Source organism: Apodemus sylvaticus, chromosome 1, assembly GCF_947179515.1.
Source record: "Apodemus sylvaticus chromosome 1, mApoSyl1.1, whole genome shotgun sequence".
Lineage (NCBI taxonomy): Eukaryota > Metazoa > Chordata > Mammalia > Rodentia > Muridae > Apodemus > Apodemus sylvaticus.
In genome coordinates this window covers 192,925,527-193,069,705 of record NC_067472.1, presented here as the reverse complement: position 1 = coordinate 193,069,705, position 144,179 = coordinate 192,925,527, and the positions used below count along the sequence as shown (strand labels likewise).

Here is a 144,179-nt window from a genome sequence, read left to right as displayed (position 1 = left end):
GATTTGTGCCTTGGGTATTCAGGGCTTCTGGGCTAACTAATATCCACTTATCAGAGATTGCATTCCATGTGTATTCTTTTGTCACTGGGTTACCGCACGTAGGATGATATTTTCCAGATCAAACTATTTGCCTAAAAATTTTGTGAATTGATTGTTTCTAATTGCTGAGTAGCATTCCATTGTGTAAATATACCACATTTTCTGGATCCATTCCTCCTTTGAGGGGCATCTGGGTTCTTTCCAGCTTCTGGCTATTATAAATAAGGCTGCTATGAACATAATGGAGCATGTGTCTTAGTGCATGCCGGGGAATCCTTTGGGTATATGCCCAGGAGAGGTATAGCAGGGTCCTCTGGAAGTGTCATGTCCAGTTTTCTGAGGAACCGACAGACTGATTTTCAAAGTGGTTGTACCATATTACAGCCTCACCAGCAGTGAAGGAGAGTTCCTCTTTCTCCATATCCTTGCCAACACCTGCTGTCTCCTGAGTTTTTGACCTTAGCCATTCTGACTGGTGTAAGGTCAAATCTCAGGGTTGTTTTGATTTGCATTTCCCTAATGATTAATGATGTTGAGCACTTCTTAAGGTGCCTCACGGCCATCTGAATTTTTTCAGGTGAAAATTATTTGTTTAGATCTGTACCCCATTTTTAATAGGGTTATTTGGTTCCCTGGGGTCTAACTTCTTGAGTTCTTTGTATATATTGGATATTAGCCCTCTATCAGATGTAGGGTTGGTGAATATCCTTTCCCAATTTGATGGTTGCCATTTTGTCCTTTTAACGGTGTCCTTTGCCTTACAGAAACTTTGTAATTTTATGAGGTCCCATTTGTCAATTCTTGATCTTAGAGCATAAGCTATTGGTGATCTGTTCAGGAACCTTTCCCCTGTGCCCATGTCCTCTAGGGTCTTCCCTAGTTTCTTTTCTATTAGTTTAAGTGTGTCTGGTTTTACATGGAGGTCCTTGATCCACTTGGAGTGAAGTTTAGTACATGGAGATAAGAATGGATCAATTCCCATTCTTCTGCATGCTGACCTCCAATTGATCCAGCACCATTTGTTGAAAAGGCTATCTTTTTTCCACTGGATGTTTTTGGCTCCTTTGTTGAAGATCAAGTGACCATAGGTGTGTGGGTTCATTTCGGGATCTTCAATTCTATTCCATTGGTCCATTTGTCTGTCACTGTGCCAATACCATGAAGTTTTTAACACTATTGCTCTGTAGTATTACTTGAAGCCAGGAATACGGATTCCCCCAGAATTTCTTTTGTTGTTGAGAAGAGTTTTAGCTATCCTGGGTTTTTTGTTATTCCAGATGGATTTGAGAATTGCTTTTTCTAACTCTGTGAAGAACTGAGTTGGGATTTTGATGGTGATTGCATTGAATCTGTAGATTGCTTTTGATAAGATGGCTATTTTAACTATATTAATCCTGCTGATCCACGAGCATGGCAGATTTTTCCATTTTCTGAGGTCTTCTACGATTTCCTTCTTCAGAGACCGGAAGTTATTGTCATATAAATCTTTCACTTGTTTGATTAGAGTCACACCAAGATACTTTATATTGTTTGGGGCTATTGTGAAGGGTGTCATTTCCCTAACTTCATTCTCGGCCTGCTTATCCTTTGAGTATAGGAAGGCATGCAGAAGAATGCGCATCGATCCATTCTTATCTCCTTATACCAAGCTCAACTCAAAATGGATCAAGGACCTCCACATAAAACCTGACATACTGAAACTAATCGAAAAGAAACTGGGGAAGACCCTGGAGGACATGGGCACAGGGGAAAAGTTCCTGAATAGAATACCAATACCTTATGCTCTGAGATCAAGAATTGACAAATGGGAACTCATAAAACTACAAAGTTTCTGTAAGGCAAAGGACACCGTCAAAAGGACAAAACATCAACCAACAGACTGGGAAAGGATCTTCACCAACCCTAAATCCGACAGAGGGCTAATATCTAATATATACAAAGAACTCAAGAAAGTAGAACCCAGAGAACCAAATAACCCCATTAAAAAGTGGGGTACAGAGCTAAACAAAGAATTTTCAAGTGAAGAACTTCAGAGAACTGAGAAACACCTTAAGAAATGTCCAACATCATTAGTCATTAGGGAAATGCAAATCAAAACAACCCTGAGATTTCACCTCACACCAGTCAAAATGGCTAAGGTCAAAAATTCAGGAGACAGCGCATGTTGGCGAGGATGTGGAGAAAGAGGAACACTCCTCCACTGCTAGTGGGATTGCAAGATGATGCAACCAATTTGGAAATCAGTCTGGTGGTTCCTCTGAAAACTGGGCATGACACTTCCTGAGGACCCTGTTATACCACTACTGGGCATATATCCAGAGGATTGTTCAGCATGCAATAAGGATACATGCTCCAATATATTCATAGCAGCTCTATTTGTAGTAGTCAGAAGCTGGAAAGAACATAGGTGTCCTTCAACGGAGGATTGGATACAAAAAATGTGGTATATTTACACAATGGAGTACTATTCAGCCATTAGAAACAATGGATTTATGAAATTCTTAGACAAATGGATGGAGCTGGAGAACATCAAACTAAGTGAGGTAACCCAGTCTCTAAAAATCAATCATGGTATGTACTCACTGATAAGTGGATATTAGCCTAGAAACTTTGAATACCCAGGACATAATCCACAAATTAAATGATGTCCAAAAAGAATGGAGCAGTGGCCCCTGGTTCTGGAAAGACTCAGTGCAAGAGTATAGGGGAATTCCAGAACAGGGAAGTGGGAAGGGGTGGATGGAAGAACAAAGGGACGGAAGAGGGCTAATGGGACTAGCGGGGAGTGGGGACCCAGAAAAGGGGAAATCATTTGAAATGTAAATAAAAAATTGTCAAGAAATGAAAAAAGAAAAAAAAAAGACATTTCAGAAAGAAAGAAAAGAAAAAAGAAAAGATATGGAGAGAGAGGACAGCCTTGTCCAGTCCCTGATTTTAGTGGGATTGCTTCAAGTTTCTCTCTATTTAGTGTGATGTTGGCTACCAGTTTGCTGTATATTGCTTTAACGATGTTTAGGTATGGGCCTTGAATTCCTGTTCTTTCCAAGACTTTTAGCATGAAAGGATGCTGAATTTTGTCACATGCTTTTTCTGAATCTAATGAGATTATCATATGTTTTTTTTCTTTGAGTTTGTTTACGTAGTAGATAGCATTGATGAATTTCCTTATATTGAACCATCCCTGCATCCCTGGGATGAAGCCTACTAGATTATGGTGGATGATCGTTTTGATGTGTTCTTGGATTCAGTTGGCAAGAATTTTATTAAGTATTTTTGCATCAATATTCATAAGAGGAATTGGCCTGAAGTTCTCTTTCTTTGTGTGGTTTTGTTATCAGCGTAATTGTGGCTTCATAGAACGAGTTCGGTAGAGTTCCTTCTGTTTCTCTTGTGTGGAATAGTTTGAAGAGTATTGGTGTTAGGTCTTCTATGAAGGTCTGATAGAATTCTGCACTGAAGCCATCTGGTCCCATGCATTTTTTGGTTGGGAGACTTTCTATGACCCTTTTTATTTCTTCAGGTGTTATGGAACTGTTTAGATGATCTATTTGATACTGATTTAGTTTTGGTGTCTGATATCTGTCTAGAAAACTGTCCATTTCCTCCAGATTCTTGAGTTGTGTTGAGTATAGGCTTTTGTAGTAGGATCTAATGATTTTTTGAATTTCCTCAGTTTCTGTTGTTATATCTCCCTTTTCAATTCTAAGTTTGTTAATCTGGATACTGTCTTTGTGCCCTTTGGTTAGTCTGGCTAAGGGTTTATCTATCTTGTTGATTTTCTCAAAGAACCAGCTCCTGGTTTTGTTGATTCTTTGTATGGTTCTCTTTGTTTCTACTTGATTGATTCCGGCCCTGAGTTTGATGCTTTCCTGACTTCTAATCTTCCTGGGTGAAAAAGCTTCTTTTTGTTCCAGGGTTTTCAGGTGTGTCATTAAGCTGTTAGTGTATGCTATCTCCATTTTCTTTTTGGAGGCACTCAGGGCTATGAGTTTACCTCTTAGTACTGCTTTCACTGTGTCCCATAGATTTGGGTATGTTGTGTCTTCATTTTCATTAACTTCTAAAATGTCTTTAATTTCTTTCTTTATTTCTTCCTTGACCAAGGTATCATTGAGTAGAATGTTGTTCAGTTTCCACGTGTATGTGGGTTTTCTGTTGTTTTTGTTACTATTGAAGACCACTTTTACTCCATAGGGATCTGATAGGAGGCATGGGATTAGTTCGATCTTCTTATATTTGTTGAGGTCTGTCTTGTGACCAATTATATGGTCGATTTTAGAGAAAGTACCATGAGGTGCTGAAAAAAAGGTATATTCTTTTGCTTTAGGATAGAATGTTCTCTCTCTCTCTCTCTCTATATATATATATATATATATATATATATATATATATATATATATATATATATATATATATATATATATATGTTATATCTAATTCATCCAAAGCTTCAATTAGTTTCATTGTGTCCCTGTTCAGTTTCTGTTTTCCTGATCGGTCCATTGAGGAAAGTGCAGTGTTGAAGTCACCCACAATTATTGTGCTAGGTGCAATGTGTGCTTTGAGCTTTAATAAAGTTTCTTTTATGAATGAGGGTGCCCTTGCATTTGGAGCATAGATGTTCAGGATTGAGAGTTCTTCTTGTTGTATTTTTCCTTTGACCAGCAAGAAGTGTCCCTCGGAGTCTCTTTTGATGACTTTGGGTTGAAAGTCAATTTTATCTGATATTTAGAATGGCTACTCCAGCTTGTTTCCTAAAGTCTTGAGACCATTTGCTTGTAGAATTGTCTTCCAGCCTTTTACTCTAAGGTAGTGTTTGTCTTTGACACTGAGGTGTGTTTCCTACATGCAGCAAAATGTAGGGTCCTGTTTATGTAACCAGTCAGTTATTCTATGCCTTTTTATTGGGGCATTGAGTCCATTGATGCTAAGAAATATTAAGGAATACTGATTGTTACTTCCGGTCATTTTTATATTATTTTTTAAATTTGTTTGGTCAACTTCTTTTGGTTTTGATGAGAGAAGGTTACTATCTTGCTTTTTCCAGGGTGAAGTTTCCCTCCTTGTATTGGTGTTTTCCTCCTATTATCCTTGGTAGGGCTGGGTTTGTGGATAGATATTGGGTAAACTTGGTTTTGTCATGGAATATCTTAGTTTCTCCATCTATGGTGATTGAGAGTTTTGCTGGGTATAGTAGTTTTGGCTGGCATTTGTGTTCTCTTAGATTCTGCATGAGATCTGCCCAGGATCTCCTAGCTTTCATAGTTTCTGGTGAAAAGTCTGCTGTGATTCTGATAGGTCTTCCTTTATATGTTACTTGGCCTTTTTCTCTTACTGCCTTCAATATTCTTTCTTTGTTTAGTACATTTGGTGTTTTGATTATTATGTGACGGGAGGTATTTCTGTTCTGGTCCAGTCTGTTTGGAGTTCTGTAGGCTTCTGGTATATTCATGGGCATCTCTCTCTTTAGTTTAGGGAAGTTTTCTTCCATAATTTTATTGAAGATATTTGCTGGCCCTTTAAGTTGTAAATCTCCACTCTCATCTATGCCTATAATCCTTAGGTTTGGTCTTCTGATGTGTCCTGGATTTCCTGGATATTTTGGGTTACAAGCTTTTTGTATTTTGCATTTTCTTGAACTGTTGAGCCCATGGTTTCTATGGTATCTTCAGCATCTGAGATTCTTTCTTCTATCTCTTGTATTCTGTTGTTGATATGTAGGGTCCTGTTTTCTATGTCCCCTGATTTCTTCCCAAGGTTTTCTATCTCCAAAGTTGTCTCCCTTTGAGTTTTCTTAGTTGTTTCTACTTCTGATTTTAGATCCTGGATGGTTTTGCTCAGCTCCTTCACTTGCTTGTGTGTGCTTTCTTGTAATTCTTTAAGAGATTTTTGTGTTTCCTCTTTCATGACCTCAGCCTGTTGACCAAAGTTCTCCTGTATTTCTTTAAGTGTTTTTTGCATTTCCTCCTTATTGGCTTTTGTATTCTCCTGAATTTCTTTCAATGATTTTTGTGTTTCCCTTGTAAGGGCTTCTAACTTTTGATCCATTTTCTCCTGAATTTCTTTAAGTATGTCCTTCATGTGTTCCTGTACCAGCATCATGACCAGTGATTTTACATCCAAATCTTGTTTTACTGCTGTGATGGGGTATCCAGGACATGCTGTTAAAGGAGAATTGGGTTCCGATGCTGCCATATTGCCTTGATTTCTGTTAGTGAAGTTCTTGCATTTGCCTTTTGCCATCTAGTTCTCACTGGTATTAGTTGGTCTTATCAAAGCTGGACTCACCAGTGAAAGCTGCCTCTTCCCAGGTGGCCTCTAGTGCACAGCTGACCTCCTGCACTGCCTGGGGACAGGTTGCTGTGGCCCAGGCTGTTCAGACCCCAAAGCAGACCGCTGAAGGCTCCTGCATGTGCCTGCTGGACTCACCAGAGCACACTGACTCCTCCCAGCCGTCCTCCCTGATGCCCCTCTTGCCTCTTGCAGGACCTGGAGATGTAGCGTTGCAGACCAGGCTGTTCTGGATCCCGAAGCGGAGATCTGAAGGCTCCTGCCAGAGGCCTCAGTACTGGAACCTAAGCTCCCTGCTGGAGCAAGCTGTGTGCTCCCAGTCTGCTTCCGGGTGCACACCAGGTCTTTTGCACTTCCTGGAGACCGAGTGCTGTGGCCCAGGCTGTTCAGATCCCGAAGCAGATACCTGAAGGCTCCTGCAGGGGCCTGTTGGACTCACCAGAGTACACTGACTCCTCCCAGCTGGCTTCCCTGATGCCCCTCTTCCCTCTTGCAGGACCTGAAGATGTGGCATTGCAGCCCAGGATGTTATGGATCCCGAAGCGGAGATCTGAAGGCTTCTGCGAGAGGCTTCAGGACTGGAACCTAAGCTTGGTGCTGCTGGAGCAGGCTGTGTGCTCCCAGTCTGCTTCTGGGTGCACACCAGGTCTCTTGCACTTCCTGGAGACCGAGTGCTGTGGGCCAGGCTGTTCAGATCCCGAAGCAGACACCTGAAGACTCCTGTAGGGGCCTGCTGGACTCACCAGAGTACACTGACTCCTCCCAGCTGGCCTCCTGGGTGCCCCTCTGGCCTCTTGCAGGACCTGGAGATGTGGCGTTGCAGCCCAGGCTGTACTGGATCCGAAAGCAGAGATCTGAGGGCTCCCACCAGAGGCCTCAGGACTCGACACCCACTTTCATAAAAAAAAAAATTACTAAAGCTCAAAGCAATCACTGCACCTCCCGTAAAAATAATAGGAGACTTCAACACACCATTCTCTTCAATAAACAGACCATAGAAACAGAAAGTAAAGAGTAACACAGTGAAACTAACAGAAGTTATGGACCAAATGGATTTAATAGATATCTAAAGGACATTTCATCCTAAAACAAAAGAATATATGTTCTTCTCAGCACATCATGGCACCTTTTATAAAATTGAGCATATAATTGCACTCAACAGATAAAAGAAGATTGCAATAATCCCATGCATGCTATCACATCACTATGGACTAAGCTTTGTCTTCAATGCCAACAAAAACAAAAGAAACCCAACATATACATGGAAGTTGAACAACATGCCATTCAATGATAACTTAGTCAGAAAAGAAAGCAGAAAGAATGAAAGAAAGAAAGAAAGAAAGAAAGAAAGAAAGAAAGAAAGAAAGAAAGAAAGAAAGAAAGAGGGAGGGAGGAAGAAAGGAAGGAGGAAGGAAAGAAGGAAGGAAGGAAGAAGGAAGGAAAGAAGGAAAAAAACAGGAAAGAAACCAAGAAAGAAACATAGAAAGAAACAAAAAAGGAAAGAATAAAGAAGGAGATGACTTTTTGGAATTTTATGAAAATTAATGAACAACATACCTGAAGTTTTTGGATACAATGAATACTGTGTAAGAGGAAAACTTATATCTCCGAATACCTACAAAAAGAAACTGGAGAGAGCATACACTTGCAGCTTAATGGCACAACTGAAAGCTCTAGAACAAAAAGAAGAAAAAGAATTCAGTAGGAGGGGTGGCAGGAAATAATCAATCAGGGCTGAAATCAACAAAGTAGAAACAAAAGGAACTATAAAAAGAATCAACAAAGCCAGGTGTGGGTTCTTTGAGAAAGTCAACAAGATGGACAAACACTTAGCCAGAGGGCACAGAGACACACTCTAAATTTACAAAATGGAAAATGGAAAAAGAGATACATTAGCAGAAACTGAGGAAATTAAAAAATAATCAGGTCCTACCACAAAGGCCTATATTGAACAAGACTGGAAAATCTGGATGAAATGGACAACTTTCTAGACAGATAGCAAACACCAAATTTAAATCAGAATCAGATAAACCATGTGAACAGTCACATAACCCCTAAAGAAATAGAAGCAGTCATTAAAAATCTGCCAACCTAAAAAAGCACAGGTTTAGTAAAGAATTCTATCAGACCTTCAAAGACGACCTAGTGGCAATAGTTTTCAAACTATTACACAAAATAGAAAAAGAAGGAACACTAGCCAATTCACTTTGTGAAGCCATAGTTACACTGGTAACAAAACTACACAAAGAACAAACAAAAACAAGAGAACTTTAGACCAACTGCCCTTATGAATATCAATGCAAAAATTATCAATGAAAATCTCAAAAACCGAACCCAAGAACACACCAAAATGATCTTGATCATTTATCATGATGAAATAGGCTTCATGCCAGAGATGCAGAGATACAGAGAAATCCAACATTTGATTTAATTTAATTTATTGATTTAATTTAATTATGCTTTAAGCATAATCAAAGAAACATCCACATGAATGGCTCACTAGATGCTGAAAAAGCATTCCTTCATGATAAAAGTCTTTGAAAGATCTTGAGTTCAGGACTCATAACATAAAAGCAATGTACAGCAAACCAGTAGCCAACATCAAACTAAATGGAGAAAACTTAAAGCAATCCCACTAAAATCAGAGACTAGACAAGGCTGTCCACTCTCTCCCTACCTATTCAATATAGTACCTGAAGTTCTCACTTGAGCAATTAGACAACAAAAGGGGGTCAAAGAGATACAAATTGGAAAATAAGAAGTCAAACTATCACTATTTGCACATGATATGATAGTATATTTAAGTGATCTCAAGAATTCCACCACAGAGCTCCTACAGCTGATATACAACTTCAGCAAAGTGGCCAGATATAAAAATATAACACATCAGTGGCCTTTTTATACTTAGAGGATCAATGGGCCAAGAAAGACATTACAGTAATGGTACCATTCACAATAGTCACAAACAATATAAATATCTTGGTGTGACTATAACCAAACAAGTGAAAGATCTGTATGACTAGAATTTCAAGGGTGTGAAGAAAGAATTCAGAAGATGGAAAGATCTCCCATGCTATGGATTGGCAGATTAATATAGTAAAGATGGCCATCTTGCCAAAAGCAATTTACAGATTCACTGCAATACCCATCAAAATTCCAACACAATTCTTCATAGAATTGTGCATATTCTGTGCAATAGAAAGAGCAATTATCAAATTTATCTAGAATAACAAGAAAAATAAAATAGTGAATACTATTCTCAACACTAAAAGAACTTCTGTGGGAATCACCATCCCTGACCTCAAGCTCTACTAAAGAGCAATAGTGATAAAAACAGCATTATATTGGTACAATGACTGGGAGTTAGATCAATGGAATAGACTAGAAAACCCAGAAATGAACCCATACATCTATGGTCATTTGATATTTGAAAAAGGAGCTATACAGATTCAATGCAATACCTTTTCAACAAATGGTGCTGGTTCAACTGGAGGTCAGCATGCAGAAGAATGCGAATTGATCCATCCTTGTCTCCTTGTACTAAGCTCAAATCCAAATGGATCAAGGACCTCCACATAAAGCCAGACACTCTGAAGCTAATAGAAAAGAAACTGGGGAAGACCCTTGAGGACATCGGTACAGGGAGAAAGTTTCTGAACAGAACACCAATACCGTATGCTCTAAGAGCAAGAATTGACAAATGGGACCTCATAAAATTACAAAGTTTCTGTAAGGCAAAGGACACCATCAAGAGGACAAATCGGCAACCAACAAATTGGGAAAAGATCTTCACCAATCCTAAATCAAATAGAGGGCTAATATCCAATATATATAAAGAACTCAAGAAGTTAGACTCCAGAAAACCGAACAACCCTATTAAAAAATGGGGTACAGAGTTAAACAAAGAATTCACTCCTAAAGAACTTCGGATGGCGGAGAAGCATCTTAAAAAATGCTCAACTTCATTAGTCATTAGGGAAATGCAAATCAAAACAACCCTGAGATTTCATCTTACACCAGTCAGAATGGCTAAGATTAAAAATTCAGGAGACAGCAGGTGTTGGAGAGGGTGTGGAGAAAGAGGAACACTCTTCCACTGCTGGTGGGGCTGCAAATTGGTACAACCACTCTGGAAATCAGTCTGGCGGTTGCTCCGAAAACTGGGCACCTCACTTCCAGAAGATCCTGCTATACCACTCCTGGGCATATACCCAGAGGATTCCCCACCATGTAATAAGGGTACATGCTCTACTATGTTCATAGCAGCCCTATTTATAATTGCCAGATGCTGGAAAGAACCCAGGTATCCCTCAACAGAAGAGTGGATGCAAAAAATGTGGTATATCTACACAATGGAGTACTATTCAGCCATTAGAAACAATGAATTCATGAAATTCTTAGGCAAATGGATGGAGCTAGAGAACATCATACTAAGTGAGGTAACCCAGACTCAAAAGGTGAATCATGGTATGCACTCACTAATAAGTGGTTATTAACCTAGAAAACTGGAATACCCAAAACATAATCCACACATCAAATGAGGTACAAGGAGAAAGGAGGACTGGCCCCTGGTTCTGGAGAGACTCAGTGAAACAGTATTCGGCAAAACCAGAACAGGGAAGTGGGAAGGGGTGGGTGGGAGGACAAGGAAAGAGAAGGGGACTTAAGGGACTTTCGGGGAGTGGGGGGCTAGAAAAGGGGAAATCATTTGAAATGTAAATAAATTATATCGAATAAAAAATAAAAGCAGGCAGGAAAAAAAAGAAAAAGAAAAAGAAAAAGGAGCTAAAACCTTCCAGTGGAAAAAAGACAGCATTTTCAACAAATGGTATTAGTTCAACTGGCAGTCAACATGTATAAGAATACAAATAGTTCCATTATTATTCTCCTATATAAAGCTCAAGTTCAAGGGGATCAACGGCCTCCAAATAAAACCATGTACATTGAATCTAATAGAAAGATAAGTGGAGAAAATTCTCAAACACATGGGCACAAGGAAAAAAATCCTGAACAGAACAGCGAAGGGTTATTTATTAAGATTAAGAAAAAAAATGGGACTTCATAAAATTGCAAAGCTTCTGTAAGGCAAAGGATACTGTCAATAGTACAAAATGGCAACCAAAAGATTGGGAAAAGATCTTAACCAACCCTACACCCGATAGAGGGCTAGTATTGAATACATACAAAACCTCAAGAAGGTAGACTACAGAGAACCAAATAACATTATTAAGAAAGAGAGAACAGAGCTAAACAGAGAATTATCTACTGAGGAAAGTCAAATATTTGAGAAGCACTGAAAGATATGTACAATATTCTTAGTAATCAGGGAAATACAAATCAAACAACCCTGAGATTCTACATCACATCATCATAATTGCTAAGATCAAAATCTCAAGTGACAGCAGATACTGGGAAGGATGTAGGGAAAGAGGTACACTTCTCCCTTGCTGGTACAACTATTGTGGTAATCAGCCAGGTGTTGCCTCAGAAAACTGGGCATAGTAATACCTGAGAACCTAGCTGCTATACCACTCCTGGGCATATACTGAGAAGATTCTGTATCATGTAATAAGGACACATTTCGCACTATGTTCATAGAAGCCATATTTATAATAGTCAGAACCCAGAAACAACCCAGATGTCTCTCTACATTGGAACAGATACAGAAAATGTCGTACATCCTCAAAATGGAACACTACTCATCTATTAAAACAATGACTACATAAAATTTTCCAGCAAATGAATGGAACAAGAAAATACCATCCTGAATGAGGTAACTCATTCACAAATGAATACATAATGTTTACACTCGCTGGTAAGTGAATACTAGTCATCCTATATACAGACACCAAACTGGGTGGTATTGTGGATACAGGACATGCTTGCTGACAGGAGCCTGATATGGCTTTCTCCTGGGAGTCTCTGTCAGAACCTGACAAATACAGAGGTGTGTGCTTACAGCCAACAATTGAACTAAGTGTTGGCTTCCTGATGAGGGTATTAGAGAAGGGATGGAAGGAGCTGAGGGGAATTTCAGACCCATGGAAGGAGCATCAGTGTCAACAGACCAGATCCCCTGGGCTACCTGGGACAGGACCACAGAGCAAAGTATACACATGGAGGGATCCATGGCTCTGGCCACATATGTGGCAGAGGAAAGCCTTGTTGGTATTAGTGGGAAAAGAGGCACTTGGGCCTGAGGGCTTTTGATAGCCCAGTATAGGAAAATGACAGGGTAGGAAGTGTGTGAATAGGAAAGCACCCTGGTAGAGGAAGGGTGACCCGTCCAGCAGGTCCAGTTATTGCAGGGTCCCGAAGAGGTGCTACCTGAGCGTCAAAAGGGGGGAGAAAGAAAGGGAGACCAAGCAATCGGGGTGTCTTTATGTCAAGGTCTCATTTAATGTGGGGAGACAAGAGGGTCTTAAGGCTTACAGAGAAGAAATAACATTCACACAAGAACAAAGGAGGGAAGGGCAGAGACACCCCTGGCAATTGAAGCAGGAAGTGAAGAGGTCATCCGAGTGGGGACACCCGGTGTTAACACCGACAGGAACATTCTGCGGTTAGGGCAGGAACATCTTGTGGTATTCTCGGAATTTTCTCGCACAGACAGCTCATGGGGAAGGCTCTAGTTAATTGTTCTCATATTTTAGCAGCCACCACCTTAGGGCCGTGAGTAAGCATTAAATCTGAATGCTCAGGACGCCTTCCCACAGAAGGGGAAGAGGATGTTTTGGGTTACAAGCTTTATGTATTTTGCATTTTCTTTGACTGTTGATTCAATGTTATCTATGATATCTTGATCACCTGAGATTCTTTCTTCTATCTCTTGTATTCGGTTTATGATGCTTGAATCTTTGACTCCTGAATTCTTTCTAATGTTTTCTATTTCAAGAGTTTTCTCACTTTATGATTTCTTTATTGTTTCAACTTCCACTTTATGATCCTAGAAGGTTTTGTTCTGTTACTTCACTTGATTGTTTATGTTTCCCTGTAATTATTTTTGTGTTTCCTCTTAAAGGGCTTTTTACCTGTTGACCCATGTTCTTGTGTATTTCTTTAAGGGAGTTACTTAAGTCCTTCTTGAAGCCTTCTGTCAGCATCATGAGATACGATTTTAAATTCAACCCTTGCTTTTCTGGTGTGTTGGGGTATTTGGGACATTCTGTGGTGGGAGACTGGGTCCTAATGTTGCCAAGTAGCCTTGGTTACTGTTTGCAGGATTCTTGCAGCTGCCTTTTGCCATCTGGTTATCTCTGCTGTTATCTCATCTTGCTGTCTCTTCCTGGAGCTTGTCCCTCCTATGGGCCTGTAAGCCTGTGTCCGTACTCCACGGAGTCCAACTGTCTTCTGGCAGAGTCTGTGGACAGAAGGCTAGGGTGCCTTCTGGCTCCCTGGTGCAAATGACTTCCAGAAGGAAAGAGTCCTGGCCCAGCAGCTCCACTATTCATATACCCAGTCAGCTCCTAGCTGTTTCCCTCCAGAGAGAACGTGGAAATCTCACCTCCCCACTCAGAAATCCAAAGATTCAAAAATTCTAAGGAATACAAGTATAGAAGAGAGTGAAGATTTCCAAATTAAAGGGCCAATAAATATATTCAACAAAATTATAGCAGAAAACTTCCCTAACCTAAAGAGATGCCCACAAACATACAAGAAGCCTACAAAGCTCCAAACAGACTGGACTAGACCAGAAAGTCCTTCTAGTACATAATAATAAAAACACCAAATGCACTAAACATACAAAGAATATTAAACAAAGAAAGGGGAAAATAGCAAGTAAACTTATAAAGGCAGACCAAGCAGAATTACACCAGACTTCTCACCTGAAACAGTGAAAGCTAGAAGATCCTGGGCAAATCTCATACACACCCTAAGAGAACATAAATGCCAGCCCAGACTACTATACCCAGAAAAACTCTCAATCATCATAGACATAGAAACCAAGATATTCCATGATAAAACCAAATGTAGACAATATCTTCCAACAAATCCAGCCCTACAAAGGATAAGAGATGAAAATGCCAACATAAGAAGGGAAATTACACACTAGAAAAAGCAAGAAAGTAATCTTCTTCCCACAAACCCAAATGAAGATATCCATACAAACATAAAAATGACATAAAAAATAGCAGGAAGCAACAATCACTATTCCTTAATAATTAATATCTCTTAATATTAATGGACTCAATTCCCCAATGAAAATACATAGATTAACAGAAATATTTTAGCATAAATCTTCAATGTTATTAAAAATGTTTTTAATTCTCTTTCAATTGATGTAGTAATTTTGATGTCAACCATTTGCATTATTTTCCATGATAATCTTCAATTTTAACATGTTTTCTATATATTTCTTGAAATTTATCAGAAATATTTTCCATGTAAATCTTCAATTCTGTCATAAAATGTTTCTACTTCCTTTTCCAATTAATTTACCACAGATTTTATGTCTACGACTTTACTCTAATTTTCCAGTAAAATAGTCAATTTTAACATATTTTTCTATATATCTCTTCTATTTTATCAGAAATATTTCCATGTATATCTCCAGTTTTATCATAAAATACTGTTACTTCCTTTTTCAATAAAAGAAACTGCTTTTAAAGAAGGGGGAAAAAGAAAGAAAAAGAAAAGAAAAATAACTAAGATGGGCCGCCATCTTCACTCCCAAATGGACAGGACAGGCAGCACCAGATACACAGAGATATCCCAAGTTTAACATCACTTGGGACACAGACCACCAGGCTTCTGCCTGCACCCAAGACCTAGGCAGCTTTGTGGTTCATCTGTGTGCCAGCCCTGTCATGGGTCATCTGCCCTGCAGAGTAATCAGCATTTGGAGAGGCTCCCTGCCACCATCTTCGCTCCCTGAGAGACCAGACAGGCAACTCCAGGTACACAGAGATATCCTGTGTTGAACATCACTTGGGAAACAGACCGTCAGGCTTCTGCCTGCACCCAAGACCTGGGCAGCTTTGTGGTTCATCTGTGTGCCAGCCCTGTCGAGGGTGGTTTGTCCTGCAAAGTAATCAGCACTTCGAGGGCTTCGCTGCCACCATCTCCACTCCCAAAAGGACAGGACAGGCGACACCAGATACACGGAGACAACCCTGAGTATAACATTGCTTGGGGCAAGGCACACCAGGGCTCCAACAGCAACCAAGAGTAGGGCATCCCATCAGCAATCTGTGCAAGGTGAAACCCAGTCTTCCAAAGGAGCAGAAATAGGCTCACAGACTTACAGAGGGTTCAAGCACCAGACACTGACAACAGGACCAACTAATACCAGAGATAACCAGATGGCAAAAAACAAATACAGGAAAGTTACTAACAGAAATCAAAGCAATATAGCATCATCTGAATCCAGTTCTCTGACAACAGCAAGTCCTGGATACCTCAACACAGCAGATAAACAAGATTTGGATTTAAAATCACTGGTCATGATGCTGTTAAAGGAACACAAGAAAGACATAAATAAATCTCTTAAAGAAATACAGGAGAACAAGAATCGAAAAGTAGAAGCACTTACAAGGGAAACACAAAAATCATTTAAAGAAATTCAGTAGAATATGGGTCAAAAGATAGAAGCCAATTAAGAGGAATTGCAAAAATCACTTAAATACAGGAGAACTTGGGTCAACAGGCAAACGTCATGAAAGAGGAAATGCAAAATTCTCTTAAAGAATTACAGAAAAACAACAAACAAAGAAGTGAAGGAACTGAGGAAAGCCATCCAGTATCTAAAAACAGAAGTAGAAACAAGTAAGTAATTATGAAGGGAGAAAACTTTGGAAAGAGAAAACCTTGGGAAGAAATCAGGGATAATAGACTCAAATATCAACAATCAATTACAAGAGACAGAAGTAAGAATTTCAGATGCCGAAGATACCATAGAAAGCATTGACTCAACAGTCAAAGAAAATGCAAAATGCAAAAAGCATGTAAACCAAAACATCCAGGAAATCCAGGACACAATGAGAAGACCAAAACTAAGGATTATAGGTATTGGTGAGAGTGCAGATTTAAAACAAAAGGCAATCAATTATTTTCAACAAAATTATGGAAGAAAACTTCCCTAACCTAAAGACAGAGAGGCCCATGAACATACAAGAAGCCTACAGAACTCCAAACAGACTAGACCAGAACAGAAAAACCCCCTGTCACATAATAATCAAAACCACAAATATACTAAACAAAGAAAGAATATTAAAAACAGAGAAAAGGGCCAAGTAACATAAAAAGGAAGACCTATCAGAATTACACCAGACTTCTCACCAGAGACCATGAAAGCTAGAAGATCCTGGACAGATCTCATACAGACTCTAAGAGAACACAAATGCCAACCAAGACTACTTTACTAAGCAAAAATCTCAATCACCATAGATGGAGAAACCAAGATAATCAATGATAAAAGCAAATTTACAGAATATCTTTCCACAAACCCAGCCATACAAAGGATAATATGTGAAAAATGCCAAAACAAGGAGGGAAACTACACCCTGGAAAAAGCAAGACAGTAACATTCTTTCATCAAATTTAAAAGAAGATAAGCACTCAATGATAAAAATAAGATAAAAAATAACAGGGAGTAATAGTCACTATTCCTTAATATCTCTTAGCATCAATGGACTCAATTCCCCAATAAAAAGACATAGACTAACAGACTGGATACTTAGACAGGACCCTACATTTTGCTGCATACAGGAAACACACCTCAGTGTCAAAGACAAACACTACTTAAGAGTGAAAGGCTAGAAAACAATTTTCCAAGCAAATGGTCTCAGGAAACAATCCAGAGTAGCCATTCTAATATCTGATAAAATTGACTTTCAACAAAAAGTCATCAAAGGGGCACAGAACAACACTTCTCACTGGTCAAAGGAAAAATCCACCAAGAAGAACTCTCAATTCTGAACTTCTATGCTCCAAATGCAAGGGCACCCTCATTTGTAAAAGAAACTTTAATAAAGCTCAAAGCACACATTGCACCTTACAAAATATTTGTGGGTAACTTCAACACTCTCCTCTCCTCAATGAACCAATCAGGAAGAGAAACTAAATAGGGAGACAGTGAAACTAATTGAAGCTTTGGACCAATTGGATTTAACAGATATATATATATATATAACATTTCATGCTTAAAGCAAAAGAATATACCTTTTTCTCAGCACCTCATGGTATCTTCTCCAAAATTGACCATACAATTGGTAACAAGATGGACCTCAACAGATATAAAAAGATTGTACTAACTGCATGCCTCCGATCAGATCACTATGGGGTTAAGAGTGGTCTTCAATAGCAACAAAAACAACAGAAAGCCCATACACATGGAAGCTGAACAATACTCCACTCAATGATACCTTGGTCAAGGAAGAAATAAAGAAGAAATCAAGGACTTTCTAGAATTTAATGAAAATGAAGGCACAACATAGCCAAATTTAAGGGACACAATGAAGGCAGTGCTAAGAGGAAAAATCATAGCCCTGAGTGCCTCCAAAAAGAAACTGGTGAGAACATACACTAGCAGCTTAATGGAACACCTGAAAGCCCTTAAATAAAAATAAGCAAATTCACCCAAGAGGAGTACAAGACAGGAAATCCTCAAACTCAGGGCTGAAATCAAACAAGTAGAAACGAATAGAACCATACAAAGAATCAAAAAAAAAAAAAAAGGATTCTTTGAGAAAATCAACAAGATATATAAACCTTCAGTCAGACTCATCAGAGGGCATAGAGACAGTATCCAAATTAACAAAATTAGAAATGAAATGGGAGATATAACAACAGAAACTGAGGAAAATTCTAAACATCACCATATCCTACTACAAAAATCTATACTCAACACAATGGGAGAATCTGGAGGAAATGTAGAATTTCCTAGACAGATACAAAATACCAAAATTAAATCAGGATCAAATAGATCATCTAAACAGTCCCATAATGCCTAAAGAAATAGAAGTGGTCATTGAAAGTCTCATAAGCAAAAAAAAAAAAAAAAAAAAAAAAAAAAAATCACGGGACCAGGACCAGGTAGTTTTAGTGCAAAACTCTATAAGACCTTCAAAGAAGACCTAACACCAATACTCTTGAAACTATCACACAAAATAGAAACAGAAAGAACTCTAGCCAACTCGTGTCTATGAAGCCACAATTATGCTGATATCAAAGCAAAACAAAGATCCAACAAAGACAGAGAACTTCAGACCAATTTCCCAAATGAATATTGATGCAAAAATGGTCAATAAAATTCTTGCCAACCTAATCAAAGAACACATCAAAACGATCATTCACCATGATCAAATAGGCTTCATCCCAGGGATGCAGGGATGGTTCAATATATGGAAATTCATCAATGCTATTCACTACATAAACAAACTCAAAGAAAAAACCACATGGTCATTTCATTACATTGTGAAAAAGCATTTGACAAAATTAAGTATTCTTTCATGCTAAAAGTCTTGGAAAGAACAGGAATTCAAGGCCCATACCTAAACAAAGTAAAAGTAATATAGAGCAAACCGGCAACCAACATCAAACTAAATGGAGAAAAGCTTGAAGCAATCCCACTAAAATCAGGAACTAGACAAGGATGCCCCCTCTAGCCATATTTTTTTCTTTTTTTTTCCTTGTTTTCTATAATCTTTGTTTACATTCCAAATGATTTTCCCTTTCCTGGCTCCCACTCCCCCTAAATCCCATAAGTCCTCTTCCCTCCACCATTTTGCCAATCAACCCCCTCCCACTCCTCTATCCTGGAAATCCCCTAAAATGTGGCATCAAGCCTTTCCAGGGCCAGGCCCTCTCCTTCCTTCTTCTAGGGAATCATTTGATATGTGGGTTGTGTTTTGGGTATTCTGAGTTTCTGGGCTAATATCCACTTATCAGTGACTGAATTCCATGTGTGTTCTTTTATGAATGAGTTACCTCACATAGTATGATATTTTCCAGTACCAAACATTTGCCTATGAATTTCATGAATTCATTGTTTTTAATTGCTGAGTGGCATTGCATTGTTTAAATATACCACATGTTCTGTATCCATTCCTCAATTGAGGGACATCTGGATTCTTTCTAGCTTCTGGCTATTATAAATAAGGCTGCTATGAACATAGTGGAGCATGTGTCCTTATTGCTTGCAGGGGAATTCTCTGGGTATATGCCCAGTAGTGGTATAGCAGGGTCCTCCAGAACTGTTCTGCCTAGTTTTCTGAGAAACTGCCAGACTGATTTCCAGAGTGGTTGTACCAGCTTGCAATTCCACCAGCAGGAGAGGAGTGTTCCTATTTCTCCACATCCTCGCCAACACCTGCTGTCTCCTGAGTTTTTAATCTTAGCCATTCTGACTGGTGTGAGGTGAAATATCATGGTTGTCTTGATTTGCATTTCCCTAATGACTAATGATGTTGAACATTTAAGATGCTTCTCAGCAACCAAAGTACTTCAGGTGAAAATTCTTTGTTTAGCCCTGTACCCCATTTTTATTAGGGTTATTTGGTTTTCTAAAGTATAACATCCTGGGTACTTTTTATATATACTGAATTTATACCTCTGTTGGATGCAGGGTTGCCATATATTTTCAATATAGTACTTGAAGTTCTAGCTAGAGCAATTAGACAAAAATAGTTGGTCAAAAGGATACAAATCAGAAAGAATGAATTCAAACTATCACTAATTGCAGACGATATGATGGTATACTTAAGTGACCCAAAAAACTCCACCAGAGAACTCCTACAGCTGATAAACAACCTCAGCAAAGTGGCAGGTTATAAAATCAACTCAAGCAAATCAGTAGCATTCCTATCTACAAAGAATAAGTAGCCTGAGAAAGAAATTAGGAAAATGACATCCCTCACAATAGTCAGAAACATTATAAAGTATCTTGGTGTGACTCTAACAAAACAAGTGAAAGATCTGTATGACAATAACTTCAGGACTCTGAAGAAGGAAATTGAAGAAGACCTCAGAAAATGGAAAAAAATCTTCCATGCTCATGGATTGGTAGGATTGTTGTAGTAAAAATGGACACTTTGCTAAAGGAATATACAGATTCAGTGCAATCCCCATCAAAATCCCAACTCAGTTCTTCATAGAGTTACAAAGAGCTATTCTCAAATTCATCTGGAATAACAAAATACTCAGGATAGCCGAAACTACTCTCAACAGTAAAAGAACTTCTGGGGGAATCAGTATCCTGGAACTCTGGCAGTACTGCAGAGCAACAGTGTTAAAAAACTGCATAGTATTTGTACAATGACAGGCAGGTGGATCAATGGAATAGAATTTAATACCCAGAAATGAACACACACACCTATGGTCACTTGATCTTTGAAAAAGGAGCTAAAACCATCCAATGGAAAAAAAGATAGCCTTTTCAACAAATGGTGCTGGTTCAACTGAAGGTCAGCATGAAGAAGATGAAAACCTATCCATTCTTTTCTCCTGGTACTAAGCTCAGCTCCGAATGGATCAAGGACCTCCACATAAAACTAGACACTCTGAAACTAATAGAAAAGAAACTTGGGAAGACCCTTGAAGACATAGGCACAAGGAAAAATTTCCTGAACAGAACACCAATAGCTTATGCTCTAAGATCAAGAATTTTCAAATGGGACATCATAAAACTACAAAGTTTCTGTAAGGCAAAGGACACTGTCAATCAGACAAAATGACAACCAACAAATTAGGAAAAGATCTTCACCAACCCTACATCCGATAGAGGGGTAATATCCAATATATACAAAAACTCAAGAAGGTAGACTCCAGAGAGCCTAATAACCCTATTAAAAATGGGGTACAGAGCTAAACAAAGAATTTTCACCTGAAGAATTTCAAATGGCTGAGAAACACCTTGAGAAATGTTCAACATCATTAACCATTACAGAAATTCAAATCAAAACAACTCTGAGATTTCACCTTACACCAGTCAGAATGGCTAAGATTAAAAACTCAGGAGACAGCAGGTGTTGGTGAGGATGTGGAGAAATAGAAACACTCCTCAACTGCTGGTGGGATTACAATCTGGTACAACTTATCAGTGAATGTATTCCATGTGTATTCTTTTGTGATTGGATTACCTCACTTATGATGATATTTTCCAGTTCCAACAATTTGCTTAAAAATTTCATGAATTCATTGTTTATAATTGCTGAGTAGTATTCCATTGTGTAAAAATACCAAATTTTTTGTATCCATTCCTCCATTGAGGGACATCTGGGTTCTTTCCAGTTTCTGTCTATTATAAATAAGTCTGAAATGAACACAGTGGAGCATATGTCCTTATTGCATGCAGGGGAATTTCTGGGTATATGACCAGGAGTGGTACAGCTGGGTCCTCCGGAAGTGTTATGCCCAGTTTTCTGAGGAAACAACAGACTGATTTCCAGAGTGGTTGTACCATCTTACAATCCCATCAGCAGTGGAGCAGTGTTTATCTTTCCCCACATCCCTGCATACACCTGCTGTCTCCTGAGTTTTTAACCTTAGCCATTCTGACTGGTGTGAGGTGAAATCTCAGGGTTGTTTTGATTTGCATTATCCTAATGACTAATGATGTTGAGCATTTCTTAAGGTGCTTCTCGGCCATCTCAATTTCTTTAAGTGAAAATTCTTTGTTTAGCTCTGTACCCCATTTTTAATAGGGTTATTTGGTTCCTTGGGGTCTAACTTCTTGAGTTTTTTGTATATATTGGATATTAGCTCTCTATCGGATGTAGGGTTGGTGAAGATCTTTTCCCAATTTATTGGTTGCCGTTTTGTCCTTTTGATATTGTCCTTTGCCTTACAGAAACTTTGTAATTTTATGAGGTCCCATTTGTCAATTCTTGATCTTAGAGCCTAAGCTATTGGTATTCTATTCAGGAACTTTCCCCCTGTGCCCATGTCCTCAAGGGTCTTCCCCAGTTTCTTTTCTATAAGGTTTAGTGTGTCTGGTTTTATGTGGAGGTTCCTGATAGACTTGGAGTTGAACTTAGTAACTGGAGATAAGAATGGAACAATTTGCATTCTTCTGTATGCTGACCTCCAGTTGGTCCAGCACCATTTGTTGAAAAGGCTATCTTTTTTCCATTGGGTGTTTTCAGCTCTTTTGTCAAAGATCAAGTGGCCATAGGTGTGTGGATGCATTTCTGGGTCTTCAGTTCTATTCCATTGGTCCACTTGCCTGTCACTATGCCAATACCATGCAGTTTTTAGAACTGTTGCTCTGTAGTATTGATTGAGGTCTGGGATATTGATTCCTCCAGAAGTTCTTTTACTGTTGAGAATAGTTTTAGATATCCTGGGGTTTTTTGTTATTCCAGATGAATTTGAAAATTGTTTTTTCTAACTCTATGAACAACTGAGTTGGAATTTTGTTGGGTATTGCATTGAATCTGTATATTGCTTTTGGCAAGCTGGCCATTTTAACTATGTTAATCATGCCAATCCAAGAGCATGGAAGATTTTCCATTTTCTGAGATCTTCTTCGATTTCCTTCTTCAGAGACCTGAAGTTCTTCTCATATAGATCTTTTATTTCTTTGATTAGAGTCACACCAAGATACTTTATATTGTTTGTGGCTATTGTAAAGTGTGTCATTTCCCTTCATTCTCAGCCTGCTTATCCTTTGAATATAGAAAGGCAACTGATTTGCTTGAGTTGATTTTATAACCAGCCACTTTGCTGAAGTTGTTTATCAGATGTAGGAGTTCTCTGGTGGAGTTTATTGGGTCACATAAGTAGAGTATCATATCTTCTGCAAATAGTGATAGTTTGATTTCTTCCTTTCCAATTTGTATCCCTTTGACCTCCCTATTTTGTCTAATTGCTCTAGCTAGAACTTCAAGTACTATATTGAAAATATATGGAGAAAGAGGGCAACCTTGACATGTCCCTGATTTTAGTGGGATTGCTTCAAGTTTCTCTCCATTTAGTTTGATGTTGGCTACCGGTTTGCTGTATATTGCTTTAACTATGTTTAAGTATGGGACTTGGATTCCTGATCTTTCCAAGACTTTTAGCATGAAAGGCTGTTGAATTTTGTCAATTTTTTTTCATCATCTAATGAAATTATCATGTGTTTTTTTTTTCTTTGAGTTTGTTTATGTAGTGGATTGCATTGATGGACTTCCTTATAATGAACCATCCATGCATCCCTGGGATGAAGCCTACTTGATCATGATGGATGATCGTTTTGATGTGTTCTTGGATTCAGTTGGCAAGAATTTTATTGAGGATTTTTGCATCGATATTCATAAGGGAAATTGGCCTGAAGTTCTCTTTCTTTGTTGGATCTTTGTGTGGTTTTGGTATCAGTGTAACTGTGGTTTTGTAGAACGAGTTGGGTAGTGTTCCTTCTGTTTCTATTTTGTGGAATAGTTTGAAGTGTATTGGAGTTAAGTCTTCTTTGAAGGTCTGATAGAATTCTGCATTAAAGCCACCTGGTCCCATGCTTTTTTTTTTTTTTTTTTTTTTTTTTTTTTTTTTTTTTTTTTTGGTTGGTTGGTAAACTTTCTATGACCCCCTTTATTTCTTTAGTGGTTATGAGACATTTAGATGATCTATCTATATGATCCTGATTTAATTTTGGTGTTTGGTATCTGTCTAGAAAACTGTCCATTTCCTCCAGATTCTCCAGTTGTGTGGAGTATAGACTTTTGTAGTAGCATCTGATGATTTTTTGAATTTCCTCAGTTTCTGTTGTTATATCTCCATTTTCATTTCAAATTTTGTTCATCTGGATACTGTCTCTGTGCCTTTTGGTTAGTCTGGCTAAGGGTTTATCTACCTTGTTGATTTTTTCAAAGAACCAGCTCCTGGTTTTGTTGATTCTTTGTATGGTTTTCTTTGTTTCTACTTGATTGATTTCAGCCCTGAATTTGATGATTTCCTCTTTTCTACTCTTTCCTTACTAAACAAAAAGAATTAGTTTCTTTTTGTTCCATGGCTTTCAGGTGTGTCATTAAGCTGCTAGTGTATGCTCTCTACATTTTCTTTTTGGAAGCACTCAGGGCTATTAGTTTTCCTCTTAGCACTGCTTTCATTGTGTCCCATAGATTTGGGTATGTTGTGTCTTCATTTTCATTAAATTCTAAAATGCCTTTGATTTCTTTCTTTATTTCTTCCTTGACCAAGGTGTCATTGAATAGAGTATTGTTCAGTTTCCATGTGTATGTGGGCTTTCTGTTGTTTTTGTTGCTATTGAAGACCACTTTTACTCCATAGTGATCTGATAGAAGGCAAGGAATTATTTCAATTTTCTTATATTTGCTGAGGTCTTTCTTATGACCAATTATATGATCGATTTTAAAGAAGGTACCATGATGTGCTGAGAAAAAGATATATTCTTTCACTTTAGGATGAAATGTTTATATATATATATATGTGTGTGTGTGTGTGTGTGCGTGTGTGTGTGTGTGTGTTTGTGTGTGTGTTAAATCTAAAAGATCCAAAGCTTCAATTAGTTTAACCTTGTCCCTGTTTAGTTTCAGTTTTCCTGATTGATCCATTGAGGAGAGTGGAGTGTTAAGGTCACGCACAATTATTGTGTTTGGTGCAATGTGTGCTTTGAGCTTTAGTAAAGTTTCTTTTACAAATGAGGATGCCCTTACATTTGGAGCATAGATGTTCAGGATTGAGAGTTCTTCTTGGTGTATTTTTCCTTTAACCAGCAAGAAGTGTCCCTCAATCTCTCTTTTGATGACTTTAGGTTGAAAGTCAATTTTACCTGATATTAGCATGGCTACTCCGGCTTGTTTCCTGAGACCATTTGCTTGTAAAATTTTCTTCCAGCCTTTTACTCTAAGGTAGTGTTTGTCTTTGACACTGAGGTGTGTTTCTTGTATGCAGCAAAATGTAGCGTCCTGTTTCCTTATCCAGTCTGTTAGTCTATATATTTTATTGGGGGAATTAAGTCCATTGATGTTAAGAGATATTAAGGAATAGTGATTATCATTTCCTGTCATTTTTGATGTTATTTTTTATATTTAATTGGTTATGTTCTTTTGGGTTTGATAAAATAAGTTTACTATCTTGCTATTTCCAGAGTGGAGTTTCCCTCCCTGTAATGGTGTTTTCCCCCTATTTTCCTTTGTATAGCTGGGTTTGTAGAAGGATATTGTGTAAATTTGGTTTTGTCATGCAATATCTTTGTTTCTACATCTATGGTGATTAAGAATTTTGCTGGGTATAGTAGTTTTGGCTGGAATTTGTGTTCTCTTAGAGTCTGCATGAGATCTGCCCAGGATCTTCTAGCTTTCATGCTCTCTAACAAGAAGTCTGGTGTAATTCTGATAGGTCTTCCTTTATATGTTACATGGCCTTTTTCTCTTACTTCCTTTAATATTCTTTCTATGTTTAGTACATTTGGGGTTTTGATTATTATGTGATGGGAGGTATTTCTGTTCTGGTCCAGTCTGTTTGGAGAACTGTAGGCTTCTTGTATATTCATAGGCATCTCTCTCTTTAGGTTAGGGAAGTTTTCTTTCATAATTTTGTTGAAGATATTTGCTGGCCCTTTAAGTTGTAAATCTTCTCTCTCATCTATGCCTATAATCCTTAGGTTTGGTCTTCTCATTGTGTCCTGGATTTCCTGAATATTTTGGGTTACATGCTTTTTACATCTTGCATTTTCTTTGACTGTTGAGTCCATGGTTTCTATGGTATCTTCGGCATCTGAGATTCTTTCTTCTATCTCTTGTATTCTATTGTTGATATTTGTATCTATGACCCCTGATTTCTTCCCAAGGTTTTCTATCTCCAAAGTTGTCTCCCTTTGTGATTTCCTAGTTGTTTCTACTTCTGTTTTTAGATCCTTGATGTTTTTGCTCAGTTCCTTCACTTGCTTGTTTGTGTTTTCCTGTAATTCTTTAAGATATTTTTGTGTTTCCTCTTTCATGACCTCAGCCTGTTGACCCAAGTTCTCCTGTATTTCTTTAAGTGATTTTTGCATTTCCTCCTTATTGGCTTCTATCTTTTGACCCATATTCTCCTCCATTTCATTCAATGATTTTTGTGTTTCCCTTGTAAGGGCTTCTAATTTTTGATCTGTTTTCTCCTGAATTTCTTTAAGAGATTTATTTATGCCCTTCATGTGTTTCTCTAAAAGCATCATGGCCAGTGATTTTATATCTAAATCTTGTTTCTCTGGTGTGTTGGGGTATCCCAGACTGGCTGATGTTGCAGAGTTGGGTTCAGATGGTGCCATATTGGTTGGCTCACAGATGATCCGCTGTTCCTTAACCTTCATTTCTATGTCTTCTTACATCTTCCTGAGTTTTGGTTGGGAGTCATGGATTCTAGCTCACATATGCTGCAGAATGTTCTTTGTAGGAACTCAAAATTGGTCAATACAGTAACCTTTGACTACGGCTTACAATATTTATTTGTTCTTATCAGTAGCTAGTTTCAGAACAAACTAGAGAATGTTCATGATTCTTTGCCTGCACTATAAATCTTACCCCTCAACATTTGCTATAAGCTGAAGAGGTAGCCAGTACTGGAATCCTAACAGCATCTACAAGGTTTATGATGTCAGAGTATACTTGGTTTGAAGGAATAGCTTTTCCTACCAAAGCAGTTCAAAAAGAAATTTTGGAAGATATCCGTAATAAGTTTGTGGTGAAAGAAGAAGACATGATCATATTACTTACCCCAAGTCAGGTAAGGACCATCAGTAAGATTCCAAATTATAAATGGGAGGTTAGGGCTTTGATCCTCATCATTTTAGGTGATGAATAGAGTGTTCTGTATATCAACATGTAAAATGATGAGATTCTTGTGTGTTCCATTTAGTCCGACATAAGTGGGTAAATGTTATCATCTATTATACCAGAACAATGATAGTGGACCCTGAGACAGAATCTGCCATTGGTTTCTCTATATGGGTAAGATATAGAAGTGTGAGAGTGGTGAGAATAAACAGAAGAAATAACACAAAGAGATAAAGTCATGTATATGAGGAGATGTAGATAAGAGGACAGTGAACTGTACATTTACCATGAACCTTGTCTAAGAAATGGAGTCTGAAAACTCAAGACACCAAAAAGCAACATCATGGTGGTTTAGGAATGGATATTTCCTGTGTGAAAAAAGCACTGTACATTGGGTAATTATTAGGCTGCTGACATTAAAAGCACCATGACATGGAAAATCCAAAAGCAGTGGAAATATCAGAAAACACAACCAGACAGTAACTCAGAAAAGGAGTCTAGAGAAACATCCACTGACAAATGAGTACACAAACACAAATGCGAGTGTGTGGGACAAACATAACATAGAGAACTGATTCACCTCAGAAAGAAGTACGCCGTCATACACTACAGCATGTATGTATCCCAATGAAAATGAATTAAATGATGAAATCTCATAGGGCAGATGCTGTGATTATATAACTGTAGAATATATCTGTGATATTCAAATTCATTCCACGAGAATATAGAATGATGGTGGCCCCAGGGTGGAGAAGATATTCAACCTGGAGATGGCAGGTTAGTGTTTACTGACTATAGGATGTCAGTTTTGCAAAATGAATTCTAGAATATATTATGTGAATATACTTTGTACTTATATCACGTGAAAATTTTGAATACCTCAAGTCTGTGTGCTTGAAAATGGGCAGCACTCAAAATTGTATGGGCAGGTATTCTACTTGATGCTTTTTCACAAAAACTGTTGGAAGGAGTGACAGTCACTTTTCTTTTTCATTGAGGAACAAACTGACTGATTAAGATTGTCTGTTTGATTCATACCAAGGGAGATCCCAAGTGGATTCAATCTGTGCCCATCTGGGAACAATCACCCTGGCAAGAGACTGATGATGGATATCCTGTAATAATCAATAAGGAAGGACGATGACTTATGACCTCCAATCTTCCCATACAACTTTTCTCCAAGTCTCTCTTCAGTTCCATGGCCAAGGTCAGTGTCCAGTGGTTGAGATTTTCTTTGACCAAATCCTCTTTGAACTTATATTACCCTCACAGTTCTTGGAGATCTTGTGGAAATGTCAAGGTGTGATTCTCATGCACAAAGTGATGCTGATATTTTCCCACATCAGACTATAATAGAGTATCAGAACATGAACCATCACACAGTGACCCTGGGCAGCTTTTTTTACATTCACTTTGAAATATTTACTAATTTGTTTTATTGCTTATAGTATACATTATTTCCAAATTTAATTTCAAAGGGTTCAAATATTTTTTTCTGTTTTTGACTTTTTCATTATTTACTTTTCAAATGTTATCCCCTTTCAATATTCTGAATCCCCCTGCTCACTCACCCACTCACCCGGGCCCAATGACCTCAACTGGCATTCCCCTTCCCTGTGGCAATGAACCTTCACATGTCCACATGCCTCTCCTTTCATTGATACCTTACTAGGCCATTCTTTGCTATACATGTGACTGGAGCCATGGGTCCTTCCATATGTACTCTTTGGTTGATGGTTAAGTCCCTGGAAGATCTAGGGTTACTGGTTAGTTCAGACTCTTGTTCTTTCATGGGGCTGGAAATTCCTAAATCTTCTTGGGTCCCTTCTCTAGATCTTCAATTGAGGAGCCTGTACTCAATTCAATGGTTGGCTGAGAGCATCTCCTTCTGTATTTTTCAGGTACTGGCAGGGCCTTTAAGGAAACAGCTATATCAGGCTCCTGTCAGGTAGAAATTATTGGAATCCACAATAGTGTCTGGGTTTCCTAACTGTACATGGTAAGGATCCCTACGTGGGCCAGTCTCTGAATGGTCTTTCCTTCACTCTCAGCTCCACATTTTGTCTCTGCATTTAATCCCATTGGGTATTTTGTACCCCCATCTAAGAAGGAACAAAGTGGAAGACCACACTTTGGTCTTCCTTCTTTTGAGCTTCATGTGATCTGGGAAACATATGTTGGGGGTTCTAAACTAGTGGACTTATATCCACTTATCAGTAAGTATATACACCGTGTGTTCTTTTGTGATTGGGTTATCTCACTAGGATGATATTTTCTAGTTCCATCCATTTCCCTAAGAATTTAGTGAAGTCATTGTTTTTATATATATCTGAGTAATACTCCATTTTGCAAATATACCAAATTTTCTGTATCCATTCTTCTGTTGAAGGACAACTGGGTCCTTTCCAGCTTCTGGCTATTATAAATAAGGTTACTATGAACATAGTGGAGAATGTGTTCCCATTACTTGTTGGAGAATCTTCTCGGTGTATACCTGGGAGTGCTATATCTGGGTCCTCAGATAGTAGCACAATCAATATTCTGAAGAGCTGCCAAACTGATTTCCAGAGTGTTTTTATCAACTTGCAATACCAGAAACAGTGTAGGAGTGTTCCTCTTCCTGCACATTCTTGACTCCATCTGCCATTCTGACTGTTGTGAGGTGTGATCTGAGGGTTGTTCTGATTTGCATTTCTCTTTTGACTAAGGATGTTGAACATTTCTTTATGTGCTTCTAGTCCATTCACTATTTCTCAATTAAGAATTCTTTGTTTAGCTCTATACCCCTTTTTCAATAATGTTATTTGGTTCTCTGGTGTCTACCTTCTTGAGTTCTTTGTAAATATTTGATATTCGTCCTCTTTCAGATATATGATTGGTATATATATATTCAATCTGTTGGTTGAAGTTTTGTCCTATTGAGAGTATCCTTTGCCTTGCAGAGCTTTGTAATTTTATGAGGTCCCATTTTTCAATCCTTGATCTTAGAGCATAAGCTATTAGTATTCTATTCAGGAAATTTTCCCCTGTGCCCATGTGCTCAAGAGTCGTTCCCACTTTCTTTTCTATTAGTTTCAGCATATCTGGTTTTATGTGGAGGTCCTTGATATACTTGGACTTGAGTGTTGTACAAGGACAAAAGAATTTATTGATTTGAATTCTTCTACATGCTGACCACCAGTTCAACCAGCACCATTTGTTGAATATGCTGTCTTTTTTCCACGGTGCAGTTTTAGCTCCTTTGTCAAAGATCAAGTGACCATAGGTGTATATGCTCATTACTGGGTCTTCAGTTCTATTCCATTGATCTACTTATCTAATACTGTACTACATTTTATCACTATTGCTCTGTAGTAGAGTTTGAATTCAGGGATGTTGATTTCCCCCAAACAACTTTTATTGGTGAAAATAATTTTTGCTATCCTGGAGAGGCAGGAGTAGATAGGTCAGTGAATACCCTCATAGCAACAGGAGAAATGGGATAGGATGGGGGAGTTTCAGGGGAGGAGACAGGAAACCAGAAAAGTGAATAGTATTTGAAATGTAAAGAAAAATATCCAATAAAAATTTAAAAAATATATAATAGTATCTAGAGAGGTGGCTCAGCAGATAAGAGTACTGGCTTCTCTTGCAATTGACCCACATTCAGTTCTCAATACCCACATGGTGGCTCACAACTGTCTGCAACTCTAGTCACTGGGCAACCAACCCTGTTTTTCATGTATCCAGGTTTCTGTCCACTTGTGGTGCATGAACATTAACATGTACTCTCAGACATGTAGGAATAAATACTTTTGAAGTTAAAAAAAGATGAGCTCTAGAAAACTTAGTACAAAATATGAAGTTCATTTTATTAAGAATGATTGCTTTGGAGGCTGGAAAGAAGGCTCAATACTTAACAGTACTAATTGCTCTTTCAGAGGTATTGAGTTCAATTCCCAGCAATAAAATCGTGGCTTAAGACCACTACTAATGGGATACAATGCCTTTTTGTGTGTCTGAAGATAGCGACAGTGAACTCCTACATATAAAATAAATAAATCGCCCCCATCTCTGCCCCTTCCCATCGGATGTGGGAGCCCTGCACCACATCTGGCACAGAGAGGACATTGCTTCCAGAGGGCCTCTAGAGTACCAACAGGAGCAGGGTATTAGTTCGCCTATCCCCTTCTGCCCCTGCACCCCTCTCTCCTCACCTGTTGCTGCCCCATGCCTTCAGGAGTAGGAGACCTGCCTACTCTACAGAGAACCAACAGGAGCAGGGTATTAGGTAAGCATCAGTGCCCAACACAGAGAGTCACTGAGCCCCTGTGCTCAGTGACTCATTACCCAGCAACCAACAGTTTGCCTAGCCACTTCTGCCCTTCTACTCCTCCCTCGTCCCCATCTCTGCCCCTTGACATCGGATGTGGGAGCCCCGCACCACGTCTGGCATGGAGAGGACACTGCTTCCTGAGGCCCAGTAGAGAACTGACAGGAGCAGGGTATTAGTTTGCCTATCCTCTTCTGCCCCTACTACCCCTCTGTCCTTCCCTGTTGCAGCTCCTTGCCGTTGGGAGTGGGAGACCTGCTCCACATTTGGTGCAGAGAGGACACCACTTCCTGAGGCTCTCTAGAGTACCGATAGGAGCAGGATATTGGATGTGGGAACCCTGCACCACATCTGGCATGGAGAGGATACTGCTTCCTGAGGCCCTCTAGAGAACCGATAGGAGCAGGGACATTGGAAAGAAAGAGAATCCTAGGAACACAGAAACACAGACCCACAGAATAAAGAAGATAGTGTCAGCAAGATCAGCTAACACCAGAAATAACAAGATGGCCAAAGGTAAACGCAAGATCATTACCACCAGAAACCAAGGCAACATGGCACCATCAGAACCCAGCTCTCCCACAACAGCAAATCCTGTATACCCCAAAACATCAGAAAATCAGGAACCAGATTTGAAATCACATCTCATATTGCTGATGGAGGACTTCAAGAAGGACATAAATAAGTCCCTTAAAGAAATACAAGAGAACAAGGGTCAACAGGCAGAAGCACAAAAATCCCTTAAAGAAAGAAAAGATAATATTGATCAACAGGTAGGCCTTAAAGAGGAAACACAAAAAGCTCTTAAAGAAATATGGAACAATATGGGTCAACAGGTTGAAGTCCTTAAAGAGGCAATACAAAAATCCCATAAGGCATTACAGGAGAACATGGGTCAACATGCAGAAACCCATAAAGAGGAATCACAAAAATCCCTAAAAGAAATACAGGAGAACATGGAGCAACAGGTAGAAGCCCTTAAAGAAGTAACACAAAAATTCCTTAAAGAATTTCAGGGAAAAAACAAACAAACAAGTGAAGGAGCTGAATAAAAATATCCAGGTTCTAAATCTGGAAATAGAATCAACAAAGAAATCACAAAGTGAGACATCTCTGAAAATAGAAAACCTTGGGAAGAATTCAGGAGTCATAGATGCAAGAATCAACAACAGAATACAAGACATAGAAAAAAGAATCTCAGATGCTGAAGATTCTATAGAAATTATTGACTCAACCATCAAAGAAAATATAAAATGCAAAAAGCTTGTAACCCAAAACATCCAAGAACTCCCGGACACAATGAGAAGACCAAACCTAAGGATTATAGGAATAGAAAAAAAGTGAGGATTTACATCTTAAAGGCCCAATAAATATCTTCAACAAAATTATAGAAGAAAACTTCCCTAACCTAAAGAAAGAGATACCCATGAACATACAGGAAGCCTACAGAAATCCAAACAGATTGGACCAGAGCAGAAACTCCTCCCATCACATAATAATCAAAACACCAAATGCACTAAACAAAGAAAGAATATTGAAAGCAGTGAGAGAAAAAGGTCAAGTAACATATAAAGGCAGAGCTATCAGAATTACACCAGACTTCTCACCAGAGACTATGAAAGCCAGAAGAGCCTGGGCAGATATCATATAGACCCTAAGATAACATAAATGTCAGTCCAGACTACTATACCCAGCAAAACTTTCAATTACCATAGATGGTGAAAACAAGACATTCCATGACAAAAGCAAATATCCACAGTATTTTTCCACAAATCCAGCTCTGAAAAGGATAATGGGTGGAAAATACCAACACAAGACAGCAAACCACACTGTAAAAAAATCAATAAGGTAATCTTTCATCAAACCTAATAGAAGATAGCTACACAACCAGAATGTCAACTTTAACTAAGAAGATAACAGTAAGCAACAACCACCTTTCCTTAATATCTTTTAATATCAATGATCTCAACTCCCCTATAAAGAGACATAGACTAATAGACTGGATACGTAAACAGGACCCAACATTTTGCTGCATACAAGAAACCCACCTCAGTGACAAAGACAGGCACTATTTAAGATTCCAAGGATGGAAAGCAATTTTCCAAGCCATTCTTACATCGGATAAAATTGACTTTCAACCAAAAGTTGTCAAAAAAGATAAAGAGGGACACTTTTAAAAAGATAAAGATGTTCAATTCTGAACATCTATGCTCCTAACATAAGGGCACCCACATTTATAAAATAAACTATACTAAAGCTCAAAGCACACATTGCACCCCACACAATAATAGTGGGAGACTTCAATACCCCACTGTCATAAATGGACAAGACATGGAACAAGAAATTAAACAGAGATACAGTGAAACTAACTGAAGTTATGGACCAACTGGATCTAACAGATATTAAGAGAACATTCTGCCCTAAAGCAAGAAAATATACCTTCTTCTCAGCAACTCATGGTACCTTCTCCAAAATTGACCATATAATTGGTCACAAAATATTCCTCAACAGATATAAAAATATTGAAATTATTCCATGTATCTTATCAGATCACCATGGCCTAAGGCTGGTCTTAAGCTCAAACAAAAGCAATGGAAAACACACATACACATGGACTTTGAAAAATGCTCGTCTCAATGATAGCTTGGTCAAGGAAGAAATAAAAAGATTAAAGACTGTTTAGAATTCAATGAAAATGAAGACACATCATACCAAAATTTATGGGACACATTGAAAGCAGTGCTAAGATGAAAACTCATAGCTCTCTGTGCCTCCAAAAAGAGAATGGAGAGAGCTTACACCAACAGCTTGACAGTGCACTTGAAGGCCCTAGAACAAAAGGAAGCCAATAACCCCAAGAAGAGTAGATGGCAGGAAATAATCAAACTTAGGTCCAAAATCAACCAAGCAGAAACAAAAAGAGCTATACAAAGAATCAACAAAACCAGGAGCTGGTTCTTTGAAAAAATCAACAAGATAGATAAACTCATAGCCAGATTAACCCATGGGACACAGTGGGAGACAATATCCAAATTAATAAAATCAGAAATGAAGAGGTAGACATAAAAACAGAAACTGTGGAAATTCAAAAAATTATCAGATCCTACTACAAGAGTTTATACTCATCAACCTTTGAAAACCTTGATGAAATGGACAACTTTCTAGATACATACCAGGTGCCAATGTTAAAACAGGATCAGAAAAACCATCTAAATAGTCCCATAAGCCATGAGGAAATAGAAGCAGTCATTAATAGTCTCCCTTCAAAAAGAAAGCCCAGGACCCGATGGATTTAGCAGCGAATTCTATCAGATCTTCAAAGAAGAGTTAATACCAATACTCTACAAACTTTTCCATGAAATAGAAATGCAAGGAACACTACCCAATTCATTCTATGAAGCTGCAATCACACTTATACCTAAACCAAACAAAGACCAAACAAGGAAGGAGAACTTTAGACCAATCTCCCTCATCAACATTGATGCAAAAATACTGAACAAAATCCTGGTCAACTGAATCCAAGAATGCATCAGAACTATAATTCACCATGATCAGGTAGGCTTCATCCCAGGGATGCAGGTATGGTTCAACATATGGAAATCTGTCAATGTAATTCACTACATAAACAAACTAAAGGAAAAAAACCCCATTGTCATTTCATTAGATGCTGAAAAAGCTTTTGACAAAATTAAGCATCCGTTCGTGATAAAAGTCTTGGAGAGATCGGGAATCCAAGGCCTATACCTAAACATAGTGAAAGCAATATACTGCAAACTGGTAGCTAACATCAAACTAAATGAAGAGAAACTTGAGGCAATCCCACTAAAATCAGGGACCAGACAAGGCTGCCCACTTTCTCCCTATCTATTCAATATAGTACTTGAAGTCCTAGCCAGGGCAATCAGGTAGCAAAAAAGAGGTAAAAGGAATACAAATTGGAAAGAAAGAAGTCAAACTATCACTAGATATCAGATGATATCATTCAGATGATATGATAGTATACTTAAGTGACCCCAAGACTTCCACCAAGGAACTCCTAAAGCTGATAAACAACTTCAGCAAAGTGGCTGAATATAAAATTAACTCAAGCAAATCAGTAGCCTTCCTCTACTCAAAGGATAAACAAAATGAGAAAGAAATTAGGGAAATGACACCCTTTAAAATAGTGCCAATAATATTTCATACCTAGGCATGACCCTGACAAAGCAAGTGAAGTGTCTATATGACATGAACTTTAAGCCACTGAAGAAAGAAATCAAAGAAAGTCTCAGAAGATGGAAAGAACTCCCATGTTCATGGATTGGCAGGATCAATATAGCAAAAATGGCCATCTTGCCAAAAGCAATCTACAGCTTCAATGCAATCCCCATCAAAATCCCAAATCAATTCTTCATAGATCTAGAAATAGCAATTCTCAAATTCATCTGGAATAACAAAAAACCCAGGATAGCAAAAACTATTCTCCACAACAAAAGATATTCTGGGGGAATCACCATCCCTGACCTAAAGGTCTACTACAGAGCGATAGTGATAAAAACTGTTTGGTATTGGTATGCATACAGGCAAGAAGATCAATGGAATAGAATTGAAGACCCGGAAAAAAAACCCACACATGTACAGTCACTTGATATTTGACAAAGGAGCTAAAAAAAAATACAGTGGAAAAAAGACAGCATTTTTAACAAATGGTGCTAGATCAACTGGAGGTCTGCATGCAGAAAAATGCAAATCGATCCATTCTTATCTCCTTGTACAAAGCTCAAGTCCAAGTGGATCAAAGATTTACACATAAAATCAGACACTCTGAAGCTTATATGGGAGAAAGTGGGGACAAACCTTGAACACATGGGCACAGGGGAAAAGTTTCTGAACAGAACACCAATGGCTTGTGCTCTAAAAAAGGAATCAACAAATGGGACCTCATAAAACTGCAAAGCTTCGGTAAGGCAAAGGATATAGTCAATAGGACAAAACGGCAACCAACAAATTGGGAAAAGATCTTTATTAACCCTACATCCGATAGAGGGCTAATATCCAACGTATACAAAGAACTCAAGAAGTTGGTCTCCAGTGAATCAAATAGCCCTATTAAAAAAAATGGGTTACAGAGCTAAACAGGGAATTCTCAACTGAGGAAACACAAATGGCTCTAAAGCACCTAAAGAAATGTTCAGCATCCTTAGTTATCAGGGAAATGCAAATCAAAACAACACTGAGATTCCACCTTACACCAGTAAGAATGGCTGAGTTGAAAAACTCAGGGGACAGCAGATGCTGGAGAGGATGTGGGGAAAGAGGAACACTTCTCCATTGTTGGTGGGATTGCAAGTTAGTAAAACCACTCTGCAAGTCAGTTTGGCAATTCCTCAGAAAATTAGACATAGTACTACCTGTGAACCCAGCTATACCACTCCTAGACATATACCCAGAAAGTGCACCTACATGTAATAAGGACACCTGCCGCACTATGTTCATAGCTGCCTTATTTATAATAAATAGGCAGAAGCTGGAAAGATCCCAGATGTCCCTCAACAGAGGAATGGATACAGAAACTGTGCTATATATATACAATGGATTACTATTCAGCTGTTAAAAACAATGTATTCATGAAATTCTTAGGCAAATGGATGGATCGAGGAAGTGTCATCCTGAGGGAGGTATCCCAGCCGCAAAAGAAAGCACATGGTATGCACTCACTAATAAGGGGATGCTAGTTCAAAAGCTCAAAATAAACAAGTTGCAATTCACCCAGCACAGGAAGCTCCAGAAGGCTGACCTAAGTGAGGGAGCTATGGTTCCTCTGAGAAATGGAACAAAATGCTCACAGGAGCAACAAGGGAGGCAATGGGTGGAGCAGAGTCTGAAGTAAAGGCCACTCAGCCAGGGCCCTACCTGGAGATTCATCCTATAAATAGTCAACAAACCCCGACACTACGATGAGAAGCATGTAACAAAAGGAGCAGGGGAATTGGACTATAGACTGTAAGTCATCAACAAATTCCCTAACTATATAGAGACTGCCCATACATTCTGTGACTCTAGAGAACCCAAACTAATACAGAAGTATTAGACCACTTCCCCTGTGGAAAGGACAGCATTTTGTTCTTACTGGAGTAGATACTTATTCTGGTTATATATTTGCCTTTCCTGCACATAATGCTTCTGCCAAAACCACTATCTGTGAACTCACAGAATGCCTTATCTATCGTCATGGTATTCCACACAGTATTGCTTCTGACCAAGGAACTCATTTCACAGCCAGAGAAGTGTGACAGTGGGCCCATGATTATGGAATTCACTGGTCTTACCATCATGATGTTTCCCATCATCCTGAAGCAGCTGGTCTGATAGAAAGATGGAATGGTCTTTTGAAGACACAGTTATGGCACCAATTAGGTGGCAACAGCATGGAGGGCTGGGGCAGAGTTCTTCAGAAGGCAGTATATTCTTTGAATCAGTGTTCAGTATATGGTACAATTTCTCCCATAGCCAGGATCTATGGGTCCAGGAATCAAGGGATAGAAAAAGGGAATAGTTCCACTCACTATCACTCCTAGTGACCCTCTAGGAAAATGTTTGCTTCCTGTCCCCACAAATTTAGGTTCTGCTGGCCTAGAAGTTTTGGTTCCAGAGGGGGGAGTGCTCCTACCAGGAGCCACAAGAAACATTCCATTGAACTGGAAGCTCAGACTTCCCCCTGACCATTTTGGGCTTCTAATGCCCCTAAACCAACAGGCCAAGAAAGGAATAGCAGTATTAGGAGGGGTAATAGGTCCAGATTACCATGGGGAAATTGGACTGCCTCTCCACAATGGAGGTAAGCAAGATTATGTCTGGAGTGCAGGAGATTCCCTAAGGCGTCTCTTAGTACTATCATGTCCTGTGATTAAAGTCAATGGGAAACTACAACAGCCTAATCCAAGCAGGATGACAAAGGACACAGACCCATCAGGATGGATCCATCCTCCAGGAAAGGAGCCAAGACCTGCTGAGGTGCTTGCCGAAGGTGAAGGAAATACAGAATGGGTAGCAGAGGAAGGTAGTTATAAATAGTAGCTAAGGCCAAATAACCAGTTGCAGAAACAAGGATTAAAAGTAATAAGAATGCTTCTATCTTATTTTGTTAAAGATACATTTGTCTTTCTTCCAATCCCTTTAACATCAATTGGTATCGAAACACTAAAAGAATGTTTCCAAGGGACATTTCCCCATTGTAAATTTACAAATGTATTTGCGATTGTACCAGGAATAGTTATATCATGTTAGGCGTATTCACAATCTTGTTATTGTTTCATGTGGGCATGAGATATCATTTGTGTCAAGTTGACAAGGGGTGGATTGTAGTGGCTATTCCTGGTTGTCAACTTGACTATATCTGGAATGAACTACAGTCTAGAATTGGAAGGCTCACCTATGATCCTAATTTGGAGGCTCAGAGTTAAAAGTTTCTGACCTGGATCTTGGTATGGAGATCTTGAAGCATAGTGGCTAAAACAAGGAGATCTTCGAGTTCAAGATCATTTGGGATTAAGGGCATGGATGTACATACCTTTAGTCTGGGCCACACCCTCGGCTGGAGACCCACATGCAAATAATCTGGGCCACACCCTCTGTTGGAGACCTACAGCCTTTAATCTGGGCTACACCCTCTGCTGGAGATATATAAGGACATTGGAAGAAGGAAGATTCGCTCTCTCACTCTTCCTTGCCTGCTTGCCTCATGGGACTGAGCAACTGCTAGATCCTTGGACTTCCATCCACGGTTGCTGCTGCCACCCATTTTGGGGGAATTGGACTATAGACTATAAGTCATCAACAAATTCCCTAACTATACAGAGACTGCCCATACATTCTGTGACTCTAGAGACCCCAAACTAATACAATTATCTAAGGGTTCATATCTGCTGGTGCCCTCAGTTTCCTCTTGGCTTTTTCAGTCTTTCAGCTGCTTCTTCTGCAGGGTATGTTGAGCTCTGAAAGGAGGGATTTGATGGAGACATCCATTAAGTGTGTCTCATTTTAATATATGGCTGAAAGTTTCTATATTTGTCCCCATCTGCTGCAAGAGGAAGTTTCTGATGGTTTGTAAATATTGCACTGTTCTCTACATGTAGCAGAATATAATTAGGAGTCATTTTACTGCTATTTTTTTCTTTTTCCTTAGTAAGAGCGTCATTTGGTTTGCCCATAGGATCCTGGGCTATCAAGTCTCAAGTCCTTGTTCATCAAAGCAGTATAGGATATTGGCTTCATCTCATGCAATAGGAATTTAGTCAAATCAATTATTGGTTTATTATTCCCATAAGCTTTGAGCCACCAGTGACCTAACTCATCTCACAAGTAGTAAACCACTAGAGTTATAAAGATATGTGTCTAGCTTGCTGTTTACATTTCTCTTTGTGGAGCATACAGAGTGCCTTGCTTTACTAAAGACACTAGGATGTAAGAGTGTAGGTTCTCTATAGGGACCAGCTTGACACCTTCATATTCAGTAATTTGTACAGGTGTTGCCTTTAAAAAATGGGGGCTTGCTGTCAGTTTGTAGAAAGCAACTTATACTCTTAGGAACAGTCTGGGTTTTTGATAGGGATTCCCATGGGATCCATTTGGCCAACTCAATTAAATGTAACCCAATCCTAGTACTGGAATTTGTCATTCATCCTTTGTGACATGAGATGGCCATTATTTGGTGATTTCACTTGGATCACCTTCGTATATGAATAAATTTTTGGAAGTTTCCGATGTACTAGGTTTCAATACTACTTCTCAAATACCTCTTAATTTCACCAGTCTCTCCCTGTGCTCCCTTCCCATTCCCCACTTGATTCCCCCATCCTAGCCCTTGTACATACTTTCATAATTCGCTTTGTACATTTAATGTTTTCATTATTATGTGTTCAAGAGACATTCTTTTCTTGTCCAATCTACTTAATGTTTTGTATGCTTCATGAACTTTGATAGGCATCTATTTCTTTATGTTAGTATTATTCTATGATTTTGTTGAAAATATTTTCTGTGTTTTTGACCTGTGTTTCCTTTTCTTCTTCTATTGCTATTATTCATAGTTCTGATCCTTTCATACTTGTGACCAAGATTTTCTGACCTTTATGGACCTGGTTTTTTATATAGAATTTTCTTTAATTTATTTATTTCTTCTATCATATTTTCAATAAATAAATGTCTATAACTATTGTACTTTTTGGTGAAACTTGCCTCTGAGATACCTCTTCAATTTTCATTTTGAGATTTCCTTCAATTTGCATTTCTAGATTTGGAATCAATTCTAAATTGATTCTATTTTTACTCAGGTGTAAATAAGTTTAATTCATTTCTATTTATTTTTGTGGTTTCATAGGTTTCTTTAAGTGATATATTCATTTTCTATTAAAAGATTATTATCATTCATAGAAGCTGTTTTAAGGATTTTTCCTTGTGCTTCAGCTATGGTGAAATATTCAGGACCTGCTGTGTCATTATTGCTGGCCACTAGTGGAGATATATTATCCTTGTTGTTATTGATTGTGTTTTTACACTGCTGTTTAAACATCTTAGATTAGGAAGATAATAATTCTAGGTGGGTGCTTATATCTCTTATTGTCTTTATTGTGAACAGAAACTGCTCTGTTTTGCTCTGGTTATTAGGAGAATGAGGTGGCTCTATGTAACCTGTAAGAATTACTTTGGGGTACCTGGTAAGATGTGTTTATGGGTAGGGGACCTGAGAGTCGGGAATAGAAATGGACTGGCCTCAGCAGAGGGACTTCACAAGAAGGAGGAAAACAGGGTATTCCACCAGGGACTGCTTAGTCAATCTCCTGTGAATGGGACCAGATAATAAAGAAAGGCTACATCAGAATGCCTAATAAAGAGGGAGAGATGCAAATCTGATGGTGCAGCATAATTGCTTCCTTTCTCATAATATGCCGTGGCTTCCTCAGGAATTCGTTCTGGAACTTAGGGCTGAGGAAAAGCAATTTCCCCCAAAAAGTTTGGTGTTCTACTACAGAGATAAGTATAAGACTTGGACTTTGAGACACATTGGGAAAAGGGAAGATCTTTCTGCTATTAGTCTATCTATTTCCCTAGCCAGAGTTCCCATGGACTGCCGAATTTGGGAGCTGGGATAATACAATGAGTGGGGGGAAAATTTTAGAAGGGAGAGAGCTTTGAATCCATTAAAGAAGGGTAGTGCTGCCACAGGTTTTCTGCTGCAGAGCGAGGGATGAGACTTGTGCACGGGATCTGGAAAAGCAAAGGGAAAGGTAATGGTCTGCTATTAACCTACTGCTTCCCTGAAGGGATGGAGAAAAATACTTATTAATAAAATTAAAGTGCAACCAAACAAAACCTGAAAGATGAAATTACTTAAAAAATATTTGACCTCTTAATATTGTCTCTCAGGAAGTAGAATGTATACATGTTAAAAAAAATAAACTTTCCAGCATAAAGTATCTTGGGGTGACTCTAAGCAAACAAGTGAAAGACCTATATGACAAGAACTTCACATCTCTGAAGAAGGAAATCGAAGAAGATCTCAGAAAATGGAAAAATCTTCCATGCTCGTGGATTGGCAGGATTAATATAGTTAAAATGGCCATCTTGCCAAAGGCAATATACAGATTCAATGCTATCCCCATAAAAATTCCAACCCAGTTCTTCATTGAGCTAGAAAGAGAAATTCTCAAATTCATCTGGAATAACAAAAAACCCAGGATAGCTAAAAACTATTCTCAATAGTAAAAGAACTTCAGGGGGATTCAGTATCCCAGACTTTAAACTTTACTACAGAACAATAGTGATAAAAACTGCATGGTATTAGTACAATGTCAGGCAAGCGGATCAATGGAATAGGATTGAAGACCCAGAAATGAACCCACACACCTATGGTCACTTGATCTTCGACAAAGGAGCTGAAAGCATCCAGTGGAAAAAAGATAGTCTTTTCAACAAATGGTGCTGGTTCAATTGGAGGTCAGCATGCAGAAGAATGCGAATCAATCCATTCTTATCTCCTTGTACTAAGCTCAACTCCAAATGGATCAAGGACCTCAACATAAAACCTGACACATTGAAACTAATAGAAAAGAAACTGGGGAAGACCCTTGAGGATATGGGCACAGGGGAAAAGTTCCTGAATAGAACACCAATAGCTTATGCTCTAAGATCAAGAACTGACAAATGGGACCTCATAAAACTACAAAGTTTCTGTAAGGCAAAGGACACTGTCAAAAGGACAAAACATCAACCAACAGATTGGGAAAGGATCTTCACCAACCCTAAATCCGACAGAGGGCTAATATCTAATATATACAAAGAACTCAAGAAAGTAGAACCCAGAGAACCAAATAACCCCATTAAAAATGGGGTACAGAGCTAAACAAAGAATTTTTACATGAAAAACTTCGGAGAGCTGAGAAACACCTTAAGAAATGTTCAACATCATTAATCATTAGGGAAATGCAAATCAAAACAACCCTGAGATTTCACCTCACACCAGTCAGAATGGCTAAGGTCAAAAACTCAGGAGACAGCAGGTGTTGGCAAGGATGTAGAGAAAGAGGAACACTCCTCCACTGCTGGTGGGATTGCAAGATGGTGCAACCACTTTGGATATCAGTCTGGCGGTTCCTCAGAAAACTGGGCATGACACTTCCTGAGGACCCGGTTATACCACTCCTGGGCATATATCCAGAGGATTCTTCAGCATGCAATAAGGACACATGCTCCACTATGTTCATAACAGCCCTATTTGTAGTAGCAAGAATCTGGAAAGAACCCAGGTGTCCTTCAACGGAGGAATGGATACAAAAAATGTGGTATATTTACACAATGGAGTACTATTCAGCCATTAGAAACAATGAATTCATGAAATTCTTAGACAAATGGATGGAGCTGGAGAACATCACACTAAGTGAGGTAACCCAGTCTCAAAAGATCAATCATGGTATGCACTCACTGATAAGTGGATATTAGCCTAGAAACTGAATATCCAAGACATAATCCACATATTAAATGATGTCCAAAAAGAATGGAGGAGTGGCCCCTGCTTCTGAAAAGACTTAGTGCAAGAGTATAGGGGAATTCCAGAACAGGGAAGCGGGAAGGGGTAGATGGAGGAACAGTGGGAGGGAAGAGGGCTTATGGGACTTGCAGGGAGTGGGGACCAAGAAAAGGGGAAATCATTTGAAATGTAAATAAAAAATATATCAATTAAAAAAAGAACATATCCACATGCTACCCGAGGGTAGAGAAAAAAAAGTCAGATTTGTTTCTACACCAGTAAATGACTATACTCTGTTTTTCTACTGTTCAGATTAAGAGGGCAATGGAGCAGAGGACAGGACAGTCAGGGAGGAGGACAGTTGTGAACAAAATAAATGTCACATGGGTCTGGGAGTGTCTAAAGGAAGCCCATTCCTTTGTATGCTAACCTGAAATTTTAACAAGATATTTAAAAAATAAAATATAAAAAAATAAACTTTCTTCACACTCTTTTTCCCATATATAGAATATTCTATTTAATCATCATGAAAATCAATTTTCCTCTGAAAAAATTAATAGCTAGGTATCTGCTGCACACTAGTACAGATTCCCATAAGTCTTTCTGACCATTTAACCAATTCTTTTCAGTTATTATCATGATTCTTTACCTTTATATGAAGTATAAAGTAGAGCTGTGATAAATATGTAAAAGAAAGCTATATGCCAATAATATCTCATGGCCCCAGGGGGATGATTAGGATTCAAAGCACAGTTACTTGTGTTTTAAGATTTTGCCTTGTAATGACTATCTTCTAGGATTAAACTAATTGTGGTAGTATAAAGATATTATTGGAACAGTTGGAAATCTCGGACAGAAAAATTGTGACTGTGATACCCACCTGAGCTGCAACCTGAGATGCTTACTCAAAACAAAATCTCTCAGAAGTACTCCAAGTAATAAATATTGAGAGAATTTTTATGATATGGTCAGAAATTTGTATTGTTCTCAGTTAGCCTAAGTAAACAGTATTATCTGGCACAAACATAAATATGTTGAAGTCTTTGTGCACATGCCTTCATTTGCCTTGGTGATTGTCTAGCAGCATTTCTATATGTTTCTTTAAACATCACAGGGCACATTAGGAGTGGTTGTATGCACATTCAGTGCCAGCACTGGAAGGAAAAAAGATTGATGGATCTTAGATCTCTGTGATCTTGAGGATTACCGGTCTCCAAAGCAACTTCCATCACTGAAGACAAAATGTTATACTGAGGTACTGTCTTAAGAAAAAATAATCTCAAGAGATATCCCAAGTTTAACACAGCTTGAGACACAGCCCGCCAGGCTTCTGCCTTGCCCAAGGCCTGGGCAATGCTGTGGGTTGTCTGTGTGCTAGTCCTGTCGGGGAATATTTGCCTGGCAGAGTGATCAGCACTTGCAAGGGGTCCTAGAAGCCTCTGCCATTTTGGCTCCCAGACAGACCAGACAGGCAACATCAGGTACACAGAGAAAATGCAAGTTTCACATCGCTTGGGACAAAGCCTGCCAGGCTTCTGCCTGTGCTCAAGGCATGGGAAGCTCTGCGGGTCATCTGTGCACCACCCCTGTTGGGGGACATTAGCCCTGCAAAGTGACCAGCACTTGGAAGGGGTCCCCACAGCCTCCACCCTCTTTGCTCCTAGACAGACCAGACAGGCAACACCAGATAGAGACAACCCCGGGTATAACATTGCTTGAGGCAAGGCACACCTCCAAGGGCTCCAATGGCATCCAAGAGTAGGGTAGCCCATCAGCAATCTGTGTGAGAGGAAAGCCAGTCATCCAGAGGTGTGAAAATAGCCTTACAGGTTCACATGAGGTTCAAGCAGCAGCCAGTAACATCAGGACCAATTAATGCCAGAGATAGCCAGATGGCAAAAGGCAAATGTAAAAAACGTTACTAACAGAAATCAAGGCAATATGGCAGCATCTGAGCCCAATCCTTCAACAACAGCAATACCTGGGTAACTCAATATACCAGAAAAACAATATTTGGATTAAAAATCACATCTGATGATACTATTAGAGGATTAAAAGAAGGAAATAAATCTCTAAAAGAAATGCCGGAGAAGACCAATAAGGTAGAAGCCCTTACAAAGGAAACACAAAAATCAATTAAAGAAATTCAGGCGAATATGGGTAAACAGAAAGAAGCCAATAAAGAGGAAATGAAAAAAAAATCACTTATAGAAATACAGGAGAACTTAGGACAACAGGCAGAAGGATGAAAGAGGAAAGACAAAAATGTCTTAAAGAAGTACAGGAAAACACAAACAAACAAGTGAAGGGATTGAGCAAAACCATCCAGGATCTAAAAACAGAAGTAGAAATAACTAAAAATCACAAAGGAAGACAATTCTGGAGATAGAAAACCTTGGGAAGAAATCAGGGGCCATAGATGCAAATATCAACAACAGAATACTAGAGATAGAAGAAAGAATCTCAGATGCCAAAGATACAATAGAAAGCATTGACTCAACAGTCAACGAAAATATAAAAAGCAAAAAGTTCCTGACCCAAAACGTCCCAGAAATCCAAGACAAAATGAGAAGACCAAACCTAAGGACTATAGGTATAGATGAGAGTAAAGATTTACAACTTAAAGGATCAACAAATATCTTCAACAAAATTTTGGAAGAAAATTTGCCTAACCTAAAGAGAGAGATGCCCATGAACATACAAGAAGCCTACAGAACACCAAACAAACTGCACCAGAACATAAATACCTCCCATCACATAATAATCAAAACCCCAAATGTACTAACCGAAGAAAGAATATTAAAGGCAGTAAAAGAAAACAGCCAAGTAACATATAAAGAAGACCTATCAGAATTACACCAGACTTCTCACCAGAGACCACGAAAGCTAGAAGATCCTGGGCAGATCTCATGAAGACTCTAAGAGAACACAAATGCCAAGACTACTATATCCAGCAAAACTCTCAATCACCATAGATGGAGAAACCAAGATATTCCATGATAAAACCAAATTTATACAATATCTTTCCACAAAGCCAGCCCTACAAAGGATAATAGGTAGAAAGTGCCCATACAAGGAGGGAACCTAAACCCTAGAAAAAGCAAGATAGTAACCTTATTTCCTCAAACTCAAAAGAAGATAACCATTCAAACATAAAAATAACATTTGAAATGTAAATAAAAAATATATCAATAAAAAAGAAACAATGAAAAAAATAACAGGAAGTAATAATCAGTATTCCTTAATATCTCTTAACATCAATGGACTCAATTCCCCAATAAAAAGACTTAGACTAACAGCCTGGATACATAAACAGGACCTCACATTTTCCTGCATACAAGAAACACACATCAGTGTCAAAGACAAATGCTACCTCAGAGTTAAAGGCTGGAAAACAATTTTACAAGCAAATTCTCTCAGGAAACAAGCCGGAGTAGCCATTCTAATATCAGATATAATTGAATTTCAACCTAAAGTCATCAAAAGAGACATGGAAGGACACTTCTTGCTGGTCAAAGGAAAAATCCACCAAGAACTGTCAATTCTGAACATCTATGCTCCAAATGCAAGGGAACACTCATTCATAAAAGAAACTTTACTAAAGCTCAAACACACATAGTACCTAACACAATAATTATGGGTGACTTCAACACTCCACTCTCCTCAATGGACCGAACAGGAAAACAGAAACTAAACAGGGACACAATGAAACAAATTGAAGCTTTAAAGTTAATTGGATTTGACAAACACACACACACACACACACACACACACACACATATATATATATATATATATATATATATATATATATAATACATCTCATCCTAAAGCAAAAGGATATACTTATTTCTCAGCATCTTCTCCAAAATTGACCATATAATTGGTTGTGAGACAGACCTCAACAGATATAAGAAGATCAAACTAATCCCATGCCTCCTATCAGATCACAATGGAGTAAGAGTGGACTTCAATAGAAACAAAAACAACAGAAAGCCCAAATATACATGGAAGCTGAACAGTTCTCTACTCAATGATAACTTGGTCAAGGAAAACATAAAGAAAAAAATCAAAGACTTTTTAGAATTTAATGGAAATGAAAGCAAAACATACCCATATTTATGGGACACAATGAGGGCAATGAGGAAAACTCATAGCCCTGAGTGCCTCCAAAAAGAAACTGGAGAGAGCATACACTAGCACATTAACAGCACACCAGAAAGCCCCGGAACAAAAAGAAGCTAATTCACCCAAAAGGAGTAGAAGAAAGGAAATCATCAATATCGGGGCTGAAATCAATCAAGTAGAAACAAAGAGAACAAAGAATCAACAAAACTAGGAGCTGGTTCTTTGAGAAAATCAACAAGATACATAAACACTTAGCCAGACTAATCAGAGGTCACAGAGACAGTATCCAAATTAACAAAATTAGAAATGAAAAAGGAGATATAACAACAGAAAACAAAGAAATTCAAAAAATCATAAGACCCTATACTCAACACAACTGGAAAATCTAGAGGAAATGGACAATTTCCTAGACAGATACCAAATACCAAAATTAAATCAGGATCAAATACATCATCTAAACAGCCCCATAACCCTTAAAAAAATAGACTTGGTCATTGAAAATCATCCAATCAAAAAAAGCACAGGACCTGATAATTTTAGTGCAGAATTCTATCAGACATTCTAAGAAGACCTAACACCAATACTCTTCAAACTCTTCCAAAAATAGAAACAGAAGGAACACTACCCAACTCATTCTATGAAGCCACAATTATGCTGATACCAAAACCACACAAAGTTCCAACAAGGAAAGCAAACTTCAGACCAAATTCCCTAATGAATATTGATGCAAAAACACTCAATAAAATTCTTGCCAACTGAATCCAAGAACACATCAAAACGATCATTCACCACTATCAAGTAGGATTCATCCCAGGGATGCAGGGATACTTCAATATATGGAAATCCATCATTGCAATCGACTACATTAAAAAAAAAGAAAAAAAACCACATGGTCATTTCATTAGATGCTGAAAAGCATTTGACAAAATTCGACATACTTTTCTGCTAAAAGTCTTGGAAAGAACAGGAATTCAAAGCTCATACCTAAACATAGTAAAAGCAATATACAGCAAACCTGTAGCCAACCTCAAACTAAATGGAGACAAATTTGATGCAATCCCACTAAAATCAGGGACTAGACAAGGCTGCCCTCTCTCTCCATATCTTTTCAATATAGTACTTGAAGTTCTAGCTAGAGCGATTAGACCACATAAGGAGGTCAAAGGGATACAAATTGGAAAGGAACAAGTCAAACTATCACTATTTGCAGATGATATGATAGTATACTTAAGTGATCCAAAAAACTCCACCACAGAAGTGCTGTAGCTGGTAAACAACTTCAGCAAAGTGGCTGGTTATAAAATCAACTCAAGCAAATCAGTAGCCTTCCTATACTCAAAGGAAAAGCAAGCTGAGAAAGAAATTAGGGAAATGACACCCTTCACAATAGCCACAAACAATATAAAGTATCTTGGGGTGACTCTAACCAAACAAGTGAAAGATCTGTATGACAAGAACTTCAGGTCTCTGAAAAAGGAAATTGAAGAAGACCTCATAAAATGGAAAAATCTTCCAAGCTCGTAGATTGGCAGGATTGATATAGTAAAAATGGCCATCTAGCAAAAATCAATATACAAATTCAATGCAATCCCCATCAAAATCCCAATTCAGTTCTTTATAGAGTTAGAAAGAGCAATTCTCAAATTCATCTGAAATAACAAAAAGCCCAGGATAACTAAAACTACTCTCAACAGTAAAAAAAAAAAAAAATTCTGGGGAAATCAGTATCCTGGACCTCAAAGCAATAGTGTTAAAAACTGACTCCAGAACTCTGCCTCCCTCCAATCAGGAGAGACTCGCCTCCATCTGGGTTTTGGACTCCAGAGAGATCAGACAGACTGAGGTACACAAACATAACCCGAGGCCAACATCGCGGGGGTCTAAGCCCGACGGGCGTTGGCCTGCACCCAGGCCCTGGGCTGTTCGGGGGCCATCGGGGGTGCCAACCCAGCCAGGAGGTTTTTTTCCCGCGCAGGCGCGCACGCGCCATTTTGCCTACAGAACGGCAGAGAGCTCTGGCAGGCAGGCAAAGCTGGCTAACAAACATAGCCTGAGGCTAACAAAGCGGGGGTCTAAGCCCCAGCAGGCCCTGGACTGACCCAAAGAACTGGGCAGCTTGGTGGGCCATCTGTGTGTCAACCCGCCCAGGAGGTTGTTAGCCCAGCGGACACTCCTGGCACTTTCAGGGAGCGCAAGCACATGCGACCGCCATCCTTGCCACCTGACAGACAGAATTAACAGTCATAGCCCAAGGGGAACTTTGCTCTGACCTTGGCCTCCCAGGCTTTTACCTGGACCCAGCCCTGAGCAGCCAGGCTAGCCTTGTGTGCACCAACCCGGTTGGGAGATTGGCTGCCCAGTAGAGTGATCAGCAGGCGGAAAAGGTCCCGGCAGCATACACCATCAGCACTCCCTGAAGGTGCAAACGGGCTCCATCTGGTTCACAGACACAATCTGGGGCAAAGCACACCAGAGCTGCAAGGGCACCTAAGAGGAGGACAGCACATCAGCAATCGGCTACAGGGGAAACCCAGCCATATAGTGTTGCAGTAATAGCCCCAGAGCCCCTCAGGAGGCCCAAACACCAGCCAGGGACAAGACCAACTAACTCCAGAGAACAAGATGGCAAAGGGCAAACGCAGGAATGCTACTAACAGAAATCTAGGCAATATGGCAGCATCTGAACCAAACTCTCCAACATCAGCAAGTCCTGGTTATGCCAACACACCAGAGAAACAAGATTTGGATTTAAAATCACTGATCACGATGCTGCTAGAAGAACACAAAAAGGACATAAATGAATCTCTTAAAGAAATACAGGGAAACATGAATAAGCTAGAAACCCGTATAATGGAAACAGAAAAATCACTTAAAGAAATGCAGGAGAATAAGGCTCAAGAGATAGAAGCCAATAAAGAAGAAAGGCAAAAAAAAAAAAAAAAAAAAAAAAAAAAAAAAAAAAAAAAAAAACTTAAAGAAATGCAAGAGAACTTGACTCAACAGTCAAAAGTCATGAAAGAGGAAACACAAAAATCTCTTAAAGAATTACAGGAAAACACAAACAAACAAATGATGGAACTGAGCAAAACCATCCTGGATCTAAATACAGAAGTAGAAACAACTAAGAAATCACAAAGGGATTTCTTTGGAGATAGAAAACCTTGAGTAGAAATCAGGGGCCATAGATGCAAATATAAACAACAGAATACAAGAGATGGAAGAGAGAATTTCAGATGCCGAAGATACCATAGAAACCATTGACTCAACAGTCAAAGAAATTGCAAACTGCAAAAAGCTTGTATCCCAGAACATCCAGGAAATCCAGGATACAATGAGAAAACCAAACCTAAGGATTGTAGGTATAGATGAGAGTGAAAATTTACAACTGAAAGGGCCAGAAAATATCTTTAACAAAATTATGGAAGAAAACTTCCATAACCTAAAAAGCGAGATGCCCATGAATATACAAGAAGCCTACAGAACTCCAAACAGCTTGGACCTAAGCAGAAATACCTCCCTTCACATAATAATCAAAACCCCAAATGCACTATACAAAGAAAGAATATTAAAGGCAGTAAGAGAAAAAGGCCAAGTAACATGTAAAGGAAGACCTATCAGAATCACACCAGATTTCTCACGAGAGACCATGAAAGCAAGAAGATCCTGGGCAGATCTCATGCAGACTCTAAGAGAAAACAAATGTAAGCCAAGACTACTATACCCAGCAAAACTCTTAATCACCATAGATGGAGAAACCAAGATATTCCATGACAAACCAAATTTACACAATATCTTTCCACAAACCCAGCTCTACAAAGAATAATAGGAGGAAAATTCCAATACAAGGAAACATTTACACCCTGGAAAAATCAAGATAGTTACCTTCTTTCATCAAACCCAAAAGAAGATAACCACTCAAATATAAAAATAACATCAAAAATGACTGGAATTAATAATCACTATTCCTTAATATCTCTTAACATCAATGGACTCAATTCCCCAATAAAAAGACATAGACTAACAGACTGGATAAAGAAACAGGACCCTACATTTTGCTGCATACAGGAGACACACCTCAGTGTCAGAGACAAAAACTACCTTAGAGTAAAAGGCTGGAAGACAATTTTACAAGCCAATGGTCTCAGGAAATGAGCCGGAGAAGCCATTCTAATATCAGATAAAATTGACTTTCAAACTAAAGTCATCAAAAGAGACACAGAAGGACACATCTTGCTGGTCAAAGGAAAAATCCACCAAGAAGAACTTTCAATCATGAACATCTATGCGCCAAATGCAAGGGCACCCTTATTTGTAAAAGAAACTTTAGTAAAGCTCAAAGCATACATTGCACCTAACACAATAATTGTGGGTGACTTCAACACTCCACTCTCCTCAATGGACTGATCAGGGAAAACAGAAGCTAAACAGGGACACAGTAGAACTAATTGAAGCTTTGGACCAATTGGCTTTGACTGATATTTATAGAACATTTCACCCTAAAGCAAAAGAATATACCTTTTTCTCAGCACCTCATGGTACCTCTCCAAAATCGACCATATAATTGGTCACAAGACAGACATAAACAAATATAAGAAGATCGGAGTAATCCCATGCCTCCTCTCAGATCACTATGGAGTAAGAGTGGTTTTCAATAACAACAAAAACAACAGAAAGCCCATATACGCATGGAGTCTGAACAATACTCTACTCAATGATACCTTGTCCAAAGAAGAAATAATTCAGAGACTTTTTAGAATTTAATGAAAATGAAGGCACAACATACCCAGATCTTCGGGAAACAATGAAGGCAGTGCTAAGAGGAAAACTCATATCCCTGAGTGCCTCCAAAAAAACAAAAAATGGAGAGAGCATACGCTAGAAGCTTAACAACACACCAGAAAGCCCTGGAACAAAAAGAAGGCAATTCACTCAAGAGGAGTAGAAGACAGGAAATCATCAAACTCAGGGCTGAAATCAATAAAGTGGAAACAAAGAGAACCATACAATGAATCAATGAATCCAGAAGCTGGTTCTTTGATAAAATTAACAAGATAGATAAACAAATAGCGAGAGTGACCAAAGGGCACAGAGAAAGTATCCAAATTAACAAAATTAGAAATGATATAACAAAAGAAACTGAGGAAATCCAAAAAATCATCAGATCCTACTACAAAAGCCTATACTCAACACAACTGGAGAATCTGGATGAAATGGACAATTTCCTAAACAAGTACCAAATACCAAAATTAAATCAGGACAAATAGATCATCTAAACAGTCCCACTACCCCTAAAGAAATAGAAGGGGTCATAGAAAGTCTTCCAATCAAAAAAAGCACAGGACCAGATGGTTTCAGTGCAGAATTCTATCAGACCTTCAAAGAAGACATAACACTAATACTCTTCAAACTATTCCACAAAATAGAAACAGAAGGAACACTACCCAACACCTTCTATGAAGCCACAATTACACTGATACCAAAACCACACAAAGATCCAACAAAGAAAGAAAACTTCAGACCAATTTCACTTATTAACATCGATGCAAAAATACTAAATAAAACTCTGGCCAACCGAATCCAAGAACACATAAAAACAATCATCCACCATGATCAAGTAGGCTTTATTCCAGGGTTGCAGGGTTGATTCAATATACGGAAATCCATCAATACAATCCACTACATGAACAAACTCAAAGAAAAAAACACATGGTCATTTCGTTGGATGCTGAAAAAGCATTTGACAAAATTCAGCATCCTTTCATGCTTAAAGTCTTGGAAAGAACAGGAATTCAAGGCCCATAACTAAACATAGTAAAAGCAATATACAGCAAACCTGTAGCCACCATCAAACTAAATGGAGAGAAACTTGAAGCAATCCCACTAAAATCAGGGACTAGACAGGGCTGCCTCCTTTCTCCTTATCTTTTCAATATTGTACTTGAGGTACTAACTCGGGCAATTAGACAACATAAGGAGGTCAAAGGAATACAAATTGGAAAGGAAGAAGTCAAACTATCATTATTTGCAGATGATATGATAGCCTACCTAAGTGACCCAAAAAAAACTCCACTAGAGAACTCCTACAGCTGATAAACAACTTCAGCAAAGTGGCTGGCTGCAAAATCAACTCAAGCAAATCAATACTATACTCAAAGGATAAGCAGGCTGAGAAAGAAATTAGGGAAATGACCCCTTCACAATAGCCACAAACAGTATAAAGTGCCTTGGGGTGACTCTTACCAAACATGTGAAAGATCTGTATGACAAGAACTTCAAGACTATGAAGAAGGAAATCGAAGAAGACCACAAAAAATGGAAAAACCTCCCATGCTCATGGATTGGTAGGATTAATATAGTTAAAATGGCCATTTTGCCAAAAGCAATATACAGATTCAACGCAACAACCATCAAAATCTCAACTCAATTCTTCATAGAGTTAGAAAGAGCGATTCTCAAATTCATCTGGAATAACAAAAACCCAGGATAGCTAAAACTATTCTCAATAACAAAAGAAATTCTGAGGGAATCAGTATCCCTGACCTCAAGAAATACTACCAGGCAATAGTGTTAAAAACTGCATGGTATTGGTACAGAGACAGGCAGGAGGATCAATGGAACAGGATTGAAGATCCAAAAATGAACCCACACACCTATGGCCACTTGATCCATGACAAAGGGGCTGAAAACATCCAATGGAAAAAAGATAGCCTTTTCAACAAATGGTGCTGGTTCAACTGGAGGTCAGAATGCAGAAGAATGCGAATTGATCCATCCTTGTCTCCTTGTACTAAGCTCAACTCCAAATGGATCAAGGACCTACACATAAAGCCAGACACTCTGAAGCTAATAGAAAAGAAACTGGGGAAGACCCTTGAGGACATAGGTACAGGGAGAAAGTTTCTGAACAGATCACCAATAGCGTATGCTCTAAGATCAAGAATTGACGAATGGGACCTCATAAAATTACAAAGTTTCTGTAAGGCAAAGGACACCATCAAAAGGACAAAGAGGCAACCAACAAATTGTGAAAAGATCTTCACCAATCCTATATCAGATAGAGGGCTAATATCCAATATATACAAAGAACTCAAAAAGTTAGACCCCAGAAAATCAAATAAGCCTATTAAAAATGGGGTACAGAGTTAAACAAAGAATTTTCACCTGAAGAACTTCAGATGGCTGAGATGCATCTTAAAAAATGCTCAACTTCATTAGTCATTAGGGAAATGCAAGTCAAAACAACCCTGAGATTTCACCTTACACCAGTCAGAATGGCTAAAATTAAAAACTCAGGAGACAGCAGGTGTTTGCAAGGATGTGGAGAAAGAGAACACTCCTCCACTGCTGGTGAGGTTGCAAATTGGTACAACCACTCTGGAAATCAGTCCAGCGGTTCCTCAGAAAATTGGGCACATCACTTCCAGAAGATCCTGCTGTACCACTCCTAGGCATATACCCAGAGGATTCTCCAGCATGTAATAAGGGTACGTGCTCCACTATGTTCATAGCAGCCCTATTTATAATAGCCAGAAGCCTGAAAAAACCCAGGTATCCCTCAACAGAAAAATGGATGCAAAAAATGTGGTCTATATACACAATGGAGTACTATTCAGCCATTAGAAACAATGAATTCATGAAATTCCTAGGCAAATGGATGGAGCTGGAGAACAGCATACTAAGTGAAGTAACCCAGTCTCAAAAGATCAATCGTGGTATGCACTCACTAATATGTGGATATTAACCTAGAAAACTGGAAAACCCAAAACATAATCCTCAAATGAGGTACAAGAAGAAAGGGGAGGGGCCCCTTGTTCTGGAAAGACTCAGTGTAGCGGTATAGGGCAAAACCAGAACAGAGATGTGGGAAGAGGTGGGTGGGAGAACAGGGGAAGGGAAGGGGGCTTATGGGACTTTTGGGGAGTGGGGGGCCAGAAAAGGGGAAATCATTTGAAATGTAAAAAAAAATATCGAATAAAAAAAGAAACAAACAAACAAAAAAAAAGATCAATCATGGTATGCACTCACTGATAAGTGGATATTAGCATAGAATCTTTGAATACCCAAGACATAATCCACATATTAAATGATGTCCAAGAAGAATGGAGGTGTGGCCCCTGGTTCTGGAAAGACTCTGGGCAGCAGTATAGGGGAATACCAGAACCGGGAAGTGGGAAGGAGTAGATGGGCGAACAGGGGGAGGGAAGAGGGCTTATGGGACTTTCGGGGAGTGGGGAGCCAGAAAAGGGGAAATCATTTGAAATGTAAATAAAGAATGTACTGAATAAAAAACAAACAAAAAAAGAAAGAAAAAACAAACACAGACTGGAGAAAAATAAACCCACTTCAGCCTCAGCACTGGCTGGAGTCATGTTAAAAAAAGAAAAAAAAACTTTCAAAAAAAAAAAAAAAACCTTGGAAAGAATTCAAGAGTCATAGATGCAAGAATCAACAACAGAATACAAGAGCTAGAATAAAGATCCTCAGGTGCTGAAGATACCATAGAAAACATTGACTCAAAAGTCAAAAAAAAAATGCAAAATGCACAAAGCCAGTAACCCAAAACATCCAGGAACTCCAGGACACAATATGAAGACCAAACCTAAGGATTATAGTTATAGACGAGAATAAGGATATACATCTTAAAGGCCCAGTAAATATCTTCAACAAAATTGTAGAAGAAAACTTCCCTAACCTAGAGAAAGAGATGTCCATGAACATACAAGAAGCCTTCAGAACTCCAAACAGACTGGACCAGAGCAGAAAGTTCTCCTGGCACATAATAATTAAAGCACCAAATTCACTAAACAAAGAAAGAATATTAAAAGTGGTAAGGGAAAAGGGGCAAGTAACTTATAAAGGCAGACCTATAAGATTCATACCAGACTGATCACCAGAGATGATGAAAGCTAGAAAATCCTGGGCAGATGTTATACAGACCCTAAGAGAACGCAAATGCCAGCCCAGGCTACTATACCCAGCAAAACTCTCAATCATCATAGATGAAGAAACCAAGATATTCCATGATAAAACCAAATTTACACAGTATCTGTCCATAAATCCAACCCAACAAAGGATAATTGATGGAAAATGCCAACACAAGGAGGGAAACTACACCCTAGAAAAAGCAAGAAAGTAATCTTCCAACAAACCCAAAAGAAGATACCCACACAAACATAAAAATAACATCAAAAAACCAGGAAGCAAGAATCACTATTCCTAATATCTCTTAATAACAATGGACTCAAAACCGCAATAAAAAGACATAGATTAACAAAATATTTCTCATGTGAATCTTCAATTTTATCAAAAAATTTTATAACTCCCCTTTTAATTAATTTAGTAATGTTTTTATGTCTACCATTTTATCTATATAATGCCCATGATAATCTTTAATTTTAACATGTTTTTCTATATATTTCTTCAATTTTATCAGAAATATTTCCATGTAAATCTTCAAGTTTATTAGAAAATGTTTATAATTCCACTTTCAATCAACTTAGGAATACTTTTATACATTTAATTATTGTATCTATATAAAAATTTTCCATGATAATCTTCAATTCTAACATGTTTTTCTATATTTTCTACAATTTTATAAGAAATATTTTACACATAAATCTTCAATGCTATGATAAAATATTTCTATCACATATTTCAATTAATTTAGCAATGTTTTACATGTCTAAAACTTTACTCTTTAATTTTCCATGAAAACTGTCAATTTTAAGGTGTTTATCTGAAATATTTTCTATGTAAATCTTAAATTTATCATAAAATGTTTTTATTTCCCTTTACTTCCCTTTTCAATAAATAAAAAGATTAAAAAAAAACAAAAATCAAAAAAGTGATTCTTCAACAAACACAAAAGAAGATAACCACAAAAACATAATTCTACCTCTAAAAACAAAAATAGGAGGAAGCAGCAATCAATATTCCTTAATATCAATGGTATCAATTCTCCAACAAATAGACCCAGATTAACAGACTGGATAAAGAAACAGGACCCAACATTTTGCTGCATACAGGAAACACACCTCAGTGACAAAGACACACATTACCTCAGAGTAAAAAGTTGGAAAACTTGTTTCCAAGAAAATGGTCCCAAGAATCCAGATGGAAATGTCATTCAAAGACCAAGTAAAATCGACTTTCAAACAAAAGTTATCAAAAAAGATAAGAAGGAAACTTCCTACTCAACAACAACAACAACAACAAAAAAAATCTACCAAGATGAACTCTCAATTCTCAACATCTATGCTCCAAATGCGTGGGCACCCACATTCATAAAACAAACTTAAATAAAGCTCAAAGTACATGTTGTACCTTGCGTAGTAACCATGGGAGACTACTGCACCACACTCTCATCAATGGACAGAACATGGACACATAAACTAAAGAGAGACACAATGAAAGTACCAGAAGGTATGAATCAATTAATTTAAGAGTTATCTATATGACATTTATTCCTAAAACAAATGAATATACCTGCTTCTCAACACCTCATGGTACATTCTCCAAAACTGTCTGTATATTCAGTAAGAAAACAGGCCCCAGGAAAAACAGGAAAATTGAAACAATCCCATACATCCAATCAAATCAACAAGGGATAAGCCTGGTCTTCAATAACAGCAAAAACAACAGAAAATCCACATACACATGGAAACTGAGCAGTACTTTACTCAATGATACCTTGGTCAAGTAAGAAATAAAGAAACAAATTAAAGGCTTTTTAAAATTTAATGAAAATGAAGGAATATCATACCAAAACACAATGAAGGCTGTGTTAAGTGGAGCACTCTTAGTTATAAGTGTGTCAAAAAAAGTAACTGAAGATAGAGCATTCACTGGCAGCTTAATAGCACACCTAAAAGCTCTAGAGCAAAAGGAAGCAAATACATCCAAGTGTAGTAGACAGCAATAAATAATCAAACTCGGGGCTAAAATAAACCTAGAAGAAATAAAAAAAAAAACTGTACAAAGAATCAACAATACCAGGAGCTGGTTCTTTGAGAAAATCAACAAGATAGCTAGACCCTCAGCTAGTTTAACTAGAGGGCACAGAGACAGTATCCAAATTAACAAAATCAGAAATGAGACATAACATGAGAAACCAAGGAAATTAAAATCATCAGATCCTACTACAAAAGCATATACCCAACAAAACTAGAAAATATAGATGAAATAGACAATTTTCTAGACAGATACCAAATACCAAAGTTAAATCAGGATCAAATAAATGACCTAAGCAGTCCCAAAACCCCTACAGAAATAAAAGCAGTCATTAAAAGTCTCCCAACCCCCCCCCCAAAAAAAACCCAGTCCAGGTGGGTTTAATGCAGAATTCTATCTGACCTTCAAAGAAGACCTAATTACCAATATTTATCAAACTATTCCAGAATACAGAAACAAAATAAACTCCACCCAATATAAAGCCATAGTTACCCTGATACTAAAACCACAGAAAAACCAAACAAAGATAACTTTAGACCAATTTTCCATATGAATATCAATTCACAAATACTCAACAAAATTCTTACAAAAGGAATGCAAGAACACATGAAAACTGTCATTATCATTCATCATGATCAAGTAGGCTTCATCCCAAGGCTACAGGGATGGTTCATTATAGAGAAATCCATGAACTGAATGGAATTCACTACAGACAAAAGCTCAAAGAAAAAATCCCATATGGTCCTTTCATTAAATGCTGAAAAAGCTTTTGACAAAAATTCAGCATCCCTTCATGCTAAAAGTCTTGGAAAGCTCAGAAATTCAAGGCCCATAATTAAACATAGTAAAAGCAATATACAGCAAACCAGTACCCAACACCAATGTTAATGAAGAGAAACTTAAAGCTATCCCACTAAAATCAGGGACTAGACAAAGCTGCCCTCTCTCTCTCCCTATATATTCAATGTAGTAGATGAAGTTCTATCTAGCTAAAGCAATTATACAGAAAATAATGTCAAAGGGATACAACTTTGAAAGGAAAATTCAAAATATCACAATTTGGTGATGATATGGCAGTATCCTTAAGTGACCCCAAAAAATTCTACCAGAGAATTCCTAAAACAGATAAACAACTTGCACAAAGAAACTGGATATAAAATTAACTCCAACAAATCTGTAGGCTTCCTATACTCAATGGATAAATGAGCTGAGATGGAATTATCGCCCTTCACAATAGTCACAAACAATACAAAATATCCTGGTGTAATTGTAACAAAACAAGTGAAAAGTCTGTACTACAACACCTTCAAGTCTCAGAGAAAGAAACTGAAGAAGATCTCAGAAGATGGTAAGATCTCCTATGCTCATGGATTGACAGGATTAATATAATAAAAAATGGCCATCATCCTAAAGCAATCTACAGATTCAATAAAATTTCCACTCAATTCTACATGTAGTTAGAAAGATAAATGCTCATATTCATTTGGAATTACAAAAACACAGGATAGCAATTCTCAACAATAAAAGAATAGCTAGAGGAATGACCATCCATGATCTCAAGCTGTGCTACAGAGCAATAGTGATAAAAACTGCATGGTATAGGTACAGTGATAGGCAGGTAGAGTAATGGTGTAGAATTGAAGGTCCAGAAATGAACCCATACATCTATGGTAAATTGATCTTTGACAAAGAAACTAAAACAATCCAGTCGAAAAAGACAGAATTTTCAACAAATGGTGCTGGTTCAACTCTCAGTCAAAATGTAGTAGAGTACAACTTGATTCATTCTTATCTCCCTGTACAAAGCTAAAGTCCAAGTGAATCAAGGCCCACCACATAAAACTATATATACTGAATCTAATAGAAGAGAAAGTGGCGAAATACCTAAAAAAACACGGGTACAGGGGGAAAGTTCCTGAACTGAGCTCCAATGGCTTATGCTCAAACATCAAGAATCAACTAATGGGACCTCAAAAAAATCTGCAAAGCTTCTGTAAGACCAAGAACACTGTCAATAGAACAAAACAGAAACCAACTGATTCAGAAAAGATCTTTGCCAATCCTCCATCCAACAGAGGGCTAATATCCAATATATACAAAGAACTCAAGAAGTTAGACTCCAGAGAACCAAATAAACTTATGAAAATTGGGGTACACAGCTAAACAAAGATCAGCTAAGGAATAGAAAATTATTGAGAAACACCTAAATAAATGCTCAACATCCTTAGTCACTACGGAAATGCAAATCAAAATCACCCTGAGATTCTACCACACACCAGTCAGAATGGCTAAGATAAAAAAAACTTAGGTAACTGTAGATGCTGATAAGGATGTGGAGAAAGAAGAACACTCCTCCATTGCTGGTGAAATTGCTGACTGATACAACCACTCTGGAAATAAATTTTGCGGTTCCTCAGAAAATTGGACATAATACTACCTGAGGACCCAGCTATATTACTCCTGGGCATATACCCAGAAGATGTTCCAACTTGTAATAAGGACACATGCTCCACTATGTTCATAGCTGCCTCATTTATAATAGTTAGAAGCTGGAAAGAACCCAGATGTCCCTCAACAGACTCATGGATGCAGAAAATTTGGTATATTTACACAATGATTTTATACTCAGCTATTACAAAAAATGAATTTGAAATTCTTAGGCAACTATTTTTAGGATGAGTCCCCAAGTAGGGCAGTCTCTGGGTGACGTTTACTTCAGTCTCTGCTCCACACTTTGTCTCCTTTATTGCTCCTGTGAGTATTTTGTTCCCTTTCTTGGAGGAACCAAAGCACCCCCACTTCAGTCCTCCTTCTTCTTCAACTTCCTGTGGAAGTACATACCAAAAGGAGCATGTCATACTTGTCTCCAGAGGGGCCCTGCCAGAGCCTTACACATACAGAGGAAGATGCTAGTAGGCAACCATTGGACTGGGTGTGGGGTCACCAATGAAGGAGTTGGAGAGTGGTCCAGAGGAGTTGAAGGGGTTTGCAGCCCATGGGAAGAACAACGTTGTCAGCCACCCAGATGCCCCAGGACTCCCAGGGACTAAGCCATCAACCAAGGGGTACACATGGTTCCAGCCAAAAATGTGGCAGAGGAATGCCTTGTAGGGCATCAGTGGGGGGAGTGGTCCTTGGTCCCATGAAGGCTCAATAGATGCCCTCAATAGGAAAATCGGGGGAGGGCGAGGTGGAAGCTTATCAGGTGGAGGGGCATATACTTGGAGGCAGGGGGTGGGAGAAGGTGTTAGGAGTTTTCTGGGAGGGGGAAAACCGAGGAAGGTTTTAGCATTTGTAATGTAAATGAAGATTACATTCAATAAAATAAAAAAAATTCTTAATGCAAATGGATGGAAATAGAAAATATCATACTGGGTGAGGTAACTCAATCACAAAAGAACACACATGATAGCACTCACTGAAAATTGGATATTAGCTCAGAATCTTGGAATACCCAAGGTATTATTCACAGACCACATGAAGCTCAAAAGAAGGAAGACCAAAGTGTGGATACTTTGATGTCTCTTATAAAGGGGAACAAAATTCCCATTGGCAGAGAAACAGAGACAAATTGTGGAGCAGAGAGTGAAGGAAAGGCCATAAAAGTACTGCCCCACCTGGGGATATATCCCACATGCAGTTAGCAATCCAAGACACTATTGTGGATGCCAACAAGTTCTTGCTGACAGGAGCCTGATATTGTTGTCTCCAGAGAGCCTCTCAAAGTTCCTGACAAATACACAGGTGGATACTCCCAGCCAACCATTGGACTGAGCACAGGATCCTCAATGGAGCAGCTAGAGAAAGGATTCAAGGAGCTGAAAGGGATTGCAGCCCCATAGGAGGAACAACAATATGAAACCACAAGTACTCCCAGAGCTCCCACATACTAAACCCCTAACCAAGGAGTAACCACAAAGGGACCCATAGCTCCAACTGCATGTGTAGCTGAGGATTGCCTTGTTGGATATCAATGGGAGGAGAGGCCTTTGGTCTGTGAAGGCTTGTTGCCCCAATGTAGGGGAATGCCAGGACAGGGAAGCAGGAGTGGGTGGGTTAGTGACCAAGGAAAGTTGGGATGGAATAAGGAGGTTTTGGTGGGGAAATGATGAAAAAGCATAACATTTCAAATGTTAATAAAGAAAATATCAACAGAGGCACGGATACTGAAAATGTGGTACATTCACACAATATAATACTACCTATCTATTAAAAACAATGACTTCGTGAAATTCACAGACAATTGGATGTATCTAGAAAATATCATCCTGAGTGAGGTAAGTCAGTCACAAAAGAACACACATAGTATGTACTCACTGATATGTGGATATTAGGCATCCCATATACAGTCTCCAAACTGGAAGCTATTATGGATGTAGAAAAGTGCATGCTGACAGAAGCCTGATATGAGTGTCCCCTGAGAGGCTTTAGCAGAGCCTGACAAATACAGATGATTGCAGCCAACCATTGCACTGAGTGCTGGGTCCCTGATGGAGGAATTGTAGAAGGCACTGAAGATGCTGAGGGGGATTTTCAGCCGCATGGAGGCAGCAAAAGTGTCAACAGGAAAGACCCCCCCAGAGATCCCAGGGACTGGACCACCAACCAAAGAGTAGACATAGAAGAACTCATGCCTCAGGCTGCATATGTGGAAGAAGGTGGCCTTGCTGGCATCAGTGGGATGACAGGCCCTTGGACCTGAAAGTGTTCGATGGCCCAGTGTAGGGGTATGCAGGGAAGGAAGACTGGAGTGGATGGGTGGGTGGGTGAGTGTGGGAAGCACCCTTGTAGATTTATGGGGGTGTGTTAGAGGGTTTCAGAGGGGAGACCTGGAAAGTGAAAGCATTTGAATAGTAAATAAAGAAAATATCCATAAAAAGAATATACATACATACTTCTTTACAAATAATCAAGTGGATATTCATGCAAAGTATGATAAATACATAAATACTGAGTAATACTTATTTAATTTCCATAGCATGACACTTAAAAACTTTTGTCATACCACTCTGGAAATCAGTCTGGTGGTTCCTCCGAAAACTGGGCACCTCACTTCCAGAAGATCCTGCTATACCACTCCTGGGCATATACCCAGAGGATTCCCCAGCAAGCAATAAGGACACATGTTCCACTATGTTCATAGCAGCCCTATTTATAATTGCCAGAAGCTGGAAAGAACCCAGGTATCCCTCAACAGAAGAATGGATGCAAAACAATGTGGTATATATACACAATGGAGTACTATTCAGCCATTAGAAACAATGAATTCATGAAATTCTTAGGCAAATGGATGGAGCTGGAGAACATCATCCTAAGTGAGGTAACCCAGTCTCAAAAGATCAACCATGGTATGCCCTCATTAACAAGTGGATATTAGCCTGGAAAGCTGGAATACCCAAAACATAATCCACACATCAAATGAGGTACAAGAACAGAGGAGTGGCCCTTGTTCTGGAAAGACTCAGTATAGCAGTATAAGGCAAAACCAGAACAGGGAAGAGGGAAGGGGTGGGTGGGAGAACAGGGGGAGGGAAGGGGGCTTATGTGATTTTCTGGGAGTGGGCAGTCAGAAAAAGGGAAATCATTTGAAATGTAAATAAAAAATATATCGAATTAAAAAAAACTTTTGTCATGTCCAATCTCCGTTAACAAATTCCCAAATAAACGACTAATTTAAATGAAAATAAAATGTTTTAAAGCTGGAATTCTATGAAGTAAATTGAAATTTGCTGATAATATACAACAAAACAGTAATAAAAGTAGCAAATATTTGATGACTCAAAACTCCATGATTCTAGGCTGAAGAGATGACTCTCAAAGATAGAGAGATATTAGTAGTACTGTTCTGCTTAGGTAGAGTACCGGAGATCAATTCCTAAGACACAAAGCAGAAAGTTTATAGCTACATGCAACTGCAGGTCCCTCAGAATCAATGCACTCTTCTGGCCTTTGAAGGCACTACAAACAGAAAAGCATACACACAACCACAACCAACACAACCATTACACCCACTACTGTTGCTACTTCTTGTATTAGTAACACTATCTTTTTAAAAAATCACACTCAAAATTTTGCAACAGGCTTTATTCTATGACCACATCCAATTATTCAGATATAGAGCAACAGGAACATAAATATCAGTGTTCACATAATATTTAAAAGTTTTGAAAACTTATTCCCATGGGAACATCCCTGGAGGGAAACCAGCCATTTTCTCCTGGAATACTTTATCGAAGGCTTCAGCTTGGGCCACTGTGAAGTGATTCTTCCAGTCCCCTGTTGTGCCTGGAAAATGTGAAGCAGGTACAAAGGTGGTTTGATAATGGTCATAACACTGCTCCAGCTCCTCCCATCATATGCTCTTACCACACAGTAAATAAATCAAATTATAATTTTCTGTGGAAACATTCTTAAACCCTGAAATCATATATAGAGACTTCTCCCTCTGTAGAAATTATGTCCCACCTTTTCTTCTCCTAACCTATATGATAGACAATCGAACAACAGCAACACTGGCTTGACCTTTTACATATCCAAATTATTCCTGCTTCCCATCAAACCTGTTCCCATCACAATAACCAACTCAACAGTGTTTATCATCTCAATGATACAAACAGACTTCAATTGTTCTGTCTACATTTTAATATTTGCTTCTAGAAGTTCTTCACAGCAACTTTTAAATAATATCTTAAAATAGTTTCTACTTGTGTGTGTGGGTTCACATGAGTGCTGCAGATACACACAGTTATGAGCAGCATTTAAGGTGTCTTGATCTTCCCACTAGATACAGAGGATCCAGCCACTCCCAGCTGAGAACATTGCAGGATTTCTGTTTCACTCAAACATGGTGTTTTGTGATGCATGAAGATCTGTATAATTTCAGTCCCTGAATTTGGAGCACTGTCTCCTCTGACCATACATTGGTTTTCACCACTCCTTTCCAGAAGGTCTTTAGTTTGAGCCTTACAAATTGTCTAACTGCTCATGCTGTGCTGTGTCTTCCTTCACCCCAGAGGGCTAATATCTTCCATATAATTATATCTTGCTCTTTGTTCCCTTATTAATGACACTGTAACCTTCTTTTTCTATCTTTCCTCCACTTACCACTCTGCAGGCCCCATCCTTGCTTTATGTTCTAGCTGTGGCATTGTCATGTGTTCCATGCATTTTCTGGTTTGAATATACATATAGAATTTGCATCTAACATATTTGAAAAGAAAATGTTTCTGAAATTAATAAATGGTTCATTTTGCAAAGAGTGCCAGACATAGAGGACATACTGAGTGTGGGATAATTTTTAATGAATTTGCGAATACATGAGAAAGGTAGAGGCAGTGCTCCTATTATGCTGATGGGAAAAATGAGTTTATGAGATGTTACCTAGTGTGATAATGATGGATGTGTATTTGAATCCAAAAAGATTGACTATGGAAGTCATACTTTATTTTTTATCACATTACAGTTTTTCTGTATCATCATGTAAATTAATTTTAATTCCTTGAGGGCTACATTAAAGAAAATATGAAGAATTCATAAAAATGTAAACCATTTATACAGCATATTCAACTAATGCATCATTAATTGATATGAATATAAAAGTGTCGTCTAATTATATGGGCACCTATCGATATCCATTGCTACTCTCAGGTTCCTTATTTTCTTCATTATCAGAACATGTTTTCTTATTGTTTTCCACAGCATACCTGGATTCTGATAAGCCAACCCAGATAGAGGTTGGACTACAAGAAACTCAACAAATTCAATATGGCTTCTCAATGAAATAAATCAGCCCATCTGAGAAAATCACATTTTGGAGACACACAAATGGAGGTCTCATGCACCTATGTCAAAATTCTGTGCACCTTGTAGAAGTACATTTTATTTTCATTCCTACTTTGCAAAAATCTTTCCAATACTTTTGTTTCAGATAGTAGGATAACCCTAACATGTAGTGTTTATGCCCCAGTCTATGGGAATGCCAGGGTGGGAAGGCAGGAGTAGGTGGGGGAGAACCACCAAAGGGGCAGGTGGAGGGGGATAGAATTGGGGGTTTTCTGGGGGGATACCTGGAAAGGGGATAATATTTGAAATATAAATAAAAATAACCATTAAAATAGAAAAATACTTTAAAAAGAAAGAAAAGGAACTTCCTCATAGTTCTAAAGACTGGAGGTCTCACATCAGGGTGTTGTCCAGATCTTTGTAGGCCTGTTTTGCCTGTAGATGGCAGGCTTCTTCCTCTGACCTTAGGTCATCTTCTTTGTGTCTCTGATTAACATCTTCTGAAGATACCAGTGAAAATGATTAATGGCCCAAGTACCGTAACCAGTAACATACACTGTGAAATAATGAGGACTGGAACTTTTAAGGTTTGCCAGAAGATCTTTCCTACACGTCTCGAATGTGGCACTATCTTTATAAATGTCTTGTCAAGCAAACAGTGGTTGGATGAGGGTGAACATCTCTCTAGTCTGCATTTCCTGCAGTGTCTAACTATGGAATTACAATAACGACAATTGCATTTGGAAAATTATTACTTGGAGGTTAAAACCAGATTCATCTAACCAACTTGAATGATTGTATCTCTGGGGTAAAGCTTACAAAGCAGTTCTCCAGGGGCAATACACGATATTTTACTTGTGTATCAAGAGAAGAACCATTCAAGGATATGGGAAAATAGTTGTAATGAATAGGCTAAGGCAATTCTAACACTTAATACCGCTTTTTTAATGCTTTATGGTTTAAGAAATTAAGTTATCTAATGGTAAATAATGAAATTGGTTTTAGCATTCATCTTTGAATTTCTCATCCGTTATGATTCAAAATTGGCACCAATCTGAGAGAGGAATTGAGAAGACAAATATTATCTTTATATACTTTTCCTTTCAAAATTGTTTCCAGAGACATCTGTTTCATCACCCTCTATAATGAAGTAGTGACGCAATGGGCAATGGGTATGATATATAATGGGTAATAAAATTTGTGTTCCCCAACAGTGAACAGGTTTCCAGAGGTACATGGCTTACTAGACATGTGTCACACTAGTATAACAAAAATAATCCCCATGAATAAAAGTTGTCTTCAAATGCAAAAACATATGCTACGTATAATCAGTAGGATAATTCAATTACAAAAGACTAATGAAGTCTGATCAAGCATTTAGACAGAACTAAATTATAATTACTGTATGTATGTTGTATATATGTATTCCTCCTATCATTTATGCTACATGACATAGTATGCAAAAACATATGCTACATATAATCAGTAGGATAATTCAAATGCAAAAGACTAATGAAGTCTGATAAAGTATTTTGACAAAACTAGATTATCATTATATTATGTACGTATTATGTATTCCTATCATTTATGCTACATTACAAATAGTATGTGTATTAGGAAGAAATTCAATCTAAAGGTGGTTTCATCCTAGAGTAATCTTACTGCAAAAGCAGAAACGATAATTGTCCTCATAGAATTCTGTTTAAATTCTATTCCACCTGCTCTGATGTGTCTCTGCTAAAACTGTTCCTTGTCATTTTCCTTATCCTTTTGCTATTAACAGAGCTACTTCATTCCTTTAAGCATTTAATGACAGATTTTATGTTGATATACTTTTTTTTTTACCTCTGCCAAATTCTGACTCATTATAGGAAATCTAAGGACAGCCCACTTTTCTTAGGTGAGACCTACATTTCTAGTGCAGAGAAATATGTCTCCACAGAGTCTGGAGTGCAAGAGTCTGAGAGCATCTGGCAACAGCAACATATTTTTAGAGATGCCTTGATCTTTAGTGTATAAATGCCAAATTTCTTTTGGTGATGGTGACATATCATTATGCTCATATCTGAGTCAAAAATTCCTATTATGAGGACACTAAGAGTATTGAATTAAATACAATCTGGTAACTACTTTGACTTCATTTCATCTGTGAAAACTCCTGATATCCTTATATTGTTATTATCTAAATCTCACACTCTGGAGCTGAGGAGGACTGAAGATAAAGGCTGAAATATTTAAATTATGGGTAAAAGAAAATTAAACCCATAACTCTTGACTTCCTTCATTTATACCCATTTTTTTATTCATTGGTAAATATCTGATGACTGACACCTTTTTTTCTTTCTCTCTGAGTTCCATCTAACATATCATTACCTAATCAGGTCTGGGTGTGGCACAAGGTCTGATTCATTTTGGCAAAGTGACTCCTTAACTGTATAGCTATGAAACCATGTATGCATGAGAGAGGTGGCCCAGAAATTGAGAGAATTGAAATTCCCCTTCTAGGAGTTATAATTCTGAAAGAAAAGAAGGGTCATGAAACTAAAGTAATATGAACATAGTTGGCAAGTATCATCAGATTTTAAACCTAGGGAATTTTTTAGTCCTTTTGGGGGTCTACTCTTGGCTTACTATAAGACAGCAATCTTCATCTGTTCAATATATTTCCCAGATGTTAATGTAATTTTTGTGGTTCTATTGCTATCATCTAAGATATATCTTTGGTCTACTGCTTTACACATTTTTTATATTTTAGAGTTGAGGATTATGTTTCAGGGAACTTTACAATGCCTCATAGTAATGTTACTTTCCCATTTTTTCATTGAAGTTATTGGATATGACCATCTCCAATCCCAAGATATCTCTCAGAATAAATCAACATTTCAGAGTGCCTGAAGCCCACATCTTGTCCATAAAAACATTCTCCTGTAATGTCTATGAGAAGCTATCAGTAATGAGCAGTGACTCTCAGTAGATTGCCAACAAACTCTTAGAGATTCACCACAACTCTTTCACATGTTCATACATTTTTCTGAAGCTAGACAATCTCTTTACCTTTTCTCATAAGTTGCAAGCCATTAGTAACCACATCATCCCCGATGAGACTAAAATTGGACATGTTGTTTTCTTTCATGACTTGGAAGGAGCTGTACTTGAGGACCAGTTCCAGCTCATCTGGCCCTAATTTTTTCCCTAGGAAATCACAGATCTTCTTTATGGTTCCCTTTGTATCCTAAAAGAAGAACAAACAGAAATGAGGATGATAGACGTAGACATCTGAGAGAAAAAATGCAAAGAAGGGATCTGTGGATGGGGATGAGAAACAGGATGTGCAGAAAGGGCATCAACAAATGAGAGAGCATGAATGGTGTTTGGACAAGAAAAGGCAATGGAACAAAGGGAGGAAGTACTCACACACATTTATATATTGAGTGGGCTTGCAATGTGGCTGGTCTTTGGACCCTAAAAGATGGAGGCTGGGGTTTCATTTCAGGGAGGAGAAAAGTTTAGCGAAAGTCTCTCATAGAGCCAACATTAAACTTAAACTTGCTTTGCAGAACATACAAACCTTGAATTTTAGATGATCCTGCCTCATCTCCATTGTGCTGTGTGGTCACAGGTGTATACTCATACAGCCACTAAATATACTGAGATTTTTAAAAAATATTTGCTTTATTTACATTTCAAATGACAACCCCTTCCCATGTTACCCCACTGAAACCCCCCCTATCCCATCTCACCTCGTGCTCCTCACCTCTCTCCCCCCACCAATTTCCTGGCTTGAATTTCAGTATTCTGGGGAGTCCAGCCTTCAGAGGACCAATAGCCTCTCCTCTCATTGATGTCTGAAATGGTCATCTTCTACATATGTAGCTGGAGCCATGGGTCCCTCCATGTGTACTCTTTGGTTGCTGGTTTAGTCCCTGGGATTGCTGGGGGTACTGGTTGGTACATATTATTGTTCCTTCTGTAGAGCTGCAAACTTCTTCAGCTCTTGGGTCATTGCTGAAGTTGCCTTTGGTCTTCCTTCATCTTTAGTTCATGTGGTCTGCCAGTTGTATATTCGGTGTTCTGAGCTTTTGGGCTAATATTCACTTATCATCGATTTTATACCATGTGTTTACTTTGTGACTGGATTATCTCACTCAGGATGATATTTGCTATTTCCATCCATTTGCCTAAGAATTTCATTAATTCATTGATTTTAATAGCTGGGTACTACTCCATTGTGTAAATGTACTGCATTTTCTGTATCCATGCCACTGTTGAGGGACATCTGAGTTCTTTCTAGCATCTGGCTATGATAAATAAGGCTGCTATGAACATAGTGGAGCATGTGTCATTATTACATGTTGGAGAATCTACTTGGTATATGCCCAGGAGTGGTCTAACTGGGTCCTCAGGTCCAGGTCCTTTGTCCAATTTTCTGAGAAACCCCTAAACTGATTTCCAGAGTGGTTTTAACAGCTTGCAATCTCACCAGCAATGGATGAGTGTTCCTCTTTCTCCACATCCTCTCCAGCATTTGCTATCCCCTGAATTTTTGTTCTAGGCCATTTGACAGCTGTGAGGTGGAATCTCAGGTTTGTTTTGATTAAGGATGTTGAACATTTCCTTGGGTGTTTCTCAATCATTTGTTATTCCTCAGCTGAGAATTGTTTAGCTCTGTACCCCATTTTAATAGGGTTATTTGGTTCTCTATAGTCTAACTTCTTGAGTTCTTTGTATATATTAGATATTACCCCTCTACTGCATTTGGTACTGTTAAAGATCTTTTCCCAATCTGTTGGTTATCATTTTGGCCTATTGACAGTGTCCTTTGCCTTACAGAAGCTTTGCAATTTTATAAGGTCCCATTTGTCAATTCTTGATTTTAAACTGTAAACTATTGGTGTTCTATTTAGGAAATTTTCTTCTGTGCTCATGGGCTCCATGTTCATAAAAGCAATATGAAGCAAACCAGTAGCCAAAATCCAACTAAATGGAGAGAAACTTGAAGCAATCCCACTAAAATCAAGACAAGACAAGGTTGCCCTCTCTCCATATTTATTCAATACAGTACTCAAAATTCTACATAGAGCAATTAGACAAGAAAAGGAGGTCGCAGGATTCTAATTGGAAAGGAAGAAGTCAAACTATCACTATTTTTGCACGTGATATGATAGTATACTTAAGTGACCTAAAAAATTCCACCAGAGAACTCCTAAACCTGATAAACAACTTCAGAAAAATGGATGGATATAAAATTAATTCAAACAAATCAGTATCCTTCCTATACTCAAAAAGATAAAGAGGTTGAGAAAGAAATTAGGGAAATTACACCCTTCACAATAGCCAGAAATAATATAAAATAACTTGATGTGACTCTAACCAAGCAAATGAAAGATCTGTATGACAAGAACTTTAAGTCGCTGAAGAAAGAAATTGAAGAAGATCTCAGAAGATGGAAAGATCTCCCAGGCTCGTGGATTGGCAGGGCTAATATAATAAAAATGGCCATCTTGCCTACAGAAAGCTATAGATTCACTGCAATCCCTATCAAAACTCCAATTCAATTCTTCATTGAGTTAGAATGAGCAATTTCCAAATTTATCTGGAATAACAAAAAACCCAGGATAGCAAAAAAATATTCTCAACAATAATCTCTGGCAAAAATCAATTTCCCTGACCTCAAGCTAAACTACAGAGCAATAATGATAAAAACTATAAGGTGTTGGTACAGGGACTGGCAGTTGGATCAATGGAATAGACTCAAAGATGCAGAAATGAACCCTCACACCTATGGGACCATTGACAAAGGAGTTAAAACCATCCAGTGGAAAAAGACAGCATTTTCAACAAATGGTGCTTGGTCAACTGGCAGTCAACATGTAGAAGGATGCAAATTGATCTATTCTTATCTCCCTGTACAAAACTTGAGTCCAAGTGGATCAAGGACCTCCACATTGAACCAGATACACTGAATCTAACAGATTTTTCTGTTTTGTGAAATGCATGTTCTTTTATTGAAAAGGGAAGTAAAAATATTTTATGATAAAATTGAAGAGTTATGTAGAAAATATTTCTGTTAAAATAGAAGCGATATATCGAAAAACACGTTAAAATTGACAATTCATGAAAAATTAAAGAGTAAAGTGGTAGACATTTAAAACATTGCTAAGTTAATTGAAAATGAAATAGAAACATTTTAGGAGAGAATTGAATATTTATGTGTTAAGACAGTACCTCACTATCGAGTTTTGTCTTTGGTGATGGAAGTTGATATGGAAACCAGTATACCTCAAGCTCACAGAGATCCAAGATCAATCGACCTGGCTTTTTTCTTCCAAGTGGTGGCATTGAACCACTCCTAATGTGCCCTGTGATGATCAAAGAAACTTATAGAAATGCTGCTAGACAGTGATCAAGGTGAGTGAAGGAATGTGCCCAAAGACCTCAACTTATTAATTTTGGAGCCATATAATACTGTTTACTTAGGCTAACTAAGAACAATACAGCTTTCTGGCAGTTTCATAAAAATGCTCTCAATATTTATTACTTGGAGGTACTTCTGAGAGATTTTGTTTTGAGTAAGCATGTCAGAATGCAGCTCAGATGGGCATCACATTCACAATTTTTGTGTCTCAGATCTCCAACTGTTACAATAAAATATTTGTACCCCACAATTAGCTTAATCCTAGAAGATAGTCATTACAAGGCAAAATCTTAGATCACCAAAAATTGTGTGTTAAATCCTAGACCTCCCCCTGGGGCTATGAAATTTTATTGGTTTAAAACTTTCTTTTGCATATTTATCACAGTTCTACTTAATATTTCATATGAAGGGAAACCATCATGACAGTGACTGAAAGGAATGGGTTAAGTGGTCAGAAAGAAGACTTATGGGAATCTGCACTAGTGTGCAGCAGACAGCTAGTTACTGATCCATTCTAGAAAAAACTGAATTTCATGATGATTAAGTAAAAGATTCTACATAAGAGAAAAAGAATGTGATTAAAGTTTTTCTTTTTTTAACATATAAACGTTCTACTTACTGAAAGACAACACTTAAGAGGTCAAATATTTTTTAAATCGTTTTATCTTTCAGTTTTTCTTTGGTTGCACTTTAATTTTATTAGTAAGTATTTTTCTCCATCCCTTTAGGGAAGCTGTAGGTTAATAGCAGACCTTCGCCTTTCCCTCTGTGCCACACCAACTCCAGTAGATTCTGTGTGACAAGTTCCACAGGCTGAGGCATTAGACTCTAAAGGAGGGAGGTCTCCTGGGAACAGTTGTGGAATTCTCTAGCTAGAGGATAATCCTGAGCTGTAGTTCTCAAGGCAGTTTTTTTGCTCTCAATTTCATCTTCCTGATCCTAATAGCCCAGGCAATAATCCATTCTTTGAAGTAGAGTCACTGGACACAAACTCTTTTCTAAGAACTGCAATGCTTTGTCTCATAATCATTTACATAATTACAACCTCCTAACATCATATAAATTTATATGGCTATGCATATGCAGATGAGGGTGGCTCTGACACTGTGGTATGAAAAGCATTAAGTACAGCTTTAAATTGAATGTCAAGAAGTTTTTACAAAGTGAAAGCTAGATGTTAGATAGGGATTACTCACAGAAACTCATTAAAACCTAGGGGGTATGACCAAATGTTTTTAAGAAACTTCAAATTCTCTTTAAAGGCTTGCTGTTAACTACAAGTGACTCTATATTCTAATCAGAAAGATTGATGTTATCTGTGATTGATCCTCTAAATCTGTTACATGGGAAACATTATACCTGATTGATTTTGCATTTCCTTGTACCAAATGGTTATGATAATTGTGCCTGCTTCACTGGATACATCTTTTGAAATGGTAATACCGACTCTTTGTGTATAAGAACCCTTACTTGAGAGCTCCGAAATACATTCAGATTCAAACCACCTCAGGGTTTGTTTCTGTTTATCATCACCAAATCCATGCCTTTCCTGAGTACCAAAGCACCCCCTCAGTCATGATTCACACACACACACACCGCTGAGACAGTCTGTGGCAGCTGGCACCCAAATAGGGACCTTTGGACAGGTAACCTTTCCCCTTTCTTTCCTTTTTCTCAAGTTAATGGATCGGCTCTCGCCAGGGAACTGCAGTCCCACCAGTAAAGGATCATTGGTTAAGCATGAGTAATCTTGTAGTAACATGGGGCAATCTGAGTCAAAGCAGGAATGAATGTTTCTTTCAGTATTTACAGGAATAGTACAGGACTATGTGAAGGCCTGTATAGATGCCTCACCAGCCGTAGTGCAAAGAATGGCCTACGCTGCAGCTATGAAAGGACAGAAATTCAGCGCCTATGTTAAACAGAACTATGGTGGAGGAGGAAAAGGAAACTCCAAGCCTAATTGTTTTAAATGTGGAGAATCAGGACATATGCAAAGGCAATGTCCAGAAAATAAAAAGAGGGACTCGAATAAAAGGGGTGTTCCATTGGAAAAATAAATAACAAATCCAAGTTCCACAAAAATGGAACACCCCTTACAGAGGAAAAGAAAGAGGAAAACTCAATTTAGATTTTAAGTCAGGGGCAGTTTCTCAACCTCAAACTTGAAAGAAAGAAAAATACTGTTAATATGGGTGTAAAACTGGTGACCTCAGATAACCTAAATGAACAACATTTTTCATAGGGGCCACTGAGGGCTTGTTATATACAGATAAAATAGAATAAAAATCAAAAGAACCTATATGGCTCAATCAATGGCCCCTATCAAAAGAAAAAATAGAGTCTATAGAACAACTTGTGTAAGAACAGTTGTAAAAGGGACATATTGAAGAAAGTAACAGTCCCATATTTGTAATAAAGAAAAAGTCAGGGAAACGGAGATTATTGCAAGACCTCGGGGCAATAAATGCCACCGTGGTAGACATGGGAGCTTTACAGCCAGGACTGCCCTCTCCAGTAGCAGTCCCAAAAGGATTGAATATAATAGTAATAGATTTACAAGACTGCCTTTTCACTATAAAATTACATCCTGAGGATTGTAAAAAAAAAATGCTTTTAGTATATCAGCTATACCATATAGAAGATATCAATAAAAAGCATTACCTCAAGGAATAAAAAATAGTCTGACATAAAGTAACAAATTATAAATAAAAATTAAAAAACAAAGCTTGATGCTTTAAAAAATTAGTTTTAAAATTAGGGCAAGAGATAAAAAATATTAAGGTTCAGATTTTACCAGGTGCCATGCAAGCGTTTGATACATATGCATAACACCATTAGCCTATGATAAACAACATAATTGGACTCTTACTAAAAATCATGTGTTGGTAATTTTAAAAGATAATGATATTACTCATGATATGGCTTAATTAAAAACTCATATTTCAGCGATAAGCAAGGCACATGATGAATCATGTAGTTTACAAGATTTGGCTCAGTGTTAGCTCAGATCTGCAATCTCTAAAACCTGTAAGTTGGTTACATTAGATTATTTTCATCACCATGGCTACAGGAATAGCCATGGCTATTCTCCTTATCTTTTCACTCATTTTCAGACTAGTCTCCTCCTCCATTTCCCCTGACAAAAGAGATATCTATGAGCTTCAATTAAAAAATGAAAAAGGGAGAGATGCCACACCAACTCCAGTAGATTCTGTGTGACAAGTTCCACAGGCTGAGGCGTTAGACTCCAAAGGGAGGAGGTCTCCTGGAAATGGTTGTGAAACTCTCTAGCTAGAGGATAATTCTGAGACATAGGTCTCAAGGCAGTATTTTTAGCTCTCAATTTCCTCTTCCTTTTTTCACAGGATGGTCCTAATAGCCTGGGCTGATAATCCGTTCTTTGAAGTAGAGTCACTGTCTGCAAACTCTTTTCTAAGAACTGCAACACTTTGTCTCATAGTCATTTACATAATTACAACCTCCCAACATCATATAAATTTATATGGCTATGTGTATATAGATGAGGGTGGCTCTGACACTGAAATATGAAAAGCATTGTTTAAGTACGGCTTTAAATTAAATTTCAAGAAGTTTTTACAAGGTGAAAGCTAGATGTTAGATAGGGATTACTCACAGAAAATCATTAAAACCTAGGGGGTGTGACCAAATGCTTTTAAGAAACTTCAAACTCTGTTTAAAGGTTTGCTGTTAACTACAAGTGACTTTATATTCTAATCAAAAAGATTGATGTTATCTGTGATTGATCCTCTAAAGCACTTACATGAGAAACATTATACCTGATTGATTTTACATTTCCTTATGCCAAATGGTTATGATAATTGTACCTGCTTCACTGGATACATCTTTTAAAATGATAATACCAACTCTTCATAAATAAAAACTCTTACTTGAGAGCTCCCAAATACATTCAAATTCAAACCACCTCAGTGTTTGATTCTGTTTGTCATCACCAAATCCATGCCTTTCCTGAGTATCAAAGTCCCCCTCGTTGTGATCCCCCCCCCCCCCGTCGTGATTTCTCCCTCCCCTGGTTGGGTCAGTCCACAGCACCTCTGCTTTTCCAGATCCCAGGCTCAACTCTCATCCTTAGCTCTGGAGTAGAAAGCCTGTGGCAGCACTCCCCTTCTCTAATGGATTCAAAGATCTTTCCCTTCTTAAATTTCTCCCTCCACTCATTACACAATACCAGCTCCCAAATTCAGCACTCCATGAGAACTCACAGACCACTCTGGCTAGGGAAAGAGATAGACTAATAGCAGATAGATCTTCACTTCTCCCAATGTGTTTCAAAGTCCAAGTCTTATCTCTGTATCAGAACATCAAACTTTGTGGTGCGAATTGCTTTTCCCCAGCCTTCAACTCCAGAATGCATTCCTGAGGAATCCACAGCACATCATGAGAAAGGAAGCAATATGTTACACCATCAGATCTTCATCTCTCCCTCCATTCTTCAAATCCAATCCCTGAGTCTGATCCCCACCTCTTTCTTAAGCATACTGATGTTGCCCCTCTTTATTATCTAGCCCTATTACCAGGAGATTGATTAAGAAGATCCTGGTGGAACACCCTGCTTTCCTCTTCCTTGTTAAGTCCCTCTGCTCAGGCCAGTCCATCTCTATTCCTGACTCTCAGCTCCTCAACCCATAAACACATCTTACCAGGTACCCAATGTGATTCTCTTTTTTAAATTTATTTTTATTGAGTGTCTTCTTCATTTACATTCCCAATGGTAAGACCCTTCCCAATTTCCCCCTCCCAAAAGCCCCCCTTCCCAATGATTCCCTACCCCTCCTACCACCCCCTGCCACCATGTACATACCCCTCTACCCGACACAGTCCCACCTCCCCCACAACTATCCCCTCCCAGCCTTTTCCCTTTGTTGTGGCCTCTATTGAGCCTTTAACGGACCAAAGACCACTCCTCCTACTGATGCCCAACAAGACATTCCATTTTTGGCTGGAACTATGTATACCCCTTGGTTGATGGTTCAGTCCCTGGGAGTCTTGGGGTGTCTGGGTGTCCAAAGTCATTGTTCTTCCCATGGGGCTATATACCCCTTCAGCTCCTCTGGACCACCCTCCAGATCCTCCATTTGGGACCCCAAACTCAGTCCAATAGTTGGTTGCTAGTTTCTGCGTCTGTATTTGTAAGGTTCTGACAGGGCCCCTCTGGAGACAGCCATGACATGCTCCTTTTGGTACATGCTTCTCATCATACTGTCAGGGTTTCATGACTGTTTATAGGATGTATCCCCAGGTAGGACACTCCCTGGGTGGTCTTTACTTCAGACTCTGCTCCACACATTGCCTCCCTTGTTGCTCCTGTGAGTATATTGTTCCCTTTCTCAGAGGAACCATAGCACCCTCACTTAAGTCCTCATTATTCTTGAACTTCTTGTGCTGGGTGAATTGTAGCTTGTTTATTTTGAGCTTTTGGACTAGCATCCACTTATTAGTGAGTGCATACCATGTGTGTTCTTTGGCGACTGTGAAAAATACTAACATGAAGAAAGAGATGCAAATCAAAGTTCATGAAGCATACAGAGCACCAAGTAGACTGGACCAGAAAAGAAGGTCCTCTGAGCACATAATAATCAAAACATTAAATGTACATAACAAATTATGAAAGGATGTCCAAGGGCTAGGATGGGTGAATCAAGCAGGAAAGGGGAATGGAGAGGGGGTTATTGAAGGGAGTACAGGAAGAGACAGGTGAAATTAAGAGGTATTTGAGAAGTAGTATCTAAACTAGTACAACAGAAACTTCCAAAATTATTTCATATATGAAGGTGATCAAAGTGAAATCACCAAATAATGACCATCCCATGTCACAAAGAAAGAATGAAAACTTCCAGTACTAGGATTGGGTTACATTTAATTGAGTTGGCCAAGTGGATCCCATGGGAATCCCTCTCAAAAAACATAGACTGTTCCTAAGATTATAAGTTGCTCTCCACAAACTGAGAGCCAAGCCCCCATTGCTAAAGGCAACACCTATACAAATTACTGAATGTGAAGGTGACAAACTGGTCCCTACGGAGAACCTACACCCTTATATCCAAGTGTCTTTAGTACAGAAAGGCACTCATTCTGCATGCTCCACAAAGAGAAATGTAGACAGCAAGCTAGACACAAGTCTTTCTGTCTATAATAGTTTACTACTTGTGAGATAAATTGTGTCACTGGTGGCTTAAAGCTTATGGGAATAAACTTTGACTTAAGTTATATTTTCATGAGATAGAGCCCAGATCATAAACTGCTTTGGTAAACAAGGACCTGAGACTTGATGGCCCAGAGGACTATGGGGAAACCAAATAATGGTCTTATAAAAGAAAAAGAAAAAAAAATTGTAGTAAAATGACTGCTAGTTACATTCTGGTACATGCAGAGAATAGTGCAATATTTAAACATCATCAGAAACTTCCTCTTGCAGCAGATGCGGACAAATTTAGACTTTCAGCCATATACAACAGAGAGTGAGATATACTCAATGGATGTCTGCATCAAATCCCTCCTTTCAGAGCTCAGGGTACCCTGCAGAAGAAGAGGCTTAAAGACCATAAAAGAAAGAGAAAACTGAGAGCACCAGCAGAGATGACCCCTCTGATAATGTAGCAACATGGTCAGAGCTTGGGTGATTCTTTGCCACATATTCTGTGTCTGTATTATTGCCTCCAGCTTAGTGTTTTCATGAGATTCCTGAATGAGTCAGTGAGTGAGAAATGTTCCTCATGCTTTCAATCAGATTCTTTTACTTTGGTTGGTTTGACTTGTCTAACTTTGATGTGATAGTTTTTGCTTTATCATGCATTATTTGGCTTATACAGCATTGTTCACCCTTGGAGGAAGTCAGGAGAAGAAGTTAAATAGCACAGTAACATGGAGGCTAATGCTGATGCTGTGGCAATAGAGGCATGCTGCTTGCTGGCTTATTCACCAAGTAAAATGCAGCCTGTTTTCTTATAGAACCCAAGAATGGCAGCTCCCACAAAGGAATGGTTCTTCTATCTTGAATCAATAATTAAGAAAGTGCCTTGCAGAGTTGCCTACAGCCTGACCATATGGAGGCATTTCTGTACTAAAAGTTCCCTCCACTCAGGTGATTCTAGCTTGTTACACGTTGACATACAACTATCCAGTACATTATTTTATATTGCATTCTATTATATTTTGTTTCCTTGATTTGGGAGTCCTGTTATTGGATTAGATATTTTTTGAGGAAAAACTTTTACGTTTGGTGGGTAAGGAGGCATAGAAGATCTTGTAGGCCTCAGGGAGAGTTTGAATATGATCAATATACATTCACGTTAGAAAGTTTTTTAGTTAATAAAAGATAATTATTAAAAAGTTAAAGCAAACAAAGAAAAATTCATAGTTCTCAGTAACCTTCCTCATTACCAGGATCTAGTTCTTAACTGAGTGGTGACTGTAAGACTGATGCTCACCTTTTTCATGTCCTCATAGTAAAGTACCAAGAAGTTGTCACATTCTCTCATTGACAGCCAGCCACGGACGTGCTCAAACCATGATCCGTATAAGACTGTGTGCAGGGAGAAGTGAAGTGTCAATTACAAAGCACTAACACAGGGTCTGCTTGAAATTCTTTATTTTCTGAAAGCAGCAGCAGAAAGCTTCACTAAGAAAAATCTAACTAGTCTGTATTCATAGCATTAAATATGAAGTGTGAGGCAAATACACAAATAGAAAACTGATTAAATAAAGCTCATTAACAAATGCATTACCACACAGACTTACCACTGATATCATGAAGAGATATCCTACAGCCAAGTTGTAAAGACAGAGATATGTGCTGGGGGAAATCTATCACACTAATATGGGAATCCAGAGGGGATTTCTATAAGCATGTGCCTCAAGGTGAGGTGTGCTAGGAAGACAGAAATATTTGATGACAGATATGGGCAAACAGTATTTTGTATGGTGTTAAAAAGAAAGATTCCCTTCAGTACAGCAACCTATTAGCTTAAATCTAATGGAGGTATGAATCAAGGCTATGTGATATCAATAATAATGCCAACAAATTGAGTGAGAGGAATAATGCACTTGTGTGTGAGAGTAAATGTGTTTGTGTGTGTGTGTGTGAGAGAGAGAGAGAGAGAGGGAGAGAGAGAGAATGTTTGTGAGGTTCTAGAATAAACTTATCATATTTATTGGAAGCAGATCTGTTTATTGTGAGAAATATTTAGGGCAGTGCCAAGTGGGGAAGATAAGTGGCAGAGGAGTTTGAACTGAAATGCTCTAGTCAGCATACCTATGTCTGCAATTCCCTATGGAGGCATCCTTTTCCTTTCTTATTTTTCAATTTTCAATCCCTCTTTTTCAACATAATGCTTTTATCCTGCATTGATCTCACATGCTACAATACAGATTCCCAGGCCAGATGTGTCTAGTAGGGCAAAAATGACACAATTCCGATGGGGTTAGTTAAATTTTGCCTGATTGGACTTGAGGCTTGATCCTTGGAAGGGAATTCATGTCTGGTACTATAAACCTTATCATGAAACCATGGTTGGGGTTATGATAGTTCCAAACAAGGGCTCCTACTGTAATTTTACTTAATAGTCATATTGTCAAACTAACTTCTAAATATTTGTATTCACACCCATGGATTTGTGCTCTTCTTTACCTTTGTTAGAGATTTATTTTTGCAGCTGGCTTTAGTTAATGCAGAGACTCATAAGTGATCAAAATGTCCAGCACAATTGTGAGTGCTCAGACATTGATGTTATTTCTATCATCCCCTACCAAAGGTTCAGGAAATATCATGCAACAGAAAATAGAAAGTAAAGGCTAGAGAAGGGGTAAAGTGCTTTGAAATTGTTGTCTGTAAATATTGTCCCGTGAACATGAGTTGGCAGTTATACAAGTGTACTTATATCATCAATGACTGCCTATAGAGAAACTGCATAACATAATGCCTGCTAATATTCCAGGATGAATGCAGGAAGTTATCCTGAGACCCCACTCCTCACTGAAGATCTATTTGCAGTTGATGACAGCTAGATGAGAAAAACTTCCACACACTTTTGGTATAGTACCACTCTTAGGTTTCTAATGGCTACATGGATTCCCCCAAATCCATGCACATATGAGAATCACAAATTAGCCCAAATGGATGGCATTTTTTAAAAAAAATTTAAGTTGTGGTATAAATATATTGTGGAATGTATAGTATGTTTGTGTCCACATTGGAAAATCTAGTAGAACATGACATACTATATTTATGTTTTAAATTTTCAAAGAATGCAAAATTATATAAAATATACAAAAATTATGAAAAATAAATCAAGCACAAACAAATGGCATAGGAAGATATAATGCTTTTATACATGAAATTCACAAAGCAGATAATTGAGGAAGAAGTAGTTAATATGAGGTGCTAATACACTTTACTTCTTAAGGATCCCTGTTCCAATATCTAAGACCTATTTATTCCAAGAAGGAGTTTTTATAAAGTCCTTCAGAAACCACCTCATAATGATTTTTCATTTTAGTTTGGTTCATCTCTCACCCACCATCAGAAAAGTTTTTCTATGTAGTGAACAGTGATTAATTTAAAGACCCACAGCTCTTAATGGTGCTGACAATAAGAGACTTTGGAGTGGTGAGCACTAAATGAGGCTTCTATATTAAACCTTTTTCTCCAAGGTTCAGAGATTATTTTGGATGTGGATAGGATATATTATAAAGGTAGTGGATGACTTTACCAAACAATGTTTTCTGGACACATCATGGCAGTTGTACATAGGAACTCAACACTTGGGACAGTATGTGCAAGATCTATACATGCTTAAGCCAGACTGAGTGACAGGAGGCAAGAGGTTGGTCATAATGTGCCACATTTGAGGAACTAGAAGTGACCGTTAGCTTTCTGAAGAGAATCAGTTTACTTTATGAGTGTTTAGCCAAGTACACTGAATAGTAATGCACCCCAAAATATATAGGCAACATTAATAGGAATGGATGATTTTAAAATTGGATAAGGCTCTGTGGACAGGACCTGCCAGGAAAGAGATGCTCTCATAGGAGTACTCTAATTCTCAGGCTTGGAGCTGAGCTTTCTACTTTCTCTACACTAACTGTCCTGAGCAAGACTACTGAGGAGCACACAGGGCACAGGAACAGTGGAGCAGCTGGGCCAGGATTCTACAGGTCACCATCTGCATCCAGGAACTGGGGCTATTCAACAGTCTGTTGTACACAGGACCTGCCAGAAGTGAGCTGGTCTCCCCGGAGTTCTGACACAGGCTCACAAAATGGACAAGATCAAACCAGAGACCGAAATACCAACTAACACCAGAGATAAAAAGATAGCAAAAGGGAAGAACAAGAACCTTACCAACAGAAATCAAGGCTACTTGGCATGATCAGAACCCAGTACTCCTATCGCAGCAAGTCCTGGGTGTGATACCACACCAGAAAAGCAACATGTGCATTTAAAATCACATCTCAGACCATGCAGTTGTTAACACTATTGCTCTGTATAGTGCTTGAATGATTTAAATAAGCAGAAAAATGACCAAGATCACCCAGAAATTTGGGGAAATGCAAATCAAATCAACCTAGAGATTTCACCTCATGCCAGTCAGAATGGCTAAGATCAAAAACTCAGAAGAAAACAAGTGCTGGCAAGGATATGGAGAAAGAGGAACACTCCTCCACTGCTGGTGGGGTTGCAAGCTGGTAAAACCACTCTGGAAATCAGTCTGGCAGTTCCTCAGAAAACCGGGCATGATACTACCAGAGGATTCCTCTATATCACTCCTGGGCGTATACCCAGAGAATTCCCCAGCATGTAATAAGGACACATGCTCCACTATGTTCATAGCAGCACTATTTATAATAGCTAGAAGCTTGAAAGAACCCATATATCTCTCAACGGAGGAATGGATACAGAAAATGTGGTCTATTTACAGTATGGAATACTACTCAGCTATTAAAAACACTGAATTCATGAAATTCTTAAGCAAGTGGGTAGAACTGTAGAATGTCATCCTGAGTGAGGTGACCCAATCACAAAAGAACACACATGCTATGTACTCACTGATAAGGGAATATTAGCCCTGAAGCTTGGAATACCCAAGAAACAATTCACATAATCAATGATGCCCAAGAAGGAAGGAGAGGCCCCTGGTCCTGGAAAAGCTCAGTGCAACAGTGTAGGGGAATACCAGGACAGGCAAACAAATGGGAAGTGGGTGATTGGGGAACAGGGGGAGGGAAGAGGGCTTATGGGACTTTCGAGGAAGGGGGATCCAGGAAAGGGGATAACATTTGAAATATATATAAAGAATATATCGAATAAAAAGTACTTTCTTTAAACAAATATAGAAATACATCAATATGTAGTGAAATTGCACAAGAGGAAAAGGTATTTGCAGCTAAACCTGATGTCCTAAATCCACAACATTAAAGTTGTCATTTGGTTTCCATTGGCACATTTCGTCATACATATACTCCCCCATTATACAGAGAGAGAGACAGAGAGAGAGAGAGAGAGGGGGGGGGAATCGCATCTCATGATGCTGATAGAGGACTTTAAGAAGAATATAAATAACTCCCTTAAAGAAATATAGCAGAATGCAGGTATACAGGTAGAAGCCCTTAAAGAGGAAACACAAAAAATCCCTTTAGGAATTACAGGAAAACACAACCAAACAGGTGAAGGAATTGAACAAAACCATCCAGGATTTAAAAATGGAAGTAGAAACAATAAATAAATCACAAAGGGAGACAACTCTGGAGACAGAAAACCTAAAAAACGATATCATGAGTCGTAGACGCAAGCATCACCAAAAATATGCTAGAGAAAGAAAAGAGAATCTAAAGTGCATAAGATACCATTAAAAAACATTGACAAATCAGTAAAAGAAAATGCCAAATGCAAAAGGCTCCTAACCCAAACCATCCAAGAAATCCAGTACATAATGAGAAGGCCAAATCTAAGGTAATAGGTATAGAAGAAAGCAAAGATTCCCAATATAAAGTGCCAGCAAATAGCTTCAACAATAGAGGAAAAATTCCCTAACCTACAGAAAGGGATACCCATGGACATACAAGAAGCATACAGAACTCCAAATAGATTGGACCAGAAAAAGAAATTCCTCTCTTCACATAATAATGAAAGCACTAAATGCACAAAACAAAGAAAGAATATTAAAAGCAGTAAGGGGGAAAAGGCATGTAACGTATAAGGGCATACCTCTCAGAATTAGACCAGACTTCTTGCCTGAGATTATGAAAGCCAGAATCCTGGGCATATGTTATAGAGATCTTAAGAGAACTAATATGCCAGCCCAGTCTACTGTATCCAACAAACCCCTCAATTACCTTAGATTGAGAAAACAATATATTCCATGACAAAAACAAATTTACACAGTAACTTTCCTCAAATCCATCCCTATGAATGATAATAAATGGAAACTCCAACACAAGGAGGGAAACGTCATGCTAGAAAAAGCAAGAAAATAATCTTCTTATAAGAAATCAAAAAGAAGATAGAAACATAAACATATTTCCACCTCTAACAACAAAATAACAGGAAGTGAAAATCACTTTTCCTTAATATCTCCTCATGTCAATGGATTCAACTCCCCAATAAAAGGACATAGACTAACAGACTGGATAGGAAAACAGAAACTAACATTTTGCTGCATAAAATTACACACCTCAATGAAAAAGACAGACATTATCTCAAAGCAAATGGATGGAAAATAATTTTCCAAGCAAATTTTCCCAAGAAACAAGCTAGAGTAGCCATTCTAATATCGAATAAATCAACTTTCAATCTAAAGTTACTAAAAATGACAAGGAAGGACACTTCATACACCTCAACGGAGAAAGCTTCAAAGACAAACTTTCCGTTCTGAACATCTTTACTCCAAATGCAAGGGCACCCATATTCATGAAAGAAACTTTACTAAACCTCAAAGCACACATTGCACCTCACACAATAATATATATTCATATATTCATATATATTCATATATATTCATATATATAACATATATATACATATATGTATGTATATATACATATATAATATATTATATATATTATATATATACAAAACATTTTATACTAAAACAAAAGAATATACCATCTTTTCAGCACCTTACACTACCTTTTCCAAATTTGGCCGTATAATCAATCACAAAACAGGCCTCAACAGAAATGAGAAGATTGAAATAACTCCATACATTTTATCTGATCACTACATATTAATGCTTGTCTTCAATGCCAACAAAAAAAATCCTAGAAAGCCCACATATACATGGAAACTGAACAACAACCTACTCAATGATAACTGGGCCAAGCAAAAAATAAAGGAAGAAATTAAAGACTTTTCAGAAACTTATGAAAAGAAAGGAAGAACATACCCAAACCTATGGAACACAATGAAATCAGTGCTAAGATGAAAAATCATAGCTCTGAGTGCCTCCAATGAAACTAGAGAGAACATACACTAAAGCTTGTCAGAACATCTGAAAGTTCTAAAAACAAAAATCAGCAAATACACCAAAGAGGAGGAGACAGGAAGAAATGCTCAAATTCAGAGCTGAAATCAATCAAGTAGAAACAGAAAGAACTACACAAACAGTCAAGAAAACCAGGAGCTGATACTTTGAGAAAATCAACAGGATACATAAACCCTAAGTCAGTCTAACCAGAGGGCAAAGAGACAGTATCCAAGTTTACAAAATCAGAAATTAAAAGTGAGATACAACAACAGAAACCAAGGAATTCCAAAAATATCATTAGATCCTACTACAAAAGACTATACTCAACAAAACTGGAAAATCTAGATGAAATAAATTATTTTCTAGACAAATTCCAGGTACCAAAGTTAGATTAGGATCAGGTAAACCATGTAAATTGTCCCATAACCCCTAATGAAATAGAAGTAGTTATTAGTAGACTCCCAACCAAAAATTGCCCAGGACCAGATGGATTTAGTGTAGAGTTCTGTCAGAGCATCAAACAAGAACTAATACCAATGCTCTCCAAACTATTATACAAAATAGAAAGAGAAAATCAACTACCCAATTCATTCCATGTAGCCACAATTACTCTGATACCTAAACCAGACTAAGACTAAACATAGAAAAATGTCTTCAGACCAATTTCCCTCATGAATATTGATGCAAAAATAAGCAATAAAATAATCAAAATTCAAAACCAAGAACACATCAAAAAGATCATCTATCATGATCAAGCAGGCTTAATCTTGGGGATGCAGGGATGGTTGATATATGGAAATACTTCAACATAATTCACTATAAAAACAAACTCAAATAGTGGCATGATTATCTCATTAGTTGCTTAGTGTATATATAACAAAATTCAATGCCCCTTCATGTTAAAAGTCTTGGAAAGATCAGGAATTCAAGACCCATATCTAAACAAAGTGAAAACAAAAACAGAAATCCAGTAGCCAATATGAAACTAAATGGAAAGAAACTTGAAGCAAGTCCACTAAAATCATAGAGTAGACAAGGCTGCCCACATTCTCACTATCTATTTAATACAGTACTCAAAGTCCTAGCGAGAGCAGTTGGACAACAAAAGGATGTCAAAGGGATACAAATTGGAAAGGAAGAAGTCACAGTATCACCATTTGCAGATGATGTGATCATATAGTTAAGTGAACCCAAAAATTCCACCAGAGAACTAATACAGCTAACTAAAAACTTCAGCAAAGTGGCTGGATAAAAAAATTAAATCAAATCTGTAGCTTTCCTCTACTCAAAGGATAAATGGGTTGAGAAAGAAATTAGGAAAACAACACCCTTCATAATAGTCACAAACACTATTAAATACCTTGGTGTGACTCTAACTAATCTAGTGAAAGATCTGTACTACAAGAACTTCAAATCTCTAAAGAAAGAAATAAAAGAAGTTATCAGAAAATAGAACAATCTCCCATGATCACTAATTGGCAGAAATAATATGGTAAAAACGACCATCTTGTCAAAAGCAAATTAAGAGATTCAATGCAATCCTCATAAAAAAAATCCAACAAGATCTTCATAGAATTAGAGAGAGCAATCCTGAAAATCATTTGGAGCAACAAAAAACCTAGGATAGAAAAAACTATTCTCAAGAATAAAAGAATGTCTGTGGGAATCACTGTCACTGATCTAAAGCCACACTACAGGACAATAATGATAAAAATTGTTTGGTACTGGTACAATGACAGTCAGATAGATCAATGGAAAAGAACTGAAGACCCTGAAATGGAATGACACACCTATGGTCACTGGATCTTTGACGAATAAGCTAAATCAAGCAATGAAAAAAGCATTTTCACCAAAAGGTGCTAGTTCAACTGTCAGTTAGCATGTAGAAAAATGCAAATCCATCAATCCTTATCTCTCCACATAAAGCTCAAGTCCAAGTGGATGAAGGACCTCCAGATACAACCAGATACACTAAAACTAATAAAAACAAAGTTGGGAAGAACCTTGGACACATGTGAAAATTTCCTAAACAGAATACCAACGGCGTATGCTCTAAGAATAAGAGTTAATAAATATGACCTCATAAAATTGAAAAGGTTCTGTAAGGCAAAGTACAGTAGGACAAAACAGCAACTAACAGTGGGGAAAAGATTTTTACCAACTCTACATCTGATAGAGGACTAATATCCAATATATACAAAGAACTCAAGAAGTTACACTCCAGAAAACCAAACAAACTCACTAAAAGTGAGATCTAGAGCTAAACAAAGAATTCTCAGCTGAGGAATATCCAATGGCACAGAGGCATTAAACAAATGTTCAACATCCTTAATCATCAGGGAAATCAAAGTCAAAATGACTCTGAGAAAACACCTCACACCAGTCAGAATGGCTAAGATCAAATATTTAGGTGATAGCAGATGATGGTCATGATGTTGAGAAAGATAAATACTACTCCATTGTTGTTGTGGTTGCAAGCTAGTACAACAACTCTGGAAATCAGTTTGGTGGTTCCTCAGAAAATTTGACCTGAGGACCCAGCTATACCGCTCCTGGGAATGTACCCAGAAGATACCCCAACATGTAATAAGAACACATGCTCCACAATGTTCATAGCAGCCTTGTTTAAATAGTCATAAGCTGGAAGGAACCCAGATGTACCTCAACAGAGGAATGGATACAGAAAACATGGTACATTTATAGAATGGAGTATAGTCATGATTAAAACAATGAATTCATAAAATTCTTGGGCAAATGGATGGAGCTAGAAAATATCATCCTGATTGAGGTAACCAAATTGCAAAAGAACAGACATGATATGCATTCACTAATAAGTGAATATTATCCCCAAAAGTTCAGAATACCTAAGATACAATTCACAGACCACATGAAGCTCAAGAAGAAGGAAGACCAATGTATAGATACTGCAGTCCTTCTTACAGGGGAACAAAGTCCACATGGTAGGATATATAGAGAAAAAATGTGGGGCATATAATGAAGAAAAGTCCATGTAGAGACTGCCTCACCTGGGGATCCATCCCATATACAGTCAACAAACTCTGACACTATTTTGGATACCAATGAATGCCTGCTGACAGGACCCTGATATAGCTATTTCCCAAGAGGCTCTGCCAGTGCCTGATAAGTATAGAGGTAGATATTCCTAGACATCCATTGCACTGAGCACAGGGTCTCCAATGGAGAAGCTAGAAAAGGGACAGGAGGTAATGAAGGGATTTGTATCCTCCTAGATGGAACAACAATATGAAACAACTAGTACACACAGGGCTCCCAGGGACTAATCCATCAACCAAAGGGTACACATGGAGTGACCCATGGCTCCAGCCACATATGGAGCAGAGGATGCCCCTGTTTGACATCAGTGAGAGGAGAGGCTCTTTCTCCTGTGAAGGCTTTCAGTATAGCTGAAAGCCAGGACAGGGAGGCTTGAGTGGGTGGATTATTGAAGACCCTCATAGAAGCAGGGGACTGGGATTGGATAGGGGGATTTTGGAGGGGGAAACCTAGAAAGGGCATAGTTTTTCAAAGGGTAAATAAAGGAAATATCTAATAAAAAATGAAAAGAAAAAGTACCCCAGAAAAGCATAACACAGTTTGCTTGTTTGAAAGAGATGTGCCTTATAAATTTCAGTCATTGGAATACTTAGTTCCAAAGAGGTGAACTCTTTGAAGGTTTCAGGAGCTCTAAACTTCCTGGAGGAAATACGTCACTGGAGGTTAGATTTAAGGTTCCAAAAGATTGGCACTATTTTGAGTGATCCTTCTGCTTCCTGGTTATGGATTCATGTGTGAGATCTCAATTGCTGCTGCAATACTGTGTCTACTTAGATGGTGTCATGCTTCCAGCCATAGTAATGATATGCCCTTATCTCTCTAGAACCATAAGCCCCAAACAAAGCATTCCTTCTATAAGTTGCACTGTTCATTGTGTTTAATCACAGCAATAGACAAGTAATAAATACAAGAAAGAGGTGGTATATCCTCTGCAATGAAATCCTCAATGAGCTGAGTCAGACCATAAGAGATGGAATGTCTTCTCCTGCTCAAAGACTAGGAGAATTAATGTTAAAAATGGTTATCCCACCGAAAGAAATGTACAGATCCAACACAATACCAATCAAAATGTTAATGTCAGTATCCGCAGAATTAAAAAAAGAACTTAAAATTCACATAGAATGGTTAGATGCTTATTCCTAATTTGGACATTATACCATCTCTCATGCGCAGAGATTATTGCAGAAGAGAGAGTGGAATGAATGGAGGAGCTGGAAGGTAAAGAGAGAAGTGCTGTAAAATGCTGTCTTGTCAGCATGGCAGAGTATATGTAGCAAGTAAAATCATTTGAAGCTGCTTGCAATGGGTCTGCACAAGACCCCACTCATCAATGTTAAATCACAGCCTGGGGAGGAGACTCATGTGACATCACTAATCCCTGCTGAAGTTTTAGATACTGAAGGATTCTGGGTAATAGGAAGTCACTGTCTTCACTTGTATAACAACTGAGGTCCCTACTAGGTTTTAATACATATTTCATCCCCACAGTCTCACACAAAGTCCTAATTGTGGTTATACTAATGGGTCACAAATAAAGAGATACGAATGTTTTAAAAGAGGACTGTAGGGAATGGAGGTTAATAAAGGTAGAGTGAGATTGGAGAAGATGAAGGGTTTCAATAATCACAATGTAATTTATTCATGTATGAAATTTCCAAAAAAAAACCTAATTCAATAATAAATTCATATGAAAGCAAAAAAAAATCCCTCAGATAAACCAATCTTGGAAAAAAACGGCACCTTGTTTCAAGTTATACTGCAGAGATATGCATTTAAAAGTGCATTTCCCTGTTACAAAAACAGAGAGAGATGAATAGACTAGAAAACCAAGACAATATGTTAACACAAGTTAACATATGTTTGACAAAATGGCAAAAATATACATTTGAGAAAGAGAAGATATTCAGTAAGTGGTGCTTTGGAAACTGGATTGCTATATGTAGAAGAGTGAGTTTAGATCTTATTCTCTCATACTGCAAACATCCAGACACAGCCAGGCAGCCTGCCAGATGGACAGACACACACGCACAAACAGGCAGCAATCCCAAATGGATCAAGATCCTCAACAGAAGACTCAAATCTATGAAACTGCTAAAAGAGAAAGTAGTATATAGTCAAAGATGCGGACTTCCTGAATAGGACTCATCCCACTCAGTAAGCAAGGACAATACTGAGCACATAGGACCTTGCTAAATTAAGAGGCTTCTATAATCCAGTGGAACTCATTAGTTATGTAAAGATGCAGACTACAGAATGGACGAGAACCTTTTTCAGTTACATGTGCACAGACTATGTGTGTCTAGAGTAAACAAAGGATCTTTTTTTTTCTTTTTTTATTCAATATATTCTTTATTTATATTTCAAATGATTTCCCATTTCCTGGATCCTCCCAGAAAGTCCCATAAGCCCTCTCCCCCCTCCCCCTGCATTCCCCCATCCACCCCTTTGCACTTCCCTGTTCTGGAATTCCCCTACAATGCTGCACTGAGCCTTTCCAGAACCAGGGGCCACTTTTTCCTTCTTCTTGGACTTCATTTGATATGTGGATTGTGCCTTGGGTATTCCATGCTTCTAGGCTAATATCCACTTATCAGTGAGTGCATACCATGAGTGTTCTTTTGAGACTGTGTTACCTCACTTAGGATGATGTTCTCCAGCTCCATCCATTTGTCTAAGAATTTCTTGAATTCATTGTTTCTAATGGCTCCATTGTGTATATATACCATATATTTTGTATCCATTCCTCTGTTGAGGGACATCTGGGTCCTTTCCAACTTCTGGCTATTATAAATAAGGCTGCTATGAATATAGTGGAGCATGTATCCTTATTACATGCTGGGGAATCCTCTGGGTATATGCCCAGAAGTGATATAGCAGGGTCCTCCGGAAGTGTTGAACCCAGTTTTCTGAGGAACCACCAGACTGATTTTCAGAGGGATTGTACAAGCTTGCAAACCCAACAGCATTGGAGGAGTGTTCCTCTTTCTCCACAACCTTGCCAACACCTCCAGTCTCCTGAGTTTTTAATCTTAGCCATTCTGACTGGTGTGAGGTGAAATCTCAGGGTTGTTTTGATTTGCATTTCCTTAATGACTAATGATGTTGAACATTTCTTAAGGTGCTTCTCAGCCATCCGAAGTTCTTCAGGTGAAAATTCTTTGTTTAGCTCTGTACCCCATTTTTAATAGGGTTATTCACCATCAAGAAAACAAAAAAACTGGAGCAAAATCTGTGTCATGGAACTCAAGAGTAACATTTAATGTGAAGGATCACAGATTCTTCTTGAATGCCAATTCTAACTATATATAAATTCACTAAGTTGTATAGAATTTGATTTTCATTAGTTTTGATGTATTTAACTTATTAATTTGAAGTTCCTTTCTAATAAACTTAACAATTTAAAAAATTATAATAACATTTTTTAAAAACTTTAAGAAGAAAATGTGGGAAAAGAGAAACACTGGTGTTAGTGCACACTCACCCAGTCACCATTAAAATCACTGTGTAGTTTACTCAAAAAGCTGAAAACAGATTTACATGTGACTCAGTTGTCCAACATTAAGTATATACTCAAACTGCTTAGGTGTACACTACTATATAGCTGCATGTGTATTACTATGTACTTAGGTGTATGCTGCTACATACTTAAATGTATACTCCTTTATACCTAGGTGTATACTAGTATATACTTAAGTGCACACTACTATGTTTTTAGGGGTATGATAGAATATACTTATGTGTACACTACTATGTAGTTATGTATATATTCCTACATATTTGGGTGTGTACTACTAATAAATATTTTAACATCTGTGAAGATTACAACTCTACCCACAATAGCTAGCAAACAGGTTCGCCCTATGTGCCCAGCCACTGAAAAATAGATAATGAAATTGAGGTGTGTGTGCACAACGAAATTTAATTGAGCTATAAAAATAAAATTTTGAGCTTCTTTGGAAAGAAGTTGCAACTGGAAACCTAGGCACAGATAGACAAAGGGTATACGTTCTCTTTCATGAGTATCCTAGATAAACTCTTATTGTGTTTAACTTGAAGTGCATATGGCAGACAGAAATCCAGGTAGAGGCCATTAGAAGGAGAACAAGAAAGACACATTCCATAACACTTATAAAATGAAATGTGTGAGTGAGTTGGTATATGCAAAGATGGGGTAGTAAGATGAAGGATATAATTAATCAATAGAAGAATATATGAAAATGCCTGAAGAATATGGAAATTCACTAGTTTGAAAGCTCATTAATAAAGTAGTCAAGGCACGTTGCATAGGCACAAAATGCTGCTTGCAGAAGTCATAGGTTGTTAAACAAAAATGCCATTGCTAGTGTTGAGAAGCCTCCTTCCCAAGGAGTTGTTGCCTGGTAAGTGGTTGAGGATCCAAATAGTACAGGCAATTGTCACTGTTGTCAGTTGCTCATAAAAAGTACTCGATAAGACCCTCTTGCTAAAGACATCCTTATATGCTTGTCATGGTACATAAAGAAAGCAAGCTGGCAGTTGGCTGGGCAGTGCATCTGCTAAATAACCCTCACAGTGTCAAGCAGGCTGTTATTAGAAGAATGTCATCAACATTTACTAAACTGCCGATTCTGTTATCTATACTTCAACCATCTTTACAAAATGCGCCCACTGGTCATTGATGGCTGTTATGTTATGGGGTAAAAAGTCATTTTTCAATTTGTATTGAGGAAAGCTCACATCTGGTTTATTAATCATGGTCAAATGGCCATGTTTGTGAGGGAATAAATGCTATTGTTGAAGCTGTCATTGTTATTCTTCTATACAGACATGATTTGAACATCAAATTGTCTTCTAAATAGCCATGGTTTTTTGCTTATATATCTCTACTGTCAGCTTGATCGAAAGATGCTTCTTGTAATAGGCAGTGATAATTTCAGAGACCCATAACTAGCCAAAGTGCTGAGAATAAGTGCCCTTTCAGTACTCACCACAAGTGAGACATCTATAGCCCACAGTACAGACTTAGAAATCATCAAGGAAGAAGGTATGAGAATGATGTGAGAGCCTAAAGTTGGGGTAGAATGATGTGAAATATTATCTTCTTGATGTGGCATGGCCACAGCACTCCTGAACTCACAGTATCTGTGATTACTGCTCAAGACCTCCAAAAACCAGGGTCCTTCAGTATTCTATTAAAGAGACAGGAGGTGCTCCCAAAACCCTACCCAATTTTTGAGGATTAATAGAAAGTTAACAGTAGCTATGGTGAGGGCTCATGAGACCCCCCCCCTTCCAAAATCTATAAGATGTTAGTGGTTTCTCATGGAAGGAATTTTTCTGTAGAGTAGCTACTTAAAATGTACCCATGTTCATAAAAATGATTCCGTGCCTTTGCTCCAGTCAGCAACCCCAATGGAACTCTCTAGGTCAAAAGCACAAACAAAACAGAAAAAAGGAGTATGAAAGTAGAAAGGAAAGCTAGTTTGACACAGGAACAGGATCAGCAAGAATGGGAAAAAGGCAAGAAAGTTAAGTGGGCTATTATTGTGATCAAAATACCTGTACACATACATAAAAACATCACAATAAAACCCTTTAGTACATATAATTAATATAATTCAAAAAGAATTTAAGCAAAATAAAAGTATCAAGAGTCACCTGCTCCGTCTCTGAAAATATTTTTGAGATAAATAGGAGATTAAGACTAACAGTATTTAGAAAGATGACTTTTAACTAAATGGTGGATGATGATCAGGCTAATGTATAATATGTATAAGAAGCCATTACAAAACTGATTGAGAAAATTCACAAAGGAAAAGCATGGACAGAAGAAAAAGGCATTTATTATTTTTCAGTTGCTGTGATAAAATATCATGAAAAAAAGCAACTTAAGGAAGAGAGAGCTTGTTTGTGTCAGGCAGAGCTGTAGGACTGGAAAGCTGGGATTTTATTTCCTCAACTGCAAGCAGGACACTGGAAGTGGCTTAATGGTTTACCCTCTCAAAGCCCATCTTAATGGAATACTTCTTCCAACCAGGCTGTGTCTCATAAAAATTCTGAAAACGTGCCACCAACTGGGAACCAAGTGCTCAACTGTGGGAGTCTATATGGTCCATTTCTTACTCAAATGATGACAAATGCCAGTATCTACATTAGGTCTGGAAAGATTAGATACTCCAAATGGTGCTAAAAATGGTATGCAATGGGGCATTCTGTAGCTGTCTCCTGTTCTGTGGTAGTGTGCAAATAGAGAAAGCCTTCACAATCAGGCTTGAAATGGTGATGAACCCTGGGCCCATAGATTGGTTTGAATGTAGAGAGAAAATGGAGCCTAAAGAAGATATTAAAGAGTTAGAAATGGAGGCAAGTTGGGTAACACACATGCAATAGTGGGTTTTAGCCCCAGCACGGAATAAGTAGAGTATACAGTAGTAGAAACAACATCATTTCTAGTCCTAGAACTCAAGAGATACCAGAAGGAGGAACCATGCTTAGAGGTCATCCCTAGTTATATACAGAGTTCAAGGCCAACCCTGTCTACATCTCACTTTGTCTTTTTTTAAAGTCTCTAAGACATGGGATGGGCTGGTTCCAGGGAGCCTATGGGAGTGACTCTATCTGAGACTCATAACAGTAGGGACTATGGAGCCTGAAGTACCACCTCATGTAGCCTGTTAGGTTTCCTAGTGTAGGGATAAGAACAGCAAACTACACAAGAAAGCTTTGGCCACAAGTGTGTCCTACCTACAAGATATGCATGGACTAAGATGGAGCAGAGATGGAGAGAATGGACCATCAGTGACCGGCCTAACTTGAGATACACACCATGGGCAAGAAACAATCCATGACATTGTTACTGGTACTGTTGCAGACAAGAGCCTAGAATAACTATACTCTGAGAGGCCCTACCCAGCAGCTGACTAAAACAGATGTAGAAATACACATCCAAACATTAGATAGAGCTCTGAGAGTCTTGTGGAAGAGTTGGGGAAAGGATTGAGGGACCCAAACAGGTTAAGAACTCCAGACGAAGACCAACAGATTCAACTAATCTGCACTTTTTGGCACTCTCAGAGATGGAACCACCAACCAAAAAGCTATCTTGAGCTAGACTTAGGACCCCTGAACATATGTAGCAGATGTGCAACTTGGTCTTCAAGAAAGTCTCCCAACAACTAGAGCTGGGGCTGTCCCTGAATCTGTTTCCTATTTGTGGATTCCATTTCCCTACCTGGGCAGCCTTGTCTGTCCTCAGTGAGAGAGGATGCACCAAGTCCTGCAGACAATTGATGTATCACACAGTGGGGAAATACCTTGGGGGTCCCTACCCCTTCTCAGAGGAGAGGGGAATGGGAAAACAAGCTGTGGGAGGGGAACATTGAAAGGAAAGGAATGATGGATATTAGGATATAACGTGAATAAATAAGTTAATGAAACAAATATCTCTAATTTTCCCACATCTCCTATATTTCACAGGAAACTCACCATTTCCTTTGAGGAACCATTCAATGTAAGTTTCCAGTGACTCTGGATTCTTCACAAGGTTTGTCTTACCCCAGAAAAAATAACCAGATACAAGAACATCCCTGGGATTTCTGATGACATAGATCACCTTAAATGGAAAAAATGTAAATGAAGGTCAATAGTTATTCCTCATCTTTTAACTGGCATAATTAACATGAAATAGTCAAATATCCACGGGTTTCTAAAAACATATTATTTTTATTTGGGCAAAACATATACATAAGTGAAAAATATTTATAGTAATAATTCCCCTTTTCTATTTTTATTTGATTTGTAAAAATGGAACAGGAAAATGGCTAGTTCTATAATACCGTAAAAATAAACTCAAACTAGGCTGACTTGATGGTTCTAAAGATTAAAGTAATAATTGGTTATCCAACACCAAATGCCCAGCCTGTAAAATATACATATAAGTAACATTGTGCTGACTGAGAAGGATGTACTGAAGCATTCAGGCATATATAGTTTTATTTAGGAATATATATTGTATACATTAGAAACATTTAAATATATCTATATAGGCATATATAAACATAGGAATATATTTAGGAATACATATACATATGTATGCAACATGAATTAACAAAAAAAGAAACCTTAATTTGAGAGAGAGAAAGAGAAGGATATATCAATGGGTTTGGAGGGAGAAAGGGGAAGGGAGAAATGATGTACATAATTATATTTTATTTTTGTAATTTCAAAACATAAAATAAATAAAATACATAATTTTAAAAAAGATTTATTTATGTTATATATATGAGTTCACTGTCGCTGTTTTCAGACACACCAGAAGGCATTGGATCGAATTACAGATGGTCATGAGCCACAATATGATTGCTGGGAATTGAACTCAATACTTTTGGAAGAGCAATCAGTGCTCTTAACTACTGAGCCTTCTTTTCAGGCCCAAAAGTTCTTAATAAAGAATAAAAATAAGAATATTAAATGAATAAAAAAATAAAAATAAAAATAAAAAATAAAATGAAAATTCTTAATAAAATGAACTTTATATTTTGTACCAATTATTCTAGAATTCATCTTTTTTAACTTCAAAAATATTTATTCATGCATGCCTAAGTGCACACGTTCATGTTCATGCACCACATATGGACAGAAACCTGCACACATAAAAAAGGGGGTGGGTTGCCCCGTGACTAGATTTGTAGACAGTTGTGAGTCACAATGTGGGTATTGGGAACTGAACCTGGGTCATTTGCAAGAGGAACCAATACTCTTAACTGCTGAGCCACCTCTATAGTTTTTATTAGATTTTTTTCCATTTACCATCCTTTTTATAATGTTTACATATTTGTAAATATGTTTTGTCTGTACACTGTGCATTCCCCACAAGGTCCAGGAGGGAGCACAAGAGCCCAGGAACTGGACTTAGAGATTTTATTTTTACAGTTTTATGTGTGTGTATATATATATATATATATATATATACACACATACATATGTATATTGTTTATTTATATAATATTTATTTTTATTTTACATTTTTATTTATATATAATATAATATATATTATCTATAATCTATTTATTTATATAATATATATATTTATATTATAATAATACATATAATAATATATATGATATATTCTTTATTTGCATTTCAAATGATATCCCCTTTCCTGGATCCCTCCTCCCCGAAAGTCCCATAAGCCCTCTTCCCCAATCACCCCCTTCCCTTTTCATTATCCTGGTATTCCCCCACACTGCTACACTGAGCCTTTCCAGTACCAGGGACCTTTCCTGTCTTCTTCTTGGGCATCATTTGACATGTGAATTGTTTCTTGGGTATTCCGAGTTTCTGGGCGAAAATCTGCTTATCTTTTAAATTTTTTATTGGATTTTTTAATTTACATTTCAAATATTATTCACTTTTTCAATTTCCTGCCTCCTCCCCAGAAACCTCCCATCCAATCCCATTTACCCTGCTTCTATGAGGGTGTTCGCTGACCCACCCATTCACTCCTGCGTCACCAGAATAGTAAAAATTATTCTCAACAATAAAAGAACTTCTGGGGGAATCAACATTCCTGACTTCAAAATCTACTACAGAGCAATAGTGATAAAATCTAGTACAGTGGCAGTTAAGTAGATCAGTGGAATAGAACTGAAGATTCAATAATGAACCCACACACTTATGGTCACTTGATTTTTGACAAAGAAGCTAAAACCATCCTATGGAAAAAAACACAGCATTTTCAACAGATTGTGCTGCTTGAACTGGTGGTCAGCATGTAGAAGAATGCAAATCAATCAATTCTTATGTCCTCGTACAAAACTCAAGTCCAAGTATATCAAGGACCTGCACATAAAACCAGATACACTGAAACTAATGGAAAAGAAAGTGGGAAAGAGCTTTGAGCACATGGGCAGAGGGGAAATTTTCCTGAACAGAACACCAATAGCTTATGCTCTAAGATCAAGGATTGACAAACAGGACCTCATAAAATTACAAAACTTCAGTAAGGCAAGGGACACTCTCAAGAGGACAAAATTTCAACCAACAGATTGGGAAAGATATTTACAAATAATATATCTGATAGAGGACTAATATCCAATATTTACAAAGAATTCAAGAAGTTAGACACCAGAAAACCAAATAACCATATTGAAAAAGGAGTATAGAGCTAAACAAAGAATTCTTAACTGAGTAATACTCAATGGACTAGAAGCACCTAAAGAAATGTTCAACATCCTTAGTCATAAGGGAAATGCAAATCAGAAAAACCCTGAAATTACACCTCACCACAGTCAGAATGACTAAGATTAAAAACCTCCAGTGACAGCAGATGGAGTCAAGAATGTGGAGAAAAAGGAACACTCCTCCAGTGTTGTTGGGATTGCAAGTTAATACAAACACTCTGGAAATCAGATTGGTGGCTCTTCATAAAAATTGATTATACTACGGCCTGAGGACCCAGCTATAACACTCCTGGGTATATACCCAGAAGATTCTCCAACATGTAATAAGGACACATTCTCAACTATGTTCATAACAGCCTTATTTATAATAGACAGAAGCTAGAAAGGACCCAGATGTCCTTCAACAGAAGAATGGATACAGAAAATTTGGTATTACAAAATGGAGTACTACACAGCTTTTTTAGAAAAGCAATGACTTCATGAAATTCTTAGGGAAATGGATGGAGCTAGAAAATATCATACTGAGTGAGGTAACCCAATCACAAAAGAACACACATTGTGTATACTCACTGATAAGTGGATATAAGCCCAGAAGCTTAGAACACCCAACATTTATTGCACAGACCACATGAAGCTCAAGAAGAAGGAAGACTAAAGTGTGGATACTTTGGTCCTTCTTAGATGGGGTACAAAATACCAATGGGAAGAAATACAGAGACAAAATGTGGAGCTGAGACTGAAGGAAAGAACATCCACAGACTGCCCCACCTGGGGATCCATGCCATGGACAGTTAGCAAATCCAGATGCTATTGTGGATTCCAACAATCTCTACCTGACAGGAGCCTGATATAGCTGTTTCCTGAGAGGCCCTGCCAGTACCTGAAAAATACAGAAGGGGATGCTCTCAGCCAACCATTGAACTGAGTACAGGCTCCACAATGGAGGAGCTAGAGAAAGGACCCAAGGAGCTTAAGGAATTTCCATCACCATGGAAGAACAAAATATGAACTAACCAGTACCCCCAGAGCTCCTAGGGACTTAACCACCAACCAAACACACATGGAGGGACCCATGGCTCCAACCACATGTATAGCACAGAATGGCCTGGTAGGATATCAATGACAGGAGAGGCACATGGACATGTGAAGGCTCATTGCTCCTGGGAAGGGGAATGCCAGTTGAGGCCATTGGGAGTGGGTGGGTTAGTGTGCAGGGGGAGGCAGAATATTGAGAGGGGATAATATTTGAAATGTAAATAAAGGAAAATCTAATACAGAAAAAAGTATTCGAACCCTTTGAAATTAAATTTGGGAATAATGCAGACTAAAAGCAATAAAACAAATTAGTAAATATTTCAATGGAAATGTAAAAGAGAAAGCTGCCCAGGATCACTGTGTGATGGTTCACATCCTGGTACTCTAATGTAGTCTGATGTGGGAAAATATCAGCATCACCTAGTGTATGAGAATCCCACCTTTGGAGCTCTGCAAGAGCTCCAAAACCTGTCAGGGTAAAATAAGTTCTAAGAGGATTTGGTCAAAGAAAATCTCAACCACTGGACACTGACCTTGGCCTTGGAACTGAAGAGAGACTTGGGGAAAAGATGGATGGGAAGATGGGAGGTCATGAGTCGTGGTCCTTTCTTATTGATTATTAAAGGATGTCCATCGTTAGTCTCTAGCCAGGGTGAGCGGTCCCAGACGGGCACAGATTGAATCCACGTGGGATCTCCCTTGGTCTGAATCAAGCAGACAATCTCAATCAGCCAGTTTGTTCCTGGATGAAAAGCAAAAGTGACTGTCTCTCATTTCAACAATTCTTGTGAAAAAGCATCAACTAGAATAAACACCCATACAATATTGAGTGCTGCCCATTTTCAAGCACACAGACTTGTAGTGTTCAAAATGTTCATGTGATATAAGTACAAAGTATATTCAAGCAACATATTCTAGACATATTCTCATTTTGCAAAACTGAGATCCTATACTCAATCAACAGCAACCTACCAATGGAATATCTTCTCCAGCCCTGGACCACCATCATTCTATATTCTGGTAGAATGAATTTGACTATCTCAGATATATTCCACAGTGATGTAATCATAGCATCTGCCCTCTATGAATTCATCATTTAATTGTTTCATTTTCATTGATATGCACACTTTCTGTAGTGTATGACAGAGTACTTCTTCTTTTTCAGATGAATAAATTCTGTTGGGTATATTTATACCACACACTTGCATTTGTGTTTATGTGCTCATTTGTCAGTGGATGTTTCTCTAGCTTCCTTTTCTGAGTTACTGTCTGGTTGTTTTTTCCTGTATTTCCACTGCTTTTGGATTTTCTGTATGTGCTTTCAATGTCAGAAACCTAATAATTACCCAATGTTCAGTGCTTCTTTCACACAGGAAATATCCATTTTCAAACCACCATGATGTTCTTTTTTGGTGTCTTGAATTTTCAGACTCGATTTCCTAGACAAGTTCTATGATATTTCTACCTGGCACTGTCCTCTCCTCCACATATCCTCACATACATGTTATCCTTATATCATGTATAAGACTTTAACTCTTTAACTTTATTTCTTCTGTTCATTCTCATCACCCTCCCTCTTCTATATCTTATCCACGTAGACCAATGGCAGATTCTGCCTCAGGGTCCACTATCATTGTTCTGGTATAATAGATGATAACCTTTGCCCACTTGTGTCAGATTGAATGGAACACACACAAATCTCATCATTTTACATGTACAGAGCACTCTACTCATCACCAAAAATGAATGAGGATCAAATCTCTAACCTCCCTTATACAATTCAGAATCAGTCTTACTGATGGTCCTTACCTGACTTGGGGTAAGTCAATATAATCAAGTCTTCTTCTTTCACCACGAACGTATTACGGATATCTTCCAATTGTTCTTTTTGAACTGCTACGGTAGGAAAAGCTATTCCTTCAAACCAAGTATATTCTGACATCATGAACCTTGTAGGTACTGTTAGGATCCCAGTACTCGATACCTCTTCAGCTTATAGAAAATGCTGAGAGGTAAGATTTATAGTGCAGGCAAAGAATCATTAACTTTCTCTAGTTTCTTGTGAAGCTAGCTACTGATAAGAAGAAATAAATATTGTAACACATAGTCAAAGGTTACTGTATTGAGCAAGTTTGAACTCCTACAAAGAACATTCTACAGTATTTGTGAGCCTGAGTTCATGACTCCCAACCAGAAACTCAGTAAGATGTAATAAGTCATAGAAATTCAGGTTAAGTTAAAATGTCTTCTAATAAAATTTAGCTTTCAGAATGATTTTAAATATGCAGAAAATGACCAAGATCACACAGAAATTTTGGGAAATGCAAATCAAAACAACCCTGAGATTTCACCACACATCAGTCAGAATGACTAAGATCAAAAACTCAGGAGAAAACAGGTGCTGGCAAGGATGTGGAGAAAGAGAAACACTCCTCCACTGCTGGTGGGGTTGCAAGCTGGTGCAACCACTCTGGAAATCAGTCTGGTGGTTCCTCAGAAAACTGGGCATGATACGACCAGAGGACCCCATTATACCACTCCTGGGCATATACCCAGGGGATTCCCCAGCATATAATAAGAGTGCATGCTACTATGTTCATAGCAGCTCTATTTATAACAGCCAGAAGCTGGAAGGAACACAGATGTCCCTCAACATAGGAATGGATACAGAAAATGTGGGATATTTACACTATGGAATACTACTCAACTATTAAAGACAAAGATTTCATGAAATTCTTAGGCAAGTGGGTAGAACTGGAGAATATTGTCCTGAGTGAGGTGACCCAATCACAAAAGAACACACATGGTATGCACTCACTGATAAGCAAATATTAACCCATAAGCTCAGAATACCCAAGAAACAATTCACATATCAAATGATGCCCAAGAAGAAGGTAGGAGAGTCCCCTGCTCCTGGAAAGGCTCAGTGCAGCAGTGTACTGGAATACAAGAACAGGGATGTGGGAAAGCTTTGATTGGGGAAAAATGGGATGGAAGAGGGCTTATGGGACTTTGGGGGAGGGGAGATCCAGGAAAGGGGAAAACATTTGAAATATAAATAAAGAATATATCGAATAAATAAAATAATTGGAAAAATAAAAATCAATGTGATTTCACCTCAAAATACAGTTTATTCTCCATTTCTTAGAAGCCATTGATATGAAGTATTTCTTCTTCTAGGGTAAAAGCATATAGAATTTCCCCTGACCTCTTTTGTGTGCCTACTAGTGCCATTTTGTTGGTTTGTTTGGGTAACTATCCTGTTAAAAGTTCATATGTCTAAAAGAGACAAAATCTATCAACCAGAATCTTGTGGCAATTGGGGATTTTGGTGCCCTGTTTTGTGAATTTTTTCCACTGAGTCATAGGTTAAAAGGATTTATTGAAGATGTATAAGTTGGGATTATCTACAATTTGTCCCTTTTTGGATATTCATGAGAGTCTCTACATGTTGAAAAAAAGAAGTATCTTTAACAAAGGATAAGATCTGCATTTGCACGTGTATGTAAGGAAAGATATTTAGAAAGCAGCTGGAAATTACTGGATTAGGTAACTGTTAGTAGTGAGACTCTAGGGGTTTTGCTTTTTCCAGACTCAGGTGGGTTGTATATGTTTACAGTACCAGAAATGTCTTCCCTCTTTTTGAGTAGGACTTAAGTCTAATTATGTGGTCTTTGATTCCCCCAAGATAAAAGTTCCACCAGTGTGCCCATGAGGATGTCTTCACAGTCAAGTGATTCTCGTGGCTCACAGGTTTCATACCTGCATAGTTTAAGTTTCTCTCCCCTGGCAGATTGAGTAACATCTTACTCTATGAAAACAACTTCACTGGGACAAGATATCCGGGCTATTCTAGATTAATTCCTCCAAATTCTGTATCTGAAGTGCATTGTGGCTTCAGCAACACAATCTTATCTTCACGTTCTGGGAGGCAACAAGGGAACCAACAGCTGATGGTGTTTTGGAGAAGTTATCAGATTCTCCTCACCAAAAACTTAAGAGAAACGTTCACATAGTTTACTATGTGTCCTTATTGCATGCCAGGGAATCCTCTGGGTATATGTCCAGGAGTGGTATAGCAGGGTCCTCTGGAAGTGTCATGCCCAGATTTCTGAGGAACCGCCAGACTGATTTCCAAAGTGGTTGTACCATCTTGCAATCCCACCAGCAGTGGAGGAGTGTTACTCTTTCTCCACATCCTCACCAGCACCTGCTGTCTCCTGAGTTTTTAATGTTAGCCATTCTGACTGGTGTGAGGTGAAATCTCAGGGTTGTTTTGATTTGCATTTCCCTAATGACTAATTATTTTGAACATTTCTTAGGGTCATCTGAAGTTCTTCATGAAAACTTCTTTGTTTAGCTCTGTACTCCACTTTTTAATAGGGTTATTTGTTCTCTGGGGTTTACCTTATTGAGTTCTTTGTATATATTAGATATTAGCCCACTGTCAGATTTAGGGTTGGTGAAGAGTCTTTCCCAATCTGTTGGTTGACATTTTGTCCTTTTGACAGGTTCTTTTGCCTTACAGAAACTTTGTAATTTTATGAGGTCCCATTTATCAATTCGTTATCTTAGAGCGTAAGCTATTGGTGTTCTGTTCAGAAAATTTTCCCATGTGCCCATGTTCTCAAGGGTCTTCCCCGGTTACTTTTCTATTAGTTTTCAGTGTGTCAGGTTTTGTGTGGAGGTCCTTGATCCACTTGGAGATGAGCTTAGTACAAGGAGATAAGAATGGATCAATTCACATTCTTCTGCATACTGACCACCAATTGAACCAGCACCATTTGTTGAAAAGGCTATCTTTTCTCCACTGGATGTTTTCAGCTCCTTTGTCAAAGATCAAGTGACCATAGGTGTGTGGGTTCATTTCTGGGTCTTCAATTCTATTTCATTGGTCGACTTGCCTGTCACTGTACCAATACCATGCAGTTTTTATCCGTATTGCTCAATAGTAACATTTGAGGTCTGGAATACTGATTCCCCCAAAAGTTCTTTTACTGTTGAGAATAGTTTTAGCTATCCTGGGTTTTTTTGTTATTCCAGATGAACTTGAGAATTGCTCTTTCTAACTCTATGAAGAACTGAGTTGGGATTTTGATAGGGATTGTGTTGAATCTGTAGATTGCTTTTGGCAAGATGGCCATTTTAACTATATTAATCCTGCCAATCCACAAGCATGGAAGATTTTTCTATTTTCTGAGGTCTTCTTCGATTTCCTTCTTCAGAGATTTGAAGTTCTTGTCATATAGGTCTTTCACTTGTTTGGTTAGAGTCACCCGAAGATACTTTATGTGGTTTGTGGCTATTGTGAAGGGTGTCATTTCCCTAATTTATCCCACAGTCTGCTTATCCTTTTAGTATAGAAAGCCTACTGATTTGCTTGAGTTGATTTTGTAACCAGCCACTTTGCTAAAGTTGTTTATCAGCTGTAGGAGTTCTTCAGACACTCCAGAAGAGGGAGTCAGATCTCATTACAGATTGTTGTTAGCCACCATGTGGTTGCTGGGATTTGAACCCAGGACCTTCAGAAGAGCAATCAGTGCTCTTAACTACTGAGCCATCTGTCTAGCCCCAGCTGTAGGAGTTCTTTAGTAGAGTTTTTTTTTTTTTTTGGGTCACTTAAGTGTACTATCATACCATCTACAAATAGTGATAGTTTGACTTCTTCCTTTCCGATTTGTATCCCTTTGACCTCCTTATGTTGTCTAATTGCTCTAGCTAGGACTTCAAGAACTATATTGAAAAGATATGGAAAGAGGGTCAGCCTTGTATAGTCCCTGATTTTAGTGGGATTGCTTCAAGTTTCTCTCCATTTACTTTGATGTTGGCTACCGGTTTGCTGTATATTGCTTTTACTGTGTTTAGGTATGGGCCTTGAATTCCTGTTCTTTCCAAGACTTTTAGCATAAAAGGCTGCTGAATTTTGTAAAAATGCTTTTTCAGCATCTAATGAAATGATTGTGTGGTTTTTTTCTTTAAGTTTGTTTATGTAGTGGATTGCATTGATAAATTTCCTTATATTGAACAATCCCTGCATCCCTGGTATGAAGCCTACTTGATCATGGTGGATGATCGTTTTGATGTGTTCTTGGATTCGGTTGGCAAGAACTTTATTGAGTATTTTTGCATCGATATTCATAAGGGATATTGACCTGAAATTCTCTTTCTTTGTTGGATCTTTGTGTGGTTTTGGTATCAGCGTAATTCATAGAAAGAGTTGGGTAGTGTTTTTTCTGTTTCTATTACGTGGAATAGTTTGAAAAGTATTGGTGTTAAGTCTTCTTTGAAGGTCTGATAGAATTCTGCACTAAAACCATCTGGTCCTGTGCTTTTTTTGGTTGGAAGGCTTTCTATGACCCCTTTTATTTCTTTAAGGGTTATGGGACTGTTTAGATGATCTATTTGATCCTGATTTAATTTTGGTATTTGGTATCTGTCTAAGAAATTTCCTCCAGATTCTCCAGTTGTGTTCAGTACAGGCTTTTGTAGTAGGATCTGATAATTTTTTGAATTTCCTCATTTTCTGTTGTTATATCACCCATTTCATTTCTAATTTTGTTAATTTGGATACTGTCTCTGTGACCTTTGGTTAGTCTGGCTAAGGGTTCATCTATCTTGTTGAATTTTTCAAAGAACCAGCTCCTGGTTTTGTTGATTCTTTGTATGGTTTTTACTTGATTTATTTCAGCCCTGAATTTGATGATTTCCTGTCTTCTTCTCCTCCTGGGTGAATTAGCTTCTTTTCATTCTAGGGTTTACAGCTGTGCTATTAAGCTTCTAGTGTATGCTCTCTCCAATTTCTTTTTGGAGGCACTCAAAGCTATGAGTTTTTCTCTTAGCACTGCTTTCATTGTGTCCCATAAATTTGGGTATGTTGTGCCTTCATTTTCATTAAGTTCTAAAAAGTCTTTGATTTCTTTCTTTCTTTCTTCCTTGACCAAGGTATCATTGAGTAGAGTATTGTTCAGTTTCCATGTGTATGTGGGCTTTCTGTTGTTTTTGTTGTTATTAAGGACCACTTTTACTCCATAGTGATCTGATAGGAGGCATGGGATTATTTCGATCTTCTTATATTTGTTGAGGTCTGTCTATATACCAACTATATAATCAATTTTGGAGAAGGTACCATGAGGTGCTGAGAAACAGGTATATTCTTTTGCTTTGGGATGAAAATTTTATATATATATGTGTGTGTGTGTGTGTGTGTGTGTGTGTGTGTGTGTGTGTGTGTGTGTGTGTGTTAAATCCGATTGGTCCAAAGATTCAATTAGTTTCACTGTCTCCCTGTTTTCCTGATCGGTCCATTGAAGAGACTGGGGTGTTAAAGTCACCCACAAATATTGTGTTAGGTGTAATATGTGCTTTGAGCTTTAGTAAAGTGTCTTTTAAGAACGAGGGTGCCCTTGCATTTGGAGCATAGATATTCAGGATTCAGAGTTCTTCTTGGTGGATTTTTCCTTTGACCAGCAAGAAGTGTCCTTCCATGTCTCTTTTGATGACATTAGGTTGAAAGCCAATTTTATCTGATATTAGAATGGCAACTCCGACTTGTTTCCTGAGACCATTTGCTTGTAAAATTGTCTTCCAGCCTTTTACTCTAAGGTACTTTTTGTATTTGACACTGAGGTATGTTTCCTGTATGCAGGAAAATGTAGGGCCCTGTTTACGAACACAGTCTGTTAGTCTATGTCTTTTTATTGGGGAATTGAGTCCATTGACATTAAGAGATATTAAGGAGTAGTGATTATTGCTTCCTATCATTTGTGATGTTAATGTTATACTTGTGTGGTTATCTTCTTTTGGGTCTGATGAGAGAAGGTTATTATCCTGCTTTTTCCAGGGTATAGTTTCCCTCCTTGTATTGGTGTTTTGCCCCTATTATCCTTTGTAAGGCTGGGTTTGTGGAAAGATATTGTGTAAATTAGGTTTTGTCATGGAATATCTTGGTTTCTCCATCTACAGTTATTGAGAGTTTCGCTGGGTATAGTAATCTTGGCTGGCATTTGTGTTCTCTTAGAGTCTGCATGAGCTCTGCCCAGGATCTTCTAGCTTTCATGGTCTCTGGTGAGAAGTCTGGTGTGATTCTGATAGGTCTTCCTTTATATGTTACTTGCCCTTTTTCTCTTACTGCCTTTAGTATTCTTTCTTTGCTTAGTACATTTGGGATTTTGATTATTATGTGACAGGAGATATTTCTGTTCTCATCCAGTCTGTTTGGAGTTCTGTAGGCTTCCTGTATATTCATGGGCATCTCTCTCTTTAGGTTAGGGAAGTTTTCTTCCATAATTTTGTTGAAGATATTTGCTGGCCCTTTAAGTTGTTAATCTTCACTCTCATCTATGCCTATAATCCTTAGGTTTGGCATTCTCATTGTGTCCTAGATTTCCTAGATGTTTTGGGTTACAAGCTTTTTGCATTTTGCATTTTCTTTAACTGTTGAGTCCATGGTTTCTATGGTATCTTTGGCATCTGAGATTCTTTCTTCTATCTCTTGTATTCTGTTGTTGATATTTGCGTCTATGGTCCCTGATTTTTTTCCCAAGGTTTTCTATCTCCAAAGTTGTCTCCCTTTGTGCTTTCTTAGTTGTTTCTACTTCTCTTTTTAGATCCTGGAAGTTTTTGCTCAGTTCCGTCATTTGCTTGTTTCTCTTGTAAGGGCTTCTAGCTTTTGATCATTTTTCTCCTGAATTTCTTTAAGAGATTTATTTATGTCCTTCATGTGTTCCTCTAACAGCATCCTGACCAGTGCTTTTAAATCCAACTCTTGTTTTTCTGGTGTGTTGGGGTATCCAGGACTTGCTGTTGTTGGAGAATTGGGTTCAGATGCTGCCATAACGCCTTGGTTTCTGTTAGTAATGTTCCTACGTTTGCCTTTAGCCATCTAGTTCTCACTGGTGTTAGATGGTCTTATTGTCACTGGCTGGTGCTTCAATCTCCTATGGACCTTACTATTTCCGCCATACTGGATGCCTAGGTTTCCTCTGGCACAGATTGCTGATGAGCTGCCTTCCTTTTTTGTGCCATTAGAAACCTGAGTCTTTTCCCAAACAATGTTATACTTGGGTTGTCTCAGTGAACCAGGTGCTCTCTGACTGCTCTGTCATGGAGTGAAGATAGCGGTGGAGAGTCACTCCCTCTGCTAATCCCCACGTAGGACACAGGCCCCACGACAGGCTGCCTGGCAGACAAACCACCTATGTGCTCAGATACTGGGTACAGGCAGACCCCAGGTGGTTTGAGGCCCCAGAGATCTTAAACTCAGAATGTCTCAGTACCTGGTGCTGCTTTTCTGCCCCGGCAGTCACCCCCTCTGCTGATCTCCACATAGGACACAGGCCCCATGACAGGCTGGCTGGCAAGTGAACTGCCTATGTGCTCAGGTCTTACGCATAAGCAGACCCCTGGCGGCTTCTCTATGTCTTTTCAAACATCCTTGGTATTATTTATCCCTCCTTTTCTTCTGTCACTGTGTATTAGATCTGTTTTCCTTTCTCCAAAATGCACTCCACCCCATTTTTCCTATTTTTCCCTTTGTAGCACCTGTGTGCTATTCCAGTATGTAGAGTTCTACTCCCATATTGTCACTTTTTGCTTTCCTGGTTACTGATGTTACTCTAGGTTATAAACACATATCTACAGATTCAAAGCCAGAACCTAGAAAATACAAAGGAGGATTCTCTCAGCCAACCATTGGACTGAGCACAAGGTCCTGGAATGGAGGAGCTAGAGAATGGAAAAAAGGAGCTGAAGGAGCTTGCAGCCCCATAAGAAGAAGATCAGTGTAAACCAACCAGTACCCCCAGAGCTCCTTGGGACTAAATCACCAACCAAAGAGTACACATGGAGGGACCCATGGCTCCAGCTGCGTATGTAGTAAAGGATGGCCTTGTTGGACATCAAAAGCAGGAGAAGCGCTTGGTTCTGAGAAGGTTAGATGCCCCAATTTAGGGGAATGTCAGGACATGGAAGTGAGAGTGTGTGGGGTGGTGAGCAGGGGGAATTGGGTAAGGGGTTTTCAGAGGGGAAACTAGGAAAGAGGATAACATTTGAAATGTAAATAAAGAAAATATCTAATAAAAAAGAGAGAAAAGAGAGAACACTTCACAGTTGTCTTTCTGGATCTAGGTTACCTTCTGCATTATAATATTTTCCAGTTCACCTGTTTTCTTAAAATTTTCTTGATTTCATCTATCACCACAGCTAAGTAGAATTTAATTGTACATATGTTCCACATTTTCTTTAGTCATTCATTAGTTCAAGGACATTTAAGCTGTTACTAGAACAATAATAAAAGTGACTGAGAAAGTATTTATGATGTAAGGTTTCAGCATATGCAAAGGAATCCTGTATCTGTGCCACAGGATAAATTTTTTACACTGTTTTCAGAGGGACAGCATCCATTTGCAATGCAACTAAGGGAGTGAGGGTCACACTTTTTCCACATTTTTACAATAATCTATCTCTCCAACATTTGTTGTCAGTAGTTTACTTGGTCATAGTATTTCTGACTAGATTAGATTAAATCACAGAGTAGTTTAATTATTATTTTCTTAATTGCTAAAATTTTGACCAATTAAGAAGGAACATCTTAGTTATTTTTTTCTTTTGTTTTTATGTTTCTTTTTTCTTTTTTGAAAGCATGTTCTTTTATTGAAAAAGAAAGTAACATTTTATGATAAAATTGGAGATTTACATGGAAAATATTTCTGATAAAATAGATATATATATAAGAAATCACATTAAAGTTGACAATTTTCCTGGAAAATTAAAGAGTAAAGTGGTAGACATAAAAAAAAAAAAACTTTGCTAAATTAATTGAAAAAGTAAGTAGAAACATTTTATGATAGAACTGAAGATTTATGTGAAAAATATTTCTGATAAAATTGCAGAAAATTGTAGAAAAACATTAAAATTGAAGATTATCATGGAGAATTTTGTATAGATATAATAATGATAGGCATAAAAGTATTCCTAAGTTGATTGAAAGTGGAATTGTAACCATTTTCTGATAAATTTGAAGATTTACATGGAAAATATTTCTGACAAATTTGAAGAAATAAATAGAAAAACATGTTAAAATTGAAGATTATCATGAAAAATAATGCAGATATAAAAATTCTAAATTAATTGAAAGAGGAATTACAAACATTTTCTGACAAAATTGAAGATTTAAATTAAAAATATTTCTGTTAATCTATGTCTTTTTACTGAGGAATTGAGTCCATTGATGTTGAGATATTAAGGAATAGTGATTGTTGCTTCCTGTTATTTTTGATGATATTTTTATGTTTGTGTACATATCTTCTTTTGGATTTGTTGGAAGATTACTTTCCTCCTTTTTCTAAGGTGTAGTTTCCCTCCTTGTGTTGGCTTTTTCCATCTATTACCCTTTGTAGGGCTGGATTTGTGGGAAGATATTGAATAACTTTGGTTTTATCATGGAATATCTTAGTTTCTCCATTTATGATGATTGAGAGTTTTGCTGGGTATGGTAGTCTGGGCTGACATTTGTGTTCTCATAGGGTCTGTATGACATCTGCTCAGGATCTTCTAGCTTTCACTGTCTCAGGTGAAAAGTCTGGTGTAATTCTGATAGGTTTGCCTTTATAAGTTATTTCCCCTTTTTCCTTTAATGCTTTTAATATTCTTTGTATGTTTAGTGCATTTGATGTTTTGATTATTATGTGCTGGGAGGACTTTCTGGTCTGGTCCAGTCTGTTTGGAGTTCTGTGGGCTTCTTGTATGTTCATGGGCATCTCTTTCTTTAGGTTAGGGAAATTTTCTTGTATCATTTCATTGAAGATATTTACTGACCCTTTAAATTGGAAATTTTTGCTCTCTTCTATACCTATAATCCTTAGGTTTGGTCTTTGAATTTCTGAGTGGGGAGGTGAGATTTCCATGTTCTCTCTGAAGGGGAACAGCTAGGAGCACACAGGGTATACAATCAGTGGAGCTGCTGAGTCAGAAGTCTTCCTTTCTGGCAGTCATTTGCACCAGGGAGTCAGAAGGCTCCACAGTCTTCTGTCCACAGACCCTGCCAGAAATGAGTTGGTCTCCCAGGAGTATGGACACAGGTTTACAGGCCCATAGGTGGGACAAGCTCCAGGAAAAAATAGCAAGACCAGCTAACAACAGAGGTAAAGAGTGTCCCGACCTGCAGGACAGTCAACAGGGTTCCTGGAGCTACCTAGGAAAAGAGCGAGGGGGGTCAAGAAACACAAAGAGGTGGACAGCAAGTCAGTATTCCGATCAAGCTGTCAAACTTTAATTTTCACACAATGCGTTATAAAGGCAAGCAAGCAGGTGTGGGGAGGGGTGAAGGGGGAAAGTCATTGTATTCAGGGGAACAATCTCAGGGAGCTAGCTTCATATCTCAGGAACAGTTTCTCAGAATTGTCTCTCAGGATCTCAGCAAAGATTTGGCAGGTGCAGTAGGAACTTGGCATCATATTTTGATCATGAGGAGGTAAAGTGGAAAGGAGTTGCTATAGTAACCTAAGGTGAGCTCCGTTTGTTCGAGCCCACTCGGGTGAGCTCTGTATGTACTGACCATCTAGCTTACTTGGCTAATCTTTAAACTAGTACATTTCCTTCTAAAGGCAGCCTAGAGAAAGAAAGCTGGAAATGGCTGAGTGGAGGGGGTTTTTGAGATCTCTGTGAGAATGGCTCCTGGCAAATGAAATGGCAAAAGGCAAGTGCAAGTATCCTACCAACAGAAACTAAGGCTACTTGGCAACATCAGAACCCAGTTCTCCCACCACAGCAAGTCCCGGATATCCCAACATACTGGAAATGCAAGATTTGAATTTAAAATCATATCTCTTGATGCTGATAGAAGGCTTCAAAAAGGACTTAAGTAATTCTCTTAAAGAAATACAGGAGAACATGGGTCAACAAGTAAAAGCCCTTAAAGAGGAAACACAAAAGTCCCTTAAAGAGTTACAGGAAAACATAAACAATCAAGTGAAGGAACTGAACAATAAAGTGGAAGTAGAAACAATAAAGAAATCACAAAGTGAGACATCTCTTGAGATAGAAAACCTTGGAAAGAATTCAGGAGTCATAGATGCCAACATCAACAACAGAATACAAGAGATTGAAGAAAGAATCTCGGGTGATGAAGATGCCATAGAAAACTTTGACTCCACAGTCAAAGAAAATGCAAAATGCATAAAGCTTGTAACCCAAAACATCCTCTTCCCCTTCCCTCTATGAGGATGCTCCATTACACACACACACACACACACACACACACACACACACACACACTTTCCCACCCTGTCATTCACCTACACTGGGGCATCAAAATCCCTCAGGCCCAGTGCCACTTTTCCCACTAAGGACAACAAGGCACTCCTCTGCCACATGTGTGGCCAGAGCCATGGATCCCTCCATGTGTACACTTTGGTCTGTGATCCTGTCCCAGGTAGCCCAGGGGGCTCTGGCCAATTAAAACTGATACTCCTTCCATGGGGCTGCAGTTCCCCTCAGCTCCTTCAGTCCTTTCTCCAACACCTTCATCAGGGACCCCACACTCTGTCCAGTTGTTGGCTGTGAGCACCTGCCTCTGCATTTGTCAGGTTCTGGCAGAGCCTCCCAAGAGAAAGTCATATCAGGCTCCTGTCAGCAAGCACTTTCCTGTATCCACAATACCACCCGGTTGGGTGTCTGTATATGGGTTGGCTAATATTCACTTACCAGTGAGTGTATACCTTATGTATTCATTTGTGAATAAGTTACCCCACTCAGGATGGTATTTTCATGTTCCATGCATTTGCCTGTAAATTTCATAAAGTCATTGTTTTAAGAGATGAGTAGTATTATTCTGTAAATGTATCACATTTTCTGTATCCATTCCAATGTAGAGAGATATCTGGGTTGTTTCTGGGTTCTGGCTATTATAAATATGGCTTCTATGGACATAGTGGGAAATGTGTCCTTATTACACGTTAGAGAATCTTTTGGGTCTATGCTCAGGAGTGATATAGCTAGATCCTCAGGTAGTACTATGCTCAGTTTTCTGAGGAAACACCAGCCTGATTTCCAGAGTGGTTGTCCCAGCAGTGAAGGAGTGTTCCTTTTTCTCTACTTCCTTGCCAGCATCTGCTGTCACTTGAGATTTTGATCTTAGACATTATGATGATGTGATATGGAATCTCAGAGTTGTTTTGATTTGCATTTTTCTTATTACTAAGGATGTTGTGCATTTCTGGTGCTTCTCAACCATTTGAGTTTCCTCAGTTGAAAATTTTCTGTTTAGCTCTGTTCACCATTTCTTAATGTTATTTGGTTCTCTGGAGTCTAACTTCTTGAGTTTTTATATGTATTGGATACTAGCCCTGTATCAGATGTAAGATTGGTAAATCTGTAGGTTGCCATTTTGTCCTATTGACAGTATCCTTTGCCTTACAGAAGCTTTGCAATTTTATCAAGTCCCATTTTTCTATTCTTGATATTAGTAAATAAACCTTTGGTGTTCTGTCCAGGAAATTTTCCCCTGTGTCCATGTGTTTCAGACTTTTCTCCACATACTTTTTTCTATTAGATTCAATGTATCTGTTTTCATGTGGAGATCTTTGATCCACTTGGACTTGAGTTCTATACAGAAGAATAAGAATAGAACTATTTGTATTCTTCTACATGCTGACTGCCAGTTGAACTAGCACCATTTGTTGAAAATTCTGTCTTTTATTCCACTGGAAGTTTTTAGCTCCTTTTTCAAAGACCAAGTGACCATAGGTGTATGAGCTTTCTATTCTATTCCATTGATCTAACTCATATGATGCAGTTTTTATCACTATTGCTCTTTAGTACAGCTTGAGGTCAGGGATGGTGATTCCCACAGAAATTCTTTTAGTGTTGAGAATAGTGTTTGCTATCCTATTTTTCTTGTTATTCCAGATAAATTTGATAATTGCTCAATCTAAATCTATGAAGAATTGTGTTGGAATTTTGACGGGTATTGCAGTGAATCTGAAGATAGCTTTTGGCAAGATGTCCATATTTACTATATTAATCCTGTCAATCCATAGCATGGGAAATCTTTCTATCTTCTGAAATCTTCTTCAGTTTCTTTCTTAAGACACTTGAAGTTCTACTCATATAGATCTTTCACTTGTTTGGTTAGAGTCACACCAAGATCTTTATATTGTTTGTGACTATTGTGAATGGTACCACTACCGTAATGTCTTTCTCAGCCCATTTATACTCTGAGTATCGAAAGGCCACTGATTTGTCTTATTTTTATATTGGACACTTTGCTGAAGTTATATATCAGCTGTAGGAGATCTGTGGTAGAACTGTTGAGGTCACTAAAATGTACTATCATATTGTCTGCAAATAGTGATATTTTGACTTCTTTTCCAATTAATATCTCGTTGACATCGTTTTGTTGTCTAATTACTCAAGCAAGAATTTCAAGTACTATAATGAATAGGTAGGGAAAGAGTGAGCAACCTTGTCTAGTCTTTGATTTTAGTGGTATTGCTTCAAGATTCTCTCCATTTAGTTTGATCTTGGCTACTGGTTTGCTGTATGATGCTTTTACTATGTTTGTTATGAGCCTTGAGCTCCTGATCTTTCCAAGACTTTTATCATGAATGGATGCTAAATATTGTCAAATGCTTTCTCAGCATCTAGTGAAAATGTTCATGTGTATGTTTCTTTGCATATGTTTATATAGTAGATTACACTGTTGGATTTCCCTGTATTGAACCATCTCTGCATCTCTGGCATGAAGCCTACTTGATCATGGCAAAATGATCGAGATCATTTTTTGATCTTGATGTGTTCTTGGGTTCTGTTTTTGAAAATTTCATTGATTTTTTTTGCATCGATATTCATAAGGGCAATTGGCCTAAAGTTCTCTTTTTGTTTGGTCTTTGTGTGGTTTTGTTAACAGTGTAGCTGTGGCTTCACAGAGTGAATTGACTAGTGTTCCTTCTTTTTCTATTTTGTGTAATAGTCTGAAGAGTATTGCTACTAGGTCTTCTTTGAAGGTCTAATAGAATTCTTCACTAAACCTGTGCTTTTTTAGAAGAAAGAAGCCTACAGAACTCCAAACAGACTGGACCAGAACAGAAATACCTCCCGTCACATAATAATCAAAACCCCAAATGTACTAAACAAAGAAAGAATATTGAAGGCAGTAAGAGAAAAAGGCCAAGTAACATATAAAGGAAGACCTATCAGAATCACACCAGACTTCTCACCAAAGACTATGAAAGCTAGAAGATCCTGGGCAGATCTCATGCAGACACTAAGAGAACACAAATGCCAGCCAAAACTACTATACCCAGCAAAAAGCTCAATCACCATAGATGAAGAAACTAAGATATTCCATGACAAAACCAAGTTTACCCAACATCTATCCACAAACTCAGCCCTTCAAAGGATAATAGGAGGAAAACACCAATACAAGGAGGGAAACTTCACCCTGAAAAAAGCAAGAGAGTAAACTTCTCTCATCAAACCCAAAAGAAGATAACCAATCAAATTTTAAAAATAACATGAAAAATGACAGGAAGTAATAATCTCTATTCCTTAATATCTCTTAACATCAATGGGCTCGATGCCCCAATAAGACATTGACTGACTGGATACGTAAACAGGACCCTACATTTTGCTGCATACAGGAAACACAGCTCAGTGTCAAAGACAAACACTACCTTAGAGTAAAAGGGTGGAAGACAATTTTACAAGCAAATGGTCTCAGGAAAACAAGCTAGAGTAGCCATTCTAATATCAGATAAAATTGACTTTCAACCTAAAGTCATCAAAAGAGACTCTGAGGGACACTTCTTGCTGGTCAAAGGAAAAATACAACAAGAAGAACTCTCAATCCTGAACATCTATGCTCCAAATGCAATGGCACCCTCATTCATAAAAGAAACTTTACTAAAGCTCAACGCACACTTTGCACCTAAGACAATAATTGTGGGTGACTTCAACACTGCACTTTCCTCAATGGACTGGTCAGGAAAACAGAAACTGAACAGGGACACATTGAAACTAATTGAAGCTTTAGACCAGTTAGATTTAACAGATATATATAGAGAGAACATTTTATCCTAAAGCAAAAAAAATATACCTTTTTCTCAGCACCTCATGTTACCTTCTCTGAAATTGATCATATAATTGGTCACAAGACAGACCTCAACAAATATAAGAAGATCGAAATAACCCCATGCCTCCTATCAGATCACTATGGAGTAAAAGTGGTCTTCATAGCAACAAAAACAACAGAAAACCCACATACACGTGGAAACTGAACAATAGACTACACAATGATATATTGGTCAAGGAAGAAATAAAGAAAGAAATTAAAGATATTTTAGAACTTAATGAAAATGAAGACACAACATACCCAAATCTATGGAACACAATGAAAGCAGTGCTAAGAGAAAACCCATAGCCCTGAGTGCCTCCAAAAAGAAAATGGAGACACACAGCTTAATGACACAGCTGAAAGCCCTAGAACAAAAAGAAACTATTTCACCCAGGAGGAGTAGAAGGCAGGAAATCATCAAACTAAGGGATGAAATCAATCAAGTAGAAACAAAGAGAACCATACAAAGAACCAACAAAACCAGAAGCTGGTTCTTTGAGAAAATCAACAAGATAGATAAACCCTTAGCCAGACTAACCAAAGGGCACAGAAACAGTATACAGATTAACAAACTTAGAAATGAAAAGGGAGATATAACAACAGAAACTGAGGAAATTCAAAAAATCATTGGATCCTACTACAAAAGTCTATAGTACAAAAGCCTACTACAAAAGTTTCCTAGACAGATATTAGACACCAAAACTAAATCAATATCAAATAGATCATCTAAACAGTCCCATAACACATGAAGAAATAAAAAGGGTCATAGAAAGTCTTCCAAACAAAAAAAGCACGGGACCAGATGGCTTCAGTGCTGAATTCTATCAGACCTTCATAGAAGACCTAACACCAAATACTCTTCAAACTATTCCACAAAATAGAAACAGAAGGAACTCTACCCAATTCGTTCTATGCAGCCACAATTATGCTGATACCAAAACCACACAAAGATCCAACAAAGAAAGAGAACTTCAGGCCAATTTCCCTTGTGAATATTGATGCAAAAATACTTAATAAAATTCTTGCCAACTGAAGCCAAGAACACATCAAAAACGATCATCCACCATGATCAACTGGGCTTTATCTCAGGGATGCAGGGATGGTTCAATATAAGGAAATCCATCAATGCTATCCACTACATAAAAAAACTCAAAGAAAAAAACCATATGATCATCTCATTAGATGCAGAAAAAGCATTTGACAAAATTCAGCATCCTTTCATGCTAAAAGTCTTGGAAAGAACAGTAATTCAAGGCCCATACCTAAACATCGTTAAAGCAATATACAGCAAACTAGTAGCCAACATCAAACTAAACTGAGTGAAACATGAAGCAATCCCACTAAAATCAGGGACTAGACAGGGCTGTCCTCTCTTTCCTTATCTTTTCAATATAGTACTTGAAGTTCTAGATAGAGCAATTAGACAACATATGGAGGTCAAGCGGATACAAATTGGAAAGGAAGAAGTCAAATTATCACTATTTGCAGATGACATGATAGTCTACTTAAGTGACCCGAAAACCTCCAGCAGAGAACTTCTACAGCTGATAAACAACTTCAACAAAGTGGCTGGTTATAAAATCAACTCAAGCAAATCAGTTGCCCTCCTATACTCAAAGGATAAGCATGCTGAAAAGAAGTTAGGGAAATGACACCCTTCACAATAGCCACAAACAATATAAAGTATCTTGGTGTGACTCTAACCAAACAAGTGAAAGATCTATACGACAAGAACTTCAGGTCTCTGAAGAAGGAAATCGAAGAAGACTTCAGAAAATGGAAAAATCTGCCATGCTTGTGGATCAGCAGGATTAATATAGTTAAAATGGCCATCTTGCCAAAAGCAATATACAGATTCAATGCAATCCCCATCAAAATCCCAACTCAGTTCTTCACAGAGTTAGAAAAAGCAATTCTCAAATTCATCTGGAATAACAAAAAACCCAGGATAGCTAAAACTATTCTCAGCAACAAAAGAAATTCTGGGGGAATCAGAATCCCTGACTTCAAGCAATACTACAGAGCAATAGTGTTAAAAACTGCATGGTATTGGCACAGGGACAGACAAGTGGACCAATGGAATAGAATTGAAGACCCAGAAATGAATCCAAACACCTATGGTCACTTGAACTTCGACAAAGGTGCCGAAAACAACCAGTGGAAAAAAGATAGCCTTTTCAACAAATGGTGCTGGATCAATTGGAGGTCAGCATGCAGAAGAATGCGAATTGATCCATTCTTATCTCCACGTACTAAACTTCACTCCAAGTGGATCAAGGACCTCCATGTAAAACCAGACACACTGAAACTAATAGAAAAGAAACTCGGGAAGACCCTTGAGGACATGGGCACAGGGGAAAAGTTCCTGAACAGATCACCAATAGCTTATGCTCTAAGATCAAGAATTGACAAATGGGACCTCATAAAATTACAAAGTTTCTGTAAGGCAAAGGACACTGTTAAAAGGACAAAACGGCAACCATCAAACTGGGAAAGGATATTCACCAACCCTACATCTGATAGAGGGCTAATATCCAATATATACAAAGAACTCAAGAAGTTAGACCCCAGGGAACCACATAACCCTATTAAAAAATGGGATACAGATCTAAACAAAGAATTTTCACCTGAAGAAATTCGGTTGGCCGAGAGGCACCTTAAGAAGTGCTCAACATCATTAGTCACTCAGTGGACAAAGTGTTCTAACTTTAAAGGAATGAAGTAGTTCTTCATGTTTTCCCACTTGATTACACTTTTACAAACCACCTTAAATAAAGAGAGCTTCAGCTTTTCACATGGCAAAGGTCTTTTTTCCAGCCTTTTTATCATGTTTGAGAAGATGACCTACTGAATAATGTTGTGCTCAGATGGATGATCAGAGAAGAAAACTTAATAAATAATCAAATAAACACTTGATAATAATTATTATAATAATTGTTATATAATAATTATTCAAAAAGGAACAGCTTGTGTACCTTAGCGAAATCATCAAAATGACACGAATTAATAGACAACTTTCAATGATAACTTCATATTAATTTATCCTATTCCTTTATCAAAAGACACAGGCTATGAGATTGCTTCAAAAAGTAAGAAGTATAAATTTGCTGTATATTATCATAAAAGATAGATGGGACCAAGGAATGAAATGATCAAAGTGTTCCAGGCAAATGGAACTAGAAAGCAAACAAATGATGCTGATTAAATCTGAGAAAATAGACTTGAATCAAAATTTGGTGATAAATGATAAACATGACTTTGTATTGATTAAAGGAATAATGCATGGAGAGGACAGTGCATTTCAAATCACATGCCCACCCAGTTCTACACAGAAAATACTACTAGCTATAAAGAAACTAACAGTAGTCTCACTCTGAACAGTTGATACATCATTTCATTAAAAAACAAACACAATTAAATGATTTCCCAGGTAAAACAGGCTTACCGACATTTATAGAACAGTAAACCTAAACACTGAAGAATACACATTGTTCTCAGCAGTCTATGGAACTATCACTCAAGTAGATATATATTAAGACACAAGGAAAGTCTTAACCAATATAAGTTAAAATAATTTCTTATATCCTACTTGACAACAATGAAATGACTACAAATAAATGAAAACAGAAATTCTGGGAATGCAAACAAGCCCCTAGGGATTTAACAACTCAAAACTACATGATAAAAGAAGTCAAGCACACAACGTTTCGTACAATCAAATGATGATGAAAACAAAACAAACTTTAACCTGTGTGATCAAATAAAAAATAAAAAGCCTGAAGAGGGTTTTTTAAAGCTCAAAGTTCCTTCATTAAGAAATCAAAGAGATTTATAATACAGTAGTTAATGATTCACCATTTGAATTTGGAAATAAAACAAAGCAAACACTAAACTTAGTAGCTGGAAAAATCTTAATGATATCAGTGTAGAAATCAGAGAAAAAGGAAACACCAGTAACAAGAAAAAATATAGTTGATGAAACAGTTATTTTCTTCAAAATATAATTAATATTGATCAAATCTTATCTAAACTATCAAAAAGAAAGAGCAAGTGCCAAAACAAATAGTTCAAAACTAATACAGTAAAACACGAAAGGGGAGTCATTATGACAGCACAAGTGAAGTTCAGAAAATTTTTAGAGTTTTCCCTAAAAAATCATATACCTCTAAACTTGAAAACCTAAAGCATATGGAGGAATTTGTATATATATACATATATATATATGTATATATTATATATCACATATAAATATATACATAATATATATTGTCCATTATACATTATGTTATATATTATATAATGTAAAATTATGTATAATAAATAATAGCATATATATATATACACACATAAAATACGAAAATGAAACTGATATTACATTTAAAACAATTAAGCAGGTACAGATGAAAAGAAGTGTCAAATGCATTCACTGTTCTTCTGTAGGAAAAGGAATCAGTTTCCAGTACCCACCTGGTAGTTGACAATGCCCTATTAAAACCTAGACACCAACAGAGCTAAACAAAGAACTTTCACCTGAAGAATTTCAGATGGCTGAGAAGCATCTTAAAAATGATGTTCAACATCATTAGTCATTAGGGAAATGCAGTGGCAGTGCAGCAGTGGCGGCTCCAGCTGAAGGGCCATCAGCAGTGGAACCAAGGCAACACAGGGTCCAGTTAGGCCCTGCGCCCACAACCACTGACCTTCGCTGACCAGCCAGGCTGCAAACAGCTGCGGTTTTGCGGAGCCTTTTGCTGCACGGAAGCCACTTCGGAACTCGGCCTCCCGCCAGTCAGGAGAGGCTCACCTCCATCTTGGTTTCAGACTCTAGACAAATCGGACAGACTGGGGTACACAAACATAATCCGAGGCCAACACCACGGGGGTCTGAGCCCGACGGGCGTTGGCCTGCACCCAGGCCCTGGGCTGTTCGGGGGGCCATTGGGGTGCCGACCCAGCCAGGAGGTTTTTTGCCCTGGCCTGCGCGTGCACCGCCATTTTGCCTACAGGACAACAGAGAGCTCTGGCAAGCAGAGCCCTAACAGGCATAGCCTGAGGCTAACAAAGCGGGGGTCTAGGCACCAAAAGGCCCAGGACTGACCCCAAGAACTGGGCGGCTTGGTGGGCCATCTGTGTGTCAACCCACCCAGGAGGTTGTTAGCACAGCAGACTCTCCCAGCGCTTTCGGGGAGCGCGAGCACGCACGCCCGCCATCCTGGCCACCTGACAGACCCAATTAACAGTCATAGCCCTAGGGGAACTTTGCTCGGACCTTGGCCCCCCATGCTTTTGCGTGGACTCAGGGCCTGGGCAGACATGCTAACGTTGTGTGCACAAGCCCGGTTGGGGGAATCGACTGCCCAGCGGAGTGATCAGAACACAGGGGAGGTTCCGGCAGCATATACCGTCGGCACTCCCTGAGGGTGCACACGGGCTCCATCTGGTCCACAGACACAATCTGGGGCAAGGCCTCAGGCGGGAGCCCTCAGCTCAACTCCCTCTGCTTCCAGATCCAGATCAGCCTGGGTGGCAGCACCACATCTCCCGGTCCTGCAAGAGGCTAGAGGGGCTTCCAGGCGGCCAGCAGGGAGAAGTCGGTGTGCTCCCGTGAATCCAGCGGGCCCCAGTGGGAGCCTTCATGTGCCTGCTTCCAGATCTGAACAGCCTGGGCAACAGCACCCTGTCTACAGGCAGTGCAGGAGGTAAGCTGTGCACCAGAGGCCAACTGGGAAGGGGCAGCTTGCAATGATGATTCCAGCACTGAAAAGACCAACTAACACCAGTGAGAACTAGATGGCAAAAGGCAAACGCAGGAACGTCACTAACAGAAATCAAGGCAATATGGCAACATCTGAACCCAATTCTCCTCTACCAACATGTCCTGGATACCCCATCACACCAGTAAACAAGATTTGGATTTAAAATCACTGGTCATGATGCTGGTACAGGAACACATGAAGGACATACTTAAAGAAATTCAGGAGAAAATGGATCAAAAGTTAGAAGCCCTTGCAAGGGAAACACAAAAATCATTGAAAGAAATCCAGGAGAATACAAAAGCCAACAATGAGGAAACGCAAAAAAACACTTAAAGAAATACAGGAGAACTTTGGTAAACAGGCTGAAGTCATGAAAGACGAAACACAAAAATCTCTTAAAGAATTACAGGAAAGCACAAACAAGCAAGTGAAGGAGCTAAGCAAAACCATCCAGGATCTAAAATCAGAAGTAGAAACAACTAAGAAAACTCAAAGGGAGACAACTTTGGAGTTAGAAAGCCTTGGGAAGAAATCAGGGGACAGAGATGCAAATGTCAACAGCAGAATACAAGAGATAGAAGAAAGAATCTCAGATGCTGAAGATTCCATAGAAACCATGGACTCAACAGTTAAAGAAAATGCAAAATGCAAAAAGCTTGTAACCCAAAATATCCAGGAAATCCAGGACACAATGAGAAGACCAAACCTAAGGATTATAGGCATAGATGAGAGTAAAGATTTACAACTTAAAGGGCCAGCAAATATCTTCAATAAAATTATGGAAGAAAACTTTCCTAACCTAAAGAGAGAGATGCCTATGAATATACAAGAAGCCTACAGAACTCCAAACAGACTGGACCAGAACAGAAATACTTCCCGTCACATAATAATCAAAACACCAAATGTTCTAAACAAAGAAAGAATATTAAAGGCAGTAAGAGAAAAAGGCCAAGTAACATATAAAGGAAGACCTATCAGAATCACAGCAGACTTTTCACCTGAGACTATGAAGGCAAGAAGGTCCTGGGCAGATCTCATGTAGACTCTAAGAGAACACAAATGCCAACCAAAACTACTATATCCAGCAAAACTCTCAATCACCGTAGATGGAGAAACTAAGATATTTCATGACAAAACCAAGTTTACCCAATATCTATCCACAAACCCAGCCCTAGAAAGGATAATAGGAGGAAAACACCAATACAAGGAGGGAAACTTCACCCTGGAAAAAGCAAGATAGTAACCTTTCATCAAACCCCAAAGAAGTTAACCAATCAAATTAAAAAAATAACGTCAAAAATGACAGGAAGTAACAATCACTATTCCTTAATATCTCTTAACATCAATGGACTTAATGCCCCAATAAAAAGACATAGACTAACTGACTGGATACGTAAACAGGACCCTACATTTTGCTGCTTACAGGAAACACACCTCAGGGTCAAAGACAAACACTACCTTAGAGTAAAAGGCTGGAAGACAATTCTACAAGCAAATGGTCTCAGGAAACAAGCTGGAGTAGCCATTTTAATATCAGATAAAATTGACTTTCAACCCAAAGTCATCAAAAGAGACTCTGAGGGACACTTCTTGCTGGTCAAAGGAAAAATTCAACAAGAAGAACTCTCAATCCTAAACATCTATGCTCCAAATGCAAGGGCACCCTCTTTCGTAAAAGAAACTTTATTAAAGCTCAAAGCTCACATTGCACCTAACACAATGATTGTGGGTGACTTCAACACTGAACTTTCCTCAATGGACCGATCAGGAAACCAGAAACTAAACCGGGACACAATGAAACTAATTGAAGCTTTGGACCAATTAGATTTAACAGATGTATATAGAACATTCTATCCTAAAGCAAAAGAATATACCTTTTTCTCAGCACCTCATGGTACCTTCTCCAAAATCGATCATATAATTGGTCACAAGACAGACCTCAACAAATATAAGAAGATCGAACTAATCCCATGCCTCCTATCAGATCACTATGGAGTAAAAGTGGTCTTCAATAGCAACAAAAACAACAGAAAACCCACATACAAGTGGAAACTGAACAATATTCTACTCAATGATACATTGGTCAAGGAAGAAATAAAGAAAGAAATTAAAGACTTTTTAGAACACAATGAAAATGAAGACACAACATACCCAAATCTATGGGACACAATGAAAGCAGTGCTAAGAGGAAAACTCATAGCCCTGAGTGCCTCCAAAAAGAAAATGGAGAGAGCAAACATTATCATCTCTATGACACACCTGAAAGCCCTGGAACAAAAAGAAGCTATTTCACCCAGGAGGAGTAGAAGGCAGGAAACCATCAAACTCAGGGCCGAAATCAATCAAGTAGAAACAAAGAGAACCATATAAAGAATCAACAAAACCAGGAGCTGGTTCTTTGAGAAAATCAACAAGATAGATAAACCCTTAGCCAGACTGACCAAAGGGCACAGAGAAAGTATCCAAATTAACAAACTTAGAAATGAAAAGGGAGATATAACAACGGAAACTGAGGAAACCTGGAATACCCAAAACATAATCCACAATCAAATGAAGTACAAGAAGAAATGAGGAGTGGCCCATGGTTCTGGAAAGACTCAGTGAAGCAGTATTCGACAAAACCAGAACAGGGAAGTGGGAAGGGGTGGGTGGGAGGACAGGGGAAGAGAAGGGTGCTTACGGGACTTTCGGAGAGTGGGGGGCTAGAAAAAGGGAAATCATTTGAAATGTAAATAAATTATATCGAATAAAAAATTTTTTAAAAAAGTGACATACTCAAATAAAAAAAAATTAAAAAAAAAAGGACCCAGGTGTCCCTCAACAGAGGAATAGATACAAAAAAATATGGTATATATACACAATGGAGTACTATTCAGCCATTAGAAACAATGAATTCATGAAGTTCTTAGACAAATGGATGGAGCTGGAGAACATCATACTAAGTGAGATAACCCAGTCTCAAAAGATCAATCATGGTATGCACTCACTGATACGTGAATATTAGCCTAGAAACTTGGAATATTCAAGACATAATCCACATATCAAATGATGTCCAAGAAGAAGGGAGGAGTAGCCCCTGGTTCTGGAAAGGCTCAGTGCAGCAGTATAGGGCCATACCAGAACAGGGAAGTGGGAAGGGGTGGATGAGGGAACAGGGGGAGGGAAGAGGACCTATAAGGGACTTTCGAGGAGTGGGGAGCTAGAAAAGGGGAAATCATTTGAAATGTAAATAAAAAATATATCGAATAAAAAAAAAAACCCTAGACACCAGATACCTGAAGCAAAAACACATATATGTAAGGAAAACAATTCCACAAGTAAACGAAATAAACCTCAAAAGACATACAGCCTTATAATAATCAATGAGTTTTCAAATGTCAACATAATCTCTAATGAAAAATCGTTCAAAATCAAGTTAATTTTACCAGACATTCATTCAGAGAACACCAAGTTCTCAAACTGTTGCGTAAGAGAAGGAAAAGAAGGCACACAACCAAACTATTTTTATAAAGCATTACCTTGATACAAAATCAGACAAATATTCAACAAAAAGAAAAGCATAGACGAAAATCCATGATCAACATAGATGTAAAACTTCTCAATAAAATACTTTCTTTAGGACACCATCTTTGCTCCTGTGACCAAGCAGCCAGATCAGCCAGGTACGCAGGGAACACCAGAGTGAAAGATTGCTCTGGACACTGCCCACCAGGGCTCCACCTAAACCCAGGAGCTGGGCAGCCACACAGCTGTCTGGGCACCTATCTTGCCAGGGAGCATCTGACCTGCAGGGAGTCCCTTGGTTAGAGGGAGTCCTTTGCTTGGAGGTGAGGCGCTGCCATCTTTGCTCCCTTGACAGTGTGGAGGGGCAGACTGGTAGGCAGGGATCACCAGAGTAGAGGATCACCTAGGATACACCCACACCAGGACTCTGCCTCCATCCAGGAGCTCAGCAGCACCACAGCAACCTGTGCCAGGGGAAAGTAGGTCACCCAAGGTTGCTGAGATAGGCTTGCAGGAAACAGGAGGGGCAAGCAACAGCCCGTGACAGCAAGACCAACTAACATCAGAGATTACTAGATAGCAAAAGGCAAATGTAGGAAGGTTGCTAACTGAAATCAAGGCAATATGGCACTATCTGAACCCAATTCCCCCCCAACAGCAAGTCCTGGACACCCCCAACAGACAAGGAAAGCAAGATTTCGATTTAAAATCACAGGTCATGATGCTGATCAAGGGCTTCATGGAGGGCTTCAAGGACATAAATGCTCTGCCATCTTCGCTCCCGGACAGACCAGACAGCCAACACCAGATACACAGTGATATCCCGAGTTTAACATCGCTCAGGACACAGCCTGCCATGTTTCTGCCTGTGTCCAAGGCCTGGGCAGCTCTGTGGGTCATCTGTGTGCCAGCCCTGTCCTGGAATGTTTGCCCTGCAGAGTGATCGACACTTGAAGGGATTCCCCACAGCCTCCACCATCTTCGCTCCCGGGGCGGAACAGACAGGCAAAACCAGGTACACAGAGATAGCCCCAGATTAACATTGCTTGGGACACAGCCCCCCCCCCCAAGGCTTCTGCCTGTGCCCAAGGCCTGGGCAGCTCTGGGGGTTGTCTGTGTGCCAGCCCTGTCCTGGGATGTTGGCCCTGCAGAGTGATTGGCACTTGGAGGGAGTCCCCACAGCCGCTGTCATCTTCACTCCTGGACAGACCAGATGCATAGAACCAGGTGCACAGAGACAACCCGAGTATAATTTTGCTTGGTCCAAGGCACACCAGGGCTCCAACAGCACCCAAGTGTATGGTAGCCCATCAGCAATCTGTGCCAGGGGAAACCCAGTCATCAAGTGATGGGGAAATAGCCTTACAGGGGGAGGGAAGAAGTCTTATGGGACTTTTGAGGAGGTGGAATCCAGGAAAATGGATATCATTTGAAATGTAAATAATGAATATATCAAACAAAAAATGCTTTCTTTATCCAAATGTGGGGATACATCAATGTGTAGTGAAATGGCTCAAGAGGAAAAGGTATTTGGAGCTAAACCTGATGACCTAAATTCACATGATGAAAGTTGTCATTTGGTTTCAATCTGCACATTTGGTCATAACATATATTCACACACACACACACACACACACACACACACACACAGAGAGAGAGAGAGAGAGAGAGAGAGAGAGAGAGAGAGAGAGAGAGAGAGAGAGAGAGAGAGGATGTGTAACATGATATAAATATGAATATATATTATATAATATGTAATATATGTGTGTCAAACTACCTTTACTCTTAGTGATACAATTCTATCAATAAGAGTTCTGAAAGAGTTTAACAGAAAACACATTTTCTGATAAAGACTTTTATCAAAGTGACAAGATATGAAGTTAACATACAAACATTAATAGCTTTCCTGTCTACCAATGACAAATTGAGAAAAATATCAGTGAAATAAGTCTGTCGACAGATGCCTCAAGAAAATACCTCAATGAATTCAATCCCCCAATTAAAAAACATAGACTAATAGAGAGGATATGTAAACAGGACCCAGCATTTTCTGCATACAGGAAATGTACCTCAATGACAAAGACACTACCTCAAATTATAAGGCTGGAAAAAAATTTCCAAACAAATGGTCCCAAGAAACAAGATGGAAGAGCCATTCTAATATAGAATAAAATCAACTTTCAACCAAAAGTTATAAAAAAGATAAGAAAGGGCACTTGATATTCATCAAAGAAAAAAATCTGTGAAGAACAACTCTCAATTCTGAATACCTATGCTCCAAATTAAAGGTCACCCACATTCATAAAAGAAACTTGATTAAAGACCGAAGTATATATTGCACCTCACATAGTAATAGTCAGAGACTACAGCACCCCACTTTCACCAATGAACAGATCATGGAAACAGAAACTAAACAGATACACAGTGAAACTAATATTAGTTATTGACCAAATGGACTTAACAGATATCTACAGGACATTTTTTCCTAAAACAAAAGAATATACATTCTTCTCAGCACCTCATTGTACCTTCTCAAAAAATCAACCATATAACTGGTCACAAAAGAGTTCTCAACAAATACAAGAAGTATGAAATAATCCCATGCATCCTATCAGATCACCATGGTCTGGTCTTTGATAACAACAAAACAACAGAAAGCACATATACACATGCAAGCAGAACAATTCCATACTCAAAGAATATTTGGCCAAGGAATAAATAAAAGAAATTAAAGACTTTTTAGAATTCAATGAAAATGAAGGCACAACATACCCAAACTGATGAGACACAATGAAAGCAGTACAAAGGAAAATTAATAGGTCTAAGTGCCTCAAAAAAGAAATAGCAGAGAGAATATACTAGCAGCTTGACAGCACATCTAAAAGCTATAGAACAAAAAGAAGCAAGTATACTCAAGGGGAGTAGATGGCAGGAAATCATCAAACTCAGGGCTGAAATCAACCAAGTAAAAAGAAAGAGAACACTACAAGGAATCAGCATAACCAGGATGTGGTTCTGACAGAAAATCAACAAGATAGATAAACCCTTATCCAGACTAAGCAGAGGGCATAGAGACAGCATCCAAATTAACAAAAACAGAAATGAAAAGTGAGATATAACAACACAAACTGAGGAAATTACAAAAATTATCAGATCCTACTACAAATGCCTATACTCAACAAAACTGGAAAATCTGGACAAAGTAGACAATTTTCTAGACAGATACCAGATATAAAAGATAAATCAGGATCAGATAAACTGTCTAAACTGTCCGATAACTCCTAAAGAAATAGCAACAGTCATTAAAAGTCTTCCAACCTAACAGAGCCCAGGACGAGATGGTTTTAGTGAAGAATATTATTGGACATTCAAAGAAGACTGAATACCAATATTCTTTGAACTATTTCACAAAATAGAAATAGAAGGAACACTACCCAATTCATTATATGAAGCCAAAATTCCACTTATATGCAAACTACACAAAGACACAACAAAGAACGAAAATGTAAGAACAATTTCCCTTATAAATTTATGCAAACAAAAATTTCCCTTATAAATCCATGCACATAAAATTCCCACAATCTGAATCCCAGAACATATCAAAATGACCCTTCATCATGATGGATGCAGGTTTTGATCAATATATGGAAATCCATCAATGAAATTCACTATATAAACAAACTCAAAGAAAAAACAACATGATCATCATATTAGATGCTGAGAGCACATTTGACAATTTCTTTTATTTTTTTATTCAATATATTTTTTTTATTTACATTTAAAAAGATTTCCCCTTTTCTAGCCCTCCACTCTCTGAAAGTCCCATAAGACCCCATCCCTCCTCCTGTTCTCCCACCCACCCCTTCCCACTTCCCTGTTCTGGTTTTGCCCTATACAGCTACATTGAGTCTTTCCAGAACCAGGGACCACTCCTCCGTTCTTCTTGTACCTCATTTGATGTGTCGATTATGTTTTGGGTATTCCAGTTTTCTAGGTTAATATCCACTTATTAGTGAGTGCATACCATGATTGATCTTTTGAGACTGGGTTACCTCACTTAGTATGATGTTCTCCAGCTCCATCCATTTGCCTAAGAATTTCGTGAATTCATTGTTTCTAATGGCTGAATAGTACTCCAGTGGGTATATATACCACATTTTTGCTTCCACTATTATGTTAAGGGATAGCTGGGTTCTTTCCAGCTTCTGGCTATTATAAATAGGGCTGATATGAACAGAGTGGAGTATGTATCCTTATTACATGCTGGGGAATCCTCTGGGTATATGCCCAGGAGTGGTATAGCAGGATCTTCCAGAAGTGAGGTGCCCAGTTTTCGGAGGAACCGCCAGACTGATTTCCAGAGTTGTTGTACCAATTTGCAACCTCACCAGAAGTGGAGGAGTGTTTCTCTTTCTCCACATCCTCACCAACACCTGCTGTCTCCTGAATTTTTAGTCTTTTTTTTTATTCGATATATTTTTTATTTACATTTCAAATGATTTCCCCACTCCCAAAGAGTCCCGTAAGCCCCCTTCTATCCCCCTGTCCTCCCACCCACCCCTTCCCACTTCCCCGTTCTGGTTTTGCTGAATACTGCTTCATTGAGTCTTTCCAGAACAAGGGGCCACGCTTCCTTTCTTCTTGTACCTCATTTGATGTGTGGATTATGTTTTGGGTAATCTAGGTTTCTAGGTTAATATCCACTTATTACTGAGTGCATACCATGATTCACCTTTTGAGTCAGAGTTACCTCACTTAGTATGATGTTCTCTAGCTCCATCCATTTACCTAAGAATTTCATGAATTCGTTGTTTCTAATGGCTGAATAGTACTCCATTGTGTAGATATCCCACATTTTTTGCATCCACTCTTCTGTTGAGGGATACCTGGGTTCTTTCCAACACCTGGCAATTATAAATAGGGCTGCTATGAACATAGTAGAGCATGTATCCTTATTACATGGTGGGGAATCCTCTGGGTATATGCCCAGGAGTAGTATAGCAGGATCTTCGGGAAGTGAGGTGCCCAGTTTTCGGAGGAACCGCCAGACTGATTTCCAGAGTGGTTGTACCAATTTGCAACCCCACCAGCAGTAGAGGAGTGTTCCTCTTTCTCCACACCCTCTCCAACACCTGCTATCTCCTGAATTTTTAATCTTAGCCATTCTGACTGGTGTAAGGTGAAATCTTAGGGTTGTTTTGATTTGCATTTCCCTAATGACTAATGATGTTGAGCATTTTTTAAGATGCTTCTCCGCCATCCGAAGTTCTTCAGGTGAAAATTCTTTGTTTAACTCTGTACCCCATTTTTTAATAGGGTTGTTTGGTTTTCTGGAATCTAACTTCTTGAGTTCTTTATATATATTGGATATTAGCCCTCTATCTGATGTAGGACTGGTGAAGATCTTTTCCCAATTTGTTGGTTGCCGATTTGTCCTCTTGATGGTGTAATTTTATGAGGTCCCATTTGTCAATTCTTGCTCTTAGAGCATACGCTATTGGTGTTCTCTTCAGAAACTTTCTCCCTGTACCGATGTCCTCAAGGGTCTTCCCAAGTTTCTTTTCTATTAGCTTCAGAGTGTCTGGCTTTATGTGGAGGTCCTTGATCCATTTGGATTTGAGCTTAGTACAAGGAGACAAGGATGGATCAATTCGCATTTTTCTGCATGCTGACCTCCAGTTGAACCAGCACCATTTGTTGAAAAGGCTATCTTTTTTCCATTGGATGTTTTCAGCCTCTTTGTCGAGGATCAAGTGGCCATAGATGTGTGGGTTCATTTCTGGATCTTCAATCCTGTTCCATTGATCCTCCTGCCTGTCACTGTACCAATACCATGCAGTTTTTAACACTATTGCTCTGTAGTATTGCTTGAGGTCAGGGATACTGATTCCCCCAGACTTTCTTTTGTTGCTGAGAATAGTTTTAGCTATCCTGGGTTTTTTTGTTATTCCAGATGAATTTGATAATTGCTCTTTCTAACTCTGTGAAGAATTGAGTTGGGATTTTGATGGGTATTGCATTGAATCTGTAGATTACTTTTGGCAAAATGGCCATTTTAACTATATTGATTCTACCGATCCATGAGCATGGGAGGTTTTCCCATTTTTTGAGGTCTTCTTCCATTTCCTTCTTCAGAGTCTTGAAGTTCTTGTCATACAGATCTTTCACATGTTTGGTAAGAGTCACCCCAAGATACTTTATACTATTTGCTGCTATTGTGAAGGGGGTCATTTCCCTAATTTCTTTCTCAGCCTGCTTATCCTTTGAGTATAGGAAGGCCACTGATTTGCTTGTGTTGATTTTATAACCTGCCACTTTGCTGAAGTTGTTTATCAGCTGTAGGAGCTCTCTAGTGGAGTTTTTTGGGTCACTTAGGTAGACTATCATGTCGTCTGCAAATAATGAACGTTTGACTTCTTCCTTTCCAATTTGTATCCCTTTGACCTCCTTATGTTGTCGAATTGCCCGAGCTAGTACCTCAAGTACAATATTGAAAAGATAAGGAGAAAGGGGGCAGCCCTGTCTAGTCCCTGATTTTAGTGGGATTGCTTCAAGTTTCTCTCCATTTAGTTTGATGCTGGCTACCGGTTTGCTGTATATTGCTTTTACTATGTTTAGGTATGGGCCTTGAATTCCTGTTCTCTCTAAGACTTTAAGCATGAAAGGATGCTGAATTTTGTCAAATGCTTTTTCAGCATCCAATGAAATGACCATGTGGTTTTGTTCTTTGAGTTTGTTTATGTAGTGGATTGCATTGATGGATTTCCGTATATTGAACCAACCCTGCATTCCCGGGATAAAGCCTACTTGATCATGGTGGATGATCGTTTTAATGTGTTCTTGGATTCGGTTGGCAAGAATTTTATTGAGTATTTTTGCATCGATGTTCATAAGGGAAATTGGTCTGAAGTTCTCTTTCTTTGTTGGATCTTTGTGTGGTTTTGGTATCAGAGTAATTGTGGCTTCGTAGAAGGAATTGGGTAGTGTTCCTTCTGCTTCTATTTTGTGGAATAATTTGAAGAGTATTGGTGTTAAGTCTTCTTTGAAGGTCTGATAGAATTCTGCACTGAAACCATCTGGTCCTGTGCTTTTTTTGGTTGGAAGACTTTCTATGACTCCTTCAATTTCTTTAGGCATTATGGGACTGTTTAGATGATCTATTTGGTCCTGATTTAATTTTGGTATTTGGTATCTGTCAAGGAAATTGTCCATTTCCTCCAGGTTCTCCAGTTGTGTTGAGTACAGGCTCTTGTAGTAGGATCTGTTGATTTTTTGGATTTACTCAGTTTCTGTTGTTATATCTCCCTTTTCATTTCTAAGTTTGTTAATTTGGATACTTTCTCTGTGCCCTTTGGTCAGTCTGGCTAAAGGTTTATCTATCTTGTTGATTTTCTCAAAGAACCAGCTCCTGGTTTTGTTGATTCTTTGTATGATTCTCTTTGTTTCTACTTGATTGATTTCAGCCCTGTGTTTGATGATTTCCTGCCTTCTACTCCTCCTGGGTGAAATAGCTTCTTTTTGTTCCAGGGCTTTCAGGTGTGTCATTAAGCTGGTAATGTAAGCTCTCTCCATTTTCTTTTTGGAGGCACTCAGGGCTATGAGTTTTCCTCTTAGCACTGCTTTCATTGTGTCCCATAGATTTGGGTATGTTGTGTCTTCATTTTCATTGTGTTCTAAAAAGTCTTTAATTTCTTTCTTTATTTCTTCCTTGACCAATGTATCATTGAGTAGAATATTATTCAGTTTCCACGTGTATGTGGGTTTTCTGTTGTTTTTGTTGTTATTGAAGACCACTTTTACTCCATAGTGATCTGATAGGAGACATGGGATTAGTTCGATCTTCTTATATTTGTTGAGGTCTGTCTTGTGACCAATTATATGGTCGATTTTGGAGAAGGTACCATGAGGTGCTGAGAAAAAGGTATATTCTTTTGCTTTAGGATAGAATGTTCTATATATATATATATATCTGTTAAATCTAATTGGTCCAAAGCTTCAATTAATTTCATTATGTCCCTGTTTAGTTTCTGTTTTCCTGATCGGTCCATTGAGGAAAGTGCAGTGTTGAAGTCACCCACAATTATTGTGTTAGGTGCAATGTGTGCTTTGAGCCTTAATAAAGTTTCTTTTACGAATGAGGGTGCCCTTGCATTTGGAGCATAGATGTTCAGGATTGAGAGTTCTTCTTGTTGTATTTTTCCTTTGACCAGCAAGAAGTGTCCCTCTGGGTCTCTTTTGATGACTTTGGGTTGAAAGTCAATTTTATCTGATATTAAAATGGCTACTCCAGCTTGTTTCCTGAGACCATTTGCTTGTAAAATTGTCTTCCAGCCTTTTACTCTAAGGTAGTGTTTGTCTTTGACCCTGAGGTGTGTTTCCTGTAAGCAGCAAAATGTAGGGTCCTGTTTACGTATCCAGTCAGTTAGTCTATGTCTTTTTATTGGGGCATTGAGTCCATTGATGTTAAGAGATATTAAGGAATAGTGATTGTTACTTCCTGTCATTTTTGACGTTATTTTTTAAATTTTATTGCTTAACTTCTTTTGGGTTTGATGAAAGATTACTTTCTTGCTTTTTCCAGTGTGAAGTTTCCCTCCTTGTATTGGTGTTTTCCTCCTATCCTTTGTAGGGCTGGGTTTGTGGATAGATATTGGGTAAACTTGGTTTTGTCATGAAATATCTTAGTTTCTCCATCTATGGTGATTGAGAGTTTTGCTGGATATAGTAGTTTTGGTTGGCATTTGTGTTCTCTTAGAGTCTGCATGAGATCTGCCCAGGACCTTCTAGCCTTCATAGTCTCAGGTGAAAAGTCTGCTGTGATTCTGATAGGTCTTCCTTTATATGTTACTTGGCCTTTTTCTCTTACTGCCTTTAATATTCTTTCTTTGTTTAGTACATTTGGTGTTTTGATTATTATATGATGGGAAGTATTTCTGTTCTGGTCCAGTCTGTTTGGAGTTCTGTAGGCTTCTTGTATATTCATGGGCATCTCTCTCTTTAGGTTAGGGAAGTTTTCTTCCATAATTTTATTGAAGATATTTGCTGGCCCTTTAAGCTGAAAATCTTCACTCTCATCTATGCCTATAATCCTTAGGTTTGGTCTTCTCATTGTGTCCTGGATTTCCTGGATATTTTGGGTTACAAGCTTTTTGCTTTTTGCATTTTCTTTAACTGTTGAGTCCATGGTTTCTATGGTATCTTCAGCGTCTGAGATTCTTTCTTCTATCTCTTGTATTCTGTTGTTGATATTTGCATCTATGTCCACTGATTTCTTCCCAAGGCTTTCTATCTCCAAAGTTGTCTCCCTTTGAGTTTTCTTAGTTGTTTCTACTTCTGATTTTAGATCCTGATTGTTTTGCTTAGCTCCTTCACTTGCTTGTTTGTGCTTTCCTGTAATTCTTTAAGAGATTTTTGTGTTTCCTCTTTCATGACCGCAGCCTGTTGACCAAAGTTCTCCTGTATTTCTTTAAGTGTTTTTTGTGTTTCCTCCTTATTGGCTTTTGTATTCTCCTGGATTTCTTTCAATGATTTTTGTGTTTCCCTTGCAAGGGCTTCTAACTTTTGATCCATTTTCTCCTGAATTTCTTTAAGTATGTCCTTCATGTGTTCCTGTACCAGCATCATGACCAGTGATTTTAAATCCAAATCTTGTTTTACTGGTGTGATGGGGTATCCAGGTCATGCTGGTAAAGGAGAATTGGGTTCAGATGTTGCCATATTGCCTTGATTTCTGGTAGTGACGTTCCTGCGTCTGCCTTTTGCCATCTAGTTCTTACTGGTGTTAGTTGGTGTTGTCAATGCTGGACTCACCAGTGCAAGCTGCCCCTTCCCAGGTGGCCTCTGGTGCACAGCTTACCTCCTGCACTGCCTGAAGACAGGGTGTTGTTGTCCAGGCTGTTTAGACCCCGAAGCAGACACCTGAAGGCTCGTGCTGGGGCCCACTGGATTCACTGGAGCACACCAACTTCTCCCTGCTGGCTGCCTGGAAGCCCCACCTGCCTCTTTCAGGACTTAGGAGATGTGGTGTTGCTGCTCAGGCTGATCTGGATCCGGAAGCATAGAGGCTACTGCCAGAGGCCTCAGGACCGAAACCTAGGCTCTCTCCCTAGGCTCTCTCCCGCTGGCCGCCCGGAAGCACCACCTGCCTCCTTCAGGACCTGGAGATGTGGCACTGCTGCCCAGGCCGATCTGGATCCAGAAGAGGAGAAGTCGGAGGGCTACCACCAGAGGCCTCAGGACAGAAGCCCAAGCTGGAAGGAGCTGTGCTGTGAGCTCCCAGACTGCCTCTGGGCGCACACCTGGTCCCCCGTACCTCCTGGAGACCGAGCGCTGCGGCCCAGGCTGTTCAGATCCCAAAGCAGGCGCCTGAAGGCTCCCGCTGGGGCCTGCTGGATTCACCGGAGCACACTGACCTCTCCCGCTGGCCGCCCGGAAGCACCACCTGCCTCCTTCAGGACCTGGAGATGTGGCACTGCTCCTCAGGCCGATCTGGATCCGGAAGAGGAGTGGTCGGAGGGCTACCGCCAGAGGCCTCAGGACAGAAGCCCAAGCTGGAAAGAGCTGTGCTGTGAGCTCCCAGACTGCCTCTGGGCGCACACCGGGTCCCCCGCACCTCCTGGAGACCGAATTTTTAGTCTTAGCCATTCTGACTGGTGTAAGGTGAAATCTCAGGGTTGTTTTGATTTGCATTTCCCTAATGACTAATGAAGTTGAGCATTTTTTTCAGATGCTTCTCAGCCATCTGAAGTTCTTCAGGTGAAAATTCTTTCTTTAACTCTGTACCCCATTTTTAATAGGGTTATTTGGTTTTCTGGACTCTAACTTCTTGAGTTCTTTATATATATTGGATATTAGCCCTCTATCTGATGTAGGGTTGGTGAAGATCTTTTTCCAATTCGTTGGTTGCCGATCTGTCCTTTTGATGGTGTCCTTTGCCTTACAGAAACTTTGTAATTTTATGAGGTCCCATTTGTCAATTCTTGATCTTAGAGCATACACTATTGGTGATCGGTTCAGAAACTTTCCCCCTGTACCGATGTCCTCAAGGGTCTTCCCCACTTTCTTTTCTATTAGCTTCAGAGTGTCTGGCTTCATGTGGAGGTCCTTGATCCATTTGGAGTTGAGCTTAGTACAAGGAGACAAGGATGGATCAATTTGCATTCTTCTGCATGCTGACCTCCAGTTGAACCAGCACCATTTGTTGAAAAGGCTATCTTTTTTCCATTGGATGTTTTCAGCCCCTTTGTCGAGGATCAAGTAGCCATAGGTGTGTGGGTTCATTTCTGGATCTTCAATCCTCTTCCATTGATCTGCCTGCCTGTCGCTGTACCAATACCATGCAGTTTTTAACATTATTGTTCTGTAGTATTGCTTGAGGTCAGGGATACTGAGTCGCCCAGAATTTCTTTTGTTGTTGAGAATAGTTTTAGCTATCCTGGGTTATTCCAGTGAATTTGAGAATTGCTCTTTCTAACTCTGTGAAGAATTGAGTTGGGATTTTGATGGGTATTGCGTTGACTCTGTATATTGCTTTTGGAAAATGGCCATTTTAACTATATTAATCCTGCCTATCCATGAGCATGGGAGGTTTTTGCATTTTTGAGGTCTTCTACCATTTCCTACTTCAGAGTCTTGAAGTTCTTCTCATACAAATTTTTCACATGTTAGGTAAGAGTCAACCCAAGGTATTTTATACTGTTTGTGGCTGTCATGAAGGGTGACATTTCCCTAATTTCTTTCTCAGCCTGCTTGTCCTTTGAGTATAGGAAGGCTACTGATTTTCTTGAGTTGATTTTATAACCTGCCACTTTGCTGAAGTTGTTTATCAGGTGTAGGAGTTCTCTAGTGGAGTTTTTTTGGGTCACGTAGGTAGACTATCATATCATCTGCAAATAATGATAGTTTTACTTCTTCTTTCCAATTTGTATCCCTTTGACATCCTTATGTTGTCTAATTGCTGGAGCTAGTACCTCAAGTACAATATTGAAAAGATAAGGAGAAAGGAGGCAGCCCTGTCTAGTCCCTGGTTTTAGTGGGTTTGCTTCAAGTTTCTCTCCATTTAGTTTGATGCTGGCTACCGGTTTGCTGTATATTGCACTTACAATGTCTAGGTATGGGCCTTGAATTCCTGTTCTTTCAAAGACGTTAAGCATGAAAGGATGCTGAATTTTGTCAAATGCTTTTTCAGCATCCAATGAAATGAACATGTGTTTTTTTTTTCTTTGAGTTTTTTATGTAGTGGATTGCACTGATGGATTTCCGTATATTGAACCAACCCAGCATCCCTGGAATAAAGCCTACTTGATCATAGTGGATGATCTTTTTGTTGTGTTCTTGAATTCGGTTGGCAAGAATTTTATTGAGTATTTTTGCATCGATGTTCATAAGGGAAATTGGTCTGAACTTCTCTTTCTTTGTTGGGTCTTTGTGTGGTTTTGGTATCAGCGTAATTGTGGCTTTGTTGAAGGAATTGGGTAGTGTTCCTTCTGTTTCTATTTTGTGGAATAGTTTGAAGAGTCGGTCCATTGAGGAAAGTGGAATGTTGAAGTCACCCACAATTATTGTGTTAGGTGCAATGTATGCTTTGAGCTCTAGTAAAGTTTCTTTTACAAATGAGGGTGCCCTTGCATTTGGCGCATAGAAGTTCAGAATTGAAAGTTCTTCTTAGTGGATTTTTCCTTTGAACAGCAAGAAGTGTCCTTCTGTGTCCCTTTTGTTGAATTTAGGTTGAAAGTCAATATTATCTGACATTAAAATGGCTACTCCAGCTCATTTCCCGAGACCATTGGCTTGTAAAATTGTCTTCCACCCTTTTACTCTAAGGTAGTTTTTGTCTTTGACACTGAGATGTGTCTCCTGTATGCAGCAAAATGTAGGGTCCTGTTTCCTTATCCAGTCTGTTAGTCTATGTCTTTTTATTGGGGAATTGAGTCTATTGATGTTAAGAGATATTAAGGAATAGTGATTATTACTTCCTGTCATTTTTGATGTTATTTTTATATTTGAGTGGTTATCTTCTTTTGGGTTTGAAGAAGGAAGGTAACTATCTTGCTTTTTCCAGGGTGTAGTTTCCCTCCTTGTATTGGAGTTTTCCTCCTATTATTCTTTGCAGAGCTGGGTTTGTGAGAAGATATTGTATAAATTTGGTTTTGTCATTGAATATCTTGGTTTCTCCATCTATGGTGAATGAGAGTTTTGCTGGGTATAGTAGTCTTGGCTGACATATGTGTTCTCTTAGAGTCTGCATGAAGTCTGCCCAGGATCTTCTAGCTTTCATGGTCTCTGGTGAGAAGTCTGGTGTGATTCTGATAGGTCTTCCTTTATATGTTACTTGGCCTTTTTCTCTTACTGCCCTTAATATTCTTTCTTTGTTTAGTGCATTTGGGGTTTTGATTATTATGTGACGGGAGGTATTTCTGCTCAGGTCCAGTCTGTTTGGAGTTCTGTAGGCTTCTTGTATATTCATGGGCATCTCTATCTTTAAGTTGGGAACGTTTTCTTCCATAATTTTGATGAAAATATTTGCTGGCCCTTTCAGTTGTAAATCTTCACTCTCATCTATACCTTTAATCCTTAGGTTTGGTCTTCTCATTGTATCCTGGATTTCCTGGATGTTCTGGGATACAAGCTTTTTGCATTTTGCATGTTCTTTGACTGTTGAGTCCATGGTTTCTATGGTATCTTCGGCATCTGAAATTCTTTCTTCCATCGCTTGTATTCTGTTGTTGATATTTGCATCTATGGCCCCTGATTTCTTCTCAAGGTTTTCTATCTCCAAAATTGTCTCCCTTTGTGATTTCTTAGTTGTTTCTACTTCTGTTTTTAGATCCAGGATGGTTTTGCTCAGTTCCATCATTTGTTTGTGTTTTCCTTTAATTCTTTAAGAGATTTTTGTGTTTCCTCTTTCATGACTTCTGCCTCTTGAGTCAAGTTCTCCTGCATTTCTTTAAGGTTTTGTGTGTGTGTGTGTGTGTGTGTGTGTGTGTGTGTGTGTGTGTGTGTTTCTTCTTTATTGGCTTCTATCTCTTGAGCCTTATTCTCCTTCATTTCTTTAAGTGATTTTTATGTATCCATTATATGGGTTTCTAGCTTATTCATGTTCCCCTGTATTTAAGAGATTCATTTATGTCCTCTTTGTGTTCTTCCAGCAGCATCATGACCAGTGATTTTAAATCCAAATCTTGTTTCTCTGGTGTATTAGCATAACCAGGACTTGCTGATGTTGGAGAGTTTGGTTCAGACGCTGCCATATTGCCTAGATTTCTGTTAGTAGAATTCCTGTGTTTGCCCTTTGCCATCTTTTCTCTGGTGTTAGTTGGTCTTGTCTCTGGCTGGTGTTTGAGCCTCCTGAGAGGCTCTAGGGCTATGTCCGCAACACTGGATGGCTGGGTTTCCCCTGTTACAGATTGCTGATGTGCTGTCCTCCTCTTGGGTGCCCTTGCAGCCCTAGTGTGCTTTGCCCCAGATTGTGTCTGTGAACCAGATGATGCCTGTTTGCTCCTTCAGGCAGTGCTGAGGGTGTATGCTGCCGAGACCTTTTCTGTGTGCTGATCACTCTGCTGGGCAGCCGAACTCCCAACCAGGTTGCTGCACACAAGGCTAGCCTAGCTGCTCAGGCCCTGAATCTAGGCAAAAGCCTGGCAGTCCAAGTTCCGAGCAAAGTTCCCCTCGGGTTATGAGTGTTAATTGGGTCTGTCAGGTGGCTAGGATGGCAGTGTGCATGCGCTCTCTGAAAGTGCCAGGAGAGTCTGCTGGCCTAACAACCTCCTGGCCTGGTTGGCACACAGATGGCCCACCGAGCAGCCCAGGTCTTGGGGGCAGTCCAGGGCCTGTTGGGGCCTAGACCCCCACAATGTTAGCCTCGGGATATGCCTAATAGCTGACTTTGCCTACTAGAACTCTCTGGCGTCCCGTAGCCAAAAGGGCAGCATGCACTCCGGGCCGGGCAAACAACCTCCTGGCCAGGTTGGCACCCCGATGGACCCCGGAACAGCCCAGGGCCTGGATGCAGGCCACCGTCAGGTTTAGTCCCCTGCGATGTTGGCCTCAGGTTATGTTTTCATATCTCAGGTTGTCTGATCTCTCTGGCGTCTGAGAACCAAGATGGAGGTGAGTCTCTCGTAACTGACTGGAGGTCTGAAGTGGCTTCTGTGTGGTGAAAGGCTCCGTAAATCTACCGCTGCTTGCAGCCCGGCTGGCCAGCGATGGTCAGTGGTCGTGGGTGCAGGGCCTACCTGGACCCTGTCACCTTGGTTCCACTGCTGATGGCCCTTCCTCTGGATCAGCCGCTGCTGCTGTTGCTGCTGCCCAGGTGGAGGCTTTTAATCCACATTTGACAAAATTAAACAGCACTTCATGTTAAAAGTTTTAGAAAGATCAGGAATTCCAGGCCCATTCCTACACATAGTAAAAGCCATATTCAGAAAACCAGTAGTGAATATCAAACTAAATGGAGAGAAACTTGAAGCAACCCTTCTAAAATCCGGGACTAGACAAGACTGCCCACACTCTCACTATCTATTCAATATAGATTCAAAGTCCTAGCCAGAGCAATTGGACAACAAAGGAGGGGCAAATAGATACAAATTGAAAAGGAAGTAGTCACAATATCACTATTTGCAGATGATATGATCATACAATTAAGTGACCCCAAAAATTCCACTAGAGAAATCCTACAGCTGAAAAACTACTTCACCAAAATGGCTGGATACAAAATGTACTCAAACAAATCAGTAACCTTCCTCTACTCAAAAGATAAAAGAGCTGAGAAATAAATTAGGGAAACAGCACCCTTCACAATAGACACAAACATTATTAAATTCCTTGGTATGACTCTAAGTAAAGAAGTGAAAGACCTGTACTAGAAAAACTTCAAGTCTGAAGAAAGAAATCAATGAAGATCTCAGAAAATGAAATGATCTCCCATGACCATTGATTGGCAGGAGTAATATCATAAAAATAGCCAACTTATAAAAAGCAAATTAGTGGCTTGTTATTTTGAGTGCTAGCAGAATTTTGGAAGTACCATAATCTAGCAAATTGCTAATAAAGGGGTGACTTTGTCTACATTATCTTTTCACATAGTAGTTGGAAAATTAATATTCCCAAAGAGTTGAAATTACTTATGTATTATGTTTTCTAATGTTTTTCATGGCTTAAAATACATTTAAACACTTAAAATAAATAAATAAATAAATAAAAAGCAAATTAGCAGATTCAATGCAATCCCCATAAAATTACCAATGCAATTCTTCATAAACTTAGAAAGGGTAATTCTCAAATTCATTTGGATCTACAAATAACCCAGGATAGCAAAAACTATTCTCAACAATAAAAGAACATTTATGGGAATCACTGTTCCTGACATCAAGATAGACTACAGGTCAATAGTGATAAAAACAGTATGGTACTAGTCCAGTGGCAGGAATGTAGATCAATGGAAGAGAATTGAAAACCCAGACACCTATGTTCGCTTTATCTTTGAAAAAGGAGCTAAAATTATCCAGTGGGGGAAAGCAGCATTTTCTTCTTTTATTATTATTACATATTTTATTTTCTATATTCTTTGTTTACATTCCAAATGATTTCCCCTTTCCCAGTTTCCCCCTCCCCATATGTCCCATAAACCTTCTTCTCTCCACCCATTCTCCAATCACCTCTCTCCTTTTTCTTTGTCCTGATACTCCCTTCCAATACTAAATCAATCCTTTCCAGGATCAGGACCCTCTCCTTACTTCTTCATGGGGGTCATTTGTTATCCTAATTGTGCCTTGTGTATTCAAAACTTCTGGGCTAATTAATATCCACTTATCAGAGATTGCATTCTTTTGTGATTGGGTTACCTCACTTAGGATGATATTTTCCAGATCCAACAATTTGCCTAAAAATTTCATGAATTGATTGTTTTTAATTGCTGAGTAGTATTCCATTGTGTAAATATACCACATTTTCTGTATCCATTCCTCCACTGAGGGATATCTGGATTCTTTCCAGCTTCTGACTATTATAAATAAGGCTGAAAATTAGCATTTTCAACAAATGGCGCTGCTTGAACTGGCAGACAACACGTAGAAGAATGCAAATTGATCAATTTTTATCCCCTGTACAAAACTCAAGTCCAAGTTTATCAAGGACCTCCACGTAAAAACAGATACACTGAAACTAATAGAAAAGAAAGTGGTTAAGAGTCTTGAGAACGGGATATGAATGGCCTGGGCCACAGCGCTCAGTCTCCAGGAAGTGCGGGAGACCCAGTGTGCACCCCGAGGCAGTCTGGGGCTCGCAGCACAGCTTGCTGTGGGGCATGGAGCTTGGGTTCCAGTCCTGAGGCCTCTGGCAAGAGCACTCAGATCTCTCTGCTTCCGGATCCAGATCAGCCTGGGCGGCAACACCACATCTCCAGGCCCTGCAAGAGGCAAGAGGGGCTTCCG

General features: G+C 38.6%; 1 protein-coding gene across 2 annotated transcripts; it reads right to left on the bottom strand.

The window, feature by feature from the left end:
* Positions 1-64,583: 64,583 nt before the first annotated feature.
* Positions 64,584-102,325, bottom strand: LOC127683370 (probable alcohol sulfotransferase). 2 transcript variants are annotated; one of them, XM_052180557.1, is made up of 6 exons: positions 102,190-102,325; positions 100,914-101,122; positions 96,650-96,776; positions 80,078-80,172; positions 69,248-69,425; positions 64,584-64,696 (listed from the first exon to the last, which is right to left on the bottom strand). In XM_052180557.1, exons 1-6 carry the CDS (start codon positions 102,323-102,325, stop codon positions 64,584-64,586), a joined length of 858 nt encoding a protein of 285 aa, XP_052036517.1. The 2 variants fall into 2 exon arrangements, with proteins under 2 accessions (XP_052036517.1, XP_052036526.1); XM_052180566.1 differs by lacking the exons at positions 69,248-69,425; positions 80,078-80,172.
* Between the last annotated feature and the right edge of the window lie 41,854 nt (positions 102,326-144,179).

Excerpts from the sequence above, each read along its gene's own strand:
- LOC127683370 (XM_052180557.1), bottom strand. The coding sequence starts at position 102,325 with ATGATGTCAGAATATACTTGGTTTGAAGGAATAGCTTTTCCTACCGTA. Across the intron at positions 101,123-102,189 it reads ATTGACTTACCCCAAGTCAG|GAACAAACTGGCTGATTGAG; the intron begins GTAAGGACCATC and ends CTTTTCATCCAG. Across the intron at positions 80,173-96,649 it reads ATGGTTCCTCAAAGGAAATG|TCTTATACGGATCATGGTTT; the intron begins GTGAGTTTCCTG and ends CCCTGCACACAG.